The following is a 144179-nucleotide window of genomic DNA, read 5'->3' as shown; positions in this document are numbered from 1 at the left end:
CGCACATATATGCAGATGATATTGCATCGCTGGTTGGGGTTATACTGTAAGGAATTTGAAAATAGCAGTTATAAATGAAACATAAGGAGCAGGACTAATGATTACTCTGTGAAGGCGGTTTCAGATGTTTCGGGAAGCTGCTCGTTTCGTATAAAGCTAAAAATTTAAAGTACGCGTATATTGGAAGCTATGATAAAGAGGGCGAAGGATATACATGTATATATTTTATTTGTTATTTCTGAATAAATGGTACAACTCCATAGGCATTTAGGGGGTTCAATTGAGCCCCCCCCCCCCAATACTGGTGAGGATTGTAATCTTCCAAATTGTTTAATATGCTTTTCACTAGTGCTTGTGTGTTTGCAGTAGATGAAGAAATGTTCATAACCTCTGTTATATACGTCCTTCGGTTTTCGGGCCTACAAGAGTGATAAATCGAAAAGGATAGCAGAGGGACAGACCCGTTTTGGTACTAGATATAGAATTTGGTGTTCTGCCCAGGCTTTTTCTTCTTTTCTTTTGCAGTGCCGGATCTTTGGATGAAAGAGATTCAAGTGGGCTACTGCGAGGCAAGGTAGGCTGGCAGGAAAGTCTGATGACAATTAGACGGTAGACCTACTATAGTATGATCTAGAACGCTCCAAGTCTGGCTGCCAAAGAGTTCCCCTTTGGTTGGATCTATTTCCTGACCAGTTAGCTTAGAGTCCATAGTAAAGGATGTCATTTTGGGGCGTTAATACGCTCTTATAATAAATAGAACTGAACTGGGTATTGTTGCCAGCAATGACTCTAATTGGAGCAGTGGTCAACGTCTTCATCTTCATAGAACTAATTTACCGACAAGGTGGTTTTGATACGTATTCCAAGGAATAGAGGTTTTTCTTCAGTCAAAAAACTGGTGAACAAACATTTTAGCCTTCAAGCAACAGGGAAAGATCATATTTGAAACATCATGATACAGTGGGCTGTCTTGAAGGATAAGTTCATATAATATGAGGATGAATTCGTCATGATTTCAGTTTCAGACTTTTTATGAGGTCCCCCATATTGTTCAACTTGAACATGTTGAACATATGAAGAAAGCCCTTTGTACGTATGCTTTTGCCAACAAGAATGGAACATATTGTTCAGGATAAGCATATATGAATGTATCAATGTATAAGCCACTTCAAATTTTATTCATTATCGTTTGAAGGACTACTTGTTCGGATGTCATTTAATTTTTGAAATAAATAATTATTTCATGGATGTGGTGAGGATGATAAAACAATAAAAAGGCAGTCATGCTTTACGTTGATATGTGAAAACATTATCGAAATGATTCATCCCGGGTAAAGTTCCAGTTTATGTTAACTGGTTCTTAGTTTAACAGCATATTTAATTGAGGAGTGTTGCTCTAACCGAGTAGTCCTGATCGGGAAGGTTTCATATTCAAATTAGTTTTAGTGCCTTCAATTATCATGATTATACTCCATGTTTTATATGGGGTTATTCTGTGGATGTTACGCAAGCTTTCAGTTTTTATTTTATCTCATTTCAACAGAACAATTTACAAAATCCATTATAACTCAGGAATGGTATAATTATGTATTTGTTGGAATTAAGTGTGAGGTGACTAACTAAATGCTGTGGTTGGATTTTAATTGATCGATTGTCTACAATTGAATTATATTTGTGCATAGGGTTAAATCATGCACTGTTATAAATGGCAAATGGGGCAACAAGAAAATGGCAGTACCTCAGTGCGGCATGCATTGCCGGTTTAGCAATGTTGGGATGCTTCTATGTGTTAACTATATGGTCAAACTGATGGCGGTCGGCCATCAAATTAGTTTTAGTGCCTTCAGTTATCATGGTTAAACCCCATTATCCAATGGGGTTATTTTGTGGATGTTACTCAAGTTTTCAGTTTCAGATTTTATTTTATCTCATTTCCAACAGAACAGTATACAAAATCCATAAAAATACAATTATAACTCAGGAATGGTATGATATGTATTTGTTGGAATTAAGTGTGAGGTGACTACGATAGCTAAATGCTACCTAAATGCTAAATGCTAAATGTTGGATTTTATTGATCGATTGTCCACAATTGAATTATTTGTGTGCATAGGGTTAAATCATGCACTGTTATAAATGTATGGCAAATTGGGCAACAAGAAAGAGGCAGTACCTCAGTGCGGCATGCATTGCTAGTTTAGCAATGTTGGGATGCTAGTATTTGTTAATTATATTAAGGTCAAACCGATGGCGTTCAGCCACCATTGATAACTTATCAAAATTAGTGATGCAATGAATTTCAATTTTGAAGCTTGCAATATGTTTGTATCAAAACCATGATACTTAAAATTGCATATTATCTTGTCTTCCTTCATATGTTTTGTTTAGTTTTGTGCATGGTAATCAGATCTTAATTGTGAAGGAAGTTCTGACACGGTTTATGTTTAATGTATTTCTATTGGGAGATTGTTTCCAACAATTGAATACATAGAAGTGTTTTCCATGCTCTCATTAAACTTGAGATGGATATTTGTTCATATACTTGTATTGAATATTTCTATCTGGTTTTTAAATGTCATTTCATGCTGGTTTAAAAGGGGGCTGGTATGTTGGTCAAGGATAGAAAGCAGGTATTCTTTAAAAAAAAAAAAAAAAAAAAAAAAAAAAAAAAAAAAAAAAAAAATAATAATAATAATAATATCTAGAGGCAAAGAATGCAAGCCTTCAGGTAATTGTGTCATGAAAGACAGCGACGTCAAAGGTTGTACAAAGATGTATATTTTTTATTCATTTAAATTTATTGATGGAGGGCTTGGAGGCCTTCTTGATTATGCATGATAACTGATTTAGCTTGGCCAGCTAACACAAAACTGGAGTAAATTATGAACGAAGGCTTAAAAATGAATGAAGTGTTTTGGCGGCCGATCATATATATAAAATATATTCTCGTTTGGCGGTAATTTGTCAAATTATGCCGCCTAAACACTTGTCATAAGATATATTGGCATGGAATATGTTCTTTAATCCACAATGGTCACTTTTGCAAGGTGTGTAAAGCAGTGAATGATATTTTAGCCTCTAGTTATTAGATTTTCCACTTTGATGCCATGTACGTTGATTAATATTTCATATTGAATCGGGTCCTCATTCGGTACCTAGACGAAGGGGATTTATTTATAACTTTACATAGTACTTTAGGAACGCAATTGTAATTTGAATGTAAGGGTGTCACGCTCGAACTTTCAGTTTAGGCCTCACCTGATCTCATAGGCGGGGAGGCTGGTATTCTGTATACATTTATATTTTTCGTGAAATTTTGGCCTCACCCAAGTTCTCATGCGGGAAGGCTGGTATATATATGTATATTATATGATATAAGTATGCCATCTGTAATCCACCGATTTGCCGATAGCTCATACATGTAGTTAATAGCTGTGCTGGTATTCCTGTCCGGCTAGCAGAGAACCAGTGGGAAAGCAGCCGTGAAATTTAACGTTGAATTTTCTGGGAGGGGGGCCTTCTAGCCGGGGGTTTAACCCCCCTTCGGGGAGCTAAACAAAGGCTATCGGTTGGTTCCAGACATACATGAATGTAAGTCTATAATCAGAGGTATTCATATCCATGTTTTATACTTATGTGATTGTGACACCAGATTCGGAAAAGTGTTCATCTCTATTGAATAAAGCCACGACATAATCGCATATTATTTTGTTTTGTCATTTTGTTTGCCGAGTATAATGTCGAATTTACATAAGCTGATTTTGTGGTGAAGATCTGCTCGGGCATACAAATGCAAGAAAACAAATTGCTTTAGTCTTAGGCGAGAATGCATTACGATATTTGGTTGAATAAGAGCCGATGATTTTGTTTAAGTTCCTTTCCTTTATACCATTTTTTTTGTTGTTCTGGTCTGCGACTTAAGAACCAATTACATCAGAGGACCACAAAATAAACTTCGTTTAATTGCAAATTATAGAATCATAGCAAGTCCCGAATGCGAGGTTGTGATTGGTTGAAAAGCAAGTTGCGTGTGATTTTTGGAGTTGCATTTGATCGCAACTCTTTCTGCGACCGGCCTCGGTTTCCGGTCTACTTGGTCAAGTAACACAAATATTGGCGATTGATCGTACACTTGATTTTCAAGATTGAAGCGGGATTGTAGTCAATGCAATCAATCGTAAAACAAATGTTCTAGGATAATTGCTAACTTTGTTTTAGGGGAATCTTATCATCGTGCAATCCTAGCCTGGAGAAAGATTTTGACAACGATTACGAAGCTATTCACTAAATTCTCTGCGGCATTCTTAATAAAGCGGTATGGAGCGAATGGTCTCTGATGATGCCTCCTCGACTTCATTAAAGTAAATACCGCTTTCTCCTCTCGTTCCACCGAACATACCCATAGATGCTTGGATATATCACTGATCTTGAGACGATGTTAGCCCTGAAATCAAGGCCCGTGTCGATCCACACTATAGAAGTTTTTATTATTATTACAATTTTCTTGCTGAAAAGAATAATGTGATACAGCATGCTCACAGTGTGTTCATATTATGTGAAAGATGTGATTCCCATTGTTAAAATGCTCAAATTTAATGGTGTGTGGATAATTTCACAGTGCGGACACCTCTACAGTGTGGCTGTTCACTGTGGACATAATTATAGTTGACTAGGTGTATATGTGATTCACTCTGTTGAAATGCTCAAATTCAACATTGTAAAGATGATTTCACATTGTGTTCCACACTGTGAACACACTGTTGGGGACTGTGATGTTTCTAGTAACGTTTTCCTCTGTCTGATGTGTGCTCTTCAATGGGTAAAATGTTTATGAACACCTATCTTACTACCACTCTAAATTTCATGGATTCAAAATAAATTCAAGTCAGTTGTAGGGTAGTTAGTAGCCAGTCTGGAAACTGGATAGATATAAATTTACAGATTTGACATTGATGAAACAACATATTTTGTGTCTTTAAATTTAAATTTGGATACTTGGTTCCTTTTGTCAATATAGTACAGCATAATCAACAAATCCTTATCACGTGACTAAGAACGTATTAAGAAATGGAGTTTCAAGATAATTAGAACTAGTTTTTATGGGCTGATATTTTATAGGATTTAGAGTGATTTTATACCGATGTGTTCAAGGTACGAACTTAAACTATAAGGTTTAAGAGGATTGAGTGATCTATAGATATTAGATTCTAATAGAGTTGGAAAGTGCCCAGTTTTGTCTAGACTTCGGTTTAAGGAATGGAATTAGGATGACATTTGAATCTTCCGAGTTGAGATTTAGGGATTGAAACAGGTTTATATCCTGATTAAACAGATCTATTAGAAATATGAATTTAAGAGGAGAGTCCATATTGTTGGGTCTAGACGCCATTCTAGGTAAAGGAGGTTGGAGTTTGACCCTTGTTGACAATCAAAGCAATTCAGTTCAGTTCAATTCAATCGAAATTACACAGCCAAAAGGCTTAAATTAGAGTGCTTTAAAACAGGCCATTGATTGGTAAAGTAGCAAATAAAATACAATCGGATACACAGGTTATACCATACACACTTGAATAGAAAGATAAATACGTGTTAAAAAGTAATTGTAAATAGTAATTCATTTAAGTTGAGGTGTGGACCTAATTCATCACGCTCTACCAAAATATGGTGTAATATATGCTGAAAAATAATAAGAAATTGTAAAATTGATGACGTCACACTTTGGTACTCTATAGGCGTAGACAATCAAAGTTAGATATGAACCGACTGATGAAAAAAAAGTGGTCATAGTTGCGCCCGTCCGCTACAAGTCAAGGGTTTATCTTGGTTGTACAAAAAATGGCCCGTATTCTGGACCGTGGTTTGAATTAAACTCTGGTTTGAAGTTATGGTGTAACTATAACAGACAAATGAGGCACAACTCTATACTAGTACATGTTCAATTTATCAACTCATTTGACACTCCAATCATTCATAACTGTCTTGGAATGTTATCTGATATATTCTAATCATCATGAAAGTAAGTGGAGACAAACTAGTAAACATAATAAATATACCATATAAACGAAATTTTTGATTTTTCGGCTTCCCATAATTCTAGAGTTAGACCATGGTCTAAGTCAAACTGGACTTTAGAATACGGACCAATATGTTTCATTAATCTATTATTTAATTGAAAACTCTCACAGATTTTTCTAAACGCTAATCAAAATCTAATAGATATAATGTGATTGATTCTATGCAGATGAATAAAACGTACTGATGCAAAGTAGGGTCTAACTGCATATGAAATGTGCAATACGCCAGTCTAAGAAAATAGGGATTTGAAAATTGAAGTGCAATATGATGAACAAGGCTTCAGAAGAATAATCTCTATGTGTCATGAATTATTGCTAAAAAAAAATCACAATCGAGTCTGAAATAAGATTGATTTCATACAGGGTGCATGTATGAGATTTGTTTCTTTTGCAATTTGTATATATGAAATGACAAGGAAAATTTGGAATTGGTTTGAAGGGATTGAACGACCAGAAGTGTGAAATATTGGTGAAGAGGAGGGTCTCAATGGCTGTTCAATGACCCACAATTTTAGATATCTACTGATATACTATGCTGTATTGATATTCGATAGTCAACATGGTCAATACAGCAGTGTCATCCCTATTAGCAACCCTCTAATAACTTTTTTTGTAGTCATAATCTTAATCGGTATCCTCCTTATTACCACCACCACCACCACCCCCATCATCATCATCATCACTATCATCACCATCATCATCATCATCATCACCCCATCATCATCATCATCACTATCACCATCATCATCATCATCATCACCCCCATCATCATCATCATCACCATCACCATCATCATCACCCCATCATCATCATCATCACCATCACCTTCATCATCACCATCATCATCATCATCGCTACCATTATTTTCACTCAGACGCCCATCTAAGGGGAAGGCACATGTCCTTTTGGTGGCTTGTAAGTTTTAGTGTCATCGTAGTCACAATCATAGCCACTATCGTTACTTACCGTCACTAGTACCACAATCAACTATATCATCGTTATCACCGCCATCAGCACCGCCACGACTTACATTCGCCATCATCATCGACACCGTTATCATCAGCATCAACAACACCAACATCGTGACAGCCGTCATTTTCATCTTGATAAATACTTTTGTCACAAGGTTGCTGTTTTGTCTAGAGAAATACGACTGGAAGGACGCTGTTAAAACTTTGCCATTAATTCTTTTCTAAGACACATACTCCATTAATCAAAATGCATTGAAGATCCCTTTGCTTGTATTATGGCGAGACCAATAGCATGAAGATCGCAATGACGCCATCACCACCATGGCAACAAAGCCTGCTATAATTGATTAATGTATTTCAGTGATACCTGTAAGGTCTTCTGTTAGTCAGTCACTCCCACCCCATAATTTGACGTTTAGTTCATGTATAATTGATTACCCCAAAGCTAAAGTTTTAATTATCAGAGTGAAATAGAAATGGTGCAAATTTGTATTTTTCCTACTCTTGTCTTTTGTGGATTTTTTAAAAGAAAATTTTCTGTGAAATTTGAACTTATTAGGTGGTCTGTCTATGACAGATCACCTATTGATTTCGCCAGAATTTTCTTTCTTTATTATTCTTTATTCTTTATTAGGTGGTCTGTCTATGACAGATCACCTATTGATTTCGCTAGAATTTTCTTTCTTTATTTATTCTTTATTCTTTATTTATTAGGTGGTCTGTCAACGACAGATCACCTATTGATTTCGCCAGAATTTTCTTTCTTTATTCTTTATTAGGTGGTCTGTCAACGACAGATCACCTATTGATTTCGCCAGAATTTTCTTTCTTTATTTATTTATTTATTTATTAGGTGGTCTGTCAACGACAGATCACCTATTGATTTCGCTAGAATTTTCTTTCTTTATTTATTTATTCTTTATTTATTTTTATTTCTTCCGTACACTTTTTTGTACACGCGTTCACTCGAAATCGACATGACGAATTTCCTTCAAATTTCTGTCAGTCATCAAGCCATATGATTACAAGAAAAATCTACTTTTTCAAGGTCATTAGGTCATCGTGACGTCATCCACGCGCCATTTTGTAAAAATCAGGTCATTATCATATCTCGATAACGAGTCATCAAAAATCAACTAAATTTGGTATACATCAACTTCAGGTCAACGGTCAACTAAAAATTTCATCAAATTATGCGCGCGCACCTCGACGCGCACGTACGCACGCATTAAAATTTTAAAATGCTCAAATTCGTTTAAAATTAATTTTCCATACGTTTCAGGCCATTTTAAGCATTTTGCAAAAAAACGCGCGCACGCACATGCGCGCGCGTTTTCGCGCGTAATTGCATCTTTCTACATAGAATCGCCAAATTTTTTTATATCAATGCACTGATAATATAATTCTGAACAATTTGATACCTTGATCAACCTTCTACGACAAGTAATAACGAAATTATCACCCGTTAAACTTTGCAGCACGTGTGCGCGCGAGCTCTCACTACAGGCCATATATGGGCAAAAACATGTCTATTGAAAATTCACTGTAGCTCTTTAAATAGTCCGTTGACCCCAATTTTTTTTTCATATATCGATAGAGTATGAGTTGTAGATTTGATTTCATGTCACCATTGTCCCTCAATTTGATCATGACGTCATCAAAATTGCGCCTAAACTGAAAATTTCATTTTTTCAAAAATGACGTCATCAAATTTATGCAAATTTGATCATAACTCCGTGAATATTGATCATTTTACGCTCAGATTTCGATATGTTGTAGTTAAGAATGTACTCTTCCTCGTCAGTAACCATGAATTTTCATTTTGAAAAACGCATCATGGTGTAAAATTGCGATGAAAAGAGGCATGTCATTTTTCCTCATTTTACGTGTAATCTCTATGGGACATGACTTTTTCTCAAAACTAGATTCTACATTCCTCTATTTCGTGAGCTATATCTCCATTTTCTTTTATCAGTTATCTCTGAGCTTTGAATATGTTGTAGCTGAGATTCTTAGCTTTTGGAATGTGCCCTCTATTTTTTGATCAGATGCCGGGATCATGCCCGTTTTTTGCTTGCAAAATTGGATTTGCAATTCTCAAATTTGCTTACGTGTAATCTCTATGGGAACGTGTAATCTCTATGGGGAATATCGTGGCTCAATGGATAACGCACTTGACTTGCGTTCTCGGGGCGCAGGTTCGAGTCCTGGGGTGAACAACATGATTTTTTTTTTCTTTTTTTTTTCTTTTTACCACCTCGTACATGATCCTTTTTGGTATTTAAAAGGTATGAAAGTTAAAATTTAGCAAGATTAAACAGATTATAATTACTATTTTCATATCACATGTATTTTCATATATCAAAGAGACCCTTTTCACAGTTCTTTATCATCTCCCGACTTTCACAAATATTCCATCCATAATGAACATTCCGTTGTCATCATGAAGATCATATTGATCTGCTTGAACATGGTAATAGTGATCATGATGGCGAGAATAAGGACAGACCACCTAATTCGTCCGCATGACGAATTAAAATCTAGTTTATTTTTATTTCTTCCGTACACTTTTTTGTACACACGTTCACTCGAAATCGACATGGTCAATTTCCTTCAAATTTCTGTCAGTCATCAAGCCGTATGATTTCAAGTAAAATCAACTTTTTCAAGGTCATCAGGTCATGATGACGTCATCCAGGCGCCATTTTGTAAAATCACATTGTTGATCATATCTCCATTATCAATTATCAAAAATCAATCAAATTAACATCACATCAACTTCAGGTCAAGGGTCAACAGGTCATGTCATCAAAGGTCACCTGGAGGTCACAACGCGCGCGTACGCGCTCGTCAAATTTTTAAAATGCTCAAAATCACTTTTTGACCAAAGTAAAGTACGTTTCAGGTCATTTTAAGCATTTCAAAAATTTGCGCACGCACAGGTATGCGCGCGCGTTTCCGTGCGTAACGCTTTCAAAGCAACGCAGAAACGCCGTTTTTTTTATATCATTGCATTGATAATATAATTCTGAGCAATTTGATACCTTGATCAACCTTCTACGACCATTAATAACGAAATTAACACCCGTTAAACTTTGCAGCACGTGTGCGCGCGAGCTCTTACTATAGGCCATATACGGGCAAAAACATGCCTATTAAAAATTCACTGTAGCTCTTTAAAAAGTCCGTTGACCCCCAATTTTTTTTCATATATCGATAGAGTATGAGTTGTAAATTTGATTTCATGTCACCATTGTCCCTCAATTTGATCATGACGTCATCAAAATTGCGCCTAAACTGAAAATTTCATTTTTTCAAAAATGACGTCATCAAATTTAGGCAAATTTGATCATAACTCCGTGAATATTGATCATTTGTCGCCCAGATTTCGATATATTGTAGTTTAGAATGTACTCTTTCTCGTCAGTTATCATGAATTTTCATTTTGAAAAACGCATCATGGTGTAAAATTGCGATGAAAAGAGGCATGTCATTTTTCCTCATTTTACGTGTAATCTCTATGGGACATGACTTTTTCTCAAAACTAGATTCTACATTCCTCTATTTCGTGAGCTATATCTCCATTTTTACTTGTTAGTTATCCCTGAGCTTTTGGTATGATGTAGCTGAGATTCTAAGCTTTCGGAAGTGTGCCCTCCATTTTTCGATCAGATGTCAGGATCATGCCCGTTTTTCGCTTGCAAAATTGGATTTGTAATTCTCAAATTTGCTTACGTGTAATCTCTATGGGAACGTGTAATATCTATGGGGAATATCGTGGCTCAATGGATAACGCACTTGACTTGAGTTCTCGGGGGCGCAGGTTCGAGTCCTGGGGGTGAACAAGACGATTTTTTTTTTCATTTTTTTTTTCTTTTTACCACCTCGTACATGATCCTTTATGATAATTAAAAGGTATGAAAGTTAAAATTTAGCAAGATTAAACAGATTATAATAACTTTTTTCATATCACATGTATTTTCATATATCAAAGAGACCCTTTTCACAGTGCTTTATCATCTCCCGTCTTTCACAAGTATTCCATCCATAATGAACATTCCGTTGTCATCATGAAGATCATATTGATCTGCTTGAACATGGTAATAGTGATCATGATGGCGAGAATAAGGACAGACCACCTAATTCGTCCGCATGACGAATTAAAATCTAGTTTATTTTTATTTCTTCCGTACACTTTTTTGTACACACGTTAATTCGAAATTGACATGATCAATTTCCTTCAAATTTCTGTCAGTTATCAAGCCATATGATTTCTAGTAAAATTATCTTTTTCAAGGTCATTAGGTCATCGTGACGTCATCCAGGCGCCATTTTGTAAAAATCAGGTCATTATCATATCTCGATAACGAGTCATCAAAAATCAACTATATTTAGTATACATCAACTTCAGGTCAACGGTCAACTAAAAATTTCATCAAATTTTGCGCGCGCACCTCGACGCGCACGTACGCGCGCATTAAAATTTTAAAATACTCAAATTCGTTCCAAATTAATTTTCCATACGTTTCAGGCCATTTTAAGCATTTTGCAAAAAAACGCGCGCACGCACATGCGCGCGCGTTTTTGCGCGTAATTGCATCTTTCAACATAGAATCGCCAATTTTTTTTATATCAATGCACCGATAATATAATTCTGAACAATTTGATACCTTGATCAACCTTCTACGACAAGTAATAACGAAATTATCACCCGTTATACTTTGCAGCACGTGTGCGCGCGAGCTCTCACTACAGGCCATATATGGGCAAAAACATGTCTATTGAAAATTCACTGTAGCTCTTTAAATAGTCCGTTGACCCCAATTTTTTTTTCATATATCGATAGAGTATAAGTTGTAGATTTGATTTCATGTCACCATTGTCCCTCAATTTGATCATGACGTCATCAAAATTGCGCCTAAACTGAAAATTTCATTTTTTCAAAAATGACGTCATCAAATTTATGCAAATTTGATCATTACTCCGTGAATATTGATCATTTTTCGCCCAGATTTCGATATGTTGTAGTTTAGAATGTACTCTTTCTCGTCAGTTAACATGAATTTTCATTTTGAAAATCGCATCATGGTGTAAAATTGCGATGAAAAGAGGCATGTCATTTTTCCTCATTTTACGTGTAATCTCTATGGGACATGACTTTTTCTCAAAACTAGATTCTACATTCCTCTACTTCGTGAGCTATATCTCCATTTTTTCTTGTTTGTTATCCTTGAGCTTTTAATAAGATGTAGCTGAGATTCTAAGCTTTCGGAAGTGTGCCCTCCTTTTTTCAAAGTCATTAGGTCATCGTGACTTCATCCAGGCGCCATTTTGTAAAAATCAGGTCATTATCATATCTCGATAACGAGTCATCAAAAATCAACTATATTTGGTATACATCAACTTCAGGTCAACGGTCAACTAAAAAATTCATCAAATTCCGCGCGCGCACCTCGACGCGCACGTACGCGCGCATTAAAATTTTAAAATGCTCAAATTCGTTCTAAATTAATTTTCCATACGTTTTAGGCCATTTCAAGCATTTTGCCAAAAAAAACGCGCACGCACATGCGCGCGCGTTTTTGCGCGTAATTGCATCTTCCCACATAGAATCGCCAATTTTTTTTATATCAATGCACCGATAATATAATTCTGAACAATTTGATACCTTGATCAACCTTCTACGACAAGTAATAACGAAATTATCACCCGTTATACTTTGCAGCACGTGTGCGCGCGAGCTCTCACTACAGGCCATATATGGGCAAAAACATGTCTATTGAAAATTCACTGTAGCTCTTTAAAATGTCCGTTGACCCCAATTTTTTTTTCATATATCGATAGAGTATAAGTTGTAGATTTGATTTCATGTCACCATTGTCCCTCAATTTGATCATGACGTCATCAAAATTGCGCCTAAACTGAAAATTTCATTTTTTCAAAAATGACGTCATCAAATTTATGCAAATTTGATCATAACTCCGTGAATATTGATCATTTTTCGCCCAGATTTCGATATGTTGTAGTTTAGAATGTACTCTTTCTCGTCAGTTAGCATGAATTTTCATTTTGAAAAACGCATCATGGCGTAAAATTGCGATGAAAAGAGGCATGTCATTTTTCCTCATTTTACGTGTAATCTCTAAGGGACATGACTTTTTCTCAAAACTAGATTCTACATTCCTCTATTTCGTGAGCTATATCTCCATTTTTTCTTGTTAGTTATCCCTGAGCTTTTGGTATGATGTAGCTGAGATTCTAAGCTTTCGGAAGTGTGTCCTCCATTTTTCGATCAGATGCCAGGATCATGCCCGTTTTTCGCTTGCAAAATTGGATTTGTAATTCTCAAATTTGCTTACGTGTAATCTCTATGGGAACGTGTAATCTCTATGGGGAATATCGTGGCTCAATGGATAACGCACTTGACTTGAGTTCTCGGGGGCGCAGGTTCGAGTCCTGGGGGTGAACAAGATGATTTTTTTTTCATTTTTTTTTCTTTTTACCACCTCGTACATGATCCATTATGATAATTAAAAGGAATGAAAGTTAAAATTTAGCAAGATTAAACAGATTATAATTACTTTTTTTTATATCACATGTATTTTCATATATCAAAGAGACCCTTTTCACAGTTCTTTATCATCTCCCGACTTTCACAAGTATTCCATCCATAATGAACATTCCGTTGTCATCATGAAGATCATATTGATCTGCTTGAACATGGTAATAGTGATCATGATGGCGAGAATAAGGACAGACCACCTAATTCGTCCGCATGACGAATTAAAATCTAGTTTATTTTTATTTCTTCCGTACACTTTTTTGTACACACGTTCACTCGAAATCGACATGGTCAATTTCCTTCAAATTTCTGTCAATCATCAAGCCCTATGATTTCAAGTTAAATCAACTTTTTCAAGGTCATTAGGTCATCGTGACGTCATCCAGGCGCCATTTTGTAAAAATCAGGTCATTATCATATCTCGATAACGAGTCATCAAAAATCAACTATATTTGGTATACATCAATTTCAGGTCAACAGTCAACTAAAAATTTCATCAAATTCCGCGCGCGCACCTCGACGCGCACGTACGCGCGCATTAAAAATTTAAAATGCTCAAATTCGTTCCAAATTAATTTTCCATACGTTTCAGGCCATTTTAAGCATTTTGCAAAAAAACGCGCGCACGCACATGCGCGCGCGTTTTCGCGCGTAATTGCATCTTCCAACATAGAATCGCCAAATTTTTTCTGTCATCATATTTGGCACATTTTTTCAAGCATTTTGATACCTTGATCAACCTTCTACGACAAGTAATAACGAAATTATCACCCGTTAAACTTTGCAGCACGTGTGCGCGCGAGCTCTCACTACAGGCCATATATGGGCAAAAACATGTCTATTGAAAATTCACTGTAGCTCTTTAAAATGTCCGTTGACCCCAATTTTTTTTTCATATATCGATAAAGTATAAGTTGTAGATTTGATTTCATGTCACCATTGTCCCTCAATTTGATCATGACGTCATCAAAATTGCGCCTAAACTGAAAATTTCATTTTTTCAAAAATGACGTCATCAAATTTATGCAAATTTGATCATAACTCCGTGAATATTGATTATTTTTCGCCCAGATTTCGATATGGTGTAGTTTAGAATGTAATCTTTCTCGTCAGTAAACATGAATTTTCATTTTGAAAAACGCATCATGGTGTAAAATTGCGATGAAAAGAGGCATGTCATTTTTCCTCATTTTACGTGTAATCTCTATGGGACATGACTTTTTCTCAAAACTAGATTCTACATTCCTCTATTTCGTGAGCTATATCTCCATTTTTTCTTGTTAGTTATCCCTGAGCTTTTGGTATGATGTAGCTGAGATTCTAAGCTTTCGGAAGTATGCCCTCCTTTTTTCAAAGTCATTAGGTCATCGTGACTTCATCCAGGCGCCATTTTGTAAAAATCAGGTCATTATCATATCTCGATAACGAGTCATCAAAAATCAACTATATTTGGTATACATCAACTTCAGGTCAACGGTCAACTAAAAAATTAATCAAATTCCGCGCGCGCACCTCGACGCGCACGTACGCGAGCATTGAAATTTTAAAATGCTCAAATTCGTTCCAAATTAATTTTCCATACGTTTTAGGCCATTTTAAGCATTTTGCAAAAAAAACGCGCACGCACATGCGCGCGCGTTTTCGCGCGTAATTGCATCTTCCAACATAGAATCGCCAATTTTTTTTATATCAATGCACCGATAATATAATTCTGAACAATTTGATACATTGATCAACCTTCTACGACAAGTAATAACGAAATTATCACCTGTTAAACTTTGCAGCACGTGTGCGCGCGAGCTCTCACTACAGGCCATATATGGCCAAAAAAAAGGGGCAATCGAAAATTCACTATACCTCTTTAAATAGTCCGTTGACCCCAATTTTTTTTTCATATATCGATAGAGTATGAGTTGTAGATTTGATTTCATGTCACCATTGTCCCTCAATTTGATCATGACGTCATCAAAATTGCGCCTAAACTGAAAATTTCATTTTTTCAAAAATGACGTCATCAAATTTATGCAAATTTGATCATAACTCCGTGAATATTGATCATTTTTCGCCCAGATTTCGATATGGTGTAGTTTAGAATGTACTCTTTCTCGTTAGTGAGCATGAATTTTCATTTTGAAAAACGCATCATGGTGTAAAATTGCGATGAAAAGAGGCATGTCATTTTTCCTCATTTTACGTGTAATCTCTAAGGGACATGACTTTTTCTCAAAACTAGATTCTACATTCCTCTATTTCGTGAGCTATATCTCCATTTTCTTTTATCAGTTATCTCTGAGCTTTGAATATGTTGTAGCTGAGATTCTCAGCTTTCGTTAGTGTGCCCTCCATTTTTTGATCAGATGCCGGGATCATGCCCGTTTTTCGCTTGCAAAATTGGATTTGCAATTCTCAAATTTGCTTACGTGTAATCTCTATGGGAACGTGTAATCTCTATGGGGAATATCGTGGCTCAATGGATAACGCACTTGACTTGAGTTCTCGGGGGCGCAGGTTCGAGTCCTGGGGGTGAACAAGTTTTTTTTTTTTTTTTTCCTTTTTTTTTCTTTTTACCACCTCGTACATGATCCTTTATGATAATTAAAAGGTATGAAAGTTAAAATTTAGCAAGATTAAACAGATTATAATTACTTTTTTCATATCACATGTATTTTAATATATCAAAGAGACCCTTTTCACAGTGCTTTATCATCTCCCGTCTTTCACAAGTATTCCATCCATAATGAACTTCCGTTGTCATCATGAAGATCATATTGATCTGCTTGAACATGGTAATAGTGATCATGTTGGCGAGAATAAGGACAGACCACCTAATTCGTCCGCATGACGAATTAAAATCTAGTTTATTTTTATTTCTTCCGTACACTTTTTTGTACACACGTTCACTCGAAATCGACATAGTCAATTTCTTTCAAATTTCTGTCAGTCATCAAGCTTTATGATTTCTAGTAAAATTAAGTTTTTCAAGGTCATCAGGTCATGATGACGTCATCCAGGCGCCATTTTGTAAAATCACATTGTCGATCATATCCCCATTATCAATTATCAAAAATCAATCAAATAAACATCACATCAACTTCAGGTCAAGGGTCAACAGGTCATGTCATCAAAGGTCACCTGGAGGTCACGACGCGCGCGTACGCGCTCGTCAAATTTTTAAAATGCTCAAAATCACTTTTTGACCAAAGTAAAGTACGTTTCAGGTCATTTTAAGCATTTCAAAAATTTGCGCGCGCACACGTATGCGCGCGCGTTTCCGCGCGTAATGCCTTCAACGCAACGCAGAAACGCCGTTTTTTCTATATCATTGCATTGATAATATAATTCTGAGCAATTTGATACCTTGATCAACCTTCTACGACCATTAATAACGAAATAAACACCCGTTAAAGTTTGCAGCATGTGTGCGCGCGAGCTCTTACTATAGGCCATATATGGGAAAAAACATGCCTATTAAAAATTCACTGTAGCTCTTTAAATAGTCCGTTGACCCCCAATTTTTTTTCATATATCGATAGAGTATGAGTTGTAGATTTGATTTCATGTCACCATTGTCCCTCAATTTGATCATGACGTCATCAAAATTGCGCGTAAACTGAAAATTTCATTTTTTCAAAAATGACGTCATCAAATTTATGCAAATTTGATCATAACTCCGTGAATATTGATCATTTTTCGCCCAGATTTCGATATGTTGTAGTTTAGAATGTATTTTTTCTCGTCAGTTACCATAAATTTTCATTTTGAAAAACGCATCATGGTCTAAAATTGCGATGAAAAGAGGCATGTCATTTTTCCTCATTTTACGTGTAATCTCTATGGGACATGACTTTTTCTCAAAACTAGATTCTACATTCCTCTATTTCGTGAGCTATATCTCCATTTTTTCTTGTTAGTTATCCCTGAGCTTTTGGTATGATGTAGCTGAGATTCTAAGCTTTCGGAAGTGTGCCCTCCTTTTTTCAAGGTCATTAGGTCATCGTGACTTCATCCAGGCGCCATTTTGTAAAAATCAGGTCATTATCATATCTCGATAACGAGTCATCAAAAATCAACTATATTTGGTATACATCAACTTCAGGTCAACGGTCAACTAAAAATTTCATCAAATTCCGCGCGCGCACCTCGACGCGCACGTACGCGCGCATCAAAATTTTAAAATGCTCAAATTCGTTCCAAATTAATTTTCCATACGTTTCAGGCCATTTTAAGCATTTTGCAAAAAAACGCGCGCACGCACATGCGCGCGCGTTTTCGCGCGTAATTGCATCTTCCAACATAGAATCGCCAATTTTTTTATATCAATGCACCGATAATATAATTCTGAACAATTTGATACATTGATCAACCTTCTACGACAAGTAATAACGAAATTATCATCTGTTAAACTTTGCAGCACGTGTGCGCGCGAGCTCTCACTACAGGCCATATATGGCCAAAAAAAAGGGGCAATTGAAAATTCACTGTAGCTCTTTAAATAGTCCGTTGACCCCAATTTTTTTTCATATATCGATAGAGTAGGACTTGTAGATTTGATTTCATGTCACCATTGTCCCTCAATTTGATCATGACGTCATCAAAATTGCGCCTAAATTGAAAATTTCATTTTTTCAAAAATGACGTCATCAAATTTATGCACATTTGATCATAACTCCGTGAATATTGATCATTTTTCGCCCAAATTTCGATATGTTGTGGTTTAGAATGTACTCTTTCTCGTCAGTTAACATGAATTTTCATTTTGAAAAACGCATCATGGTGTAAAATTGCGATGAAAAGAGGCATGTCATTTTTCCTCATTTTACGTGTAATCTCTATGGGACATGACTTTTTCTCAAAACTAGATTCTACATTCCTCTATTTCGTGAGCTATATCTCCATTTTTTCTTGTTAGTTATCCCTGAGCTTTTGGTATGATGTAGCTGAGATTCTAAGCTTTCGAAAGTGTCTACCTGTCTTTTCGATCAGATGCCAGCATCATGCCCGTTTTTCGCTTGCAAAATTGCATTTGTAATTCTCAAATTTGCTTCCGTGTAATCTCTATGGGAACGTGTAATCTCTATGGGGAATATCGTGGCTTAATGGATAACGCACTTGACTTGAGTTCTCGGGGGCGCAGGTTCGAGTCCTGGGGGTGAACAAGATGATTTTTTTTCATTTTTTTTTCTTTTTACCACCTCGTACATGATCCTTTATGATAATTAAAAGGTATGAAAGTTAAAATTTAGCAAGATTAAACAGATTATAATTACTATTTTCATATCACATGTATTTTCATATATCAAAGAGACACTTTTCACTGTGCTTTATCATCTCCCGTCTTTCACAAGTATTCCATCCATAATGAACATTCCGTTGTCATCATGAAGATCATATTGATCTGCTTGAACATGGTAATACTGATCATGATGGCGAGAATAAGGACAGACCACCTAATTCGTCCGCATGACGAATTAAAATCTAGTTTGTTTTAGTTTTGAATTAAAGTTTATATTAGGTTTTGAATATGAATTGTAATCAAATAAATCTTTTGGAATGGAGGAAACAAAAGGTTGTGTCCAACGCATTCCGATAAGTATGTATGGGATTTGAATGAAAATAGTAATCTAAATGAATAAATCTGACTGTATTATGGAATTGCTTTGGGCATTTAGTGTGAACGAGTGACTTGTTATGGGAGATTATTTGGTCACGTCTGTTTTCTGGTCCATAATTGCATTGTTACGTAATACACATAATCACTCATTGGGATATGGGGAAATGAGTCATAATAGAGGCAGATTGAGAGGGAGAGGCAGAAACAGAAAGAAAGAAAGAAAGAGGGGGGGGGGGGTGTTGGGAAAAACTGCAATTCATATTTTGGTACCAATGTACTACATCGCACTCCATTTTAGCCATATGTATAGGTTACAAACTTACACGATCGTATGTAAAATTATTCAAGCCTATAAGGCCGTAGACATCACTGTTACATTGGATGTTAATGCGATGCGGGTAAATCCGTTTAAAATGCCACAGGTGCATCAGCCCTCTTTTCGACAAAGTGCGGACTAGTAGACCATACCCCCCTGCGTTACAGAGCATTATAATCAAGGTTATAAGAAATTGGCTATGCAAGATGCCATAAAAAATGTCTACTAAGTTCACATCTAATGCGGATTCTGATATACACAAGGCTTGAATCCCGAAAGACTGGATTATTTTAAGCAACTTAAAAACTCACCAGGGATCGAATATATCCTAAATGTTATAGAGAGGATATATCTTAGATCTCAAATAGATGTTTTCTGGTCCCCCGTTCACAAAGGTTAGCGATTGATCTTACGCTTGATTTTCACGATTGATTGTACACTGAAGTCAATGAAAGACACTCTTCTACGGTGATTGCTAAGCTTTGTGTTATGGGCGTCTGGTCTGATCGAGGGAGGATTGTGTGTTCAATGTTTCATGTTGGATCCAATCAGAGTAGCTACCTGAAGCAGAGTGTAGACCTATAGGACCAAACTCGCCCATATGACCAAACTCGCCCATATAAGTTCTATCTTTACCAGTAATAGGTATCCATTACCTCTATGATTATATCGTAACCTTTATTCGACATGTTGATGGAACACCATTGTTTCTTGAATTTCTGTCAGTTCTTTCTCCCAAACAACCACGTCCCGAATATCTCATTTTACACGGCCATTGAGGACCAGCCTGGGAAATAGATTCATTTTTTTCCCTCCGCCGAATTCGTGACCTCCCATCTGCCATTCACCGTTTATATCAAATGTGACTACAATCAAGGATGCAAGTTCATAAAGTGCCGTGACAATTACAATTATGCCTCTTCAGTAAAATTGGCGGTCGATGAGTTCATTCTTGCTGTGGCTCAGTGGATAAGTCTCCGGACTTTGAACCACAAGGTCCGGGGTTCATATCCAGGTGTAGTACATGGGTACCCGGTAGAAAGAAATTCCTTGAATGCTCGAGCGACCGATCAGGATAGCCGTGCTAAAGCCGGGGTGATAGTATGCAGCGCTTAGAAACATTTGTATGAAGCGCTATATAAATATTGCATATTATTATCATCATCATTATTCTTTTGCTACGGTCCCACCAGTTACAGACTCCAAACCGACCAAATCAGTAACGTTATCTCCACACTTACATACACACCCTTCAAATCCACCCCGGTTGATTTAGGGTCAGTTTCATTGGTATGACTGAAGCCCTCACATCCACCCCGGTTGATTTAGGGTCAGTTTCATTGGTATGAGTCAAGCACTACTTCATGCAGTGATTCAAATTGGAGATACATTCAATCGGTCATGAAATAATGACGCATGCTGAAAATCTCGGAGGCAGCCATCTGTGAGTTTGGTTAGGTCTGGTCGCCATCGCCCCCACAGGAGAAAAACTAAATAAAACTGAATTGATCTAAGTGCACCAAGCGCCACTAATCTAAACCACTTTCTGAAATTGATCCAAACAAATATTTGTCCTGTATGATCATACTTTTGATAAAAATGCACCGTACACCTCTTTACCCGCCATAGTTTCTTGACGGATTACAGAGCAGTAGCCAAGTCGCCTTTCCCCTTTAGTTATAAAACTCATGGAAAATGGCAAAACAAATGAAAAGAGAAAAAATGTTTTTTAGCGTCATGTATTCTAACATGTTTTAAAAAGGATGGAAAATTTAGTATCGAAATTTCAAAGAAGTTGGATATTACACCTTTGTCACAAGTCGAGTCGTTACGCTGCCATAATGAAGAAGAGATCTTATTTCAGCACTTAATATGGCAATTCTCAAGGTAAATCTTTCTAGCACTCTACTCAAGGCCTTCTTTTCTTAGGTAAAATTAATGCCCACTCACACTGGTTAAATCGACTTTAGGACGACCGAAAATATTACGTTAATTCCAATACATTCCATCGATTGGTTTGGAGAAGGTTTCGTTGGTGTGACTACATGACTGTGTAGTATATTACCCAAGCAGAATGACTCAATTTTGTCTTAATCTGTCTGTAGCCTTGGCCGAGAAAGGTAATGAAAAGCACTTCTGCAGCGATTTAGTTGATAATCAGATGGGACCTATTGAGGTTAGTGTATTTCACTGGCAATCGGAATGAAGGTTCGAAGAATGGTGATTTATTTTGATTTTAAACTTAAAGCTAGTTAAAGTTGAACATTTGCGATGACATGGATTTAGACAACAGTCAACAAAATCACCTGGAAGCATCCAACGTCTCACGCCTCCTCCTCTCTTTATGTTCGATTTATTTTGACTTGGTGGGGTAAACAAACGGGTACTGACTCCCGTCCTTACATCACGAAAGACTTCAAATTCAAAATGTCGTGTCTCATTTCGCATTCAGATTTCGCCCTTTTGAAAGGTTTTCCTCGACCTTCCTCCATATGCGGTATGGATTTTTTTAAATGTCTTCCTTCGAATTGTATTTCCCTCGTCTGCTGACTATATTGAATGTAAATAACTACTTCATGTCGCCCCCACCAAGTCATTTCTGTGCGGTGTTCTGCTACAGTTATACCTATAAAACCGATGCCAGTTTGAGCGAAGATATACCGCTCGAAATAACGAAATTGCTTTGATCGGTTTGGAGTGAGTTTCGATGGTGTGACTGTCATGACTCTTCTTGATGCCTTCAGCAACCTTCATGAGCGATGTTAGGGTGCTATCTTGCATGCAAAGGAATCCTCGACTTGAAAGTGCACCTTACTTTTAGATTCCCCTCGCTTGAGCAATCGACCATGAAATATCGAGATTTCTCAAAAAAAATATTGATGCCTCTTTTACCAGGGAGTTGTGAGGGGGGAAGAGACAAGTCATAGCAGAGAGTAACTCCCTTGTCATGGAGAAGATGGATATGGGTCCGGCCATGCGTAAAAGAACCTTGTTACAAGTTTGGTCATAATCATTAAGGATTTAGAGAAAGGGGATCGATATATTTCCATAGGTCATCTAAGATTGGTAATGTAGTACGTGAGGTAAAATGAAATGTAACAGCGGGTTGAGAGTGGGTTTGAGAGAAAAAGAGAGAGTGAGGACAAAATGAATAAGAGGGAGAATGGGGGGGGGGGGGATGCGACGGAAAGAGAAAGTAAAGGAGGGGGAGAAGGAGCGAGGGAGAGAGAAAGAGAGATAACCATATCGTTTGCTGATGCTGCGACACGACATGTGACTACAAGTACGCCAACAGAACAAGGCGCGCGTTTAAAACAGCTTCTTGTGGCAATTTTTCATTCAATAGCGACTACCATGGTAACAGTCTTATGAACAATCAATATAACGGTTACTGTGGTAGTTTCTATTTAGACATAATTAAGGGAAAGTTGCTCTTTTTTGGTTGATTCAATTAATCTCAGGTCTATGCCACGCCAGCAACACCATTATAGAGTGACCAATCAAATAAAGTATTACGACATCAATGGTTGTCCATTCTTGAGATGATTGCCCCAATAACATCTCATCATTAATCGTGATTATAGATTGAGCTCTAAAGGAGCAAGCACTTACTGACAAACGTCAGTTGGCTGACCGGACCTTAAACAGGCGAAACGGCTGTTTCATACCATCATTGTATTGCAATTAAGTGTATTAATGCAGCAGTCGCATTTCCCTATCGGTGTCCGTACGGTGAGTCGAAACGGATTTCTGTAGGAACCAGACACAGGAAGCTGGTACAAAAATTATGAAAAACGGCTGTTTTCGACTGGCCGTACGGCCATCATAGGGGAAATGTGATTGCGCCATTAAGTATGTTGATCATTGTTTGTTAGACACATCTAAAGCCCATCCCATTAGCAATTACGCTACTCCCCAACCGAAGCTATCAGGTCTTACCCATCAAGTCAACAGCATTAAGAACTTTAAGAGACAGGCGACATCGGAGATCCCAGACAGAGCCCATATAAGTTTTAATTGTACAGAAACAAGTAGGCCTATTAATGTCCTTTATCAATAATTTCAGACTAAGCTATTATGGAAATAGTATTTGCTCATGTCTGCCCTGTCGTCTTGTGTCTCAAAGTATCTTTCCCCTTGGACATGCCGCAGTCACACTGGCAAAAGCGACACCATGCAGGGTCCCGTAACACAAAGGTTAGCGATTAATCGTATGCTTGATTTCTACGACTGATTGAACATTGTATTCAATGTAATTGATCGTAGAAAAATGTGTCTACGATCATTGTTAAACTTTGTGTTACGGGCCCCAGACCGACAATAGCTAAATTACGTGGATCATATCGGTCGGTTTGGATAGTCGGTTTTGTTTGTTTGGCTGTAACAATAGAAATGGTATTTAATCATGTCCGCCTTCATGGTACAGTCATTTCAACGAAACCGATTCCAAAACCGACCGATACCTTGTCGACCTTCAGACGGTTTCATTCGCGTCACCGTAGCATACTTTGAGCTCTCTGATGAACGAGGGATTCCGTTGTCATTGACTCGTAATAAGTTTCATGCAACGATACGAAATGGAGCATCAAAATTGACCCGTTGTTTAGCAACCTGCATGGATAGTATCGTAACTACACGGGGGGGGGGGGGGGGCACTACATAGGGGTGACCCTGTGGTTTTAGAGGGTTGGGTGTTAGGAACCGCCTCTAAGTTCCCATTTTCACAAGAAATGAATGAATATACATGAAATACACGTTATCATATATACAATACACAAGTCTTAAGGAATAATCCCTCGCCGAATGAAGGGGCACCCTTGTTAGCATAGCACACCCCAAACAGCCAAAGGGCCCCTCTTCAGATATAGATACGCCAATAATATACGGTATAACCGATGTATGATTGATGGGAAGAAAGAGACAATGCGATGCTTCAACACAAGAGGAAGCACATATTCTGAATACATTAACACCTTTCCTTGATCCCCTTGGGTATTGAGGTCCCCTTCCCATCTCGAGGTCTTTGGTAGTGTACCATTGATGTGGATCAACGTACTTTCCATCTAATGTCGGCGTATTTGGTGTTATTCTCATATTTCTTCGTCGACTTCAATATGTCTGTCGTAGGGTACAGCCACACCAGTGAAACCGATTCTAAATACATCGATTGTATCGAACAAGTGGTCAGTCTGGGGCCTGTTGCAGAAAGAGTTGTGATCAAACACAACTCCAAAGGTTATACGCAATTCGACTTTCAACCAATAAAATGCGCATTTTAGGGAATTTTGATTGACTTTGTGAGTCGGCATCGACGATGTTCACTATGTAGCAACAGATATTTTTTTTTTTAGGAACCATTTTAAATCTTGTTTTTCAAATTAGGGCCATATTTCATAAAAAAATGATATGATTGAAACTCTTGCTGGAATGTCAACTACCATGCTATCGGGGAAATTATGCTTCCTTGGGCCTTTTTCATGAAACTTTTGCCATAAAAAAATTCTGGCAAGTAAGAAAAAAAAACCTGGCAAACAAAATTATGCCATTAGCAATGACACTTTGACAAACTTTCACCCAAAAAAATTGCCAGAGTTTTTATTTAATGCAACATACCCTTGATTGGTTCTTCCAATGAAAATCTATATTCCAGCAATATTTGCTATCGTACCAACTTTTTTATGAAATGGGACGTAGATTCGGAATGGTTGAGAATAAAGTAAAAGCGAGGTTTCACATCAAGACATGAATTTGCCGCTCGTATTCTAAAGGTTGTCCAAGCACACATTGTGATCCGTTGCTTAAATGAATTCAACTTAGAAATGTTATGGTAATTGTGTCCACGGCTGTCTGTTACCATAGAAACGGGCAATTATGTAGCGCTGTAACACTTTCCCTAATGCATTAATCCTGTCTGGTTTTGTCTGTTGTCGGTCTGTTGTAATGGATGCGAATAAAAGTAAGCTGTACCTGTAGGATAAGGGCCTATAAGCATGGTAAGGGCCTTCAGGTAAAATGTTTGGCTCAAGCATGTCAAGTAGATATCACTAATAGGCCTACCTTAGTCACATTTCCCCATGGCAGCCGTATAGCGAGTCGAACACGGCCGTTTTATTTATTTTTATTCAAACCACCTATAATGTATCTATTACAAAATTTAAAAACGGCCGTTTTCGACTCGTCGTACGGCCGCCGTAGGGGAAATGTGACTGAGGTATGAATGAATCCTTGATGTTCATTTGTCCCATTTGCATAGAGGGAGGGAGGGATTCAAGGTTATTCAATATTCACCAGGTACTCCTAGAAAAGGAATAAATAGATTTTACGCCACTGTGAGCCCGATGAACATTCAGGGATAGATTTGCACTTGCTTGTTGCTCGATTCCCGGCTCGAAGTGAACTCTGAGGAAATGGTATCTGGATGGCTGTAAGGTTAAGGATGACGTTGACAGGATGCACGTGAAAATGATCATCGAATCAATCACTGTAAGGAAACCTTTACGTGACTTGACTGCAGAAACAACTTTTCGATGTTTGAGGAAGGTTGTTTTGACGATAAGCAGATCAACACCCCCACAAAGAAGATGTTATACAATCATCGGTCTGTTTGCATGTTAGAACATGACTTGTGATGATTGTAATAATAATGGAAAAATAATATTAATGAGGATGATCTTTACATTCCATGCATATTCTAAGGTTCATTGCTTTGGATCCATCATGAAAATGAAATAATTTCGTTTCAATTTGATGGAATCGATTTTACTTTCGAGCTGTAAATGATGCAATTATCTTCAGATAAACTTTGTTGTAAAATTGGCTGAAGATTTAAGTCCTGTTCTTTATGGTGTTGATGGGCTACAGAAACTTTATGTAGACTTGATCAATTAATTCACCTATTATGAGGTGAAATTTATCCACATTGTGCTGCACTCGACCCAGGTGAGGTGAATGGGTACCCGGTAGGATTTATTCCTTGAATGCTTTAGCGCCTATATGGCCGTTCAGCTACAGCCGGGGTAATAATATACCAAGTATATTTCAGCGCCTTGAGCACATAATCAATGTGGATTTGGCGCTTTATAAATACTCTATATTATTATTATTATTATTATTATCAACTGTGCCTCCATATCGCTTTTCGGCGGGAGCACATACAGATGGGGAATTGGGATTTGCCCCGAACCAATGGTGTAGGCTCGGGGGGGGGGGGGGTGCACTGGGTGCACGTGCGCTCTCCCACTGAGGCAGAGGAGTTCCGACACTGGCAAGCAAAACGAAAATTGTACCCCTTCTTCTGCTTTCAACAGCCGATTTTCAACACTTTAGTTCCACCTCCCCATGCTCCTACGCTCTTGCGAATAGTTCCACGACCGAGAAGAAAAAATGATAAAGGAGAAGAAAAAAGGAATTGAGAGAGAAATATTGAAATATGGATTTGTTTCCTGGATATTATGTTACAATAAGTCACAAAATGCGATTATAATTTTTTTCTATGCTCACTTTGCTTTCTCGATACTATTTAGATTTTTTTTCTCCAAATAACGCGATGCTCTACCCCTCTCAGAATCACTGTGTCACATGTGAACTTCAACATTGCCTGATTGTGATCGGTTCGTACTGGCATATCACTTTGGGAAAGGAAGAAGTTATCCTGACAAAGATATATAAAAGGAATATACGCCACTCATTTCGAATTAGTTGTATCAAGTTCTAATTGATTATGTCCCATTGTTTATTATTGGAAGTGACACGATCACCATAATCAAATAAATAGTACGTCCCTTATGCACCTGCAAAGGGTTTTTTCGCAGGAAAATTTGAATAATTGATGTGATTCCGCCGTGCATATCGAATAATCGATATAGGCCTATACAGTATACTTTCAACAGAGCGATTGATGAAAATTAATATAGATAATGGTAATGGCATATCGCTAATTTTCTGGCTATACCCATTCGGTTTTAAACGACCTTCTGTAAGTATTTTTATTGATTTTCGCTGAAATTCATATTGAAAATTAGTTTTTATTGATAATTTATTAAACTTCATAACTTCAGTTTGTCAATGAATTTTAATTTGTACCTGTATTGTATTATCCCAAGAATCGTATAGCAAATGACAACAAATAAAATATGAACAGCAATAAATAAAACAAAATAACAATCGGAACAATTAGAGTTATACGTTAAAAAACAGAAAAAAGTCGAAATACTACTGGTACAATAAAAAAAAAAAAGAAGTCTGGTGGATTCATGAAAACACCGAAAAATGAGGAAGAAGCTTTAGCTCACATTATAAGTACTTCTAATAATTCGTGAAATCATCTATACGTCTATAATGTTACTGAGTATAACAACCATAGTGTCTTCGTTAGATTTAACCTTGCCTGCTTGCAGAGGTACGCAAAAGGGTCGACTAATAAGAATGTCGTTAAGTCTTGTCCTCTACCGAATCCATTTGAGGTCTTTATTCCTAAATAAAAAGCTCGAGATTTGTCAAAATTAAAGTTCTTTTTTTTTTCACGCAGACTGATTACGATGGGATCAATCACAGTTGTGGGAATAAAATAGGTTTTGTGACATAATACACAAAATAAAAATGTGATAATTCGAGAATGATTGCCAGGTGAATCGCGTTCCAGTCGTCTGAGGAATATTCATCTAAATGCAAATTTTCTGAAGACACGATACAAATTTACCAGCTAAAAGGTTTTTTTTTTGTAAGACCACGCAAGTGGCAGACCCACGCATGGAAAGATATAGGGTATGTACACAAGGGAAATCTATTCTTTTAGGTCAAAATTATTGAAATAAAACGAAAATGTGTCAAAGAATATTAACCCAATTTTTCTATTTCTCGGCAGGACAGCTTTTTGCTGATGGTAAACGCCAAGCTGGTATAAAAACCAATTGCTAGGAAACATTTTACGTCTAGGTCACAGTGGCTGACGGTATAGACGACAGATATTACTGTCGGATGTGTCTTTTATCAAAGTGGAGATAATGGCAGAGTGCGGATTCGAACTCACAACCTTGCGATTTTGATTCTTATGCTCTAACCACTGGACCACATGACCCATAGTTTGGCAACATAACCTTACCTTATGGTCCATGGAGATGAGGGGTCTAATATTATTTGAATTTTGAAAAATGAAATGAAAAATGCACGTGCCCAAACCGTCAAACAATATCCTCTATTTAGCTTTGTGTATACTATTATGAGAAATCATTGAATTAAATCACAAAGATTTGGTAAGTTTTATTGTTTAATGAGTCAGCAATAAACATGATGAAATTAGGATAAAACTGAATCGATTGAAACACTGAAAATCTTTGGGGAAAATATTTTATTTCACATTCAGCTCAAGATAAATTGAAATTTGTTCTGGACCATTTCAATGGAGAGAAATCGTCAATTGGGATCGGAACACTTGGTCAGTTTGCTTCGAGAAAATAGGGAAATTGGAATCGAGAAGATAGCAGTAATAACTTGATCGGGTGGCGTGCCTTGAATCGCAATGCGGACACGGTCTGACTTCTATTCCTAATTCGGTCGAAATAGCACATTGATTGGGATATATAACAGAAGATGTAGATATGAGCGGTGACAACACAGTCAGCTCTCTTGCGGGTGATTATATTGTGATTTCCTTGATTGGCTCGAGTGGCATGATTTGTCAGTGATTATCAGTGGTTAAAGAGAGCACTTCATTTTCTTCTTTATTTTCTTTATTTTCTTTCTTTATTTCTTTATTTATCTATTTATTTATCTATTCATTTATTTATTTATTTATTCATTTACTTATTTATTTATTTGTTTATTTTTTATTTTTATTGATTGATTGACTGATTTTTTTTGTTTTTTTTGGGGGGTGTTGTAGGGAGGGAATCATAATATTATCAGGAAGATAAATTTTGAGATTGATTGTTTTCCGCACTTTTGGTGGTGTTGAGGTTTTTCAATCGCTTTTGCCGTCTTCGCTCGACTACGTTCAAGTATAAGGGGTTGACCCGCACTACAGAAATGAGCGTTTGTTTCTTTGGATGGGGAGGGATAGAGTGTCCACCGGCTCTAAGGAGAAATAGAAAAAAAACATTATTACTAAAAGAAAGGGAATATTTACACTCCATGAAAACTATTAAGTAATTCCGTGTTTGATGTCTTGCTGAAATAAAGCGAATGCACTATAATCTTAAACTCGATTCATGATCTGTTTACATTAAATGCAACTTCCAATTATGATAAATCAATGACCGCCTCGATAATGATTGGCTGTTGAGACTTGTTGCCATGGTAGTTGCAACCATAAAAGTATTTCTAACCAATTGGAAGCTTCGGGATGAACCTATGTTTCAAACCTGCAGGTTCACAGTATATACGCAATTGTATATTTGACTAATTTTCTTTTTTTTTATTTACGTCATAGCGAGATTTCGAAAGGCCTTTCATGTCTCAATTCACATAAAAAAAATGTTTTGATGAATTTCAACATTTCGATCTTATAATAACAAAACCAGATTACACCCACAAATCCTTCTAAAAAGAGTGATTCTGAATTCACAGACGTTTGTTCATTTTGAGTCGCATCGTAGCCTGTACAAGATCTTGAAGATAATGGGCGTCCCGTGGGCGGTTTTAGTGTAATGAGAGAGTTCTCGAAATAGGATGCAACTTTACACCAGTCAATATCCGACATGGTGTTTTGTTTTGACAGGTAAACGAAGATGCAGTCCATTACTTTTCTGAAATCGACATTTCACTTGTTACGTACCCCTTACCAAGGAAAAACAAGTTCTCCATGATCACAAGATGAAACAACGAAAAGATGAAAATAAAACAAACAAACAAACAACCCCCGATTTTGGTTATCTCACTATGCATTTTACTCTTTCATCGTCTCAATTACCCTAAGTCTTGATCAAAGGAGAAGGAAACCTTTGGAACAAGATAGCTTGTGTGAAAACAGAAAATTCAGAGAAACAGATCAACGAAAGTTTGAGAAAAATCTGACAAATAATGAGAAAGTTATGAGCATTTGAATATTGCAATCATTAATGCTATGGAGATCCTCCCATTGGCAATGCGACAAAGATGTGTGATGTCACATGTGAACAACTTTCCCTTTGATGGACTATAAAATACCCTCAAAATGTATCTTTTTGCTTTTTCTTATGGTGATACAAACTCTTTATTCATGATGTATTCTTAAAAAATCTGTATTACATGCCCTCCTATAGAGAGAACACATGATCTACTGATAGATGTGATAAAAGAGGCAATTTAAGTGAAATATATACTAAAGTAATGTAAGGGAAAGTTGTTCACAAGTGACATCACACATCTTTGTCACATTGCCAATTTGAGAATCTCCATAGCATTAGTGATCGCAATATTCAATTGCTCATAACTTTCTCATTATAAGTCCGATTTTTCTCAAACTTTTGTTGACCTGTTTCTTTGATTTTTCTGTTTTCACACAAGCTATCTTGTTCCAAAGGTTTCCTTCTCCTTTAATCCACTGAATTCAACATCCTCCCTCTCTATTTCCATTTCCTATCCAGTCTTCCACCCCCTCGCCATCTACCTTTCTTTCTATAGCACCGCTTCAAACTTAATCATTCTCATTTTTTTGTTAAATCAACTCGAATTGCAAAGGAAATGCCACCATGTGATGAATAAAATTATTAACAATATTCAGTTGCATTGTGATTTTTCTCAAGGGGATCTTATAAACATCGACCACTAAAACGGCGCGTTGCGATTCAAAATCCTTCTCAGGACCGAGTACCCTGTTATGGCATAAGCCCTAGACAACACAACAGGGCCACGAAAACGGGGGGAGGGGGGGCGGGGTCGGCTTCAGCCCCATCTTTTATCCAAAAAATTTGTACAAAAACGAACAAAATGACCATCTGATTGTGATTTTTTTGCATTGTCAGCCCCTCCTACTTTCAAAACCGTTCCTCGGTCCCTGCTCAGTTCATGTAAGGTTCATTGAAGGTGTAATTTTAATATTGGTATATGGTTTTGGTTCTGATCCAGTCGATGTGGGCATCCTTGCTTGGTTAATCAACTGGAGACAAAGCACTTTTAAAATATTTCTTGCAATTAAAGTAATATCAGTTGACGGATGTGTCGTATCGAATTCAAGGCTATTAACATTAACACAAAGCGACATGATTTAGATGATTCATCAAAGGGGAATGGTTCCAGAGCCTCTTCTTGAATTTGCCCTGATTATCCACATTAGCGACAGTAGCGTAATGATCCAACAATTTTGAGGGGCAAGGCATGGCGTATATATGGGGCAAATTCTACCAAGTTCCAAGCGAGCATTTTTTTCTCCTTTATATAAAAAAATATAATAGATTTAGAAATAACCTCCAGAGAAAGATGATTTCACCCTTTTCCCTTTCCGTTCCTTTCCCTTTTGTCCTCTTTTTTTCTTGATCGAGAAACAAAAAAGTCATAATTAGTGGTTGTGTGACGGATGCTCCAGCTTATTGCTGAGAAAACAAGAGTGTCTGATGAAAGTACCGACAGGTTCCACTCCCTTCCGAGGGACCTGTGAATGAGAATTACTGCTTTATCAAAGGGTACCAACGCGTTTCGTTTCAAGTTTCAATCACGTCAATGCAAATCATTATGTAGGGAAAATATCAACAACAGTCATTACTCTAAAGAATAAGAGAAGAAAGTTGGATAAGCACATCAATCAATAGGCCTTTCGGCCAATTTCATACCTTGGTTAGTTCGGTCTGCAACCTTTCGTTTCATGCACTTGGCGATCTTCAGGCAGACTGATGATTTGACGACTTGGTTGTGTCTGCGATACCGCGATGGGTCGTCACACCAGACACAAATCATCAGTCTGCCTGAAGATCGCAGACAGCGTGAAACCGACGGTTATAGACCAAATTAATAACAGATCTGTTAACGATTTTGCTTTTGATTTCTTACGCAATTAATCCGTGACAAACTTATGTTCTGCGATGCGATTTCTATTGCACATGGCAATAGTTGGGGGATGCTGTAATCATCCTTCCTCAATCAAAATAATGTAATGCACAGTTTCTACGTCACAATGTTTAGTGAGTGGTCTTTCACTTAAGCACACTTCCCATTTATTATAACATGGATCCTATCTTACAAAAATGTGTGATTGATCTGAACAATTTCAAGAAGGGAAATCCCCAAAGGTCTTTTATTTGGAAGTATACAAAATGTCCCTTTCAAAATATAGAGGAGCACACGAAGTACATCAGATGATGGATGGTGTTGATGGCTTTCCATAGTGTTGCTCGATTTAATTAATTTCATATTTGCTTTCCATAGTTGTGATCGATTGATTCAATAAATTAACTTCACACATGGCAAACACTTGATTGGATTTAAATTAGAAGGAAACCTTATGGACTCTATAAAATATAGGTGAGGAGATAGCACGCCAAGCGTTTGAACGTCTTAAAATCTAATCATTATCACTCTAATTTTAAATGTTTGCTGATGAAAAGTTTAATTTTTCTCCCTCTCATTACAGATAGCGGATACATCGATAAAGAAGGCTTGGAAAAGTTTTTTAAAGACTATTTGGAGGCGGTTCTCGACAAATCTGTACAAGTAAGAAAAAACTATTTTCTCTTTAGTAAGAATGTCGTGAAATCGATTTGAGATCTATCTGAAGAGTGGTTGTATAGTCTATAGTAATATGGACGAATCAAAATTGTGAATTGATTTTAATTTGAATATGTTTTGACGGCAGATTTTATTCGGAATCGTCCCTAAGGCATCATACTGTCAGGGTTTTGGATTTAATATCTTCGAAATTTAGTCTGTATGTGATTCTAAAGGGGGGGGGGGTTGCAAGAAAATATTGTGCAATGATTGCAAATTTCAGTTGCATTTGTGATGGATCAATTTTATCAAAAACAAATTAATTGAAGAAGCAGACCATCAATCAGTTATAAAATGCAATTAATTGTAAGACTTACGATCGATTTAGGGACCAACAATTGACTTGCAATCGATTGCCAATTTTTCTCTGTCGAAATGTGGAAGAAGAAAACAAAAAGAAAAAAATGGAGAAAGCGAATACTAACATTCTTGCCTTTTCGAACACGTCTTGCGACAACACCTTCTGTTTTCGCATGATAGTTATTATGCTTATATTTTTCTAAGTTGGTATTGAGAAAAATGAAACTGAAAGTGAATTCCCACCAAAACACCCTTGTTCTGCCACCGGTCCATTAACCAGTAAGGTGGGTTTCCCCCCCTCCCCCCGGGCGGGTTTGGGTATGTGCGGCCCTTAACATCCCATTTTCACGCCTTGCGAGCAGTTTCCGAGCATGATAGTTTTCTGTAATTTTCACCCTTTTTTCATGGAGCAAGTACTAGCTCCATGGTTTTTCAGTACCCAACCCTTTCTCCCCCATTCCTAAGCCCCTCGTTTCGGGCGTCACTTCCCGAAGATCCTAATTTCATGTTTGTCCAGTTCCCAAGTACGCCCGTTTGCAGAGGGCCATCTTGTAGTTCGTAACCGAGCCCCTCATTTCATAGCAACTCAAGTGTATTACGGGTTCCGATTCAGGAGTCGCATGCGACCCCTATACTCTTTCCAAATCCGAGTGCCCCCTCCTCATCCATTTCATGACAATCTAACATTTTTGGATCCACTCTGACATAAAACACACCTTATCCTATATTTTCTCAAAGAGTGTTTTCTGCTTCAGAAGACATAGAGATCCCCGGAATCGCTGAGGGACGACTCGTGCTTCTATTGTACATTCATGCAAATCGCTAAAAGTCGGGCAAAGAGGGTACATGACTATCATATTCCGCCAAGAACCTGCTTATGGTTCTCTTCTTTTCCCTTACCTCTCTTGAATTTGAAAACCGTTGCTCTAAGCCACGGGTCAGTCACATGGGAGGTCTCTTTTAAAACAACATCACTCCACTCTCAGCACGCTTAACCCTTTTCCTCCCAGCATTCCTAGTACCCCGTGTGAATCACATTGCCGCTGCCTTGTTCGTGATGAGCTATGCTGTTTGCGTCTGCAGAGGGTTAAGTTGGCATTTCAGCGCGCTTTCTTATGATATATATTTTCTTGTATCCCTCTTGCTTTAGAAATTAGCAGTTTGATTGTAAGTCTAACCCTCCTTGGGGGAGATTAAGTTTCTTTTCACGTGCGTGTCTCTAAAAAGTCAAGATGATGAAATAAGAACAGGTACGTCCAAAAGGAGACTCGTGATAATATCATATTCTCACTGAGATCACGTGATTGGCATATTTGCCACGTGTAGAATGCAAATGGGACCAAGCGATAATCATGGATGTATAGCAGCTAAGACACCTATGTGTGATTTATGGCCTCCTTTTATAGTTTTTAAATTACTTTCCCTTTGTAATTCATGTTGTGTGGCTCAGCAGCGTCAAATTATAACTTCTAATTAAGAGATAAATTTGATTGGTATTAGAAAACCAAAGGGCATCCATCTTTTTTCCATTTCATTTTAAAGGTAAAAAGAAGAACATAATTATAACAAAGATAAAGAACGTTCAATGCCCCCTAATTTTAGATAAAAGAGGGAGACTTTATCATAGATAATATCGACATTTGGTTTTGTAATATTCTCTCATTATTTTTTCAAAGCATGTATTACATCGTATGGGTATCTCACAGTAGGCCTATTATGTTAGGCATAGTCACACTATGGATAAATCAATTGTTTTCTGTAAATACCATCTCCCCGTGAAAATACAGAACGATTAAAATTTTTAAATGCCAGTTATTCTGCAGAACAACAGCCACAAAGAAAACCCATAAAATTTTGGTCGTCGATTCCAAAATTAACGACGAGTAACAAATAAAAAACGACTGTTCGTAAACGCTAGTTTTTTTTAAGTGAAGGATCGACCATGCAAAACGAGTAAAGAAATAAGGAGTCGCTATACAAAATTAATGTTCGTAATTCTCCTTTATTTTGGTTAACTATACAATTCAAACGGTCTTACTCAAAGACATTGTTGTCATCCACCGCATGCAATTATTATAAATGATCCGCCCTATACAGTGCGTATCAAAAAAAAGTTTACACTTTGAAAAAGTCCTGTAAAATTATACATTTGTAATATCCTGAAGATTTTTCCACATTTTAACATTGGTACAGATCCATTCAAGCTTGAGTGAGCACCACTTACTTTTGAAAAGTTATTGAAAAATGATTTGCGCAGAACTTTGAAATAGTTATGCGAATAAAAGTATACCTTTATCATGAAGAACACATGTTATTTAGCTAGTAAAATTGATTTGAAGATATCTTTTACCTTTTTAAACTTGTTTCCTTGCCCAAAACATTTCGAAGAATGCATTGCGCCCCACCCCACTCCCCCACACACCAAGGCCATTGTGACGATATTTGCTTTACACTGAGCTGTGATTTACATGAAATGGCTTAGGCTTGATTTTCATTTTGTTAATCATTTTCAACCTTGAGAAAAGTGTGGAGAAACAAGTATTAAATGAAAAATGAAATGTAAACCCACTTTAAATGATAAAAACTTAGAAAAAAATGCTGGAGAGGTCTGATATAAACTTTTGTTCAGATTCAATTATGTTCTCAGATCCAGCTGGCACAAAAATGGTAAAGGTTGTGCTTACTAAGTGTTGAAATTTCAATTTGGGTGGCAAAATTGTTACAAAATGTTTGAATGTATCCGTTTTATTCAATTGACTAACAGTGCAAGGGAAATGTATGAGAAATGTATCGCAGGGTAAGTTTGATTTCGCCCTTTCCCCTTGACACAGCGTGAAAACGAGCATTTCTGCGCAAACAGATTTCTGCGAGCTTTACAAAATGGACAGTGCTCACTCACGTGTAACATTCTGTCAATTTTTTTTCTTTTATTGGTTAGATGAGACCCAAACCCAAGATTATATGTGAAAAAATTACCCACATGTTGTATATTATTTAATTCCCAGGGCTTTTTTAAAACTGTGTAAACTTTTTTTTGATACGCACTGTATAACATGCTTTTATATCATTACTTCCAAGAGCATCCATATCGTCTGAAAATATGTGCCTTCTCAAAAAACGGGTGAAACGTCAATCTTACATCTTTCAATCGGTGATACCCATGTCCCGTGTCCCATTTTATTGCTCGTCATATATATTTTTAAACCATGCACCACAAAATTGGTTCATTCTCTGTGCCCCATCCATATTTCGAAATCGTGAAGCCGCCCCTGTGTTAACGAGAAAACTGTGCCTGTTTTCGTACACCTCTCTGGCAAGAAAATGAAGTCAGTCATACAGAATTTTCGTAATTCTTTATCTAATAACCTCCTCGATTTGCATCCCGTTATGATTACAAATGTCATGACACTGCGGTAAATGACAAGACAAGATATGTACCGAAACCAATCTGATCATACTTAAGAATCTCAAGGAGAGACCATCGTATCGATTGGGCTTGTGGCCCTGTGGCGATGTGAATAAATAAGTGAAAGCGAATGCATATTTTTGGCCGAGGCATTATGGGAAAATGCTGTGTTGAAAGAAACTAATGTTAGTGAGCTTGTGGTCTTACCATTCGAGTTTTCACTCACCGTCACAGAATGAATCCTACACTCTAAATTACAAGAATTTAAAATAAATCCATTACGGCTATGAATAGTGACTATATAATGTTGGGATTTAAGATTAACCCATTGGATTTAAAAATCAATCTTTAAGATTTACATGTAAATCTGTAAGGATTAATATTTAAATCATAATATCGACTGGTCACTATTCACAGCCGCAATGGATTTATTTTAAATCCCTGTATTTTTAGAGTGTACAACCCAACGCATTGAAAATGCAAGTCAAAATCACAGTGAACTCTTTGTCGAGGGTTGGTGAGTCGAAACAACAGTTTTGTCCGACGTTTCCGAGCTGACAAATAATCACAAATATGTTGTTTGTTCAGAGTCACAGACAAACCTGCTGTTTGGATTCACCGACCCTCGTCAAGTGCCCTTCATTGTCATGAATGACATTTGGCAATAGATTCTATACGTTCCAGAGAGCGTCCGCGTGACTATTACGAAAACTCCATATTGTCATAATCCTGATCGCTGGTGGATCCAGGGGGGGGGGGGGGGGCAAAGCCGGCCCGTGCCCCCCCCCCTTTGAGAGGCTATTTTTTGGGGTCAAATTTTTCCTCGGGAAAATGTGCCTCCCCCATTTGGAAAATCCTGGATCCGCCCCTGATCCTGATCTTATCCACTAATCTCACAATTTTTTCATTATTTTCCCTCATTCAATCAGCAATCACTGCATGAATAGGGTGGGGGCACATTATATGTCCCAATTTGTGTTGCTACTCCCTCGCTCTCCTGGGTAATGAATCTCTGAGGATTTATTGGTAACATGATGATCGGATTGTCATGACCTGATTTATTTTGAATTCGGAGAAGATGGAATCGTATAAATAAGTGTCCCTGTCTCCCGCACGTCACAACTGGGCGTTGTGGCGTGCGCCTGTAATCCAAGCTGTGGGGAAGTTACAAATTGATGCAGAGGTTCGAGCCCTGGTCACGTCTTTCGGATGGTGACGTTAAAGATCGGTCCCAGACGTAAATAATCATATCTGATTGATACACGTCTGACAAAACTCAAATACACACACACACACACCGGAGCGTTTACGCTATACAGTAAAACACATTAATGTTGGGCAACATACTGTCCACTGCGTTGGGTAATGTATGTTGGTAAAACATATATATATTCTGGGAAATTATTATCCAATTGAGCAAATTTGTTTCCCAATTATTAGTTTTTATTACCAAATTTGGACAGATTTTAACCAATAGTTAGACAGTGCGTTGCCCATGCAGAAATGGTTAAAAAATTTGCATTTTTTGCCTAACTACATTAAAAGTGTAACATTAGGCTTACCATGTGAAATTATATGGTATTGAACAGCAACGTTCAATTTTATTTATTTTAGTTTATTTACTCAATACGGGACACAGCTTATTTTTGTAAACTGTTTGAAAACAACACCCAAATTCATGCAGTAAACCATGTAGGATGTATTGCATAATTTTGTTTTCAGTATGTATGTCTTGCCACCAGACTGATCCACATAGTTTTAATCACGGTGTGGGCCATGATGGGGGGGGGGGGGGGGCAAATTCGTTACTTTCGTGAGGTAGACGACTTCTGTTCATGATTATGATATTGTATTCATCGCATTAAAAAACAATCTCATATCAAACAAAGATGCAAAAGAGATAACGTCCCCAAATCACACTTCTCTTGGAATGAGATGAATCTTTTGAGAGTGGATTTTTACCTCTTTCTGGAGTGAAAATATCTGAAAAAGTCATAGTTCACTCCAGAAATAGCTATAATTCACTCGTATAGTTCATTCAAAATGGATTGGTCCTTAAAATTCCTCCGAGTGGAATGTGATTAAGTACTAGATTTTTTAAATTAGCTTTATCGCATTTAGAGAATATTCACAATCATAATTATATCGTTTGTATTGATTTTTTTTGTAGATCACTCCTGAAATGGTCAAGGACCTCAAGTCTTGCTACATGGGAGCTTATGACGAGACACAAGATGGACGCTTCCATGTTTCTGAGGTGAGTCTACTATAAAAAAAATACACCCTAAAAGATTCATAATAGTGATTAACTTTGAAAAGCCAACGTGACACAGCTCTTTTAGTTTTAGGTTATTAGCTCATTACTCACTCGAATGATTTATAATTGTGTTAGAATAACCACATAATTTAATTTACCATTGAAGCATGGGGAAACATAAAAAATATAAGATGTTAACACACTTGGCTTCCCATTACCAACGTGGACCAAGCAGGCCTATCGTGCCTATAGGATTGAACAGGACTTTAAAATACGGGTATACACTTTCAATTGTGCATCGTTAGGAGACCTTTATCTGTACTATTTTTTTACTCACTAAATACTTTAAAATATATTCTTAGATTACCCCTTATATTCTTCAAATAATGAATGTAATAATTTAATAATTATAAGCACTTATAATACTCATGTTTTATATAGCACGAATTCCAATTCTGTCTCTTAGCGCTCTGAATTGTAAATTGGTTGAATGAGAAACAAAGAAAGAAAAAAAAAGAAGAGGAAACAATCATAATATTATATTGGAACCTTTTGATACCATTATACAAATCTGAGACGGGAAACAACTTACAATGTGATATTTATCAGGAAAATGTGGGGTTATCTTTGGAAAGAGAGTTTATGGAAATATATATGTTAGTGGCTAAAATACGTTCATATCTTATTTTGATAGCGCGTAATGAACACGTAAAACGAAGCAGTTAAATTGTCATGTATATTTCACAAGATTGTGTGCATTTTATCATTTACGAAAATATAAAAGAAAACTGTATAAAATACATTGCTTACATCGCTGTTACCGGGATAAAATGTGTTCATATCTTATCTGGATAATGAAAATGTATTTATACGCGTAAAACATAGAACTTGGAAGGAAGAATGTAAGATAATTATATGTTTACATTAATGTTGTGTCATTTTGTTTTCCATTATTATTTTTAATATAAGAACAATGATTGTTAGTTTCCCCACAATTCTTTTTAACTGGCTTAGATTTAGCATAAGCAATATGTACATCAAAATGTTGCCCCAAAACTTGATAGACTTTCAGCTAACGAAAAATGCAATATTTCAAATGTTCAATCCTTGAAAGGAGTACTTTAAAGGAAAGTAATACCGAAGATAAGGGATCTGTCGTCTTTAAATTGTGAAAATTCAAACGATCAGCATATTTCAGATAAAATGTCTCGGTCATACATCAACTTAATTAGTGTACCTCAAATAAAGAAGATATTGTTCACCTTTTTTTAAAGACATAATTATCAAGATATAGTTCTAGACAGAAGTATTTCCATAATTCTCAAAATGTAAATGCCCTATAAATGATATCATCATACTCATTTTTTACCGGTATTATTTCTTCACCCTTTACCATATTTTTTGCCGTTTATTTCTTTCTTTGTCCCTCAAATTCAATTCTAAATGATTGTATCACATTCCTTTCTTCCCCCATTTGATCTCTTTGCCCCATCCAATGGTTTTTGACTTATCCCCGTCCCCTCCCTAATTCATGTTTATCTAGAGTGTTGTGCCAAAAAGGCTTGAAGGGGACAGCGCTTGGGGACCGGCCCCACTGATCATGCTGATTTTCAAGTAATGAAAAAAAAAAAAGAGAATAAATGAACATCATAAACTATAAAAAGAAAGGTATATATATATATATATATATATATTCTATATATATATATATTCTATATATATATATATATATATATATATATATATATATATATATATATATATATATAGTGGTGTAGCGATTCTGACTCTCGCCTTGTAATCAGAGGGGCGTGTGTTTGAATCCCACCATGGCCTAGCGTCCTTTGGCAAAGCGTCAATCCACAATTTGCCACTCTCCACCCAGGTGTTAAATGGGTACCCGGTAGAATGCGAAAGCCTATGTAGTATGCCTAGCAATTGAGTCTTGGAACTCTTGTTGGAATGCTCCCCAGGGAGTGGAGAATGTGCATATATTGTATGCGGGCATGCAAGGATCCGATGATCGGGGTAATAATATATCTGTAAAACGCTTAGAGACGTTCCGATGTGTTAAGCGCTATATAAATGCGGAATATTATTATTATATATATATATATATATAGATATACAGTTCGTCTCACAAAAAACGAAACCGAGATTTATCGATGATTTATCATAACTTAATCACAAATACAATAGACAAATTACCTACCATTGTAAAGCTTAGAATCTCCTCTTTCATGTGAAATTACTTAGATTATTTCTCATCACGCATGAGTGAGCAAACAAAAATTGAAGAGGAGATACCAAAACGCCATTTGGCGGGCTGTATCTGGGTTTCAAAAAGAAAACCACATTCTTAAAAAGTTAAATATCTGTTCTTTAATTAAGAGGTTCTACAGGCTAGCGTTCAAACTCACTTGACACTCCGTTTTGTTGACGATCAGCCATGCATTAAGTCTTTTGTTAACCATGCGATAGCTTCTGTGGGAAACCGGTGAAAACACGTTTATTTAATAAAATGATGGAAATACAAGCATTGTTTCGAGGGAACACCCTTAACTTTTTTACTTCATGACCATTTTTTGTGATTAAGGTATCAAATAAAAGAGCAGATGTTGAACTTTTTAGGCATGTGATTTTCTTTTTTAAATTCAGATACCCCCACCAAATGAGTTTTTGGTATCCTTTCTTCAAATTGTTTATGCTCACCCATGCGTGAATGGGGCTTAATCTAAGTAATATCAGATGAAAGAGGAGATTCTAAGCTTTACATTGGTAGGTCATTTGTCTATTGTATTTGTAATTAAGTTATGATAAATCATCGCTTAATCTCGGTTTCTTTTTTTAGGATGCACTGTATATATACATGTATATATATATATATATATAGAGGCGAAAAAATGACAAGACGATTTGACGTTGCTGTAGACCACAATTTAATCCGAGCTTTCGGCCTTAGGCCTTCTTCATGGGTTCTATTTTAACAAAAAACGAACGAAACATATCAAAAGTATAGAGGGAGGAACAGGTGGAAATATGGGCATATACATGTACATATATAATAACTGATAATAACATATGTAACAATGACGTCGTACGTATACAATATATGCACATACATATACATACATATACAAATACATACATGCACATACGCATATATATCTATATACATAAATACACTTATACATATATATACATACATATACTCAAACATACACATATGATGTACAAACATGACAAATATATACAAATAAATATATATGTATCTAATGTGGGGTAATTTTACCTGGGTCTTTGGGGTCTTTCGGGCTGACTCGGAGGTGTGCAGTGTCGTGTGTTCGGTTTCTGGTGTGATGTAGAATTCGCGTGACTTAAGTTCATTCAAGTGAAACGGAAAAGGTATATGGTCGAGGTGGAATATAGGTCATTAAACAATACATTGTTATCACGCCGGTAAATTCGAGAGGTTACATTAGAAAAACTAATTATAATTTATACAAGTAAATGACCAGATACGCCTATAAATTGTAATGCAGTACATTAATTGAAATATATAACACTCAGAAATGAAGTAACTTGTGCTATACGTAAATGTAAGAAGGAATATTACTATAATAAATTTGATCATGTTCGTTCCAACAAAAAAGCAACTTGGAAAATCATTAATGAATTATTGTCCTCTGCCCGGGGTAATGTGCAATGTGATTATATTGAGAAAAATGGTGTGCGTATTGATAAAGCTGAGGATATAGTTAATACATTTAATGAATATTTTTGTACAGTTGCTTCAGATATTGTAAGCACTTTACCTAATACACATACTGACTTTTCACATTTTTTATCAAGTAAACGTAATATCCAATCTTTGTACATAAATCCTATACAGCCTCATGAGATTATGGAAGTTGTGAAAAACCTTGATAATAACAAGAGTCCTGGTTATGATAATATTAATATTTGTGTAATAAAAGTAGCAATTGTTTTATTAGCCCAACCATTAAGTGAAATATTTAATTTCTCCATTCAATCAGGTATATTCCCCTCTAGTATGAAAATAGCTAGAGTTGTCCCCGTGTTCAAAAAAGGAAATAAGGACTTGTTGACTAATTACAGACCGATTTCAGTTTTATCAGTATTATCTGAAATCTTTGAAAAACTCATGTATAATCGTTTAGTTACTTTTTTACTTAAACATAATATTCTTTATTAAAAAAAATTCGGATTCAGAGAAGGTTATTCTTCGTATATGGCTTTGCTTGATGGAACATTATGGTATTCGAGGTACAGTTTTAGATTGGTTTTCAAGTTATTTGTTTAATCGCTTACAGTATGTTTATATGAACAATACATCTTCAACTATGCGAAATATTAATATAGATGCCCCCCAGGGGTCTGTCCTGGGGCCTTTACTTTTTCTTTTGTATATCAACGACATCCAAGTTGTAAGCAAAATGTTTCATGCTATTATTTATGCCGATGATACCAATCTTTTTTTGTCTGGGGAAAAAGGTGATTTTTTGTGTAACACAGCAAATTCCGAATTAGTAAAGTTTTCTGAGTGGTTTGCATCGAACAAGTTAAAAATCAACGTCACTAAGACATGTTGTATGCTCTTTAAACCAAAGAATAAACAAATCAATTTTTCTGATATCGAATTATTTATTGACAATTGTCGTATTCCATTAGTACATTCCACCCATTTCTTGGGAGTCGTTATTGATGATAAATTAACTTGGAAAAATCATATTAGTTACATATCTAACAAAATATCAAGGGTTATTGGTGCAATAAGTAGATTGAAGAAGGTCTTACCTCGTAACATTCTATTGTCCATTTATCAATCTTTAATAGGATCTCATTTGATATATTGTAATATTGTGTGGGGAGGATGTTCCTCAACACAACTTAATAGACTCTTTTTGTTGCAGAAACGGGTAATACGCGTCATCACAGACTCAGCTCCCTTTTCACATACCGATCCTTTATTTATTCATTTCAGGATATTCATAAATTACAAGTTGCAGTCTTTATGTTTTCTTATTTACACAATATACTACCTAAATTTTTAAATGATTGTTTTCATGAGAATAATTTAACTGTTCCTTACACAACCAGGCAGTCAAATCATATCCGTGTCTCTAAATTAAAATATGAGTTTTCTCGGTCCACAATCATTTTCATTGGTCTAAAGCTATGGAACTGTTTAGATCCTGATATGAAGAGTTGCCCTATTTTATTGTCTAGGTTTAAGAAGATGTATATAAATAATTTAATTAATTCTTATACTCCCTGATTTTACTTCTATTTTTAATTATTGAATGACTTTATTGCTTCATGTTTGTCTATTTGCTTGTTTGTTTATGATCAGTCATATCTTATCTTTATATGTTGGGGACAAGCCCTTGATAGGCCCCGGGCCTTTGTTTGTCCCTCCACTTTTTAATATTCTGTTAATGTTCCGTACTTTGTTTATCCATTTGGTTTTTTTTACCAAGTAAGTATATGTATTGTATTATTCATTGTTCTTTGAATCACTTTGTGCAATTTTGATGTATTTTTTATTGAATTGTGGAAATAAAATGAATTGAATTGAATTGAAATATATATGTTCACAAAAAAAATATATATGTTCACAAAAATATATATCGATGATAACAATGTCTTGTCATTATCGTATACCAAATAGGTTTGATGCTAATCAAAGTATAACTTAGTATCGTAAAGAGTATAAGTCGTAAATTGGGACAGGGCTTCTCTATTCCTCAACATTTATACCGTGCGGGTGAAGCGTTTTAAGTTTGTGTATCCAGAATGATTCTCTATGGAGGATAGTGTAGTGTGACTCGTTGTTGATGATTTCGATACCGGTTATTGCATTTTCTACTGAGTGGTTTGGGAGATTGAAGTGTGTTGTGTACGGCAATGTTTTGTGTTGTGGGGTGTGGAAGTTTCTTATTTCTGATCGAGTGTTATTGAAGCGTGTGTATATTGTTATTTCTGTTTTCCCTTCATATTGTTTACCACACTGTGAACATGTGATGAGGTATATTGCCCAGCGGGATTTGCAGTTTATGTTGGATGTTATGGTATATTCTTGTCCTGTGACTGTGCTCCTGAATTGTTTTGCCTCTATGATATGTTTGTGGAGAACACATCTGTTGTTGCAGTACATTAATGTACTGCATTACAACTTATAGGCGTATCTGGTCATTTACTTGTATAAATTATAATTAGTTTTTCTAAGTAACCTCTCGAATTTACCGGCGTGATAACAAATTATTGTTTAATGACCTACATTCCACCTCGACCATATACCTTTTCCGTTTCACTTGAATGTACTTAAGTCACGCGAATTCTACATCACACCAGAAACCGAACACACGACACTGCACACCTCCGAGTCAGTCCGAAAGACCCCAAAGACCCAGGTAAAATTACCCCACATTAGATACATATATATTTATTTGTATATATTTGTCATGTTTGTACATCATATGTGTATGTTTGTGTATATGTACATATGTATGTATATATATATGTATAAGTGTATTTATGTATATAGATATATATGCGTATGTGCATGTATGTATTTGTATATGTTTGTATATGTATGTGCATATATTGTATACGTACGACGTCATTGTTACATATGTTATTATCAGTTATTATATATGTACATGTATATGCCCATATTTCCACCTGTTCCTCCCTCTATACTATTGATATGTTTCGTTCGTTTTTGTTAAAATAGAACCCATGAAGAAGGCCTAAGGCCGAAAGCTCGGATTAAATTGTGGTCTACATTCAGCAACGTCAAATCGTCTTGTCATTTTTTCGCCTAAGTATTTGGTACAAGACACAGTAGTCATGTTAAAGATTGGATGCCTGTTTACATTTATATATATATATATATATATATATATTTATATATATATATATATATATATATATTTATATATATATATATATACTTATATTATTTACTTATATTATTATAAGTGTCATCAATCTTGATCATGTTGATGGTGTAAGTATACAGGTCTCCTTCAAAATTATATTTAAGATCAAAGAGTATGGAGTAGGTTTGGGTAACTTATATACGTATCGTATACATGACGGTGTGTTACCCCTTTAAATCAAATGAGAAAAAAAGCTGATCGTCTTTCCCCCTGTTAAAACACCCTAGTACTGCCCCCGTGTTTATCTTATATTAGTATCGTTTCATTTTCCCTATGATTTGTCAATCAATTCATTTCGGGCAGTCATTTTTATTCAGAATGACACAGAGCCCGCCTCTATCCCTACTAATGTGCCTCTAACGTCCCGAGGTGTTTTTAAGTTGTCAAGAGTATTTTTCGAGACTTCACGTTGACATGGAATGTTGAATGCTAAAAGCTTTCCAGACTCTTCAAATAGGATGGTGTTTGGATAGTAAGAGGGTTGAATTCCTCAAAAATAAAAGCACAAACATCAAGTGAGGGTTGGGGGCTTCAGAATCATCATCCTTATTTATTCTAGAAACTTTTGTTTGAAGAAGATGTATCTTGCGAGACTTACATAAATTATTGAACACTTTATAAAATATCTTGCGGCACAAATTAGATAAACAATGAACATGACTGTAATTCAAAAACGAAAATTATGATAATGGTTCCAGACAAAATGCAGGCCTCTCGGAAATCGTAAAGCTTCAACGACATTAATGTACTATTTGAATTATAAACCAATTAAACAAACCCTTTGGAACAAACACATGGCCATAAAGTGTGGTTTATGAGGAAATGTCAAAATTTGACATAGTAGATGGGACCTTTCACAAGTTAATCTCCACAACGTGACACGGCATGACTGTGTGAAAGGGAAGAAGAGGAACATGTATTTTCTCTCAATTTCCATTTCCTCCTGATTATGGATGCAATTGCTCTTAACTGAGTGTAAACATGATGCTGACACCTGATAAAAATTGTCTTTTCATCAAGAATATGTCGCTATGAGATATGGGAATATAAAATGATATCTATTTACTATTGTCATAAACTCGAATTGGCATAATAGAAGCTGTCATTGAGGCAATTAGTTTAATGGTCATGTTGATTGATTTTGAAATGATGGAAAATGTATATGGACTGGCTTTGTTAAGTTTTAAATTCGTTAAGTGGTTTTATAGATTTCCCTATTCGTTCGGAGTGATGGGGATGTAATAGCCCATTTGTGAGGTGGAACTGTCATTCTCATAATTAAATCGCGCAATATATTTCCTTAATTATAAATACTGTGTGTATATTCTGTCATCGGGGCTACCGAAATATTGTTCATCCCGAAACCGGTTCCATGCATGAGATTTGTTCCGGCGACAATTATTGCTCCGCTCTAAATTCCACACACTAATAGAATGACCAACTTCAACCACACATGGGTTAAAAACTATATACCTACCCTAAATCAAACATAAAACCATATTGCGACCCTAACCCTAACCCTATATCTTAGACGAAATTAAGCCCGGAGCAATTGTCGCAGGCGAAAATGTCGTGTCAACCCCGAAACAACCCGACATCAAGCATCTCGAACCTCATAAATTAACCTAGTCTGTTGCAGAGACCCTGATTGAAGACTAAATCAACAAATGATTCTTGCATGGGACAAGTCTAGCACAAATACAATTTGTTTCATTTCCGGCACGCGTGGGGACCGAAATTTGACTGTTCGGAATGAAACTGACCTTTTAGTTCTAACCGTGTCACTTATACAGACAAACAAATAAAACGCGAGTTGTCCTCTAAATAAAAACAGACAGAAGTATACACAAAGCAAAGACATATGCTTGATTACTTGCATTCCTATAGTTTTTTTTTTAAGTTACATTTTTTAGGATGTTACCTCATAATTGCATACATGAATGAAAATTTAAAACCTCTGAATTTATTATCATTCTGTACCAGTCTTCAAAGTAACAAAAACTGGGAAATATAATCATTTCAATTTCACTCCCATAATGCACCAGGCCCAAATTAAGGTACACCATGCATGTACACTGGTAATAGAGTGAGTATATTAATGAGTCTGACATGGAAATATGAAACTCCCTACAATGATTGGATGGGCTTGGTTAAAAGCATTCAACTGACAACAACGAAGGCGACAGTGGAAATGATGACCGATCAGACCAAACATTAAAGATAAGAGAGGATTGGGATGAAACGGAAGGGAAAGGGCATGGCCCCTTAATAAAAAAATAACTGAAGGACTTCGAGTTAGAGAAATATGAAAACATAGAAATGAATGAATATTATTTAGTTTTATGCTGCATACATGGGCATCACGGGGGGGGGGGGGATAATGATACAGGCAGGATGCGTGATATTGAATGTATGTCTTTTAAAAAGAACAATTATTGTCAAAGTGATGTTGTTATCCAATCCAAGCTGGATTTGGCATGTTCTGACTGTTTCCACATCTACTTGAGATCATGTTTGTGGACAGAATGGATGACGGAGATATGTATTTTTATATTAATGTGATATCATAATATCACAAATATGAATTGTACTATGAAATACCAGGATATTGAGGATGGGAGAGTTAATGTAGAGAGAGAGAGGGAGAGAGAGGGGGGGGGGGAGGGGTTGTATGTCGAAAGGAAGGAAAGGAGAGAGAGAAGAGGGTGGGGGTAAGGGGGTGGGGCATGTGAGAGGTATAGACACATGGTTAATTAGTTGAGAGAAAGGCGGAGATATCTGCACAAGAACCGCAGAGAATCAGACAGTGAGATGGTTAATTAACGGAGGGAGACAACTCGCATTCAATGACTGTATTAGTAGAGATTGACGTAATTAAAAATTAAGGTCTGGAAGGAATATAAAAAGGAGTTGATGTAAAGATTCAAAACTGCATGAGAGGGTGTGTTTAATGCCACTATGAATTAGAAGCATGACAAGAGATGGATCTAGAACATAAATAGCAAATATCTCACAGCCGACAATGTTTGAAGATTCTAACTGGTCTTGCATTTTCTTGCAACAGGAGGGTATATATTTCATATATATAAACACATCGATCAATAACACAGGGTTTTTTCTTATTTGCTTGGTTTGGTTTGTGACTTTCGTGTTGCTATGAATGAAATCGCAGAAAGTGCTTTCGTGTTGACTCATTAAACACAGTTTTGCTTTGACGAAAATAGTTCTCCGTCAGCCGGGCCCCTTATCCTGATTGAGCCGCGGGATTGAGTGCCACGCACGCCGAAAGATTTTCCCTCCATAAACTCGAGATTTGATATCAAGCTTTCATACATTGGACAGTGTCCAAACATGAATGATTGCATATCATTGATTTTTTTGTATCCTGTTGAAAACGTGGTATCCACTTTCTCTTACTAGTATTTGCTGGAGTGTTGAGATACAACGCCTTCACTTTCAATAGCTCTGTGTGGTATATGGTGTAAAATTAAAAATATGAAAGAGAGAAAGTGATAGGGGGGTAGAAGGGTAGAAAGGGAAGTAAAGGGAGTGAGTACGGGGGAAATAGAGACGAAGAGTAGTAAGAGGGTGATGAGAATCTAGACAAGTAATATATAAGTCTAATTACAGTCATATACAGTCCCACCAAATCCGCATGTGGTAAATTACTTTATTCCAAGACGGTATCACCGTTTCAAGACAGTATACCTACAGCATGTACAGTATAGAGGCTAGTATAAAGGACGATACCAATGATACCCAAACGAAAGCAGAACATTATTAGCCCAAGGATCATTGGGATGATTATGTGCTTGGTGCGCGATGGTCCGGGCATTATGGAAACTGATGAAACGCAACGGATGCCCAACAGATCAGAACATAAGAAGTTGTTGAAATTTACACCGAGAAAATGAAGTTGGATCGAGGTAATTTGCCCAATGGGTTGTGACCGAGTATGACTGGTATATAGCAGAAAAAGGGTAGCATAGGAGTGGGGTGAGAAGTTAAAGCTGCGAACTGTCGTGATATCTAGTGATCATTGGACCTCTGATTTAGAATAAAAAGTGGAAGAGATACCAGTGACAGGTGATTATGAGGAAAGTGATGAGGAAAGCGAAAAGGGGGTTTAGGATTAGATTAAAAAAAACATGAGTCATGGGGTAATTATAGTCGTATACGTGGTTGGGCGAAAAGTTTGTATATTTTTAAGGCACAGTGACACGACTTATTCATGTTGTTGATCACAAAGAATTGAACTTCTTTAATAAGTCACAGAATTCAGCCATTTATTAGTGAATGAAGTGAGTAAGGTTGACCATCTTTAATGAAAGTAATGATTAAAAACCAAACTTATCAGATTTTTATTATTCCATCCCCGGTGTGCACATTAATACAATCTGGTGTGTGGCGTTGAATTAAGTCAATGCTTTAGATTGTTTGTATGTTTATTTTGAATAACTTATCATAATTTGTTGTTTGAAGTATTAGCTCGGGGGTAGTGCTATGGGAGAAGGGGGGGGGGGCGACATTTCTTTGTCAACAAGAAATGATGTCTAATAATACCCATTAACATTCTCTTTTCAATAAATACTTCCCTCTTATTAAAAAAAATTGTGTTGGTTTTATTTTTCATTACTTGAAAAATCAGAGGGGGTGGTTGGTAAATTTACCCATGCCCAGGCTAACAAGTCGTTGTCCATCGAAATTGTCGAGAAGTCCTTGACGAGACTATTGATATTCGTATTGGATGCGTTCGGTTGGAAGACATATTTTGCTGGTTTATTGTCTTGAGTATTGAGAAGCATAATGACAAGTCAAGCCACATACGTTGTCATTTTCCAATAAAAAGAAAACATGCCAAGAGAAGATAATAAAGAAAACGTCTACTCGGAAGCGCTTCCCCATGTATCAATGTTTTCAAAACCATTGTAGTACTCAGGATTTGTCCCTATAAGAGGGGGCAATGATGATAAATATAAAAAAAATCCATGAATACATTCCAGTGAGAGAGAAAGTCATCAAAGTGTAACTAATGGGGTGATTTGAATTTGGCTGATATTTTGAATGATTTTTTTTTATATACAATGAACGCAAAATAAAAAATAAGAATAATAATGATAATTATGGTGGGAGGGCGATGGGAGGGGGTAGATGATCTTCATCAGCCTGTCCCTTCCCAACTTCTATCTCAACTCAACTGACATTGTATGACACATTTCTTTTTATCAGCATGATAACAGAAAGAGATATTGCGAGTGCAAATGCATATAATTTGGGTTTGGTGTGAAGTACAGTAATAATGATAATAACATTAACAACAACAACAACAACAGTAATACTACTACTACTACTACTACTACTAATAATAATAATAATAATAATACTAATAATAATAATACTAATAATATTAATAATAATGATAATAATATGTAACTAGAACAATTTGATTGTAATTTTCACTTTTTTTAACATGTGTACTGAAAAAAAGTGGAGGAAGCTGAAGCCTTCCCTGATATGTACTGTTGGTTCCCTTTCATTTATTATGAGATGAGGTTTCTGTTTATGTATTCAATTCAATTCAAATAAACATTTATTTTCTTCCATTTTAAAACAATTTTCAAAAACATTAATTCATACAAAATTCAAATTGTTATGAAGAATATAAATATGTACATGTTTGGTTTAAAGAAGAAGCCGTATACCCTAAAAGCCGAGGCCTGTGGCGGGATACGCCTATAGACAAAAATACAATACAAAAAACAATAAAAAGGAAAGGGCAGAGAAAAAAATAAATAACGTGAAAAATCCTAACGCGCCAAATCGGGTGCTCCTGGGTTCGAATTCTTATCTTCCTTGGATGAAAAGTTGAACAAGCAAAAAGAAAAAGGTTATCAGTCAAAACTTTGGTCCGTTTTGTTAAAGAAAAATATGAGAAGCCCACCCCCCCAAAAAAAAAGGTCATTTGTAAAAATTGTTTGGCAATTCGTCCATCCCCCCAAAAATTCCCTCCGCTATTTTTCTTGCTATTGGAAATATTTAGGGGTTTCGATGGTACCCCCATCCCCTGGCTAAGGGTTTATGATGAAAGGTGTAGAACATTGTCAAACTGGGTGAAATATTGCACTTTCTTTGCAAAGTAGAGCACCTTTAACATGTTTGAAGTTGTAACTTCGCATCTTTCAGAAAGGGGACGCGGGAGCGCCAAGAATATATATGATTGATATTCGACTTTCCGTCTAGGTCTCATATTTATACCTAATTTCCAGTGTTCTAATTTTCACTCACAATGTATGGAAAAGTGATCATGATAATCGCATTTTGAGATAGATCCTTCAGGAAAAAATTGCCGACGGAATATAATTTATAGGATTTCTTTGCGTGCTGAATTTCTAAAGGCATATCGGGGTCATCCAATTTTGTGATTATGGAAATACTCCCCTTTAGGATAAAATTTGAATAATTGATAGTTGAATACATCGTATATATATATATATATATATATACATATAATTAACAAAAGAGTTGCCACAAACTCTTTGCATTCATACAATTTCTCTCTCTCGTTTCTCGCTCTCTCTGTATATAACTTGTACCCCTTTCATAACGAAATATATTTTTGTGAATAAGTAATATTCTATTAATTTCCAATCAGTTGATTTATGTTATTCATGTTTATTTCCCCAACCATTGTGAATCTCACAACAAACTGTTTTTATTCTCAATTTTGGAGTATTTCATTGTTACGATTGTAAATTTAGCACGTTCTATGAGTCTGCTGGAACGATAAGCTTGTAAAATCTAGGAACGATGACCAGATTTGGACATTCAAAAATACGGGGCACTTTGAGATTAGATCAGTTGCGTAATGAGCGAAACCTTTTTAAAGGGGTCTAACATGGCGTAGAAAGTACATGTTTTTAAATATCGAGCGAGCGAAGCGAGCGAGCAAAAATTTTGTGATAATTTTTTAACATATGCAAAAGCGATATCACATTTCCCCCTTTTTCGGGGGAGAGAGCAGATCCCAAGCCCCTATCCGTAAGTCGGTGTTAAGTGCATGTGCTAGAATGTTATCATAGAAACACACTTTTTTTATTAAGAAATAAGTTAATCTTCTCCCTTCGTGTCAGACATACGCGAGAATAATGTTAAAGGTTTTTTTAAGTGCAATAGCCTACTCGTCACACAGGCATGATTGTGCAATTATTAATCTCATTTGTTTTCTTTTTATAGTCTTATACGGAGGCGGTATACGATGCACTAGGGAGTTCGTGGTTATGAATGTTATACGACATGATGGTGTTATGATCAGGGAATCTGTAGTGTTATGATCATCAGTGTACTAAAATGCATCATATGTACGTGACAGTGAAACGTTCTAGCCTAACGTATACTAATTGCTATCTTACATTGGCGTAATGAGCCAGACATTTTGAGGGCGCTGAGATATGGCGTATTGGGCAAAATTTATAAAGTGTTGCGAACGAAGCAAGCGAGAAAATTTTTCGAAATTTTAATTACAAAAATCAAATTTTGTGATAGATTTTGAAATAATATTGAGAAAATAATATCATATTTCACCCTTCTCTCTTTCCTTCCCTCATTTTTCTTTTTAGGGTTAGGGTTAGGGTTTTTTTCTCGGTCGTGATTTTTTTTCGGGGGGGGGGAGATCCCCAACCCCCCTCTGTACGCCACTTCTATCTTACGATGTCGCTTCTTGTTTAAAAATAAATGTATCTATACTTTTGAAGCCCGTGTGAGATGAATGATTTATTCATATTTTAAATAAGAAGCAGCTTATTGTTATGGAATATATAAATTCTAAAGAAAATGTGTTGTAAAGTGAGTAGGAAGCAAATATAATCACCATCGTTAGCAGCAACTATTTGTAATAAGTTGAATTTGAGAAAATGACAATGAATATGATATAGCCTTTAGGGTATACGCCTTTTTCTTTAAACCCAACATGTACATATTTATACTCTTCATGATATTGATTTTTGTATGAATTAATGTCGAAAAAAATGTAATGAAATGGAAGAAAATAAATGTGTATTTGAATTGAATTGAATTGAAGAAGGTATATCAGCAAAAGCAGAATCATTACCGTCAGTATGGAACAATTTCCTCAACTCTATAAATAACGCAATTTCACACAATGTATTCAAGAAAAATCTAAAAGAACACATATTTTCTGTTAATAATGCCCGCTTGCCAGCATTGGTCATTCAATGTTCTTTAATTTTCATTCGCATTTACATATAATGTTGTATGTTTCGTTTCATTGTAAATACTTAACATTTAATGCACTTTGTACCTTTCGGAAAAAGGCGCTATAGAAATGTGATGATAATGATGAAAATAATAATTATCATTATTATCATTCTTTGTTATCATTAATATCATTATTGTTATTATCATTATTATTATCATTATTACTATTATTCCAATCATTATCATTAAGCAACATCGTCATACCACCGACAATACCAACACAATAATATTTAGCATTGTCATTATCATCGTCATCGTCATCATCATCATCATCATCATCATCATCATCATCATCATCATCATCATCATCATCATCATTATCATCATCATCACCATTACAACCATCTTCTTTATCATAATCATCATCGTCATCATCAATAATCCGCATCATCATCATCATCATCATTTCCTCCTCTTTGTGTTACGGGTCAGATTGACACATAAAAAGAGTCCATTTTGGACATACTCCATTAAAGGACAAGTCCACCCCAACAAAAACTTGATTTGAATAGAAAGACAAAATCCGATAAGCATAACGCTGAAAATTTCATCAAAATTGGATGTAAAATAAGAAAGTTATGACATTTTAAAGTTTCGCTTCATTTCACAAAACAGTTATATGCACATATCGGTTGGTATGCAAATGAGAGAACTGATGACATCACTCACTTACTATTTCTTTTATATTCTATTATATGAAATACGAAATATTCTAATTTTCTCCCCATTGTCCTGTGAAACAAAGTTTTATTTCTACCATTGTTTAACATTTTATGGTTCAGTCAAGTTTGTCCTTATTGTCAAATCTGTAAAAATTGAAATATTGTATAATTAAAACAATAAAAAACAAAAGAAATAGTGAGTGAGCGACATCATGGACACTCTCATTTGCATGTAACTGACTCGTTCATATAACAGTATTTTGTGAAAAATAAGCGAAACTTTAAAATGTCATAACTTTCTTATTTTACATCCGATTTTGATGAAATTTTCAGCTTGTCTGATTTTTCTCTATTTATTCAAATCAACATTTTCTGAGGTGGACTTGACCTTTAAAAAACCCCACTAGAATAAAGAATGGCCCCAATTTACTGCTCAATCTGACTCGAGATTTAATACCACCAAGCAGCAGTGGTGTAACTGGAAAATCTCATCAGGAGGGGCAAAAAAAAAGGTCATCAAAATCCTGTCGAGGAAGCATTCTGCCCCTACTCCCTCTGCAGGTACGCTCGTACCTACAGTGCGTCCCAAAAAAAACTATACACTTTTGAAATGGCTGCCAAATAAAAAATGTAGCACTTTGGGGAAAAAGACTTACATATATGGAAAGCCAATAAAATCAACTTTCAAATGACACCAAAAAGTTGGAAAACTATTCATGCTTGAGCGAGCACTGCCCACTGAAACAAAGGGTATGAAAATTAGGGTGGGCCGGAATTAGCCTTCCAATTTCTTTCAGGTTTTTTGTTTGGTACATGCAAAGTTGAGGGTTATTTGGTGAATTAAAGATCAGTTGTGATCAGTTTGTTGATTGTGAAAATTTAATGCGTTGTTAAATTGAAATTTAACGCATCAGTGATCATGAATTGCAATATTTAGTGCAGCATTTTGTCTTTATCATGTGGATCTCAACAATGTGTTCATGACAGTCAGGAGAAGAGGGGGTAATATGACTTAGGTAGGTGAAGTACGTTGATGGGATAAAGGTCAACAGAACATTTAGCTATCCCTCTCTCCATCTCAACCCCCCCCCCGCTTCTCTCCTGAGAGACTAAGCTCGGCTAGGCTGGGCAGGAATTAGCCTTACAGTATTTTTTTAGTGGTTAGTCCTTTGGAACTTGCTAAGCTAAATTAGTAATGAGTGAGATAAGTTTTGGTTTCTTAGGCAAATTTCATGAGTTACTAAATTGAAATTTAATGCATGAGTGAACAGGAATTGTAATTTTAGTGTAGCATATTCATCTTGTGGACCTCAGAAGTGTGTTCGTGAGAGTCAGAGTAATGTGATGGTACCTGTTACAAGCGAGAGGGCGAGATCTGCTAAGACTTGGTTAAAAGGGCATTCCTCTTCTTTTTGTCCTTTTACAAATTAAAAGTTATATGAACCTCCCCTCTCCACCTCCATTTCCCAGCCCCCCCCCCCTCTCTCTCTCTCTCTCTCTGTCTCACTTCCTGGATTATAGCCTATTCAAAACTTATAACTGCCAAGTGACCGGTGGCTGATGGTCAGTTTTTTAACTGAATGATTACCAAGAAATTTAATGATTATGATGATTAATGAAATAATTTATTTATTGAAAAAAAAACTGAATGTTTGATTGATCACATTGCACATTGAATGAGTTGATTTACTGATAAATTGCTGATTAAATGATTGATAGGAAAAAGTTGATGCCCCAATTCAGAATTATTCATTAAATCAATATTCTGCTCTTGACTTCACGCGTACACAATAGCCATCAGTCTCTCAACAGGAAGGGAGGGCGGGAAAGAGGGAGGGGGCGGGGGCTGAATGTTCTGTTGACCCTTATTCCACCAACCTACTTCTCCCACTTAAGTCCTATCTCACCCCCTATTCTCCCGACTTCCATGAACACATTGCTGAAATCCACATGATAAAGTTGAAATGCTGCCCAAAAAGAGATCCAAATAATAAAGTTGAAATGCTGCCCAAAAAGTGTAATTTGTGTTCACTCATGCATTAAAGTTCAATTTAACAATTTATAAAATTTGCTTATGCAACAAAAACTGGTCACGGTTGAGCATTAATTTATCACAACGCCCTTAACTTTGCAAGTTCGAAAGGATTTGCCTCTCAAAAACTGACATAAATTGGAAGGCTAATTCCAGCCCACCCTAATTTTCATACCCTTTGTTTCAGTGGGCAGTGCTCGCTCAAGCATGGATAGTTTTCCAACTTTTTGGTGTCATTTGAAAGTTGACTTTATTGGCTTTCCATATATGTAAGTCTTTTTCCCCAAAGTGCTACATTTTTTATTTGGCAGCCATTTCAAAAGCGTATAGTTTTTTTTGGGACGCACTGTATAGTAGGGTAAAGTTATACAGATATATTACTCTTATCCCAGTTAGAAGCTTTTAACAACCTTTTTGTTTTTGCTTTGTGTGTTTTCAGTTAGCAGATATCTTACCAACCGACGAAAACTTTTTGTTGATCTTCAGAAAAAACGAGAACATCACAGACAGCAGAGCCTTATTAAAGGTATGAACATGATGAGGTCTTAAATATTTTAGATTAAATCAAGTAAATCAAACTAAGCATGAAAGTATATTGAGTACATTGTTTATGAAGAGGTGATGTTAATACCGTTAAATTGTAAAATTTTATGATCTCCAAAGTCAAAACAATGTCATAATGAACCAAACAGTTTGAGGGGGCCAGACATTGCGTATGGGCTAAAAAAAAATGCTGCAAACGAATGAAGCGAGCAAAAGTTTTGGCTATTTTAATACAAAAACTCTAATTTTGTGGTAGATTTTGGCATACTTTAGAAAAATGTCATATTTCACATTTTCCCTTTCCTTTCCCCCTTTCTTTCTGCCTTGGTCGTGAAACCTTTTTTGGGGGCCATATATGGCTGCCAGCCCCCATCTTTCATGCATTTATGCACATTTCTCCAATACTGTACAAAGTAGGGTCGGAGCCAGGACATTTGGTGGGGGGGGGGGCGAGACAACCAAAATATGACGTCATATTTTCTATTCTAATTAGTAGAGGAGGTACAATTACACGACCCTCCCCTCTTATTTCTTCCCATTACACTCTCTCTTTTGTTTCCCCTTCTTCATTTTCTCACTGCCTGAAAAATGTATATAGCTACATGGCTTGTATAAGTATAAAATATCATTTCATTGGCCCTTTTTCAAATTAAGTTTATGAAGGAGATAATGAGTGCTTTCATAGTAAAGTTTGACGCCTCTGTATTACTCTCAGGTAAATTTGTTTTAATTCTCTTGTACCATTACAGCTATGGAAGAAGTACGACACAAACTCCAGTGGATTCATAGAGCGTTCTCAGTTGAAAGTGAGTACAGGTCCCTAGCTATATTCCAAAAGGGATGCAATTGTTCCAAATCATTTTCAACTATAGAAAGTCAATGCGCTTTCATATAACGTCTCCTGAAAAAAAAATTGGGAAATGTCAATATTTTGGTCCATGAACATTTTCGAATGTTTTTACCCTCTAACTCAAGAAAAAATAGTTTGTAATAACACCATAGAGATAACCAAATGTTAGAAGAATCGTATTTTTATGTATTTATGTAAACAGGTATCCCGCCAAAAACTTTTGCTTTTAGGATCGTACACCTTCTATAAAAATAAGATGTACATATATATATTCTTCTCGACAAACTGATTTTTGCATGAATTTATGTTATTTATGTGAAACCTAATAACCAGTCCATGATAACATACATACTGTGCAAAGCTAAGGAGGCAAGGTCGAATCTAATGTAATGTTTCGATCATTTTGTATAGTCTCGGGAGGGGGGGGGGGCAAGTGGTCTGACCATGAAAAAGAAAATTACAATTAGATGGTTATTTGTACCCGGTGGGGGGCGCTGAAGCCCCCAGTTCACGGTTTCGCTGCCCTGCGTGATTCTTAACCCCCCCCTTTTATACAAAAATTCTGGCCTACCAGCATGGGTAGCTGAAAATATGAAAAAACATAATGGATATCTTAAAGTGTTTTAATATTATCTTTGTCTAATTTTGTATTTTTATACCAGTCATTCATTCGTGATCTGTGCCGTGGTAAGGAGGTTGATGACGATAAACTAGAAGAATACGCTGCAGCTACGGTACGGTTCTGACGTAACTTTACTCTGCACAAAACTATTAAAAATAAATTTCATTTTTAGTGCATTAGGGACTGTTCTTAATTGTCGGCCATTTTTACCCACAGACTTACTTTAAGCCAACCAAATACGAGGATTCTAGTATCATAACATTGTAATGCAAAATCACTAAGGATCTCCACACTATAGGCACTACAGCAATTGTGGCAATAATCGTCTACACAAATAGATTCACTTGAAATGAAAACATTTGACAGATATTTTAATTGAGTTTTTTTTTTTCATTTTAGCAAAATCAGTCGGTCAGAATCTTCATTCTTTTGCTTATTTACTAACTTCTTAATGATCAATTTAAGTCATGTGTGAGCACTTATTAGTGGCAAAATTGTCTTTTTTCAAATGTCACAAGAGTAATCTTCCAGCAAAAATGAATTTTGATTTTAGAGGGATAGGGATAATGTGTTGTAGTTTCGACATGAAGAGAGAGAGAGGGGGGGGGGGGTAGTCGAAAAGGAGCCCTAAATTTTACAGTATAGGTAGCTTGAGTAAGGAAATTGTAATCAGATAAAAGTGAGATGTTATGTGTTTATGTCTTGTATTTTACAGATCAGGATCTGTGACAGGAATAACGATGGCCGACTTGGTCTAAGAGAGATGACAAGGTAATTCTATGACCCATTTCTATTTATGAATACCAATTAAACCTTAGAAAATGGCATATTGAAAGTTTCATAAGGTGTGCTTTTTCATTTTGTTTTGATTTAAGTCCAAGTCCACTTCAATAAGTTGATTTGAACTAAAAGGATAAAAATCAGACAAATATAGCCCTGGCAATTTTATCAATATCTATCATGTCTATGGACATACGATTGGAAAATTGTGGCAGTTTAAACTTCTGTTTGAGCTAAAAATAACAAGAATCGATGATGCCGCACACTCAATAAGTTTTTTCTTTGTATTTTAGTATGTGAAATACTACAAATTTATTTGTAAAATACAGATTTGATGACAAATGTGACCTCCGCCAGTACATCAGAATAGGTGCAACTAAAATGTTATAACTTTATTACATCTAATTTCGATTACATTTTCTTTATTTGCCTTTTCTCTATTCATTCAAAGTATGAGACTTGGTAGTTATTAAAAATACTGATACCAATGTATTATCACTTAGAGAACCCTTCCAAACTATTCTAAAGAGTAAAATAACAAATATACACTGTTTTCATTTACTTTTCATTTACATGTTTACACTTACATTATTTTCCTCTTTCTTGGTTTTATTTTACAGATTGCTGAATATCAAACAGGAATCGAATTTTTTGAACCAATTTGATGAAAGGGTAAAGGTAGGTAAACACAAATGATTATTTGTTCTTTTCATCTACTTTTTACAAAGAAGTTTGTGTATTTATTGATAAATCAATATACAATAATAAAGCATGCTTTTTTCTCTTGAACTGATCAAAATTTTATCTGATTTAGAAAAATAATTCTACATCAAGTTAGCTGATATCGAACTAGAATAATGAATCATTTTACAACAATGATGATAAGAAAAAACACCCAACCCAAACATGCCGGGGGGCAGAACCCGATTTTAAAAACATCCTGTAAACAATGACAATTTCTTGTTATGAAAATTAAGGCTAGGATTCACTGAATTAAATCGTTTCTTATTTCTTTTTCTTCAGAACATGACGGAAAAGGAGAAGATACGTCACATCAACAGGGTTTTTCATCATTATGCACAGGTAAATGGTTTATCATTAATACTGATATCACAGGTTAACAGTCTATAATAAGCACTCAAATAAATGACCTGTTATTAAGGTCTTATATGAACTTCGAAAAAAAAAAAACTTTTACTTTAATATACATGTATATTCACCTATGTGTGAATTAAAAGATCAATTTCATTTTGCGCAAAAGCTACTCAATAATAATACCCAGACCAGAAGATTTTTCTCCCAAATTAAAAATTATGTTTTTGCGATTGAGGTGGAAACTTGCTTTTCGTTTTAACACGTTGTTTCAAAACAATTGGTAGAAAAGAGAGGTGCGTTTCACTTTGACCTTGAAAATAAATGCAGATGTGTAAACATTCATAGCAATCTTATTGGGGTGCTCTTTTGACGGTGGACATGATATATGCACCGGCGACAATGATTGCTCCTGGCTTTATTTCATCTAAGATGTATAGGTTAGGGTTGCAGTAGGGTTTTATGTTAGGATTAGGGTATAGGGACAGGGTATGGTGTTAAAGTTAAAGTGGGTCATTCGATGAGTATAGGTCCATGATTAGTGTCAGTGTGTGGACTTTACAGCGGAGCAATTGTTACCGGAGCAAATGCCATGAAAACAATTTTGCCTGTAGAGTCAGAGCACTTAATCCATTATATAATGCACTCAATTTCTTAATCCTAAAAAAAATACTCGGGACGAAAATGTAAAAGTGAATGTGAATTCAAACTCTTCGACACAGACAAGCTCAAACATATCAGCAAGAACCTGTCTTGCCAAATTATATAGAAATACATTTTTGTCTCGCCTGCATAGCAGAGCGAGACTATAGGCGCCGCTTTTCCGACGGCGGCGGCGACAACATTGAAATGTTAACCAAGGTTAAGTTTTTGAAATGTCATCATAACTTAGAAAGTATATGGACCTAGTTCATGAAACTTGGACATAAGGGTAATCAAATATTATTCAAGATCCAGCCTGAGTTTCGGGTCACATGACCAACGTCAAAGGTCATTGAGGGTCAATAAACTTAGACCATGTTGGGGGAATCAATATCGAAATCTTAACCAAGGTTAAGTATTTGAAATGTTGTCATAACTTTGAAATTTTATGGATCTAGTTCATGAAACTTGGACGTAAGAGCAACCATGTATCCCTGAATATCATGTGCGAGTTTCAGGTCACATGACCAAGGTCAAAGGTCACTTAGGGTCAACAAAATTTGGTAATGCTGGGGCTATTTCTGGAATTGTCATCATCACTTTAAAAGTCTATGGATCTAGTTCATGAAACTTGGACATAAGAGCAGCAGTGTATCCCTGAATACCCTGTATGCATTTCAGGAAAATGGCCAAGATCAAAGGTCATTTAAAGGTCAATGAACTCTGACCGTGTTGGGAGTATGTGTTGAATTGGCATCATAACTAAGGAAGTTTATGGATCTAGCTCATGAAACATCGACATAAGGATAATCAAGATGAATGATTGTTTTGCACATGTCTTAGGTCACATGATCATGATCAAAGGTCATTTTGGGTCAATGGGCATAATATTTTATTATCATATTAGTGTTTTCTTCTGTGAATAATATTCATTAGCTTTTTTCAAAGGAAGCACTGCTGCTATATCGCATTGCGTAATGCAGGCGAGACTGCCAGAGGCGTTCCACTTGATAAACATTTTATTTTGTTTCTTTTATACAATATCTACAGAATTATTTTGGTATGTATTATGTACATTAATTTTACTTTTATATGATGGTTTGTGATAATTCTTTTGGTAGGATGGGTGTAACGAGATCGAAGGAGAGCAGCTCGATGCATTCATCTCAGATCTGATGGATGTAAGTTTTTCTTGACTAAAATCTTAATCACTGTAACACATTTAAATTGCATGTTAACGTTTCCTGAAATTACTGTTGACTTGAAGTGTTTATGTGTTTACAAATAGGTCTTCATTAATTTTGTTTACAAGGTAGTAAATTTCCAATTTAATCAGTTTATGATATATGTATTAAAATCATTAAGCGATTTTTGTATAATACTTCCTTTACATGGTCACAATGATTCCATAAGTAGTGTTGTAGACATCATATGCTTTGATGCTATAAATGCTGCATGTACAGTTATGCTGTTCAGAGATTTTCTGTCAAAATTAATTTTTTTTTATTTATTTGAAATTAAAAAAAAAAGAATAATGAGATGTAATTTCACTTCTTTACAGACGGACTCTAAGATGGACATGTCGCAACTTGAAATAAGCAAGAGAGCTATTTTACATAACTTTGACTGCAATCGAGACGGCAAAATCAATTTGGATGAGCTTGCTATGTGTCTCAACTGTTATAAGTTCAGCTAAATAATAAATCATTGACATACAAGCGAAAAAGGGGTTGATTTCATGATACATTTACAAGCATCTATTCTGCCACACAATGAAATGTATGTTGTATTGATCACTGTGCCTGAATTCTCATGTGATTAAAAAGTTACGAGTTACTTTGGTGTCACTTGTATCGTCCTGTGAAAAAAAATATGTTGTAAACTTGAGTTTTAACATTTTGCCTCCAGCAACATCATTAAATGTAGGCCTATTTCAACAAAAGCTTAGTTGACAAAGAAAATAATTTATAGCCAAATTGCGAATCGTATAAAATAGTATTCAAGATAAAGTGTAAAAATATAGAAATTTGTAAAATATTCATTTTTCATAGTTGAAATGAATATAATATCATCTCGGAAAGAATATCAAGTAATATTACCAGAAATGTAGGGTGAATTTGTCTTGTAATTGTGCAGTTTCTGATGATAAATAATGTTCTCTGACTAAAATGCGGCCTTTGGATTTATAAATTGTTATTGCGTTTGTGGAGGCTTTAATGTTAGTGGATATTATAGAAGAGTTACAATGTAGAATGTAGCATATGACAAAATACATGACAGTGTATTGTAAAGCATGCTAGTGCAAATATTGTCATTCAGTATAATTTCATTTAGAGCACACATAGTATACTATTTCGGATAGATGTATAGATGAGTTTATTAACATTCCATCACTTTTATTCTGATGTACATGGTAATTTGTCTTATCTATTAATAGGTTTGACGTAAAATATCTATTTGCACCTAAAATATAATGTATATTATGAAACATTCATGTTATAAATGTCAGTTATGATATGCCAATACTTGTATGATATATAATGATTTTAACAGTGTATATTACTTGTCACCAAGAGTTAATTGATTAATTAATTATATTATGTATATATACCCATGAAAAGCATAGGAGCTAGGATATTATTTTGAAGGATCTGTGTCGACCATCATCATGGTTTCATAAAGAACTGGGGTAGGGGAAGATGGACATTGGCTCTCCCTCTCTGAGATTTTGAGCCATGCATTGAACATTAGAGTATTAAATTTGAATTTTGAAAAAAGAAGATTAGAATACATTTTGAACCGCTCGTTCGCTTTGTTGTTCCTTCCTGGCATGTCTTCTTGTAAGTAATTTGTTAGGTCTATTGTTGCAGACTGCCCCCACCACCACCATAACCACCAACATACCACAACCACAACCCCTACCACCACCACCACCACCACCACCACTAGCATCACCGCGGGGGAATGCTGGGGTACATTGCTTGATTTTGAGGTGTACAGCCTTCGTTCTTATTTTTGGTAAAAATACGAGTAAAAATTGATGGATTCATGGTGGTATAAAACAAGGTATATTTCCTCAGAAATATTTATGTAAAACTGGCGTCTTACACTCTTACGAAACATGTATGGTAAATGTAAAAAAGCCCTGTGTTGTAAACTTAACAGAAGTAAATTTGTTCAACACCTTAACTCAATTTTAAGCATGCCCTCCTTCACCCCCCTCGTATTAAAGGTATATCGCCAAATAGTTGAGATGTCAAATATGGTATTCTCCTTTCTTCTTATATTGAAAATTACATGGGTTTTTTTCTTAAAAAGGAGGAATGTATTTACAGTATGCACAATAAACATTACTAGAGGAGCTTGTGAACATTCTCAGCACTGACTAAATTAATGCATCTATTTAAGTAAAATTGTTGGTTTTGATCCTCTGATGGAACCAGGGGTTCTGATCGCCCCCACCTCAACTTTCAAAACCATTCCACGTCCCCTGGTAAATACCATCATCTCAAAATTATTTTTACCAGGCGAAGTCTGCAAGATCTTTGGGAAAAGTATTACTATCAGCTGCAGTAGAAAAACCAATCTACCAAGGGCCTTCATCTAACAGTGAATTGGAAATTAAAGCAACATGAATTTCAGTCAGGGCAGACATCAATGGAACAAACTGTGTCTTGTTTAGTTGTTTGCAATGTGTAAAGCTGTTTAACTTTTGTAGTCACATTGTTATTATTATTTTTTAGTCATATTGTGCTATCGAATAAAAAATGAAGACAGTGCTGAAAGTGTACCATTCTCATTTGTGTGTGTGTTTGGACCAGGTTGTCAGATCAAAACCCCCTTTATTGTATTGGCCAATTCATAAAGACTTGAATTTGATTGGCTGTTGAGCCCATGGCCTTGGGAAGCGGGAGTGCTTTCCTTGTGGCTGCTGCATGTACTAGTATTATTCTCCAAAGGCAGCACCCCCAGGTATTCTGAAAGATGTGTAAAAATGGAAAAACATAACCAAAATAATTTTATTTTATAGTAAAGCCATTTTCTTTTTCTTCAAATTTCTCGGAACCAATTTTCCCCCTTCATTTCTTTTGCTTTCAAATCAGACTTTGTCAGGACAGTCTGGGGCGGATCCAGGATTTTCCAAATGGGGGGGGGGGGTAAAATTTTCTTCAGAAAAAAAAGGTTTTCAACCATAAATTAAGGATATTTCGTACCCGAAAAAATTTGACAAGCAAAAAAAAAGGTCTTCAATTTCAAAAGAGGGGGCACGCCTCTGTTTTAATGGCATTTTTACATTACAAATTTTAATTTTGCTTCTCAAAAGGGGGGGGGGGGGACGTGCCGGCTGTGCCCCCCCCCACCCTGCAGTCCGACCAGCCCTTTCACGAAACATTTCCCTGTTATGTATAGGTAATAATGAATGCTGACACAAATCATAAGCACACTTATTTGTTGGAGTGAGGTGGCTTCTTTAAGCTCTGAGCCTGGGTTAACATCTTAATCCTTTATCAGATAGTAGCATTAGATAGCAGTATGTGACAGGGGCATTCAATGAACACGTGACCACACATACAATAATAAAACTTTCTTCCACAAATTCAGTTATGACAAGTTTCTGTACAAGAAAGTGTTTATTCAATATCAGGAAAAGTACATACAATGTTTGATCTTGTTTATTCTTCATTTTTTTTTCATGTCTATGTTATTTTATACATAAAATAAAGATTGAATAGAAATTAATGACAAAAACACAAACTTATCCATATGTACTCTGGTAAAAAATATGGATCCAAGAATGTGACAAATATCTATTCTGGTTTGAAATACAGTTTTGCGACCTGTGTGAGAAAAGAAAAATAATGGTTCATGATCCTCCTTGGCCACTCACATTGGCCCGTATGCTGAAGTCAGGTTTAATTTAAACTCTGGTCTAAGGTTGTGGTTTGACTATGGAGAGCCATTTGTGGCATAATTCTTTTTTAACAGCTAGAGGCTCAATTTATCAGCATACTTTACTCCCAAATCAGTCTTAACCCTCAATCTCCCGGGGTATTTTGATTCTTGTCAATCCCGGGGGGGGGGGGGGGCCATTATGGCCCCCCCTTAAGATCTCGGCCGCCGATTGCGCGAGCGACGCAAAAAGTAATCTACAAGGCTGTATGGTAAAATTTTCCAAAATAATGAGATTTTATTTTATATCAATTAATTATGCTAATTTATGCATAAATCATACTTTTTGCTATAATTCACTAAATAAAGCTCCTAGAATGCTAATTTTTGGTAAAAAAATTCTTTGTAGCAATCTTAACAATCGCAATTAAAAAAACTTCGGTTCGGAAATCAATTTCTTATGTATTTTATTGTTTTATGTATTTCTTTGTTTTTTTACTTTTTGTTTTTTATTGTTTTTTCAATGGAAATCATTCCAGACTTAGTTCTGATCATAAACAAGGCAAAGTTAATTCAGTTTAATCAGTAAAAGTAGAAATAATGATACATTTATGAATTTTGGCTAAATACACAATTTGCATTGGATTTGTACATGAAATCACGTTTATGAGCAATTTTGGGTCTGACATGCACTTACATAATGTTGCGTAATGTCGTAACCGTGTACTCGGGCGTCACAAATTTGGTCTCAAAATTTGCGCGAGACTTGAAAGTAAAAAGTCAGTGAGCGGCGAGGTCAAAAAAATTTGCGCAGCAGATATATCGCGAAAATTGTCAAGGGGGGGCCATTATGGCCCCCCCCCCGGGAGAATTAGGGTTAACTGTCTGGGAAGAATAATTAAGATAATCATATTCACTGTCAAAAAATTGGGAAAGAGCACAATAATGACAAGAAACATAATGTTAACAAAATGTTGATATTGTTGGCTTTCCATAATTTCAGTACAGAGTTAAACCATGGTATAAGCTGAACCCGACATCAGAATATGAACAACTGAGTTTATATTTACTTGGTCTACTCGTAGATAGTCTAATGCCACATGTGCTAGACCCATTCGGTCTACTCTCAACTAAGTCTAATTTCCATTTGGTCTACACTAGTCTTGGACTAATATCCATTTAGTATAATTATCATTTACTCTATTACCCAGATAGTATTAGGGCATTTTAGCAAATATTTCGCAGACGCTTTTTATAACACAGAATCTTTTGTAAAAAGCCCTTTATAACAAAGCGGCCTTTGTCGAAAATCAGTGAATCAAAACAGCAGTGTCGTCCAGGACTCTGGACAAACGAAATATTTGCATTTTTGTCTGGTCCAAATCTTAAGACGATGTGCTGACCTGGTCCACCATCTTTCGACAATGACCTCTAATCTGTCCATTGTGATTGACAGGCATTTTCAATAGATTCTGAACATTGCAGAAAGCGTCTGCTAAGTGGATGCTAAAATGCGCTATTATATCCTCTTTATCTAAAAAGTATTTTCACTTTGTCAAATGAAAACTTGGTTCAAACAGTTAGACTAAGTAGTGTCATACCAATTTGATTTTAGACAAAATGGGTGTAACCTAACTGGAAATAAAACAAAATGGTAAATGGGCTAAATGGCAGTTAGACCAAATGGTTAATAGACATACATGTTTCAGACAAAGTAGGATTAGACCATGAAGGATGAGACCAAATGGAAAGTAGACCAAGTGGTTGTAGACCAAGTGGCAATCTATCATCAAACTGTTCACTCCATACACCCAACCTATTTCTGAAGAAGATATTCAAGAAAGTACAAGCAAATTTTCGCTTGCAGCCATTTTCTCAGTTTCAATATGATATATAGACTTAATTTCTTTTCACATTTGGAGAATTATGTCCCACTGAATAAATATGACTAATTGTAAATAATTCACATTAAGCACTAATGAATTAGGCAAACATTCCCTAGCATAAAGAAATATAATTGTATAAAATTTTCAAGACATTCATCAGCTACAGTAGGCAATATCCTCAGCTATAAGACAAAAGCAAACCATTACAATTGGCATTTATCTTTAAGATGGTATTAATTAGTACAGAATTAAGGAAAGCTTTGGGTTCACTAGGCCAAGTGTATATGCCAACACGATTATTTAAAGGACAAGTCCACCCCAACAAAAAGTTGATTTGAATAAGAAGAGAAAAATCCAACAAGCATAACACTGAAAATTTCATCAAAATCGGATGTAAAATAAGAAAGTTATGACATTTTAAAGTTTCGCTTAATTTCACATAACAGTTATATGCACATCCTGGCTAGTATGCAAATGAGGAAACTGATGACATCACTCACTCACTATTTCTTTTGTATTTTATTATATGAAATATTCTAATTTTCTCCTCATTGTCAAGTGATACATGAACATGTGGAATAAGCATTGTTTAATACTATATGGTTCAGTCAAGTTGGTCCTTATTGTCAAATCTATAAAAAATGAAATATTGTATAATTCAAACAATAAAAAAACAAAAGAAATAGTGAGTGATGGACATCATCGACTGACTCACCTAGTTTTGCATATCACTGTTTTGTGAAAAATAAGCGAAACTTTAAAATGTCATAACTTTCTTATTTTACATCCGATTTTGATGAAATTTTCAGCACTATGCTAGTTTGATTTTTCCCTATTTATCAAAGTCAGCATTTTCCTGGGGTGGACTTGACCTTTAACACTGTAATTAATGCTGGGTATTTGGGTAATTTGCATTTCCCATTTTCAAGCTCCATGACCAACTCTTATACAGCAGATTTTGATAGGGTAATGTAGGATCCATGTAATACGATCATTAAATAAAGGATGCTAAAATGAAGTCAATTTAACCCCTCATTTAAGGACAGTGATTTTTCTGTTTAAAAACAAGTAATTCCATTTCAAACTTTATCTAAAATGCAAATTCTGTTTTGCCATAAAAAAATGTATGCAGCAAAAACATGAATTTTGTGAATTATCAAGCAGTTGTAAAGAACCAAAGCAAATTTTCTGTTTTGGTTAATCAGTTAACAGAAAATCACTGTTCTTACATATTGGATTAAATATACATCATGAACTCTCAAACAATATGTCAAAGCAGTTTAACACATTTAAAGACACACTTGCCCATGAAGATATGTGACTACATCCCTTTTCTGAATTCTCAAATGGATTAGGGCCGTCTGCACCATCCCAAGTTTTCAAATTAGCACGCTATTTCTGATCCGGCAAATTATCCCGATCTGAAAAATCTCGAGATAGTTTGCGGTGGAGACGCAATTATCGCGCTAGTTCGTAGGATTAATCTCGAGATTGCAATCCCAAGTCAACTCAGGTTTATTTGCAAAATAGCGTGCTATTTTACGAATTATCCCGCTAATTCGTCGGTGCAGACACACTCGAGATTGGACTCGGGGTAATTTATTCATGAGGTCAGTCCATAATGCAATTCGCGTTCCACTTCCGCCTTGGTCAAAACATAAACACGTGCGAAAGTCAATTTTATAGTATGCGAATAGATATTATCGCGAATAGCGTTCATCAATTGCCTAATCAGCAACGATGGTGTCCCACCAGTGAATGGATTTTGGGAGAGACCAGACCGAAGGGGGAGGCGCTCATCGACGATGGTCATATTCAATAACAACACTGACAGCAGTGTTGTCTTATTCCTTCGCAAAATGTGAGCAAATAGCATTTCTTTCCTCCTTCTCTCCCTCTCTCGCTCTCTCTGTCGTTGCCTCCTTCTCCGCCATCATATTTAACGAAGAATACATCACTTCTTCACTCGCTGAGCTGAGAGGATTGTTGCATAACACCGGTCGAATTCGGCGAATGTGCTAGTGAAAGGAGTACATTGCTTGCATATCGCGGGAAGTTATTCAAAAGCGCGGGCCGTTGAAACTCCAAGATCCGAAAGTGCGCATGCTCGTAATATCGGTCTTGTTGCCTCGCTCGAGCAGGAATCGCTCTTCTTGCGATGGTGGAGACGGGGTTTCTTGAATCTCGAGATTAATCGCGAAGTGGGCCGATCGGGCTAAAATCTCGAGATTGAGCAAACTCGGGATGGTGCAGCACCGCCTAAATGGCTAAGAAAACAATTGCTCAAGGGGGAGAGGAGGGATGGGCGTCACAACAAAACTTGTTCTCATTCTAAATTTTTAGAGGAATATTATACAATCTATCACATGATTATGAATTCTCCTCATCGAATATAGCAATAACAGGCAATATCGACAATATACGTCAACATTCAGGGTAATTTTGCTTGGACATGCACTTCTGATAGCAGTTAGTGCAGCAGCTCCGCTCAGCGTTAAAATATACAGCTACCTAGCTCAAGTTGATTGTAAAAAAACAAATTTAATTATTGCTCTAGTTCTACTGAATTTTCATATTATTTTAGCAGTTGACAATTCAACAACTAAGAGGATTTTTAAACAATAAAGATATTCCCAATGCTGGGAAAAGACAAAAATAACTCGAACCAGAAGTACCTATAAGAGCACATCCAGATACTTGGAAAGAATGTTTGCTACTGATAGTTTATATCGCTGAATATCTGCTATATGCAATAAAAAGGATTGCAAATTTCTCTTATGTATTCTTGATTGCCTAAATACAAAATAATAGTAATAAAAATAATCTTGACATTGTAGTAATATAGGGTAATAATAATAATAGCTGGATTTACATAGCGCTTTTTGCCTGAGGATACAAAGCGCTATTACTACTCCAGCTGTAGCTCCAGCTACCATAACTGGCGCTCGGTGTATTCAAGGCTAGGTACAATGTAGGACATGAAGCAAAGGGCATTTTGCCCTCAAAATGAAAAAAAAAAAGAGGAGTTTCTTCACCCTTCACAGGCTGTAAGAGCGATTAACAAGGAATACCACATGGTCAGTATGGAAATTTACATCCTTAGTGGAAATTTTCACAAAAAATAAAAATTTTACTCAGTAAAAAAGGAGTAGTTTTTTTTAGAATTCAAGGTATATCACACCATCCATTATAACTTCATCATTACCTGATTTCATGTTTCCCAACCTGCGGTAATAATACATCCAGTACAGATGTTTGTTATCCAGGCAAAGTTTCAAGGTCATACCCAAGGATTAATTTGTTTCACGTTGGATAACAATATTCTTTATGTCCTCTTCCAATGAGTCCATGCTTCAATGTAATCATCATGGGTTGATACTACAGGACCAGCAATGAGATGGGATGTTGTCATTGAAGCAAATTTATGTCAAACTGTGGATAAAAAAAACATAAGATGAGGCCATAAACTAGTGTCATTACATGAAATCATTCCTAATTTTCTGACCAAGGTATTTATATAATATCACTGAGCTGCTCGCATGTGACATCACAACCTCAAAACTTAATCTCCTTCTATTTTCCATCCATGCAAAATATAGCATGATTCAAAGCTCATCACTGGAAGATTAGAACGAACATGGAATGGAGCCAAGGTAGGTATTAAGGGAGGGAGGGGGGGGGGGCAAAAAATAATCAAAAGGTGACACATCACTTCTTTTCCCTTTATTGAATATGGGGTAATACAGAGTTACTTAACCCAGATACAGTATCTCTTTCTCCCCTTATACTTCCTGTTTTTCCCCTTTTTTTGTTTAAAAATCACAGAGACGGTAAATGCCTCCCTGTCCTCTTCAGCGCGACCCCTGAATAAGAAAAAAAATGGTAAAAAACTCCCTGTATACTTACCTATCTACAAGTGAATCTCTCATATCAGATGCTATGGTAGCCGTTTGTTCTCCACCAATCTTGAAGACCTTTTCAATGACGGAGAGCTCAGCAGTGGTTGTGTCTAATCCGCAGAACGCACACCAATCGTTGACTACCATACCTCCTCCAAGCACTTCACTACCACGGTTCACTGTACCGGCCTGATCAATACCATCAAAGAAAATTGAAAAATAAAATTTCTCTCCTTCATTTATTTTCTTCGTCTCTTTGGTTATTCCTACCCCACAATAGCAAGCCCCTCAAAACCTTTTGAGTTGTACTGAAGCAATATTAATACACTGTCCCACATATGCCTTTCTGTGTAAGTGATCATCAGAATTATCGGTTTTGAGCTAAGAATCTAAGATTTCATAATTTCACAAAGATAAGTTTAAATATTAGTTTATATTAATGTTCCATATCTAGATCCATGACAATAAGATGACAATTAACCTTCATTTAAAAGACTTTCTCATGAAACAATTGTTTGCTGCAACCACTCTCTTTTACCTTTGTAACAACAACAACAACAACAGCATCTCTTTTACCTTTAACATACAAATGATCTGTTGCTGGAGACCATATTCTCCCCACCCTCCCCTCTCGATGAATAAAGAGAAATATATGAATAACTAAAAAAAGGATACATTTTTTAAAGGTTTGCATGATTTGGGGGATAACATAGGAGAGGTATATGATTCATCAAGAAGGCAATTTCTAACATGGACTGCTTTATATAGATGATAAGAAGAATGATTGAGATGTAGTAGAGATAGAAATAAAAAGAGAGATTGAGATTGGAGTATTGTTCTAAAATCACACGAATTGTGGAAGAAGAGTACAGACTGGATACAAGAAAAAAAGCACAGAGAAGAAAAAATAAAAAGTGCAATGTTCAGTTCATCATCATGAATTAGAAAGCTTCCTAATGATCAATTCATTCCACAACAGCCTCCCTGAGCTGACAATCTAGAAATAAATAAAATCTTACCACTAGGGGAACTTGTAATAATGATGACAGCTCATTTTGGTCTTGAATTGTGGTCTTTGGATGTACCTATGGAGACAGAGAATATAATTGAAAATAGATTAATTTATAATTGATGGGTCATTGGTAAAGCAATTACTTACACACATCAATTGTTTGCTAACACTGTTCTAAACTCTTCTTTTTCTTCCATTATCGTACGTCCCTCTTGTAGAGTATTGTTGTACTAGAAGGAGAGGAAACGACACTACTTCTGTAGGCTTACGCAAGCGCTCGAAATCATAAAAGCAGTTATAACCCATCAGGGGTCTTAACCCCCACCAAAGCATTTTAAACAACACTCACACTGAATATGACAGCTGTAATAGGCTTGAGCAATGTGCACTTATATGTGTGTGTGTGCTTTGAAACTAGGAAAAGGGATTTGCATTCCTTCCTAGTTTTTAAACCTTTTGGGTATGAATTTTCAGGCCGATGGATTTACCTATTTCAAGAAGATTTAAATAAAATACCAGGATGAGATCAGCATCATGTAGTTGTAAAATAAGCATTAAATAAAAGAAAAGAAAAGAAATACCACAATATGTGGTTGGAGCAGTTTCTATTGCCATCTACATGGGGCATAATACTTTTCATATTTTACAGAAAAGCAGGCTTCAGAATATGATTCCATGACTTTTGCTCCGGTGACAATTGCTCCGCTCTAAATTCCACGCACTAATGAAATGACCAACTTCAACCTTTGGTTTAACACGATACCCTACCCTAAACCTACATAAAATTAAATCATATCCCCAATCCTAAGCCTACATCTTAGACAAAATTAAGTCCGGAGCAACTGTCACAGGGGCAATGTTGTGTCATCCAAAATACACACTTACCAATCCTCCCTGATTACTGATGACACTATAGGTACCGACCAATGGATTATCAGCTACCGTTTGCTTAAACACCTCCACTTTAAGAACATCTGCTACGATTTCTTCTGTTTCCTGTGATGGGGGGAAAAAAATGATGATCACAACAAAATAACAATAATTTCATAAAGAAATATTCTTGTGGTAAGCCCTAAGAAAAGCACAATACATGGACAGAAATAATGACAACCAATGATAATGATGATGAAATTAAGACACAAAATAATGATAATGGAAGAATTACCTTAGAAACAATAGTTTGGGGTCGTTTTGTGAAGCTTAACTTGTAATAAAATTTACACATGACTTGACATGTTCAGCCCATTCATAACGCAGATCAGCATATTTCATTGAAGGTGTTAGTTTTTTTAATAAAATGATTACTAATATCCCTAATTGGCAATGATACTGAAGCTTCAAATTGCAAAATTACATGTATTTTCAACTAATTAAGATACCCTTAATTAGTTACAAGATATTGACATCTACAATATGTTTATTCATTTGTAGTAAATAAAATTAAGAAGGAAGAATATAGTGAAAATTAAAGAAAAATATCAATGTTGCCTATTTGAAGAATAAAAGATGATCAGACAAGATTACAAATATCTAATTGTTCTGAAAGGGATAATGGTATTGCTCCGTGACTCACCTTATCAACATCTGGGTGTACCAAGGCTACATAATCATTGCAAGCGATGACATTACCAAGGGCAGATAGCTTTTCCTCTATTCTTTGGATGGCTACACTGTCGGGAAGGGCATTACGAATGTGCTGCAATTCCTGATCTGTTGTGGAGTTCGGTACAAGCAGACCGTGTCTGTTGCCTGTAAAATAAAAAAGCAAGCACAAAAATTAATATTCAAACAGGATACATCAGTGAAGACATTAGCAAATACTTCATGGAGGTGGCATCTATGGAACTTTTAATATGCCCTGGCATAGCTGAGGAAATGTACTGTTTCACAGGCAGCAAGTGTGTGTAAGTATACTAATGCCTAAGCAAAACAATTCACATTTTCTGTGTTAGAAGGGAGCAATGTCGACTTCTGTAAACCATCATTGGTCATTATACTGAACAAATGGTGACTCATCACAAATAATAAATGATTTCATGCATATGATATTCTAATTGCAGTGTCAATGATCCAGATCCAGGGCCCCGTTTCATAAAGGACTTGCAACTGTTGTAACTTTGCCATTATGGCAACTACCATGGTAACAGGGCTCAGCAGCCAATCATAATCAAGGTTACCATGGTAGCTGCCATAATGGCAAAGTTACAACAGTTGCAAGACCTTTATGAAACAGGCCCCAGATATGGCAACAGATCTAACAGACTCAACTTTGGTAAAATGAATTGTATAGGGAGAATATGGAACAGATCATACATTTTTTTTTATTACCCCGGTAGATGGTTTGGACTTGGAGAAACTAATTTTATCTCTTTTTAAAAAAAGAGAAGAAGAAACCAACAATCAGGGTCCCATAATACGAAGGTTAGCGATTAATCGTATGCTTGATTTTTGACATTGTTGTCAATGGAATCAATCGAAGAAAGATGTTTTACGATCATTGCCAAGCTGTTTGTTACGGGGCCCCATGAGTCAGAGCATACATAAAGCAAAATGCAAGCTCATTTGATCCTTGAATTGATAATCCTACCTGCAGTAAGCCTTCCAATTATCCTACATCCATCTATTGAAGAATGAACTACAGGAACAGCATCTCCAAGCTCTGCTTCAAATAAACTGCAGAAGGAAAGTGAAACATTATTGGAATGTTAGAACTTATAATTACGAGACAAATTATTAAATTTTTTTTTTTTTTTTTTTGGGGGGGCTACTTTAACAACTTAACTGTCTAAATCTGCAACATTGAATAAGTCTTAACATTGCAATGAAAGGGGATTTCCAGAGCTCCTTTTCTTAGTTTCCATGGATCTTTGGAGAATTTCGGGGCTAAATTGCCCCCCAGGCCCAGCCCCTGAGTAATTTTTTTTCCATGTAAGGCAATTCAATGTTGAAAATACAATGAAATATAGAACAAAAATTTCAAATACATGTTGATTGGATTATTATTTCACAAATAATAGAATTCATTACATGATTATAAATAATTAGCAGTATTATACTAATTATTTATAATCACGTAATGAATTTTATTATTTGTGAAATAATAATTTTTATCTATAAATTGTTCTTCAAAACGGCATCGCTGACCGGATCTACGTCATACGTAGCGGTTCAAGGGACGACCCTATTGTATTTGTGTTGTGTATATTTGGATCGAGGGATCTACACGACATCGGTCTGGTAAGAAACCTTATTTTTTCACATTTTAATTGACTATTTTTTTAAACATTCCTACGCATTAGGCGTAGGAAGGTGTAGAGATTAATAAAATCACGATCATTTATGTGATTTTTATTAAAAAGATGGATTTCCTAGGGAAATCCATCTGTGTTTACATGTCTCTCTTATGCATATATGGGCGGCGGTTCAAAACTCCAATGATGAAGAAGTATATGTCGAAGTTTTGTAAAAAGACATCATCATGGAGTCCTCAAGACTATGTTGCTGCCCTCTACGTTCGAGTTGTGCTTTTATCAAGGCTTTCCGATTAGAATTTTCGATATCCTGGCCAATCAATGCGAGTTTATACGTGGAGTTCCTCACACATGTAAACAATTCGCTGCCGATTTCAAAACATCGCATGCGCGAGGGGCTGAGCTCGGACCTTTGCGCATGCGATGTTTTGAAATCGGCAGCTCATTATTTATACGTGTGAGGAACTCCATGCATGTTGGCTCTAAATCACCAATTTTGAGGCTAACCGGTGGATGGATATGGAGTGAAATTAGGGTGTAAAGTAAGAAATTAAGCTTCTTCTTTTTTGTCATTTTGAGGCGCTAATGCAGTTTCGCACCGGCCGATTACCAGCATACCTCATCACCAATACCAAATGTCATGACAAGTCTCTCAGTCACATTTCGAGGTCAAAATACCCACTTCTTTTCCAAATATCGCGACCGGGAACGGCTGTATTTCAGCTTTGATCTCGATGTCGTTGTTCGAATCCTCAGACATCACTTCGCGGATCGCTTGGATTTGCCGTGCGCGTATGTTGATGTGGACTGAAGTTACGCGACCAAAAGATTCGCCTGCAGCATGCTGGCAGTGTTTTCGCCACACGTTCGCATGATTTGGTTGCTAATTTCAGTCCATATCAACATTACGGCGCACGGCGAATCCAAGCGATCCGCGAAGTGATGTCTGAGGATTCGATATTTGGAAGAGGTGGGTATATTGACCTCGAAATGTGACTGAGAGACTGGTCATGACCCGGGGGGGGGGGGGGGGGGGGGGGGCACTCGACCAAAAAAGTAGTGGGTATGTGCCGCGGGCGAGACAAAAAACGGGGGCCTTGGAGCGGGCTTATTGTAAGAAGGAGGGTCCTCGGAATGGGCTTCGGAACTACAAATGTTTGTGAAAACGGGGGTCCTTGGAACGGGTCCCTGCGTGTGAGTGCGTATGCATCCCTATGGAAAGTGCATGCAGCTAGCACGGCCGATTTCAAAACATCGCATGCGATCGCGATCGATCAGCGACCGATCGCATGCGATGTTTTGAAATCGGCCGTGAATAATACGTGTGAGGAAAAAGATACTGGCCCAAAATCACCAATTTTGAGGATAACCGGAGGATGGACACAGAGTGAAATACGGGTGTAAAGTAAGATATTAAGTCATTCATCATATCCCTCTTTATATTTTTTTTCTTTAATTTTTACGATAACCAGGCCATGATTTGGGGAGGCAGTGTAGCTCAGTCGGTTAGAGCGCCTGTTCCAGATAAGATCGTAGATCTCAACGTGCGTGGGTTCGAGTCCCGCAGCATGCCGGAAGACGTCTAACAAAAAAACTGATGCTAGCGTTGTGTGTTAACGTGCCTCACCGCTGTGTTCAGTGCGGGTGTGAATGCAGTTGGAAAACACTCCGTCCATCGGAAAGGACGCAAATGTTGGTCCCGTGTATAGGAGAGTCACAACCTACGCACGTTAAAACCAATACACTATTCGTCAAAGAGTAGGGTGTTCACCCGGTGTATTGCACCTGCCGGTCCCCGGTACTACCAGTAGAGGCGCACGGCCAATATGGGAGACAATCTCCCACATTGGAGACTTGCTTTGCAAAAGGACAAAAGAAACAACACCAACAAAAGCACGATTTTTTCCACCCAAAATTTTGTCTCACTGAGATCAGAAGCCCATTTGTTTTGTGTGTGATTGACAACAAAAATCCTTATCAAAACAAAAGTAGACGGTGAATTTTTAAAGTAGACGTTGAAAAGGGGTGATTTTTCATGAGGAATCTGCTTATCACATTTTTATTTGGCGCCAAGGTAATCCTTTTGCAGCACATGTAAACAAAGGAAATTGGTCTCCAAAACTGGAGACTGTCTCTGAAATTGGATACCCAAATTCTTTACAAAAGTCTCTGATATTGGAGATAATCTCCCACATTGGAGACAGTCTCCAATATTGGCCGTGCGCCTCTACTGACTACAATACTGCAAGAATCTTCAGGATTGAAGGAGGCAGTGTAGCTTGAACTTGAAGAAGAAGAAGAAGATTGCCATCCCACCTTTTAATGACTCGGAATATCCGATCTAGTTCACTGTCCCGATGTTCGGGTAGGTGGAGCGTAGTGTAGCGGTAGTGAAGTGGAGTGGAGCCTGCACGAACATCGCCTGAGGTAGTGCATATGGAACTCTTGCCGCCGAGTAACAACGTCAACGCACAACGCGACGTATCGCTCATCTCGTCACGAAACACGCCCCATTATTACAACACATTTAAAAGCTTATGGGACTACACATATTTCCTGGTCATACTTGCCTGTAAAAATTTTCTGAACCACCAACTGCTACGAGACAGTATGCATTTGTAAGTTTGCTATATACACCAATTTCATTATTACTTTCAAACTGCGTTCGAAGAGCCATATTTGACGATTAATAACGGCTTTTCTTCCCAAGATCAATCTGAATTGTGTCCTGTTCAGTTCTCCTCAATCAATCAATCAAGCCAACGCATGCGCATACACATGTGCAATTAGGTACCATACTATTCTTCACAATTCAGTCGGTTTTCGTATCAGTTGCGCAATGGAGTACTGAAGTGATGACGTCACAAAAAACTTATCTTTTTTTAGCATTTCAGCGTTTCTTATACCATATTTTGGTAAAGCATTATGATGAAAAAAATGCTAGGAACCAGGCCAATAAGGCAATAATACATTGACTTCAATGGGGCTCATTATATGTATTCATGACGAGGTCATTTATTGGGGCCCAATAGGCCTATGGACCGATTCCCACCAAATTTGGGTGGGGGGGGGGGGGGGTTCATCACGCTCTATACCAACATATGGTATAAAAAACGATGATATGCACTAAGTGAAAATTTATTACGTCACACTTCGGTACTCTATACAGCTTGGCTTAGCCTTAGGTCTCATATGGCACCGGGAGGCGCCACCGGTAGAGGGGGGGGGGGGGGATATATAATATTAATAATCGGTCCTAATTTCCCTCTGCTATAATGACCGACTGCAGCTAGTCCTAGAGCTACAACACAGTCAGACCGCGGGTCCCTATGCTAATGAGCAAAAAGGCCAGATTCATCCAAATCATCTCGTGACGACGAGATTTCTGAAATTTTGTACTTGCATGATATCCAGAGTTCTGATTGGCTGGATAAGATTCACAGAACTACAGGCGCGGGGTATTTGAGGAGATTACCACATGGGAAGTGTGACCTTCTCACGAACCCAGGCACTGGGACCGTTGGAATTTGCCATTGTGCGGTCTCTTTGACCAATCAGAGTGCAGTATTCTTGTTTTCAAACTGCTTTATGTACTTGGCAAATGAAAAGTGTGATCTTGACCCGATTAAACCAATTCTTATTTTGAAACCTATATCATTTCAAAGCATACATATTCAGCTTTATCATGATATAAAATTCATTTGGGCTCAAACAAAAAGTGTGAAAATAGCAGCTTTTGTCAGGTGAAAATATTTCTTTTGTAGCATATTTTAGATCAAAATTTTAACCTATATTACAAAATCTTTGAATAAATCCAAACACATGACCTGAAAGAATGATTCTTCTTCTTTACAATGGTACCAAATTCATGAAATTCGATGCACAATTAGAGCAGCAATGACCGAATGAAAAGAGGTGTTTTGGTCCGCATCAAGCTCATTAAATATGCAAAACATCTCAAGTCATGAATATCACTTGGATGAAAGAAGCCACTTTCTTGGGACCTGCAGACTGACTGAACATTTTGCTGATGATCTTCGTCATTCTTTGATCATGCACAGCGGGTATGCATGGGCGCTGGAGTTGAGATGGAGCAGGGCGGAGGAGAGTTAAGCCTAATAATACGTTGCATCTTCATTTTGAAAAAAAAAATCATTTTGCTTAGATCGAGGCAAGTCACCCCAGAAAATTGTTGGTTTGAATCAATAGATAAAAATCAAACAAGCATAATTATAATGCAGAAAATTTTATTTAAATCTCAAAAAATGATGAAAGTTATAATGTTTAAAGTTTCGATTTTCGCTTACTTTTAACAAAACAGTTATATGCATAACTCATTGATAAGCAAATGAGAGAGTCCATGATCTTCACTCACTATTTTTTCTTTATTTTTTAATGATAAAATATTTCATTTTTTTTTACAGATTTGACAATAAACCAACTTGACTAAAACATGTTCAGGGAGGAATAAAACTTTGAATCACATGACAATGAGGAGAAAATGAAAATATTTCAAATTTCATATAGGCCCTAATGAACTACAATGGGTGGTGTCATCAGTTCCCTCATTTGCATACCAATCAGGATGTGCATGTAGCTATTTTGTGAAATTAAGCGAAATTTTAAAATGTCATTTTTATTTTAATTACTTCTGATTTTAATGAAATTTTCAGTGTTTTGTTAGTGTTGGACTCCCTCCCCCTTTTATTCAAATCAACTTTTTCGGGCTGGAGTGAACTTTTAAATACAAAATAAATAGTACCCGGGAAATAGAGAGTGGGTGGTGCCCATCAGAATGTCGAAAGGCTTTCTAATTATGGGCTACATCCAATTTTGATGAAATTTTCAATGTTTTGTTTGTTGGATTTTCCCCCTTTTATTCAAATCAACTTTGTTTTATTATTTTCCTTTTGCTTTATATATAGGGGACTTTAAAATATGATGCATTATGGTGAACTTTCAGTTTGACATAATTTTTTTTCCTATCGCCTATGATTTAATTAGTTTCCTCCTTCTTCTTTTAATTCTCATATTATCCAGTGGTGTAATGAGCCAAAAGTTTTGAGGGGGCCAGATATGGCGTATCGGGCATTTCCCCCGGGGGGCTAGTCAAATATATTGTTGTACACATGCGTGACCCCCCCCCCAAAAAAAGGGGTGTTTTTCAGTTTTGGACGCGGGCGTGCACTCGTTAAGGGTATCAAAAGCACCGATTTTCAAAAAAGGGTTCATTTTTGAAAGACTGTTCAATGGTTAATCGCGGGGTCAAATGTATTTAGGGTACATAATTATGTTTTTTTTTCCCAAAGCTTGTTTCATTTTAAAACTATGAGCCAATTTTCCCCCGCCCAAAAAGTTAAGCTTTTTCCCCGGGACTTTTTCCTCCTCGTTTCTGAAAAGTGTTTGTGCCCGAGACAAAACTTGTTTAGGGATCATATTCTGGCGACAGTAAACTTAATTGTCTGAGGGCCAAAATAATTACATGAAGCCCGCGAAAAACTTGTTAAGGGGCACACAGATAAAAACTCGTTTAGGGGGTGTTTGGAAATAATTTGGTCACGCATGTGTACAGCAATACATTTTACTGCCCTCCCCGCGGGGCATTTTCATCACAAAAATCAAATTTTGTTATAGATTTTTACATTATATTCAGAAAATTATATCATATTTCACCGTTCCCTTTTTATTTTTTTTAAATTTCATTTACTCTTTCTTTTTTCCTCCCGCCCCCCTCTTCACTTTCCTCTTTTTTTTCATAGGAGTGGTGGTTCTCACTCACCCCTGTAGCACCCCACCCCCACTGATTAATGCCTTTAGATGTGCTACGTAAACTGTCTATCAGTGATCATGATCTGTCAATTCCATAGAGATATATACTAATAGCGTAATTAGTATACATCTCTATGGTCAATTCAGACTTAAATTACAGTGTCAGTGCAGATAATTAAATGCGAATCCGTAGCGCACAGCGCAATAACGACTGTATTCTTAGACTAGACTAAGTTTGGTACGCACGCAGCAATTTTCTCTCCGGAAGAAGGCTTCTAACTTACTCGTATTCTGAAGACAGATTCTCACCGAATTCAATGACAAAACACGGTAAGATGAATATCAAATACACGTGAATATATTCATTGAATTACAAACTATAATTTGCGATTATGTTTTAAAGCTCACACTTTTTGATATTTTGATAAATAGAGTGTACATTTACCGCTAGTGCCAAATTTTGGTTTTGAGGATGTTCACAACCTCGCATACAGTTAGTACGTTGTATGATTGTAACCTGCTCGTACGTGCACTACATAGTGTCTATGGACCGTGTAATTTTTGTTGCATACCAATTGGAAGTGAGATTGAGGTGCACCGTCTGCTAGTAGATCCACTGCAACCATAACGTTATGACTGCAACCTAATTAAAAGAACACAATATATGTTGATGTAGTACGTTTTCCTTGATCTCTCACTGCGCAGGCCGAATGAACCATATCGATCATCATATCTGCATATTTAATTTCAACTTGGTATGATCAGAGAGAGATATGGTTAGACCATAGAGTTATATAAACCTAACGTATTTAACTCTATGGGTTAGACCCAGTGGCAAAACAAAAAGAGAAACGTAGTTGCATGGGGGGGGGGGGGGGGGGGGGGGAGGAACTTTATATTTTGACATTCAGACCTAAACAAGGGACATTAATATATAAGCAAATATTTGTAATCATGACATACTAACTTGTCTCACAAAGCAAACAATGCGAGCGCAAAGCGCGAGCTGATTTTTTTTTATACATTGTCCCCAAACAATGACATTTCAAGGACTATTATTTTGAGGGATTAATGAAGAGCTTAGGCCTGCATATTTCCATAATTATAGTAATCTAATATGCGAGCGCCAAGCGCTTGCTGATTTTGTTAGAATTACACCTAAACACTAAAGTCATTTTATAATCATGAACATATGATATACACTCTAAATTATAGGGATTTAAAATAAGTCCAGATGGACTGTAGCTAGGGACCAATCGATTTCTGAATTTAGTTTTAATCCTAACGACTTAAATTTAAATCTCAAATGATTTAAATTTAAATCTTTCGAGATTTAAAAATGAATCTTAAGGATTCAAACTAAATCCGGAATTCGATTGGTCCCTAACTACAGTCCATGTGGACTTGTTTTAAATCCCTGTAATTTAGAGTGTAGGCCTAATCAAATAAGCCTATTGTGAGCGCAAAGCGCGAGCTGAAAATTTTTGAAATTCAATCCTGAAGAGGAGTATTCTCAGGCTTGATTGTAGGAATTTACTAAGACGTATTTCAATAACCAAATGATGCGAGGGCGAAGCGCGATCGAGCTCGAAATTTTTGATATTCAGACCAGAAAAAGAGGGACATTTTGACTGTTATAGGAAATCGTGAAGAGCGGACATATCTCATCAGACCACTTTTAATTGGCACGGACTGGAAATAATATTTTATATTCAGACCTTAATTAAGAATAAAAGGGGGGCAATCACTTTAAGTATTGTTCATGCATCCTTAGACATTTTAGACTCTATAAGCTCAGGAAGACTATTCCATAAGTTACAGATACTTAATGTAAAACATTTCTTACGTATATTCTTATCAATATTAGCTCTTATTTTGAAAAGCTTGTTGCAGACATCAAAGTGGAGATTTGATTTGAGTACCTAATTCTATTAATGTTTCCCTCCCGGTTGCTTTGTGTACAATGCGTCCACACAAAAAGGAAACCCGTATTCAGAGATAAATTTCACAATAATCAAAAATATGTTTTTAATATATATTTGATACTTATGGTAATAGTGGAATCTAATCTTTAATTTGAGACCAACGGCTTGCAAATCATTCAAGCATGGCAGGTTACAAACAATGAATACTAAGACCTATCAGAAACGATTTGCGCAGAAACTCGCGTAAGAATGTGAATAAACTCTCATTTCAGGGATCAGTGAGAGAAACTTCACAAAGAATACAAAAGAAATGATAATTAGTCAATCGTCGAATTAACACTGTTGTCGTACCACGAACCAATCTTGTCCAATGTAATTCTTCTGCGCAACCTGATTTTGACATTAATATTCCAAACTCGTCTTGCTCATTAATGCGTAAAGCCGTAAAGTGTTTGTTACATATTAGGTATCAAAATATTGAGGAATAATTGAATTATATGATGGTATAAATGAAATATCATAATTAATTTGCCTTTGAAGAAAAAAGATGTGGGAATTCCGTTTTTCTTTTTTCTGGGACGCACTGTATAATTGTCTTTTTTCCCCATGATTTGTAATTTTGTATCTGTAATTATTTTGTAACTGTTGATGTTGATTTATACATGTATATTCAATAAGATAAAAGAAAAAAAAGAAGTTGTACACTTGGACAGGGTCATCGCTAAAGAGGGGGGGGGGTGGGGGTTCGACACCCCCATTATATTACTCTGAATATCGTCAGTAAATCTGCGCTGCCGTCTGGAAAAAATGAAGAAAAGAAGCACACAAAAAAGAAAGAAGGGAGAAAAAGGAAAGAAAAGGGAAAGAAGAGAAAAATAAATAAAGAAAAAAATAAAGAAAAAATGAAGAAAGAATGAAGGGGAGGGGGAGAAACAAAGAAGAAAACACTAATGAAAATAAAAGGAAAACAAAAGGAGAATATCAGAGAGAGATGGGGACGGGGTTGACGGGTTTGGAATAGGTAAACTTGTGTGTCGGTGTAAGTTGCGGAGTCTGAGATGTTGGAAAAAATGATAAATATCTGTGACGCAAGCGCAGGGCTGTTGGACTGATGTATGTCGAGAAAATGACAAATTGTCGGTCCAACAGCTCTGCGTGTCGGGTCATGCAGGGCTGTTCCAACTGCTCCATGTACCTTGTTCTTGCTCGGTCTTTGAGTTCCATTATCTTTGTCAATGTCAAATAAATGATAAATTGCATTGTGATTTTTTTCGCAACGCAATGTGGTGCTCGCTGTACCGACAGTGAATAGAATGTCCCGGTTAAGGTTTAAATCTATAAAAAAAAATCCAGCTCGCATCATATATTTAGTGAGATCCATGTCGTCTCCACATTTTCCCTTCATGTTGGACAGTGCTTCAACAGTTCCTTTCGGGTTACTACATACAAAATTTCAACTCGCGCTTCGCGCTCGCATTATAATAATTGAGATACACAGCTTGTTCAATTACATAATTATGTGGAATCTGAGTTTGTTCATTATATAAAAACTTGTGAAAAGTTTTCAAGCTTGAAAGTACCAAGTTTTCTGCTTTTCTGTACCGACAGTGATCAGTATGTCCCTGTTAAAATCTCAATTTTTCAGCTCTACAATTTCCCTTCATGTTGAACAGTGCTTGAATTTATTGATCCCTCTTTCGGGTCAGTAAATCAAAAAAACTTCAGCTCTTGTTATGTTTATTGAGCTACGTCTATAGTTTGTCCAATTGGGCCTACATGATTGGAATCCGAGTTTGTTCTTTATAGAAAAACGTGTAAAAATTTATAGTTTTCAAGTGAAAAAAAAAATAGCTCGTGCTTCGCGTCCACATTATTCGTACCCTTTTCGTGATAACAAAAACTGCATGGAATGTCAAATGTCAAGACTAAATCTTAAAAAAGTAGCACGCGCTTTGCCGTCGCATTACTTGTAGTACAGGAGCGGATCCAGGATTTTCGAAAAGGAAGGGAGCACATTTTCCCGAGGAAAATTTGACAAGCAAACAAACCCCCCAAAAAGGAAGAAAAAAAGGGGTTTTCAATCATAATTTATGAGGTCATTTCGTTTACGGAAAATTTGAAAAGAAAAAAGGTCCCCGCTTTCAAAGGGGGGGGGGGGGGGGCACACTTGTGTTAGAACGGCAAATTTACATTTTTTTTTTATTATGCCTCTCAAGGGGGGGGGGGGGTACGGACCGGATTCCGTCAGTGATTTGAATCCTTGAAAGAATTAGAATCAGAATGTTATAATAACCTGCTTGATGAAATTCCTGATTTCAGCAGTCATTCTCTTTAAGAAATTCAATCAGCTCAGTCCCCGTTGCATAGAAGTTACCATTATGGTAACTTTGCCACGCAATGGTAACTTGTATGGAATCCTTGATTTTGATTGGCTGTTGATCAGCGTTACCATGGTAGTTACCATTGGATGGTAAAGTTACCATTATAGTAACTTTTATGCAACGGGGCCCTGTATTCTATTCACTGTCGGTAAATATGTATTACCATGAACTCTTGTCATAGTGTGCATCGATCCTAATTGAGTGAGTGAAGATTCTGGCCACGAGAATGTAAACTTGATCAGTAATTAATTTAAACTTTTTTGTTTGTTTTTAACAGTGGCTACAGTATACATGGCAAAATGTCGATCGAACAAACCACCAACACGATGTACCGTTGCAAGATGTGTCCTTTCATGAACGAAACCCAAGAGGCGATTGCTGTCCATTTCCTGAAGCAGCATATGTATGTTGACTTCTGCTCTCTTAGTGAATCGGTCTCCGGCGATTATCAAGGTTGCATTGAAAAAATCCCGATGCAGGAGAAAACCGCAAGTAGCCAAGAGCAAGCCAAGGCACAACGAAGACGAAGTCAGAGAAAGGGGAAGGCGACTGCGTGCAAATCAACAACTTTAGAAAGCTCGAACTCGCTTGACGAAACAGATCATGATATATCACCACAGGGTTTGGATAAATGTTGCAAAGGAGCAAGTCGTGTTACGAGGCCCACTAGACAAGTCACCGATAAGAAACAAGACGAGATTAGTGATTTCGAAAGTAATGATGATCGTCTTGGTCGTGGGAAGAGAAAGAAAAGCACTCCGAAGAGATTTAGAACAGACGCTGAACAATCAAATTGGACAGGTACAAAACTTAAGAAAAGTGTACCCTCAGCGTACACGAAAATGCTTCACCAGAGCGAAACCAATGCAGCTATGAGAGATAAGGAGGTAGATGAAGTTGGTCAACAGGTTCAAGAAGATCCATCAAAACGTTCGAGTATTAACGAAAAGACCAAGCCCGAAACCATAATTCGGACTCAAATGCCTATCGGTAAAAGGGTATCTCCACATTTGAAATCTGCTACAGACAAAACTGAACCTCAAAAAAGTGCCAGTCAATCGAGATCAAAACAGAAACGTTCTGAAGCTTTAACTGCAGATATCAAAGCCGAGACAATAAATCAGAAGATCAAGAGATTGCCGATACCTTTCATTCAGTTCAAGAAAAAGCTGGACCACATGATGAACGAATGGGAAATAACACATGAGAGACAGAGAGGAGGGTTACTTCAAACTTGTTCGTTTGAAGGCTGTATAATAAAGTTAAATAAAGAAGAGATGAACATGCACGAATCTTGTCACGTCAAATCTATGGACGGTCTACGATGTCCCAAGTGTGACTTCCTGTGTATTTATTGGAGAATCATGAGGAAACACCTTCGAAACCAGCATCAAGTGTCGATAAAGAGGTCTTTTCATTGTGATCAAGAGAACTGTGAACATAAGTTCATTCGATCTAATCAACTTCGCAAACATATTATGGACAGGCATTTCAAAGAAGTTCTTGTTGATAGAATACTGAAGGGAGATCTCGACATGAAGGAGCTTGAGACAGATGAGAGAGAAGAAGAGATTGTTCCTAATTCTGTTCGCCAAAAGCGAAAGGTTCGATCTGATGCATCCGATGAGAGCTTAAAAAAGAAGAGACGATTGCCTCAAGCAAAAGGTGACAATGATGTAGTCGCGAATGATCACAGGGGCAAAGTCACATTCGTATGTGACCTCTGTTTGTCTAAATTCAAGGATGAAAATGCTATGGAAATGCATAAGAAAGGCCACGAAACAGATCAAGAAGGGATGTTAATCTGTTCAGATTGTGAAATTCCCTTCGAAAGTACCGATGCGTTGAAAGACCACTACCGCGAAGAGCACAAGAGAAAACTGATGAGACATCAGTGCCAGCAATGCTCTTTTGCAACCGATAAGGTCTATCAAATGAATGCACATCAGGCAATACACACCGGGGAGAAGGGTGTTATGTGCGATCAGTGTGGAAAGTGGCTGGCCAATCAATACAACCTGAGGGTCCACGAGTATAGGAAGCATTCTACAGAGGAGCAGATGACCGTCACTTGCCATGAATGTCCTTTTAAATGTGCAGATAAATCAATCCTGAGAGTAAGTACTTCTCTTGTAGTGTAGTACCTCATGGTTAAGCACGCAGACAAGACACGATGGACGGCGGGCTAGTTCCGAAACAAATGAACCAATCAGATGATCCTTTGCAATTATCGCTGTAGCAGCTCATTTGTTCGGACCAAGCGCACAATCTTGTCCAAACACCAGTCTTGTCCGAAGGTTTGGTATATTGTGGGTTAATGATACTCTCATTTCTTTTGTCATATTACCAAGGATATTAGAAATCAAATATGGGAATACTTTTAGAAGGCTTTCTGAAATGAACAAAAAGAATCTGAGAACTCCAAGGTATCAGATGATTAATCTCGAACGTTTTTACAAGAAACTTATCTGAGGTGCATAAATATATTTCTGAAGTAATGAATAGTTCAAACTTGGTGTGGGTAAAAACTTTCTCCAAGCTCACAGGGATGTCTTTTGGGGTAAATGGCAATAAAAACAGGAACAATTAATAATAGTGTGCATGACCAGACACTGTAAACATTTGGTTGGGCCACTCCTAACCAACAGTGTCAAGAAGTCACTAGCCAACATTGGGTAAAATTTGACCAACAAATAAAGATGAACGAAATGAAGATTAAGCTAAACGTTAGGCAAATAATGAATAGGTAATTGGTTTGACTAGTCATTTTTTGTTTTGTTTCGCGATTTGATTTGTAGCCCAACTCAACAATATCACTGTTGCTGTTTCATTTTTTTTTCTTTCAATGTTTTACTTGTAGCCCAACTTAAAAATAGTACTTTTGCAGTTTATATTTTGTTTATACTACTGTATATCTGTGTTGGTAGAAATGATGTCCTCTACCCTTTATATTTGCAGGATCACATTAAACAGCATCACAAATGGATGCTTAAGAACCCGATCTACCACAAATGTCCCCACTGTGATTACGTGGGGCACAAGAAGCAGAGCCTGGAGTTCCACATGCGGATTCATACAGAGCAACGTCGGTTTAAGTGCCACCTCTGTCCCTATGCCAGCAAGACGAAGAACCACCTGAAAATACACATGCAGACGCACGATGGCTACCAGTCCGCTTCTTGCCCTGATTGTGATTTTAAAGGTTTGTAAAGCCACCTGTCGTACTTGAGCTTTGATGCTTCTTGGAAGGTCGGGATAAGATGGGATGAAGGGGTGGGTTTTATGACTCCCTTGTATCGGGACGGTCATTTTGAATTCATTCATCATCAATCCACTGTTTAATTTGGATCCCTTTTCAGGGCTGATATAGCCTACACTACATTCTAAGAGTATTGCTACATACCTTATAAAGAAATCATAAAGCACATCTTTTCACTACAATGCTACATGTGAATGATGATTATGTAATTATGGAATCGAAATGGTTGAGGGATTCTTATATTTCTGTACGTTACAATGAATGATATGATAGGATGGAATAATTATTTTTTTCTTCTTGTTTTCTATGTTTTAGCTGCATCAAAAAAGCGTCTTTCTGAGCACATAATGCGTCGCCACCTCGAAGTAGAACCATATGTTTGTAAGATATGCGGCTGGCGGACTGCCTACAGTGGAAACATGTGGAAGCACATCAACCAACACAAAAATAAGCTGGGCAATGATATGCTAGACGAGCCCGTTACTGTGGAACTTGAACTGCTGAAAGGAACTGTTCTACCGGTGATGCCGAAGGCACCGACCGGAAAGACACGTGGTCAGACTCGAGTCGAGAACAGCCTCTTAGTGGATTTGGTGCTCAATAATCCACAGAATGATTCTGTCGACATATGCGAAGAAGAGCTTACGGCGAAACAAGACGTTGCTACTGCACCTGGGAGTGAGCAAATACAGGTGTTGCAATTTTCTGGTGATAACGCTCAGAGTACTTTCCTAGGTGGCTGCGATGAAGGAATTCAGATTGTCCATATTGGTGAGGATGCTCTTGGAGTGACTCCAGAGCTTAGTGAACAGGTGGTTGCCCACATCCGACATGGTGACTCCACACAGATTCCTCACGAATCAAGTCAGATGGAGATCTTTATCACCCATGATGGCAATGGTGATCGACCTGATGACGCCGTAGAGGTGCTACATGTCAAGGAAGACGGGAGCATTGTCTCTTCAACGATGAACAGGGATGTTGAAGTGGCTGTTCTGGCATTGGCGCAACTTGAACCAGGAACACGAGCTATGGAGCTCCCAGCTGCTGGTGGAGATGTGGGCGGTCGGATTACTATCCTTCAAACTGTCCAGAAAAATGTGAGTATAATGATAGGCATTTTATAGCGCCATCTATCTCGAAATATTCGATTTCTATTATGATTTACTCGGGGGAAAATTAATCCCCCTTGAAAATCTTTGAGCTTTCCTTGTAGGATCCAACTTTAATCAGGAGATGAAGTGATTGAATCTCATTATCGATATCGTATTACTACCTTGCTAACACTTTCCTCCACTGCACAAGTGATTCTTTAAAAGGAAAGTATTTTTATTCGAAATCATCGAGAACTTCAAATTCTCTTCATAATATTAAAGAAGAATATAGTTTTTAAGAAAATGTTCATATACCTGACACTTTAAAAAAGTAAAAGTAAAAGTAAAAGTTGGATCTCCTCTTGTATCTTTGTTAGAATTGCTGTTGAGATTTTTTTTACCTTTCTTTTTCTTACTTGTCATAATTTTCGAATATACCGAAGTCCATGTCTTATTCTAATCAGGGTTCTTGCTGCTCGAACAATCTCATTTCATGTGTCTATTATCGTACAAATACATTTCATGTGTGAATCGTACATATAGATTCACCACTGAAAATTGAGTGTCATTTCACTGCGATTCTATGATTAGAGCCTATCTATTATATGCTCATTTATATAATATTGAATTTCTGCTTTGAATTGTTTGCCTTACTATATAGCAAGAAACGGTTGACACGTCCGATCCGACAGAGAGTGGTGATCAAGGAAGTATTCAGCTTTCAACAGACAGCGTTTCTCCCGCGACAACTACTCCTCCGCCAATTTCTCTGAGGATATAAGTTGACTGTGAGGATTGTGACGTGGTTTTTGGTTCAATATAATGTGAGGACTTAACCTTTCTAAAATTTAGTCTAGAATTGATCTGCATTCAGGACTAATTAATGTTGTTTTCCACGATTAATTTTGAAAGACGCCATTGGTTAAAAAAGAAGCTCGATGGGGGGGGGGGGACTGCTATGACAAGATGAATACCATGCTTATACACAAAAGCAGTAAAAATTGCTGTTTTTCACCCTATTCTGAAAATATTATATCTAAGGCGTTATTGTTATGGGCGGAGAAACATGGAGAATATTTCTTTAGGGTACCGTCAAAGAATTATATTATACCCGGGGATGATATATGTATGACTTACGCCCTAATGCAACCCCTGTATTAAAGAGAATATGGCAGGAAGTCCTATAGACTATTGAGGGATACAGGGGGCGGGGCACATCTGAACCGTACTCCCCTTGAGAACTATATAAATATTTTTATTTGGGAATGTCGGGCATACGCAATGAATTACCGGGGGGTGGGACTTGCTTGTCAATAAGTTGGGAAAATGCAGTGTGTCCTATAAAGTATAGATATCTAAATTGGCGTAAAAGAAGCTTGACATCGTTTGGAAGAATGTAAAACGTTTGGAGGTAAAGTCAAGTGCATTTGATTTCGTTTATTTCAGTAAATTGAATAGGATGCTTTTTCTTTTTAATTCCTTTGGAACTCGCGAATGGAAAAAATTTAGATGTGATGTTATCAAGGATTATTGACATGGCGGCTTAAAAATGATGAAGAATGTAAAGAAGGTTGATAATGAGAGAATTTCTATGTGGAAACACGAGATATTATTTATTGATTTGCGCGTTTTGGAACTCATGATTTAATCATGAATATTGACTTTCGGGCTCGCAATGTAACTTCATTGTTTGAAAAGAAAATATGGCCAGTTTATCTTAAAATAATTGGAGCTTGGTCTTTGATTGATAAAGATAATCCGGTTGAAAAGAATGTTAATGGTTTAATTATATTTTAAGAAATAATTTAGAAGGAATTGTTCCCTAGTGAGGGAATAACCTACTTAGACATTCTGAATGCTGATGGAGGTTTTAAAAATGTATTACAAATATCATCTTTGTTAAAATTTAGGAGTAGTAATCTACTATCATTGTTAATCATTCAACAGTTCAAAATTAAGATGAGCCAATCATTTGTCGATCACCCCCCCAAAAAAAAAAAAAAAATCTGCCGAGCTTAACATACCCAAATTATACATAGGTATTCTGTAAAATGTTGAAGTCAAGTAATATCAAGATACTCTTTTAATTATGTCATACATCATGGAGGCCCGAATTCACTTGTTAATTATTTTGGGAAAATATTTTGAAAATGATTACAGACTATTTTGTTTCAAGATAAATTTGTTTAGAGTGGAAGAAAATATACTGAGATCATTTAATATCAAGATATTGTTTAATTCATTACTTGTGAAACGAATCTTATGTAAATGGAGGATAAGTGAAGACGCAAACTGCAATGTATAAGAAGACAAAATACATGTTATGATTAATCGCGGAAATGATTTACGGTAAATTCTTAAATTATTGGAAAGGACTAAGTGTAAGTGGATAGAGGAAGAAGTGAAATGGATAGACGAGAAAATGGAAGGTTGGAAAGTAGAGTATCTCTTTCGGACTTGCGTGTAGTCCTTAAAAGGACTGCAAACCAGAAAAGTAAAACTATAGTAGGCAAGATGCGAGGCTTGAGTTGAAGGCTGATTTAAGTTGGAGAGGTGAGAGAGGTTTGGGTAGATGATAAAGGCTGGCATGATTCGGCTAGTGGAATTATAAAGCGGGAGCTGATGAGAAAGCTCATCGTGTATACCGTAAAACATTTCTGCGAATGTTAACACCACCATGCAAACATTCAAACATCATAATTATGCTTTGATTACATGTGAACTGAATCAAAGATTTTGGACATTTGATAATTTGGTTTATTGAAAGCCTAGTCTTTCAAAAACATATTATTAATGTCGATCTTTTATTTAAAAAAATATGAGAATAAAGAATGAGATGACATTTGGACAGTGGCGTATCTAGGTCAAACGGCGCCCGGGCAAGTGCTAAAATCGCGCCCTTTTCAAAGTGTATAATATACATATACATATCGGGATATATATATCAAACATTTTTCAATAGACATTAAAACGGAATATTCTTTGTTGGTTTTATGTAATCATAAATGTGATTCGTATCTAACTTAACAATGAATGCGAGCGCGAAGCGCGAGCTGAAAATTATTGATCTTCTGTCCTGAGAAAGGAACATTTATCATAGATAAATTATGACAGGGAATCAGGGATCTCATTAAATAAATCGACCTAATACGAGGCAAAGCGCGAGCCTGTTTTTTTTTAATTTAACATTAAGAACTTAAGACTGAATATTCTAAACATTTAATGCGAGCGCGAAGCGCGAAATTTTTTGATATTTAGAAAATTATTGATACCGAAAATTATTGATATTTATACCTGAAATCTGGACATTTTAGGGAGAAGTAATCCCAAGATGCGGATCTATTACTAAGCAATTATTGCAGGCACGAGCAATGAGCTGATTTTGTTTTATATACTTACCTGAAAGGGGACAATTTTAAGGAGTATTCTATTCATGAACTTCCTATACGTATCTCATCAGCGTAATGCGTGCGCGAAGCGCGAGCTGATTGTGTTGATATATCCTCTCCTAAAAAGAGACGATTGTTTGTAAAAATATAATGAAGAGGGTTTGTACCTACCCTATCAAATCAGGGCGTGATTATAGGTCTTTGTAAATTAAACAAGAAAGATATGTATTTCAGAACTGTTTGTAAGAATTAATGGAGAGTAACATATCAAAATGCTTACCCGCGGCTAGAGATGAAAAACTCTACGATATGCGTTTGAAAAAGAAATATTTTAAGGACTGTTTGTTGGAATTCTTGGAAAGAATAACTATATATATGACTAATAAAAAATGGGCACGGATACGGTGTATTTGTCCTTTGGTAAAAACAACCGTATGCAAGATTCCTTTTTCACATGGGTTCGAAACTGCATTACCATGGTAATAACATATAGGACGGGGGTATTAACCACCTTCAGTGGTCTTTCTTTTCTGCGACTTTATTCCTTAAGTTTGACTTTTCTGTATACACAAAAAAAGTTTACCATTTCTGTTCATTTTTGGTTTTCCTTTTCTTTATATGCGTCCCTTGCTCTTTTTTGCGCCCCCTAAAAGTGGCGCCCGGGGCACGTGCCTCCTTGCCCCTCCCTAGATACGCCACTGCCTTTGGACTGTGTATTTATAAATTTTGTTACGTAATTGCAATGGAGTGGCGGACAATCTGAATTACGTAAGAAGCTTCAACAAAAACGGAATCGTCTTCCATACATATTGTTTGATTACGTTTGATGTAAATGTAAAATGAAGATACAGATGACTAATAAACAATACTATTGAAAGAAACAAAAAATAGTATGAGAATTAATGCCTTCAGCAGATTACAAATTAAATTTCAATGTCAAGCACCGATTCGAAGTAGATGGTAATTTGCTTTTCGTTGGTTTTGACTCACCGATGGTATTTTATTATAATGCGAATTAATAATTATGTGTATATCTGATTTTCTTTCACAATTATGAAAGAAATGAAAAGACTATGAGACTTGTCGAAGCCCTTCAATCTTCATGTTTTCCTAAACCGATTAGCTTTCTTTATTTATAAATATCGATCATTATGGTAATCGTTGCATTTTAGAGTGCATGGTTCATCCAACTTATTTTAAAATGAAATTGAAATTTTGGATTATCTAAGAGGAATAGATCGAGAAGCCACGACCAGTGAGTCTCATATTTTTTCACCTTTTTTCATCAAAATAGGCCTATACATTATATATATATATATATATATATATATATATATATATATATATATATATACATATATATGTGTGTGTGTGTGTGTGTGTGTGTGTAGGCCTATGCGGTCCCAAACAGAAGGTTGATTTGAATAAAAAGAGAAAAATCCAACAAGCATAACACTAAAAAAATTTCATCAAAATTCGATGTAAAATAAGAAAGTTATAACATTTTAAAGTTTCGCTTAATTTCACAAAACGGTTGACTACGTCTTGGTTTGTATGCAAATGAGGAGGCTGATAATGTCATCCACTCACAATTTCTTTTGTATTTTATCATATGAAATATGAAATATTCTAATTTTCTCTTCATTGTCAAGTGAAACAGATAAATTCCTCCTTGAACTGTGTAATTAGCATTATTTCAATACTGCATGGTTCAGTCAAGATGGCCCTTGTTGTCAAATCTGTAAAACATTAAATATTGTGTTATTCAAACAATTAAAAAAAAGAAAAATAGTGAGTGAGGGACATCATCGACTGTCTCATTTGCTTGTCACTGAGTTGTGCATATAACTGTTTTGTGAAAACTAAGCGAAATTTTAAAATGTCATAATTTTCTATTTTACATCTGATTTTTATGAAATTTTCAGCATTATGCTAGTTTGAATTTCTCTATTTATTGAAAACAATTACATTTTGCTGGGGTGAACCTGCCCCTTTAAGTTAGCTGGCAGATTAAATTTACAATACAAGACAATGGTAAATCACAGTACATTATACATAACAGTCACAATGCATCATTATATTAATGTTCGATACAGTCAGGGGCGGATCCAGCTTTCGCCAATGGGGGGTCGGATTTTTTCAGTCACATTTTCCCCGATCGGCCACTTGAACTTGATATTTGTTTGTTTCTTTGAAGGGGTAGTCCCAATAGTCACTTCTAAGCTTTATTCTTATAAATCAACACAAATATATAATAATCTCATAAGCCTTATTTAAATAGTGCGAGCGCGAAACGCGACCAGAATTTTTAAAATTCATTTTCAATATACGTTTTGATCTGATCAAAAAAGGATCTGTTAACGGCTGCTTGTTAGCCATGAAGACGTTACATATTTCAACTATCAAATAATGCGAGCGCGAAGCGCGAGCTGAACATTTTTACATTTCTACCTGAAGAATGGAAATTCAAAGCACTTTTTGTAATAGTGAAAAGGATAAGTATAAACGATTGATGCGAGCGGGGAAAAAATCGAGATTTACACCTAAAACTGGGACACTGTATATTCATTTTTTGTAAATCATAAAAAGGATGAGTAATTGGAAATCTTCCTATATTAATAATGCGAGTGCAAAGCACGAGCAGATTTAAAAAAAATATATTTTGAATATAAGTTTTGATCAAAAAGGATCTGTTAACGGCTACTTGTTAGCCATGAAGACGTTATATAATTTGAGAAGTTCCTACACAGAACTCTTCAAATTTTCACTTAATTAACTCCAATTTGCTTATTGCACAGAGATCTATGAAACACCACGGTCCCGATTCATGGAACTCTCTACCAGAGTCTATCAAAAAATGTTCATCTCCTTATATACTAATTTAAGGCAAATGTAAAATCCATGTTATTTATGAGGCGCCGAATGTACCAATATTATATAGAACAATTATTTGTTATATAATCATTATTTATTAAATAATAACTATTATTTATATATAATTTACATTTTATTTGTAAATAACTACTATTATATAAAATATCATTTCTAATTATTTATATATAATTCCAAGTAATACTTCATTATTTGTAAATAATAATAGTTCGACATTCCATTATTTATAAATAATGATTATTTGTTTTTCATTATTTATAAATAATGATTATTTGTTTTTCATTATTTATAAATAATGATTATTTGTTTTTCATTATTTATAAATAATGATTATTTGTTTTTCATTATTTATAAATAATGATTATTTGTTTTTCATTATTTATAAATAATGATTATTTGTTTTTCATTATTTACAAATAATGATTATTTGTTTTTCATTATTTATAAATAATGATTATTTGTTTTTCATTATTTATAAATAATGATTATTTGTTTTTCATTATTTATAAATAATGATTATTTGTTTTTCATTATTTACAAATAATGATTATTTGTTTTTCATTATTTATAAATAATGATTATTTGTTTTTCATTATTTATAAATAATTTGTTGAGTTTTCCATTATTTATAAATAATGATTATTTGTTAAATAATGAAAACGTCTACTTCATTATTTATAAATAATTTTTTCGAGTGCACCATTATTCTCATTATTTATAAATAATCATTATTTAATGTTCGAGTTTTCCATTATTTATAAATAAAGATTATTTGTTAAATAATGAAATATCTACTTCATTATTTATAAATAATAATTTTGTTTCAATATCCCATTATTTATAAATAATCATTATTTATAAACAATTTTTACAGTTTGCCATTATATACAAATAATCATTATTTATATACAAATAACCATTATTTATTAAATAATGCCATTATTTATTAAATAATGCCATTATTTATTAAATAATGGAAAACTCGCTATAACATGCAAATGTGGGACCGCCCATGATATGAATATTCATGATGCGATTTCCTTTTTCGTGATTTTTCTTCACAAATATTTGTCCATTTCCTCTTCATAATGACATTTCTTGAAGCAATTTTCTAGGGATATGGTCTGATTGTAATATTCTTCATTTTCTATATAACTTCGTCTTCGTAGAAATATCAAAAAGTGTAATTTTATACGAATTTTCCTACAGTTCACAATCCCCATAGGCGCGCGTGTATCGTAGGGACAACCGGTGAATCGACGGAGTGCTCTTCATCGAAATACTACGTTGGTTGGTCCCCGGAAGTGGCGGGCGGAATTTAGCCCGAATCCTCGATGGAAGTCGATCAAGTGCATATGAGCTGAGAGAGTGAAATATCAGTGTACTTGTACAGGCCCTTCTACTTTTTATAAATATTTCTTGTTGCTTTTTTTGTTAAGTTAATTTTTCCTGGTGTAGAGATAAGTTTCAGTTCTAATAATGCACTTCAAATACATTTTGGAGTGTCTGTTTGAGGCGTTTAAGCGTTTGGGGCGATTTCACCCTGGCCCCAAAATGCTCGCAACGACAATACGGGGGCATGATGACCCCTAAATTTTTAAAAACTTATTTTTCTATTGAAAATTATCACAAAATTCACCAAAAGTGTGCACGAAAGCCTTCGTATTTCACTTTTAAAACTCCAAAAAGTGCCCAAATGACAAGCTTGGTCGCTTCGCTGTGTCGCTTTCAACTTGAGAACGTTTACGCGTCTGCTTCCCCCCCCCCCCCCCCCCCCTCCTCCGAAAGAAATTCTGTATACGGCCATGCTCTAAAGAGCCTGGCACATTGATTTATGTATACTTTCATTTTCATTACTTTTATCTCATTATCAACATGGCCTAGCTTACGCAGAATTTTTTCCAGGGGGGCCGGGGCCGGAGCATGACGCGCGGAAACTTTCTCAAAAAAATCTTGAAAGCGAGATAGCCACGGGACCAAGCCCAAATGACAAGCTTAATTGGTCGCTTCGCTGTCTCGCTTTCAACTTGAGAACGTTTACGCGTCTGCTTCCCCCCCCCTCCTCCGAAAGAAATTCTGTATACGGCCATGCTCTAAAGAGCCTGGCACATTGATTTATGTATACTTTCATTTTCATTACTTTTATCTCATTATCAACATGGCCTAGCTTACGCAGAATTTTTTCCAGGGGGGCCGGGGCCGGAGCATGACGCGCGGAAACTTTCTCAAAAAAATCTTGAAAGCGAGATAGCCACGGGACCAAGCCCAAATGACAAGCTTAATTGGTCGCTTCGCTGTCTCGCTTTCAACTTGAGAACGTTTACGCGTCTGCTTCCCCCCCCCCCCCCCCTCCTCCGAAAGAAATTCTGTATACGGCCATGCTCTAAAGAGCCTGGCACATTGATTTATGTATACTTTCATTTTCATTACTTTTATCTCATTATCAACATGGCCTAGCTTACGCAGAATTTTTTCCAGGGGGGCCGGGGCCGGAGCATGACGCGCGGAAACTTTCTCAAAAAAATCTTGAAAGCGAGATAGCCACGGGACCAAGCCCAAATGACAAGCTTAATTGGTCGCTTCGCTGTCTCGCTTTCAACTTGAGAACGTTTACGCGTCTGCTTCCCCCCCCCCCCCCCCCTCCTCCGAAAGAAATTCTGTATACGGCCATGCTCTAAAGAGCCTGGCACATTGATTTATGTATACTTTCATTTTCATTACTTTTATCTCATTATCAACATGGCCTAGCTTACGCAGAATTTTTTCCAGGGGGGCCGGGGCCGGAGCATGACGCGCGGAAACTTTCTCAAAAAAATCTTGAAAGCGAGATAGCCACGGGACCAAGCCCAAATGACAAGCTTAATTGGTCGCTTCGCTGTCTCGCTTTCAACTTGAGAACGTTTACGCGTCTGCTTCCCCCCCCCCCCCCCCCCCCTCCTCCGAAAGAAATTCTGTATACGGCCATGCTCTAAAGAGCCTGGCACATTGATTTATGTATACTTTCATTTTCATTACTTTTATCTCATTATCAACATGGCCTAGCTTACGCAGAATTTTTTCCAGGGGGGCCGGGGCCGGAGCATGACGCACGGAAACTTTCTCAAAAAAATCTTGAAAGCGAGATAGCCACGGGACCAAGCTCAAATGACAAGCTTGGTCGCTTCGCTTTTTCAAGATTTTTATTAGAAAGTTTACGCGCGTCCTGCTCCCCCCACCCCCCCCCGGAAAAAATTCTGCGTAAGGCCATGATGATAATGAGATAAAAATAATGAAAATGAAGTATACATAAATCAATGTGCCAGGCTCTTTAGAGCATGGCCGTATACAGAATTTCTTTCGGAGGAGGGGGGGGGGGAAGCAGACGCGTAAACGTTCTCAAGTTGAAAGCGACACAGCGAAGCGACCAAGCTTGTCATTTGGGCACTTTTTGGAGTTTTAAAAGTGAAATACGAAGGCTTTCGTGCACACTTTTGGTGAATTTTGTGATAATTTTCAATAGAAAAATAAGTTTTTAAAAATTTAGGGGTCATCATGCCCCCGTATTGTCGTTGCGAGCATTTTGGGGCCAGGGTGAAATCGCCTCAAACAGACACTCCAAAATGTATTTGAAGTGCATTATTAGAACTGTATTTAGAAATATTTATAAAAAGTAGAAGGGCCTGTACAAGTACACTGATATTTCACTCTCTCAGCTCATGTGCACTTGATCGACTTCCATCGAGGATTCGGGCTAAATTCCGCCCGCCACTTCCGGGGACCAACCAACGTAGTATTTCGATGAAGAGCACTCCGTCGATTCACCGGTTGTCCCTACGATACACGCGCGCCTATGGGGATTGTGAACTGTAGGAAAATTCGTATAAAATTACACTTTTTGATATTTCTACGAAGACGAAGTTATATAGAAAATGAAGAATATTACAATCAGACCATATCCCTAGAAAATTGCTTCAAGAAATGTCATTATGAAGAGGAAATGGACAAATATTTGTGAAGAAAAATCACGAAAAAGGAAATCGCATCATGAATATTCATATCATGGGCGGTCCCACATTTGCATGTTATAGCGAGTTTTCCATTATTTAATAAATAATGGCATTATTTAATAAATAATGGCATTATTTAATAAATAATGGCATTATTTAATAAATAATGGTTATTTGTATATAAATAATGATTATTTGTATATAATGGCAAACTGTAAAAATTGTTTATAAATAATGATTATTTATAAATAATGGGATATTGAAACAAAATTATTATTTATAAATAATGAAGTAGATATTTCATTATTTAACAAATAATCTTTATTTATAAATAATGGAAAACTCGAACATTAAATAATGATTATTTATAAATAATGAGAATAATGGTGCACTCGAAAAAATTATTTATAAATAATGAAGTAGACGTTTTCATTATTTAACAAATAATCATTATTTATAAATAATGGAAAACTCAACAAATTATTTATAAATAATGAAAAACAAATAATCATTATTTATAAATAATGAAAAACAAATAATCATTATTTGTAAATAATGAAAAACAAATAATCATTATTTATAAATAATGAAAAACAAATAATCATTATTTATAAATAATGAAAAACAAATAATCATTATTTATAAATAATGAAAAACAAATAATCATTATTTGTAAATAATGAAAAACAAATAATCATTATTTATAAATAATGAAAAACAAATAATCATTATTTATAAATAATGAAAAACAAATAATCATTATTTATAAATAATGAAAAACAAATAATCATTATTTATAAATAATGAAAAACAAATAATCATTATTTATAAATAATGAAAAACAAATAATCATTATTTATAAATAATGGAATGTCGAACTATTATTATTTACAAATAATGAAGTATTACTTGGAATTATATATAAATAATTAGAAATGATATTTTATATAATAGTAGTTATTTACAAATAAAATGTAAATTATATATAAATAATAGTTATTATTTAATAAATAATGATTATATAACAAATAATTGTTCTATATAATATTGGTACATTCGGCGCCTCATAGTATGTTATTAACAGAATATCTAAAGTAAGTTTTCTGTGTCAGTATTCATTAAATCACTTTTCCCTTATATTTAATCACCAAATACTCTCCCATGACCATCATCATCATCACCATCATCATATCCATCATGGCCTTCATTTTCACCATTATCCTCATTCTTATCATCTCCATCTTCATCATTATAAAATTATGAAAAAAATAACATTTCCATTCGGCATTATAAATGTATTTATTAATTTGATGAATTTTATTCCGGGGTTGTCATTTTTCAAGCATTCTGCTTCTAATGACAATCCTTCCTCTGCAAACTGTTAATGTTATAATATTGTTGTTGGTAGTAGATCGCATTTGTTTCGAATGACTTTTTTATTTAGTATTTTTTATTTGTGATTCATACCAAAATCGATTACCGATAATATTACGTTTGTTACGTAATGAAAATTGTATTGTATACAAATGTTATGAATGCAGAAGAAAACAATAAATCAAATCAAATCATGAAAATTTTGACATTTCTACTTGAAGAATGGAAATTTAAAGCACTTTTTGTAATCGTGAAAAGGATAATAAACAACTGATGTTTATACATTATTATTATTATTATTATGATGATGATGATGATTATTATTATTATTGTTATTATTATCATTATCATTATCATTATTATTATTATTATTATTGTGGAGCGTTGTGGTCCAGTGGATAAGTCTTCTGACTTTGAAACAGAGGGTCGTGGGTTCGAATCCCAGCCATGGCGTAATTTCCTTCAGCAAGAAATGTATCCACATTGTGCAGCACTCAACCCAGGTGAGATGAATGGGTACCCGGCAGGATTAATTCCTTGAATGCATGAGCGCTGAAAGGCAGCTCGAGCTAAAGCCGGGGTAATAATAATAATAACGCGCCTCGGAATAGAATATTTCTAGATAGATGGTGCTATATAAATGCCTATTATTATTATTATTGTTATTGTTATTATTATTATTATCATCATCATTATTATTATCTATGTACTGCACTTTTCCCCGAATTGGCCCAAAGCGCTTACAACAACAAAAGAACACATCAAGTATAAAATGAAATTTGTAATCCTAAAACTCTGGACTGGAAAAAAATGTCTTCAGTCCCTTTTTAAATGAAGGAAGAGATGGTGATTATCTGAGTGAAAGAGGTAACTTATTCGTGTATTTTGTATTTCAAGCACTCTGTAAGAAAATTGTTAGGTGGATATGGATCACAGTTTAAAAAAAGAACTGATATGACATAGCACCGGGACATTCTATAAGAACATTATGTCATCATTATGGAAATGATGACTATCTTCCTATTTCTCTTCCTATAGATGAAACTTGTCGATATTCCATTATGAAAAAGGGACAATTTGATTATTAAATTAATATCTTATTTATTAATCTAATAAGCCAAATGAGAGCGCGAAATCTGTTAATATTATGACCTAAAACTGTCAATCATGTAGCGAGCGCAAATTGTGAGCCGAAAATGTTGATAAACTGTCATGAAATGGGAATTTTAAGTAGTTTGTTTTAAAATTAATATTGAGATATACATAACTCACCAATTAAAATGCGAGCATGCAGCGCTAGCTGATACGTTTTGGCACTCTGACCTGAAGAGGGATATTTTGAGAACTTTATGGAATACAGGAAAACAACAGGTATTGACAACTCAAATTTTGCGCCGCGCGCAGCGCGAGCAGAAAATGTTTTCACACGATAAAACACATTATTTTACAGAGCACTTAAAAAAAAATCAATTTGTAAACCAAACAAAATAATGAAAGTTCGATTTCCGAGCTGAAATATGTGTTTTATATTGACTTCAAAATTTGATATTTTAAGCTCCATAGGCCTATTGAGCAAGATTTGCAAATCACCTAAAAAGCAATGCGAGCGCGAAGCGCGAACGAAAATTTTATATAGTGACATGTTGGATTTTTTTGAATTATTTTCCAAGTCTTCCTCCCCTCATCTTATTTTATTCACTCGTCTTCCTCCTCTTATGTTTCCCCTTCTTTTTATCATCTCTTTTTCCTTCTTTTTCTTTTTTTCTTTCTTTTCCCCTTTTTTTTTGGATCCGCCTATATGGATACAGTATATAGTGATAGCATTTAATATCGAAAATACAATACAAATAAGTTCAAACATTAGTATAGGTGCATACCCGTAGTATCTAGTAGTTGGATAGAGAGAATATGGACATCTGTTTTACATTTTAGGATATTTGGTTTGCAAGATGGACATTTGATTTACCTATATTGAAAATGAATTCGATTGTGCGGACATTTGAATTCTCTATGGACATGTGGTTCATCTATGGGGATATAGTCTGACTATATGGACATTTGAGTTCCCTATTGACATTTGAATTACCTAATCGGACACTTGCTCTGACACGGCGGACATATTTTGACCTGCATGGGAATCCTATACTTTGTATGTTTTACTTGTCTAAATAAATACAAATAAAAAGCAAACAAAACATGATCTTGGCCTCTTGGGTGCAATATTCCTAGAATTGCGTGAATGAGAAATTACAGAGCTTTAGATATGTGTTAACATAGTTTCAACTGTTCATTAGCAGATAGTTTACCCATTTATACACATGTGTCAAAATGGGTAAACTATCTGCTAACGAAAAGTGACTTTATTGAACATCCACTGTATTGATATTTGATATAAGAATCAATTTGATCAATGTTGGTTCACACCTTCCATTGAATATGACATAAACAATAAACAGAACGGTCCATAAAGGCTTTATTGTAAAACTATGAACAGCGTCTACTGGACTTAAATTTCGAAGTAAAAGTCGGAAATTCGACGGTCACTTAGTTATTTTGGTTGATCTCAGACCGTCAGGAGCAAGACATTGACACGTATATAGGCCCTACCTTTTATTTAATTTTAGAGGATATCCTCGGGCCCTGGGAACGATTTTTATTATACTATAGGGGTACTGAATTAAATTGACAAGCAAAAACAATCTATTTTGGTAGCATATCTTGTTTTCCAGTGGGTGCTGCCTAAGGTAAATATTACGCAACACACTGTCAGATATAGTTATTTTACGTTTTTGTACACCGTTTTATTGAAAAACGGGGTTGAAGCCCCCATGGCACCCCCCCCCCCCCCCGACCGCGATCCCCTCTGGCCGGTTTCCTGGCTCCTGAAAATATAAGAACAAAATGAAGACGAAGAAAAAGAAGAAAGAAAGAAGATGAGCAAAGACAAAGCTTCCGAGCCAATAAATTGTGTCAGCTGACCGGGCAGCTGACAAATAATATATGCTGACACAATACTTTCGAGAATTTGCGCATGCTCTGTCGAATAGAATGCAAACACTTTGCACACGACTGAGCGAGCGCTGTATATGTATGGAGCATCTAGCTAGCCAGCTACTATACTGTGTACGTATCAAAAACGAGCTAGCGCGAACGACGACTCGCGAAAGTCTAGTCAGAAGAAATCTAGACTGCCGTACCTGGGCAAATTACGAAGAATTTCTCTCCAGTATTTCAACTTTCTATAATAAATCAGTTCTCGGGTACCCTGGTAAGTTTTAAAATAATCTTATTATTGTTTTAGTATATTGAAAACGAGAATTTGCTCTCTGAGTTTGGAGAAAATCTTAACTTTATCGGTGTATTTTGGTTCGCCGTTTAAACTGTTTCAAGATGGCGGCCCGTGCAGAGCCTATTCATTCACACTACGTTTCACGTTCCATTCGCACACTGTGTGTGAGTGTATGGCATAAATAAGGGCATTGTATTGAACGATGCTGCCATGGCATGCGACCACAAATGCGGGTCCCGTAATTTTGTCCATTCAAGATATAGTAGTTTTGAGGCTCTTGCTCTATGAAGAGTAGACTGAGTTTTCCTCATCCAAATCTCCCAGTTTTTCGCTGAAGTGGAGTGAGGGCCGGAGCCTGGACTGCGCCACTGGGAGGGGGGGGGGGGGGGGGGGGGAATCGAACCCATTAGCTGCCCTACATGCACTAGCGTACTCGAGTCACAACTCATGCAGGGGACGTATCCCTGCCCCCCTGACGAGCCCGCTGACGAGTCACAAATGATACAGGGGACGTGCCCCCCTTTTTGAGAAGCCAAATTAATAATTTGTAATGTAAAAATGCAATAAAAACAGACGTGTACCGTACCCCCTCTTTTGAACCTGAAGGCCTTTTTTTTTTTTTTTCGATTGTCTTATTTTTTTCTGGTAAGGAATCCTTTTTTTTTTTTGCTTGTCAATTTTTTTCGCGGACGAAATATCCTCCAAAATATTTGCCCCCCTTCTGGAAATTCCAAGGTACGCCAGTGCCTTGATCAATAGCTTGATCCCGACCCCCCCTCTTTATTTGTTTATAATATGATTTGAACAGATCAGACAAACAAAACACTGAAAAATTCATCAGAATCGGATAAGGAAATATATTTTGAAAGCAAGTTGGCATTGATTTCTTTGAAAAAGTTATGAGCAGGTTGATGATGTCAATACTCCAATATATTATTTAGGAGTGGGCTGTAAATGGGCGATTTTTGCTGTGCCTGTCATGCCTGTGGCGTAACAGCTAGGGGGGCCGGGGGGGGGGGGGCAAGCTGCCCCCTGTCGGATTTCACCGGGAAAATAAAAGAAAAACGGGAAAAAGAAAAAAAGGAGGGAGAAAGAAAGGGAAAGGGGAAAAGGAAAGGAGGAAAAGGAAAGGGAAAAGTGAAAAGAAAACGAAGAAAAAACTTTTTATAATGGAAAAGGAAGGAAAGCGGGAAAATGTACGAAAGAGAAAGAGAAAGAACAAATCATTCCGAAATAGGCATATGTAATGCAATAGCACAGTGGGAAATAAATTAAAGGATGACAAAATGGCAAACAATAGCGGGAAACGAAGGTAGAATGTAATTAATCAAAAGCTAAATTGGAAAACAAAGAAAAGGGACAAGAAAAAAAAATAAAAACACGACCGGGCTGCCGATGATTGAAATTAAAGAGCAGGAAGAAAGATGGACTGCATACAACATTGTGCTATAATTAAGCTTGCTAAATTTTATGCAAATAAGCTACCTGGGCTTTGTCACAGACCCCACGCAGTAGGGGCTCTTCATTTATAACCTTCAAATGGCTCTATAACGCCCCCGTTCAAACACCGGCATACAATAGGCATTTTTTTCCAGCTCGCTTTGCACGCTGGCGACTTTTTACAAATTTTTCCCACATGGCTATGTTTTGCCCCCTCAAAATGTTTGGTTCAATACGCAACTGGGTTGAATAAATGTGTTGTGTAAAATATATATTCTGCATATGCCCGCGATTTGATTAAAATAGCGGCAATCTGCGAGGTTTAAATGACTTTGATATCAAGAAGTTCCGGGGGCTTCGCCCCGGACCCCAACCGCACAGCACTGCGTATGGAAGGGTTGGGCCATGGCCCCAAAAGTTCTACAAACAAGAACAAAAAAAAAGGGAGGAAAGAAAAGCAAAGGAAAAGAGTAGGAATATGATTTTATTTACTGAATATAATGTCAAAAAATTGCTCAAAGTTAGATTCTCATGAAAAGGTGATTTTTTTCTCGCTCGCTCGGGACTTATATAAAGCTGCTTTTTAGCACATGTGCTATACTGCGCCCCTGTTTTTTTTTTTACTCTTCACGCTACTGCCGCAAAGAATCCTGTTCACAGTGGCGTACAGATCACCAAAAAAAAAAAGGGAATCTAAAGAGAGATGAGTGAAATATAATTATTATTCTCTGGATATCATGTCAACATCTATCACAAAATTGTATTTTGTATTAAAAAGGTCAATTTTTTGCTCGCTCACTTCACTTGCTCGCAACTTTTTTTTAAAAAGATAAATTCTGCCCGATACGCAATATCTGGCCTTCTCAAAGTAGTCGCCTCATTACACCATTACGCCTGTTCATACCATGATATGACCGGGACATTTTTGGCTTTTGCCCCCCCTGGCCACCGACCCCTGTTACGCCGCTGCTGTCATGCCTGTGGCAAAAGTTTTTGTGTGTTCCTTAGGACATGGAATGATAATAATTTACCATGGAGTACCTCATAGTTACCAGGGGCCATGTGCATGGCACTGGATTGAGGGGGGGGGGGGGGGCGTGGCATGGGGAGGCTTACGCCCCCACTTAAAAAAACCATACATGTACAAAACCGTAAAAAGTACCATGTAATTGTGATTTATTTTTGCATAATCAGACTCCTCCCCCCCCCCCCACTTTCAAAACCGGCCGTTCCGAGGCGCCTGGTTACTATGGTAATATTGCTTCTCAGCCAATCAAAATCAGGGGAATTCAAAGTTGTTAGATCTGACATGACTTGGTGTAAAATGTTAATGAAATGCTCCCCATGCAGCTCGAGCTGCTCTCACTTCGGCTTTTGTTATTCACTTTTGTTAGTTGCAGGTTTGTATTTAGCTCAGCTTTGTCATATATTTCCATGCAGTTGACAGTTTCAACCTGCTTCTTTTATTGTTCCTATTCATCTGATTCTGTTCATAATTTTCCCAACATTTATCTCGTATTGGTCTCTAGTAGGTCCATCCATGGTACTGGTTATCTTCATGCATTGGATCCAGGGGCGTTGCATGTTTCAGCGAGAGTAGGGGCTAATTTTGTTTTAATGTTAATTTTTTTATACAGAATTTCACAGCTAGCTATTGTTATACCTTTCCACACTGTTCAACTGTATATAATTATGCCAAATATATTCATTGTGTTAAAATGTTATGTATTACTGTAATTACTCCTAATCTCCTCCCATTCTTCCTGACATTACTATTTCTTTTGTATACATTTCTCTCTGTATTCTCCTCATTATACACTGATATACATTTTTATTAACAAAGTCTAGTAGGTGTTATTCAGCCTTTGGCTGCAAATCGAATAAAAATACAATTTATCTGTCTACATCTGGGCCTATTTCTTACGCGCAAAGCGCGTCTATAACTTGACATTTTTAAAAATACAATGTTTAATGTATTACGCTGAGTTAAGTGTTTTTGTGATGCTTGCCTTTTACATAATGGATCACATATGACTTTTTACAGTTGTCAAAACTATTGGGGCAGATATTCCCCCCCCCCCAAAAAAAACAATAAGTTTATGGGGGATCACGTACCCCCCCCCCCCCCGATTGACGCATCTATTAGATCATTAATTGCCCTTTCATTTTGGCCCCTCCTTTCTTTTCTTTCTATTGGATTATCTTCAACTTGATTTGCAAATAATAATAATCTTAATTATCATAAGTGATGTACTGGCAAAGAGGCCAAGATTATTGCCAAACCAGATTATCAAGCGATATTATGATATTTATATATATTTGTATTTTTTTTTCTTATTCACCAACATCATGTGTCTACGCGGACCATGGAGGTAAAAATGTTGGAGTGTTGACGAAATACAAATTAATCATATAGCTTTCGATTTCTAAAGAAGTACAAATGAATACACTGGCGAACTGTAGCCTTTGATGGCGACTTGTGTGATGCCGCCAGTTTCATGGGAATACTGAAAAGTGATATGTGTTAATATTTCAAATTTTATTTGATCACAAAATCTCAAAGCCTTATGTCCTGAAATTGGACGAAATATTGTATAACCGTTTCAAAATATGAAATACCTCAGAATTTGAAAATTTTTAAATCAACATTTTACAAATTTCCACACACTTCCTCATTGGAAAAAAGTAAAGATTAGTTTCAGGGAATACACCCATTCGTGATATTATGTGTCACAGTCGCGGCCACATGCGGCCAGTCGAGTAAATTCAAATCACATTTCACTAAAAATTGCAACATTTATTTTTGCTTCCTCCGTAAAAGTTAGCAGTGTGTCTGCTCCAACTCTGCTCATAATATCCGACCAGAGGCAGCGAAAAGTAACTATAATTTCAAAAGCATTTTTCCTATTGTATCCGGCCAGTAAGTCTGTAGTTAGGTAGGAATCTTTTGTCTACAAATACAATATGCAAGAAAAAGCCAATGAAACACATGCCTGGCATATTTTATCCCTGCGGCATCAAACGTGACATTAAATGAAACATCGAGGTAAAAAGAAGGAGTACCATGATGTCTCGCTCATTTCAAATTTGTTAGTTTCGCCCAATATCATGACATAATAAGGCTTTGAAATATATTTTGTCATGTGTTTAATATGATATCCACATTTTGTGATCAAATAAAAGTTGAAATATTCTTACTGCAAATTTAGTTTTCAAAGTAAAAGAGTGTGTAACAGGCCCAATTAAATATTTTTTGTATAAGTATAAGACACAAAAAGACCTGTATCAAATTTGCAATTCAAAATCTACAGATATATGTCTATCTTTCCAAAATATCTTTAAATTCTAGAGCAAAACGGAAACCCTTGCCATAAAATCCGCCCTCCAATGAATTTGCTTTTATTTTTTAAAGAGATATTTGATGTCTAATAACGTACAGAAGGAATAGGTTTGTCAGTGACGTCAATAGTTCCCTCATTTGCATACCACCCACGATTGCGGAATTTAATGCAGGCCATAGCTTTATATCTTGTACCTTTGATTTTGATTATATTTCAGTTTTATTATGCGTTTCAAGATATTTTTTTTTCTATTCAACCAATTCGTAGCTTCGTTGAAGTTGGCCTTTAACTGCATGTTCTATTATTTACATAACTGAAACCCCCATGAAAAATTGCCATTGCCATTTGAAATAATAGAAAACAATGAAAATATGTTTGTTATTGTCAAATTTGCACCACTTACACAAACCAGACAAAGTTGCAAGGAATTGAACGATTTATCATTTGGGTGCTATTACTTGTCACTTCAATCTACCCCACGCCTTGAAAATAGATACAAAATATGTACATTGTGCGTGTTTTATTACATAATGCAGCAGATCAATTACCTTTCCTTAATTACAGCCCTATTCCCCTATTACTGCTTCACCTCGGACAAACCAAAGAGACAACAAATTATAAGCAGACTTTTACGTTGACATAAATATGTACCGTTGACCGGAACAACTATATTATTTCATCGAGAGTGATGACGTCACCAGTGGCGTAACAGGCGGGGGGGGGGGGGGGGGCAGGGGAGGCAAGTTGCCCCCCCTGGCGGATTTCACCGGGAAAATAAAAGAAAAACGGGAAAAAGAAAAAAAGGAGGGAGAAAGAAAGGGAAAGGGGAAGGAAAGTGGAAAAGGAAAGGAGGAAAGGGAAAAAGAAAAGTGAAAAGAAAACGAAGAAAACTCTTTTTTTAATGGGAAAGGAAGGAAAGCGGGAAAATGTACGAAAGAAGAACATTTGAGAAAGAACAAATCATTGAGAAATAGGCCTATGTAATGCAATAGCACGGTGGGAAATAAATTTAAAGATGGCAAAATGGCAAACAATAGCGGGAAACGAAGGTAGAATGTAATTATTCAAAAGCTAAATTGGAAAACAAAGAAAAGGGACAAGAAAAAAAAAATAATACGACCGGGCTGCCGATGATTGAAATTAAAGAGCGGGAAGAAAGATGGACTGCATACAACATTGTGCTACAAGCTTGCTAAATTTTATGCAAATAAGCTACCGGGGCTTTGCCCCAGACCCCACGCAGTAGGGGGCTCTTCATCTTTAACCTTCAAATGGCTCTATAACGCCCCCGTTCAATCACGTTCAATCACTGGCATACAGGAGGAGGGGGGGGGGGGGGGGTCGTGGTTCCACACCCAAGAGGAAATAAAAAATTATAGGAGACAACGTATAATGAAATGAATGGAAACAATGAAATGTGTTATTTGCTGAATATAATGGAAAAATCTATCACATAATTAGAATTTAATTTCGGTAGGCAATTTTTTTCCAGCTCGCTTTGCACGCTGGCGACTTTTTACAAAATTTTCCCACATTGCTATGTTTTGCCCCCTCAAAATATTTTGTTCATTATGCAACTGGGTTTAATAAATGTGTTGTGTAAAAGCTATATTCTGTATATGCCCGCGATTTGATTAAAATTGCGGTAATCTGCGAGGTTTAAATGGCTTTGATATCAAGAAGTTCCGGGGGCTCCGCCCCGGACCCCAAACGCGTATGGAAGGGTTGGGCCATGGCCCCAAAAAGTTCTACAGACAAGAACAACAAAAAAAGGAGGAAAGAAAAGCAAAGGAAAATTGAAGGATATGATTTTAATTACTGAAAATAATGTCAAAGTTAGATTCTCATGAAAAGTTGATTTTTTTTCTCGCTCGCTTCGCTCGCTCGGGACTTATATATAAAGCAGCTTTTTAGCACATGTGCTATACTGCGCCCCTCGTTGTTTTTTTGTTTTGTTTTGGTTTTTACTCTTCACGCTACTGCCGCAACGAATCCTGTTCACAGTGGCGTACAGACCACCGTGACAAAAAAGGAATCTAAAGAGAGAAGAATGAAATATATTATTCTCTGGATATCATGTCAAAATCTATCACAAAATTTGATTTTTGTATTAAAAAGGTGAAAAATTTTGCTCGCTCGCTTCGCTCGCTCGCAACTTTTTTTAAAGATATATTCTGGCCTTCTCAAAATAGTCGCCTCATTACACCATTACGCCTGTTCATACCATGATATGACCGGGAAATTTTTGGCTCTTGCCCCCCCCCCCCCCCCTGGCCACCGACCCCTGTTACGCCGCTGGACGTCACCGTCTAGCCTCAGATCTATATACATATTGATATACCCCGAGTTCCTCTAAAATAGAGTACCGAAGTGTGACGTCAGTTGCCATGGTGTCATGGCGGCCTGGTTCTACACTGTTAAAAATAATTTACATAACGCTGTTCGCTATCTGAATCGCACAGTAGTTGTTTAAACATTATACAAGACAGTGTTTAAAATCTTAAACAAAGTTTAAATTCAAATATTATCATGCATGGTTGTTTAAGATTTTAAACACTTGTTTAAACTTTTCAAACAATTACTGTGCGATTCACATAATAAACAGCGTTGTTTGAATTATTTATAACAGTGTAAACAGAGTCGCAGCTGACGATCGTCTGTGGGACTGTGCACAATTGTATTTGCAAATGACTTCCGCCCTTTCACACGGTAAAGGAATCGTAATTTGAATGATGCCGGGGAATGATGATTCCAGTGAAAAATAATGTTAATGGCGAATATTTAGCACGTATGAAACCAAACTAGAACACGTTTAGAATGACGAACGCTAATCACAGTCACGATTACAATAGCAATCATTATTGCAATGATGGATAATATTCTCGTGTGAAAAGACCCATAGGCTCGTCTGAAAAATAGGTTGCAAGCGATCAAATTCCGATAGCAGCCATTTTCTCCTATGAGAAACACGCTTTCATTCGGCGGGTTCATAAAACCAGGCCGCTATGACGTCATCGCTTCGGTAATTAAGGCCGTAACTTTTTGACAAGAAGTAAGTTGTTTGAGGATAGTACTTTGGTCGAAATGTAGATGAATGAGCACACATTTCATAGAAGGATCCAAATATAGGGGAGGTGGGGAAGGGGGGGGGGGTGGTGTCCCAAATGATTGAAGTACTTATTAACCCCCCAAAACCCCCTTTCTTCATTCGGCCTAAATAAGAATGCAAGCGATAAGTACGCGCAAATGGACGGTCATGGGGACTGTTTATAGGTATTAATGATACGGAGCTCAGTAAAGAAAAGCTTTTTGTGTGGGGTATTCTAACTTGAAACAGGCCATTCGGTTATGTACTTTTGGAAAGAATTTTAGTTAATGTGTTCAACAAAAATGCGAGGGTTGAGTAGGAGCTTGAAGATTTTGGTATTTATCGACTTGAAAGGGGCCATTGACTTTTATTTTATGCATGAATAGCATACGTACCATACTGGATAATAACAAATCTTGAAGTTAAAGTTCAGTTGATATACAGAAAAAATGTTAAGTTTTAAGCGCTTTTTTTGTAATCATGAACAGAATGCGCATCATACACAACTACAGAAGTATTGAGGGTTTGTGGCTCAGTGGATGATTCTCCGGACTTTGAACCACAAGGTGCGGGGTTCAAATCCCACCGCAGCACTTGCGTCCTTTGGCAAGGCGTTTATCTGCATTTGTCACTCTCCCCCCAGGTGTAGTAAATGCTGGGCAAAAAAAAGTGAGAGTGTCACACCAAAACGTTATAATATATTTACCTCCACTTTCATTATTATTTATGGTTATGTTTCCTTATAACCAAATGAGACCAAATTTGTCGAGGGGGGGGGGGCAAATTTACCCCAAGTTTAATAAGGGTTAAAGGGCATGGGGGCTTAGCTTCCTAAAGCCGTCTATTTTTTCTTCAGTCTTGATCATTTATAATCGAAGTATTCCTTCATGTTTCGTTTTGATTTCTAGATGAAATCAAGATGGATGAGGCCGGAGGAGAAGTTCAATTTCGTTGTAAGCTTTGTCAATTTATTGGAGCTGCCAAATCAGAAATTGCGCAACACTTTCTCAGCGAGCATATCGAGGTAGAATATATCACACCAACAAAGAAGGGGAAGAAAGCTGACGGAAAGAGTGGTGAAGGGCAAAAAGCCGAGGAGGATGAAGATAAGAAGAAAGAAAAGGTTGCTGATAAAGTCACGGAAGAAGAGGAAGTCAACTTTTCTGCTAAGCTGCCATCCAAAAAACGCGGTCGACCCAAAGGCAAGAAGGCAGGTGCTGTAAAGACTAAAAAGAAGGTGTTGTCTCCAGAGCCAGCGAACTTAGAGGACGAACCGAAACACCTTGGTCGGGGAATGAGAAAAAGAAAAAAGAGGATGCCATTAGGGAGAGCGAGCAGCGATGATGTTGACGAAAGTGACGATGGCGAAGATGACGTAGAAGATGACCAAATTACCATCCTCGAAGATGAGAAGGGAGAGCAAAAAGAGACCAAGAAGAGCGTTTTAAAAATTAAATCATGGGATTTCAAATCGCGACGAGGTCGCCCAAGGAAAAACGAGCGACGAGCTCATCGGAAAAAAGATCGAAACTGGACCGCTATTGACGACGTCGAGTCTAAAAAAGAAAGAAGTTTAAAGAAACAGAAATTGGATATCGTGGTTCCCACGAAAGTGTTCAAACGGATCCTCCGGGGTCGTACAGATGAGTGGCAGAAAACATATAATGATAAACATAGTCTAGATCTGTATCGATGTGAGGTCGAGAGGTGTCATGGGATAGGAATGGCAGAGGCCGAGTTTGATGTCCACATGAAATGCCATGTGCCTTATATGGAAGGATTTCGGTGTTTTATTTGTCAGTTCATGTGTCTTCACTGGCGTAACATGCGCCATCACTACCGAAAAGTTCACGACCAAATGCTAACCTGGGTCTCGTGCGACTTTGAGGGGTGTCAGAAAGAGTTCCCAAAGTTTGGTGCTCTGAAAACTCACGTAGCATTGGCACATATAAAACCCCCGCTAGTGCAAAAACTGAAACCACCCGGTACCGATCTGTCTGAGTTCTCGTCCTACCTGGATAAGAAAATTAAAGTAGACTCGTACGATGCTAATGTCAACACAGAACAAAACGATGTTGAAGATGAGGAAGAAGAAGATGATGAGGAACCAAAGAGAAGAGGTAGACCTCGAAAGCGTAAAAGGCCTGTTGGACGCCCATCCAAAGAAACTGGACCCCCTGTAAAGAAGCAGAATCTCCATCACAGGATGCAGGGGGAGGATCGAGAAAAGTTCCAGCGTCGCCTTGTGGCATTTGTTTGTGAGGTATGCACTGCCAAGTTTAACGAAGAAGAGAAGATGACGGAACACAGCCGTGGACATTATCGCACTGGCAGCAATCAGATCCATTGTACGGAGTGCGAAGAGTTTGTTACAAGCGAACAATCGTCACTGCAATTGCACATGGCCCAGGAGCACAAGCGGTTGCTGCAGCTACACCGGTGTGACAAGTGCAACTTCTCCTCGAATCGATTTCATGATCTAAAGAAGCACAATATCGTCCATACAGGAGCAAAGAACTACATGTGCGATAAGTGCGGGAAGTGCACCACAACTCCATACAACCTGAAGGTCCATTACCGACGAATGCATGCTTTAGACGAGGAAAAGAACATCAAGTGCATCACATGTGATTACAGATGTGCTGACAAGGCTGTTTTAAAGGTAATTTTCAAGCCAAGTCCCCATAAGCACAATTCCGCCTCATATATGATCCATTTATGATAACCAACACATATTCTCATTTTGAAAATTTTAGATAAATTGCATTTGGTAAATATTTTTAAAAAATGATTTAGTACAAAATGCAGGAATTATTACTTTGTCAAACTTAAATGCTATCCCACAATCTAGATGCATGAGTCCCGAGGCTTTTACTAAAAACATTATGATGAATCGATGTGTTCTACTTGTTGTTACTCTCATTCCACTCACTTTCTTTCTGCAGAAGTACTGGGGTTGATGCAATTATCTGATATATTATGTCATATCACTGTCCTACGTTGTTTAATGACTATCGATATTATATGCCACCATCTTATAGGATCACATTCGACAGAAGCATGGACTTCTCATCAACGGTGACGAGTACACCAACCCACGATCAATGCTCATGTTCCCCTGCCCTCAGTGTCCTTACGTGGGTCGGAAGCAATCAAGTCTGGACTACCACATGCGCATTCACAACGAGAACCGCCAGTTCAAGTGTAATCTTTGTCCTTATGCTAGCAAGACCAAGAACAACCTGGTGCTGCACCTTCGCACCCACGATGGATATAGACCGATGAAGTGTCCCCATTGTGATTTCAGAGGTAAAGTATCTTGATGCACTTTCTATTTTCGTGGAACGCGATCGCGGAATCGAATTGCAAGTCCACAAGTGGTATCATGAAAGAACTATATCTCTTTAATATTTACTGTTTGCTACCACGTACATTCATATATTTGAAGGTAATGTTAACAAGAAACAGCTCAAAATAACATAATGTAGGAAATAAATATGCAGTGATATCTAAAGCCTTTAGCATGTTGTCAATTAAATGGTTGGACTTTGTGTATTATATACTTCCTGTTTTCTTCTTACAACAGGCGCGACAAACAAGATAATTTCTGAGCATGTCATGTGCAAACACGCCAACATCCGTCCTTACCACTGCAGCATCTGTGGATGGAGCACGGCGTACAGTGGCAATATGTGGAAGCACATGGACACCCACCAGAAAGAGCTCAAAGACAAGATGCCCGAGTGTCCCGTCAACATCGTCAACAGCAACAACCATTCCATCCCAGCGCCACTCCGACCACCTTCGGGCAAAAAGCGAAACATGAACAAGGCTTCAAATTTCAAACTCAAACTGGCGAAGACTGGCAAGACCAGACGGCAGCAACCGCAGAAGACACAACCGATGGAACAGACAACTACTATATCAATCCTACAGGATAGGGATAATATTCAAGCCATCCAAGTTCAAGCGGGAGGGAGCATACCCGAAGGAGTGTTAATGGAGGTAAGACAAAATTATACTGGAGAGAATGAAATTGTTATTTTTAGGGCGGGCGAGCGCGTTGCGGTGTGGTGCTTTGGGAGGGTATTAAACATGTTAAAAGAAAGTAGTTTTATCTTGTCTTGTACTTCCTTTGGCGAGTGATTTTAAGTAATATCTCAATCCATCTTTTAAAGTTTTCCAGCAATGACGAGTTATAATTACCATAAAGAAGTAGCATACGTTCTCATTCAGGTAAAATCCAATGATTTCTCTCTGGTTGTCTGACAACTGGTAAGCTTAATTGGTGTGAACCTTCAGGAAAGAGGGTCATATGCAAATTAAGGTGAACATTCTGTGTTGGAGTAATAAATATGCCTGTATGCAAATGGTGAAGAGTTTTCATCTGCTCTTGGTCTCTGTTTAATGTAATATTATGTATACTATAACATTTGGCAGACTACATCTGACTTCATGTTCCACATGACCAGATAATCTTTACGTTCAACTTGCATATGGTTATAAACGAGCAGCATGCCAAAATGGGATACTATGTAATAATAATAATAACATTTGATATAAGGTGTTGGACACAAAACCACCAAAACAGCCAAGATGTTCCATATTATGAACCTAGCTTAGCTCGGCAAACATTGCTTACAGCATTCAAGAAATACCTACTGATATAAGCCCACTAACAGCTGGGTGTAGACTAGAGTGGCATATGAAATCCAATGCCTTCTCAAATGGCAATCATTTATAATGTCTCACTTTCATCCTGAAGGTTCCCGTGCATACAGTCCTTGGTCCTGGTGGCCAGATGATGGTCACCAAAGGGCTGTCTGAAGAAGAATCAGTAGGATCGTCAGCGCTCAGTAGGTTGGCGGCAGCAGTGGCTTCACAGGAGGTCCACATCATCCAGAACAACGACAGCATACAGGACGGTTCCCAACATCAGGAACATAGAATCATTGCCACACGGGTAGGTTGGTTGGTTGGTCTTTGGTTTCGGGGAAGTGGGAGGTTCAGGTATTGATCTGGGCTAGACTGTTGCCATCACCTCTTTAACCCTTTGATCGCTTATGTTGCCATTTCCCACATTCGTACAATTAAATTCAATAATCATTTTAACTTGTTTTCTCCCCATTTATATTAGAGAAGCTAAATGGCCATACTTAACATCTATACAATAATTGTGCAATATGGAAGTCTATATTGAAAGAAAATATTTTCTTAAAACACAGACAAAGAACAAAAAAATATCAAGAACGAATTAATATTGGCGCCGCAAATTGCAATCGACCCAACTGTAGTAAGGTAATTTTCTTTGGGGGAAATTTTGACTGAAAATCTTTGTATCATATTGGGAGATTCATTATTTATGCTCAGGGAAGCAGATGTGAATACATCTCTATGTTAAAAAACTATATCGTATAAATTAAATCAAGACGAGGAAGTTTGCAAGACGGTTAAACAGAAGTATTTTGTTTCTTATTATTTTTTTGTTAATTTTTTTATTTTAATGCACAGATCGATAATCCCATACCAACCTCTATCCATGTCGATGCAAACAACGCAATGGACCAAGTCCAAGAGATAATCGAATACACAGTTCCGAGTGTCGCTCAACAGATCATCTCAAGCAGTGGCGATATTACGGAGGTCATCACTGCCGATCATCACTACCATGCCGGTCACCACATCGGTAACCACCAACAGTTGCAGCAACAACAACAACGGCACCATCAACATCAGCAACAACAGCAACACGGTGGTAACAGCAGCATTCAGCAAGCAGCCGTGCACGCGGGTATACCGACAACCAGCGCCAATGAGCCGGTTCCGATTTCGATTGTTGAGCAGGTTGTTCCGCACTCGGATGACCAGAGTGCGGTCCGTAATTTGGTTGCTTCCATGATCCCTCACGACGCCGAGCTGGTAATGAGCATGATGCAGATTCAGCAAGTCCCTCAGCATGTACAGCAGGTTCAAGTCTCAGGGCTGCCAACCCTTCATGAGAGTTTGGAGCACTGATCTGTATACGGATCAGTGGTTTGGAGTGAGACATGGGTCAGATGCATAAAAAAGGACATGTAGTAATTTCAGGAAAGCAATTTCTTCAAGCACCGTAAGCAGTTGCTAGCCAAGCAAAGGATCATGCCTTAACAATTGCTTTATTTCCTAAGCACAACCCTTTTGATATTGCCTTCAGAAAGCAAGTGCTAGCGGTTTTAACAATAGTGACGTTACGCTGTTGCGAGCACGACTCACAGAACAAAGGAAGGACTCGCGTTGCAGATGTGTGGCAGTGCAAAATACCGCTTATCTCATGCAACATCTTTTCCTTAGACGTGGTGTCAAACTATTCCTTTAACTTGTTTCTAATTAATGAAATGATATAGTTGGCATTTGGTTTGCTCTGACTAGGAAGAAAACATGTACATGTAGGCTACGGTACACCTTGGGGTTCTCTCTCAGGTGCATAAACATGATTATTAAACGCAAACACCCTGATCAAGCATACGCTCAAGTAGACCAAAAGCTTTGGTCTCTGTTATGTTGTTCCGCTGAACTCCGTTGGCTCCACTCACCAATTACAGAGAAATTAAAAAAAAATAAAAATAAAAATGTTAAAAAACTCCTCGAAAGAGACGGCCAGCTGTCTAACGCTTAGGCTGCTCTGACCGCGCTTGAAAAAAACAACCCCAAGCAAATGCTTGATTTTTTTGGCAATAGCGTGATCATCAAGCAAATGCTAGCAATTGCTTTAGCTTACTAGCAAAGGCATTTGCTCGCTCATTTTTATGCCAACGGAATCGAACAAAAGCCTAACAAACGCAATTGCTACTTTTTATGCATCTGACCTATCGCGAGGGAACCAAATACGTCTCTCAATAGCGCCCCACTCGTTAATTTGTTGTACACATGGGATTTTGTCTCATCAATTGGACAGGGTATATTTAATATATTACCTATCTATTTGCAGTTATGTGCCAGTTTATACAAAACGGCAATCTTATCGTCTCCTTGCCTTATAGAGTAATTTTTATTCGTTGATTGAAGTTAGTGACTTGGACACAATTTGAAAATTTTGTTTATCGACCCAGTACGATACAAATGACCCTTAAAATAAGGGGCCATCATAAACATAATTTGTAATATAATGTCATTTCCAGCTGGAAATTAACAACCTTTACCCATGCAAGAACGAATATTATACTCTTAGTATTCAACTTACACACATATTTCCATGGAAAAGTGATATAACATGTGGGTTTTTTGTTTTGCTTTATAAATTGAGTTACTACATTTGTTTAAACTTTTAAGAGTGCAAGCTAGATTAGATCCAATATCTTATTTCCAAAAAAGTGGATATAAGGCCTCATGGAATTTTCATGGAAGTTTCTCTCATGCAACATCTTGAATAATCTGTACATAAACTCTTTTGTGTACATAGAGTGAAGTCAAATCCGCAATCAGTTTCCCTGGTCCTGCCAAATATGTAATATTTATGTCATTATTTAAACTTACAGCATTGTTCTTATCATTGATATATTCATTATTATCATTAGTATAGTTATTATTATTATCATTATTATGGCGTTTTTTCCTTTAGCAAAAAATCCAGTGCTGCACTTGACCCAGGTGAGGTGAATGGGTACCCCTGCAGGAGTAATTCCTTGCATGCACTGAGCGCCGGTGATGGTAGCTCGAGCTAAAGCCGGGGTAATAATAGCAGCGCTTTGTATCCTCAGGTAAAAGCGCTTTATAAATCCAGCTATAATTATCATAATTATTGTTATTATTATTATTATCATTATTATATTGTTGCTATCGTTATAATTTCATTATCCTAATTATTGGTATGGTATAGTAATATATATATTAATTTTGTTATTTATCATTCAATCGTTTGAATATTTTTAAATATACAACTATTCATTTATCCTTATGTTTAGCTCAATGGATAAACAGATCTTGTCAACAAATAACACTAAATATTGGTAACTGAAATCAGATACTCGTACACATCTCAACAATCATTTTCACCTCTAACCTATTTCGATTAATTGAAAATATTCAATGATATTTTATTTGTTTCTTCAGTTTGTAATAGTATCTAAGAAGATTGTCCGCCGGTATATAAATCACATATTTTAGAGTATTTCTCACACACATACTCTCATTGTGTCAGTGTTGGTGTGTGAATCGAATTACTTGTATTTTATGTACAAAATGTACTACTTGCATGAATAAAGCAAGCACTGTTTGTTTGTTTGATATCATAATTATATTAAGTTTTGTCATATAAATCCTGTAAATCTTCCAGAGCTTTGCATTCCACGTTTCGCTTTCGTTCCATCGTGCCTATAAAATTTATGCTGAGATATATATATTTTTTGTCTTTTAATTTCTATGCTTTCTGTTGTATACGCTCGTTATTCTGAAGGGTTGTTATTCTGGACGTTCATTATTAGGAAGGTTCGTTATTCCGAAGCATGCAACTGCAAGATGAAAAGATCAAAACAATTCGTTAAGCCGAACCTTTTGGGCATTATTCGGAGGGTTCTTTAGTCGGAAAATAGGGTTTGCTATTCCGAAGGTTTGTTATTTTTCAGATTTAATATAGATTTAATAGTCCGAAAATTGAATATTGTTAAATGACTAGAAAAGTCGAGGAACTTTAATTCATATTGGGCTAACGAGCCTCGGAATGATAAACCTTATTTTGTTTTCGGATTAAAGAGCCTTTGGAATAGCGTACCCTTTTTCGTTTTTGGATTAACCGACCTTCTGAATATCGAACGTAATGTCATTTCCGGAATAACGTACGGATCAACCATCGGATCAATGAATGAACCTTCGAAATAACCTTCATAACACTGGCGTAAATCCTTGCGTCATACCTGTCGTTCAGGGGGGATGACCTATTGTTCCACCCCCCCCCCTGAACAACAGGTGTGACGCAAGGATTTACGCCAGTGCTTCGTAATGATGAGCTGTACCAATTCACACTTATTACTATATTTCGTCGTTTTTCATGAAAAATAAAGTGTATAAAGATTTCGTTGATTTGTTTTCTGCATCGTTGTGACTGAGATTCTCATGATGGAAAGGAAATATACTGGTAATCAGTTTCTTACGATATCCGAATAGACGATTACGATATGATACAAGTGAATATCACCCTAGCGTCAAACTGATTTGGTAAAAGTCAGAAAATTAAATGTTAATGAAGGGTTGAATAAATTAAAGAAAAACAAAATAGTAAAAGAATCTTCATATACTTATATTAATCTATTTACCTACTTGTTCATTTATCAGTCTACATCCAACTACCTACCATTCAGGGGCCACGAAATGGTTTTCAAAGTGTGGGGGGCTGACCATGCAAAAAATCACAATTTATGGTCATTTTTACGGTTTTGGAAAAAAGTGGGGGTTGAAGCCCCCCACTTGACTGTCATCAAAAGTTTCCTGAAACTTTTTTAAAGTCAAGGAATATCTCATATTGGTAATTTTCCTATTTTTTTTTACTGGTAGGCCCTACATGTTATTGTTGATGATAGTTAATCATAATATATTATAATAAAAGCTTGTTTGAAATAGCATTTCAGGGCTTGTGTGAAGTGTTTTTATTGCATTCATTCCAAGTGTGGATTGAAGGGGGGGGGGGTCGCAACCCAGGTTTGTTTGGCACTTATGACAAGTACCTCCCGGTTTTGTATCTTTGTGAGGTTTTTTTTTTTGGGGGGGGCGACAATCTTTTGTGTGTGTCAATTTTTCTCGGACTGAAACCTTTCTCTTAAATTCAGTTTTACAATATTCATATGAAAATATAATAAAGTTACCATTTTATTTTAAGTCAAGATCCTTAGATCTATTTTCTTGTTTTATATTTTGTTATTCCGAATGGACCCTAAAGTATTATATACTTTACCCCTTAATAGTGATACAATGTATTCAACAATAAATATTAATGGTTTTTATCTCCGAAATATAATTTTCATATAGAATGAAAGGACGTGTCATCTGGAACGATTTGGACTAAAGAATTTAAAATGTGGCATCTCTATCTTGATAGTTATAATTGGGACTATAAAGCACCGGTTTATTATCATGTTATTTAAAACATAAATATATGATTTCTTAAATCATATCTTGTCAACACTCCATCAACTGATAATGCGAAGAACTTGGGGGGTTAAAGTCAAGGTCTCTGGTCTCACTGCTTATTGGTTTTCCCTTTTTCCTGAAGTCATTACAATATTGTATGAATTCTTGTTCATTTTTTAATGGATGCGAATAAAATGAATTATGAACTTGATCGAATTTGAAAATTTCCCCAAAGAAGCAAGGCCACGGGTGGTTGGGCGGAGTTGGGGGCTCCCTTCCGTAAAACTTATAGCATTTCATTAATTAGTCTTGTTGTAGAGGCGTGCAGATGTGGGGCATAGTTTCCATAGAAGAAAAGGGTGATTTATATTATTATGTCAAAATCTGTTACAAAATCAGATTTTTGCATTAAAATGTCAAAAATTTGCTCGCATTAATTTTTTTTTGCCGCTTAGCTACGTCAGGTCTGGCCCTCTAAGAATGTTAGACTATATTACGCAACTACCCCCCTTCAAACTAAAAAAAAAATGGTCAGTCATCCCATGGCCATATACGAAGCGGGGGGGGGGGGGGGTCAGAAGGGCAGTTCCCCTCAGAAAAAAAAAAATCGTCACAAAATTAACCATAAATGTGCACGAGACCCTTCTGCAAAAGCACCCCAATGGAAAGTTCGGTCGCTTCGCTGCCTCCGTTTCAAGTTTCATTGAAAATGTTTACGCGCCTTCCTCCCCCCCCCCGGAAAAAATCTGCTTACGACCATGGTTCCCCCCATCCATGAACACAAATCGACACCCATGGAGCGAGCTTCCCGCCGTTTTGGCTGGCGAATAGCCTAGCCTCTTGTCGAGGCCCTGGCGGCTGCTTCCCGAGCGAAGCGAGGGATTTCCTAATTCGCGAAGCGAATTAGGCCTGGCGCGAGCGCGGCGCTCCGCTTCGCTCCTCCCTTGCTTAGCCATGTTCGCTCGGAAAGCAGCCGACAGGGCCTCGACAAGAGGCTAGCGAATAGCAAGCGCAAGCCCGGGTTGATCGAATGACAATCAATGTACATACCATATATGGTACACACAATGGTACACACATGCACCGCACAGACGACATTGTGTATAATTATTACGCAGGGTGTGCACACGGCACCGCACCACGCCAACTGTATATACGTGCATCCATTGCGTCTGTGATTGAGGCTAAATGCTAATGCACGTAGTCTATATTGTATCTGAAGCTACGGGATCTCGACTTGAAACTGCAACGTATTTTGCAGATTTGCAGCACGTTTTAACCTGGTAAGTGACATCAATAAAATATTAGATAGTTCATCATATTCACAGTACCGTTTAAATGTTATAATTGTTAGAATTTCTGGGCAAATTCTCATGTCGAAATATTGTCTCTTTCTCGAGCTTCCAAAATGGCGGCTTGATTAACGTCTATAGCGACAATACGTGTTCATTGTACAATGCGCAAACATTTTAGTGACTATTTTTTGCACATGTTTTGGTATCCGCGAAATTACTATGTACAACTTCAAGTGAGGCTAGCACAATTAAAAGCTAGTAAATATAGTGTTTAGTAATATCATATACGATATATATGTTTACTAAAAATAAAATCTAGGCGTCGATCATTGTGCCATGCAGTCGAATGAAGCGATTAATGCTATAATAATCAAACATCTTGTCAACTAAGTTATGTGTGTATGTCATGATGGTACTTGGACTTGGTGGACGTTGGATATTTCTCTCAGATCGACATGGCATATCATCAAAGAGTCAGATTACAAGGGATACACATGTCATAATATACTTCTAAGTTCTAACTTATATGCATTCGCAACAGCGCCCAGAGCCAAACTAGGCTGTAGTGTAGAATTGTGCATGCCGCTGTAGCTATACTATAGCTAGGCATAAAATGATTCTGATCTGGGGTATGGTACCGCCTACCGGTACTGATCAGGGGCGCGGATCCAGGATTTTCCAAAAAGGGGGATCATTCTGTTCATGACAAAATTGACAAGCAAAAAAATATCCTCATTTGCGTATGCAACTATGCATAATTTAAATATTCCCAGAAAAAAAAATTGTGCCTCTCTCTCGATCTTACTCCAAAAAAAAGGGAGGGGGGAGCTTATGTGCCGCGATATCCAGAGTTGGACTTTTACGGGGGCTGATCACTGAACTGGAGCTGATTCATGTGCCAGGCCCAGGCCGGCCAACACTTACACTACAGAGCGCGCTCCGTAGGCCTGGGGGGGGGGGGGCGGCCGCAGGGAGGGGCCGCCCCCGGCCTCCCTCGCGAGCGCGAAGTCTTTGATATCTCCTCAAATTCAAATCAAAAGAAGACGTCTCTTGCGTCTCTAGAAGAACACTGAAACTAGGCTAATTTTTAAAGGGCAAGTCCACCCCAACAAAAAGTTGATTTGAATAAAAAGAGAAAAATCCAACAAGCATAATAACACTGAAAATTTCATCAAAATCGGATGTAAAATAAGAAAGTTATGACTTTTTAAAGTTTCGCTTAATTTCACAAAACAGTTATATGCACATCCTGGCTGGTATGCAAATGAAGAAACTATGACGTCATCCACTCACTATTTCTTTTGTATTTTATTATGTGAAATATTCTAATTTTCTCCTCATTGTCAAGTGATACAACGATTAATTCGTCCCTGAACATGTGGAATTAGCATTGTTTAATACTATATGGTTCAGTCAAATTGGTCCTTATTGTCAAATCTATAAGAAATGAAATATTGTATAATTCAAACAATAAAAAACAAAAGAAATAGTGAGTGATGGACATCATCTACTGACTCACCTAGTTGTACATATCACTGTTTTGTGACAAATAAGCGAAACTTCAAACTGTCATAACTTTCTTATTTTACATCCGATTTTGATGAAATTTTCAGCACTATGCAAGTTTGATTTTTCTCTATTTATTCAAGTCAGCATTTTCCTGGGGTGGACTTGACCTTTTAATAAAGAGTGATGAGCAAGAACAGGAGGAATTATAGATCTGAGGATATAAAGAGAGAGAGAGAGATACATGTAGAGGCAATGCAAAATAAATGCAAGTAATTTTCGCAATAAATTCACTCGATATATATGATTATCTAATGTTCTGTGTCCCTTTTATGTATTCCCTTAAATATTTCTTGATTGATATTGTCTAAAAAAATGACCATCTGAAATTCATGGAACCATCAAAGGACAATTCCTTGCATTATTTTGTTTTCAACACAAATAACCTTTGCTTATGTAGAAAACAAATAAGTTTGCATGTATCACCTATTGCTTTCAAGAACTGCACTTGCCATGACACTTCACATCCTTAATCATTAAAATAGTTGACCTATTGACACATATTTTACTGTATCAAATTGCTTAAATACTCCATTGTTCTGATGGAATTAAATGTATCAGCTTTTGCAAGTTAATCATTTTGAAATTGATATATAATAGTCTATAAATGTATTTGTTTTTTTTAATGAAAGCTTCGATTGGCAAGGTTCCAGCATTTGGCAGTTACATTAAAACTGAACTAAAAATTTACCTTCACCTGTTTAATATAGATAAACAGGAGAGGATCCAGCTTTCACCAATGGGGGGGGGGGGGGGCAAAAAAGGTATTTTCCCCGCTCAACGGTTGATTTTTGTTAGTTTCTTTGAAGGGGTGATCCTATAACAGTCACTTTTTAGCTATATTCTTATAAAACAACATAATGTTTCCTAATCTCATAAGCCCTATTTCAAAAAGTTTGAGCGCGAAGCGCGAGCTGAAATTTTGGAAATTTTATGTACTAGTATTATGTCCTTAAAGGTAAATGAAACATCTGGAACGAGTGGGCTTGTGTGAAAACAGCAAAATCAAAGAAGGTTTGAGAATAATTGGACAAATATTGAGAAAGTTATGAGCATTTGAATATTGCGATCACTAATGCTATGGATAACGGAGATCCTCCTATTGGCAATGTGACAAAGATGTGTTATGTCACATGTGAACAACTTTCCCTTTGATGACTATAAAATACCCTTTAAAAGGTATCTTTTTACTCTTTCTTCTGGTGATACCAACTCTTTATCCATAATGTATTCTTTGAAAATCTGTATTACATGCCCTCCTAAAGAAAGAATATATGATCTACTTATATATATGTGATAAAAGAGGCAGTTGAAGTGAAATATATACAACAGTAATGGGAAAGTTGTTCACATGTGACATCACACATCCTTGTCCCATTGCCAACGGGGAATCTACATTGCAATAATAACCTAAATTTCAAATGCTCATAATATCTTATTCAATTTTTATCAACTTTTCTTTGATATGTTTCTTTGATTTGTTGTTTTCGCACAAGCAATCTTGTTCCAAAGGTTTAATTTTGCTTTAATCTTAAACATCCTGAGCAATGTTTTTGATCTTGAACAAGATGCGTATGTAACTATAGGCCTATATATGGCCTATAATTACTGCGAGCAGAAAATTTTAATATAGGTTCTGGTCTGATCGAAAAGACGTATTTCACCAATCAATGCGAGTCATCGCGAGCTGAAAAATTTTGACATTTCGACCTAAAAAAAATGGACGTTCGAAACACTTTTTGTAATCATGAACAGGATAGGTATATAACTAATACATGCGAGCGCGAAGCGCGATCCGAAATATTGAGATTTAACGGGACACTCTATTCATGTTTTGTAAGGCATGAAAAGGAAGGGCAATTGGGCAGCGCGAGCAGAAAATATTTGATATTCTGATCTGAAACTGGATAATTTAAGCATGTCTTAACATAAAGAACCAGTTTCAAATCTCGATAAACATGCGTGCGCGTGCATTCTAAATACATTTTTATCATGTAAATATTTGATATTCAGGTCTGAAAAGGATTAATTTCAGCACTATTTCAAGCACTGTGTAGGAAAAATCTGAAGTGGATATGGACCGCACTTAATAAATAATTACAATTTTGACCTAGAAACGGGGCAATCTTAGGTTACTTTGTCATCATACGAAAATGGTGACTATATATCTTGCTATTCCTCTTCCCATAAAAGCGCGAGATAAAACTTATCGAAAAAGGGGAAAATTTGATTATTAAGAATCATGATAATGTATTATCTTATTCATTAATTTGATTACCCTACATGAGAGCGCGAAATTTGTTAATATGAAGGCCTGAAAACTGGACATTTTAAGCGCTTTTGTAATTTTGAATAGGATGCATGGGTTGATATATTTTTGACAATTAATGCGAGCGCAAATCGGGAGCCGAATTTTTTTATCAAACGTGAGGAAAATGGGATTTTAAGTAGTTAGTTCTAGAATACAATATAAGTATACATTACTCACCAGCGCTAGCTGATTGGTGTTGACAATCAAACCTGAAAAGGGATATTTTAAGAACTTTATGGAACACACGAAGAGAAAAGGTACTTGACAAATCAAATAATGCGAGCGCGCAGCGCGGGCTGAAAACGTTGATACTCAGACAATAAAACGGACATTTTACCGATCACTTTTTGAAAATAAACTTGCAAATCAAACAAAATACTGATAGCTCGATGTCCGAACTGAAATGTGTGACTTCAATACTTTATATTTTAAGCTCCATATCAGCCTATTGAGCAAGATGTATCTCATCGAACTTTTTTTGTCGTGAAGTGGAATATTTTTTTTCCAAGTCTTCCCCTCACCTTATTTTATTCACTCGTCCTCCTCCTTTTTTGAAATCATATGGGGGCGCGCGCCCTTAGCCCCCCCCCCCTGGATCCGCCACTGGTACTGACTGGTATTGAACACCATCATTAACTAATAAACACAAACAAAAACAACAACAATGTATTGATGAATTTGCTGGAATCCTTCAGATATCGTTATAGTCTGCCCTTTTTACCAGCAAAAAGCTGGCCTGCCGAATATTATAAAACAAAAAGTCAATGTTTATAAATGCAATCACAACTCAATCATTCTGCAATAGAGTCCAGTAATAGTGCTTGTGGGCCTAATTTTTGTGAACATTCATTTCCTAGTTGAAACGGCGTGATGCATGATGTCACCTTTAAAAAGAAATCGTTTTTTAATTCCTTATCCTGATCAATTTTTGTTATTGTCGCTTTTTTTATTTCGTGAGGGCTGGGGTGTGTATCAATATCCGATAAAATTCAAAATAAAAAAGCATATTTTTGTCTTATTTATACCACTTTTCATGAAAAGAAGAATGGAATTAGCTCATCATATTTCAGGATATAATCTGGTAAAACAGTTATTTTTAATAATAATAGAAAAAAAACATTACAGAAAGAGAGCGGTAGATACCAAATATTAAGTTTAACGATTTACTCGCGGTCGAGTTTTCAGACATGGACCTCGATACATGAATCTTACCATTGCTTCAAGCTTTAGGCGGGCTAAACCGTTGTTATAATATGTAAAGTGACATCGATTGGAAAGGAAGACATTTTAGTCTTTTACTTCATCCCTTTTACCACCCGTTTTTAATATGTCTTTATCCTATTTCTAGTATTTTGTTTTTAATAACGATGATAATGACAATGATGATGATATTAATGAAAACAATATAATTTAATATAAAGTACAAATCACCATATTTTCTTGCAAAACTTTCAAAATTTAGTTTAAATTAAGCATTTTGATAGTTTTAATTGAACATGGCGTATGAAAGAGGTGTGTCTTTTCCCCCTCCCTTTCATTTCCTTTTTTTTTCTTGGTTACCTTTAGTCGTTAGTGGAACTTTTTCTTAATCTCTTTGGAGGAAGGGAATGGGACAAGTCCCCAAACTGTTCGCAAGAGCTTTACGTGGAAGAGGCGGGGGCTTTCTTGTCTCTATCAGATATCCTTAAAATTCATTGAATGTGTAATGTATATAATTATAATGTGTTTTATTTTAATAAATAAACTTGGACTTGACTTGAAAAAAATCTTTGCCAAAGAAAAGGAGCAATTACAGAGCATACGTTAGATTAAATGACGGAGTTCAAAATTCTACAAAGTATTGTGATTTTATGAGTTAAAATTTAAGGATGCATGTAAACGACCCACCTCTTTCTTGCAGGTGAACTGCAAGCTTTTTTTTTTTTTGCTTAACATTTGCAAAGAAAATTTTGTTTGGTCCGCATTCTATAGTCATGAAAACATGAGGGCCTACTGTATGGTGCTTACCTTGGTCTCAATATTTATTTATAGACTTACTCTGTATTGAGGGGGTACTACGAGGTAAGATGGAGCCACGATCAAAGTATTCTGATTGGCGAAGATCAAAACTAGTGCTATGAAGCTGGTATTGAGGACGTGGCCAAACGTGGCAGTAGGAAATCATGCGTACACAATTTCCTATTTTTCTAATGACCGGACCTTTATTGGAGGGGCGGCTGTAGACTATTTTGTGCAGGATCTTTTTCTTCACAAGACAGAAAGTTGTCGCAAATGGAGCACTTTTGTTTTTTAGACTGCACATGAAAATGAGGTTAAATACAGACCCTTTTCATATCATATGTTTAATAGTCTACACGTAGTTCTAGACGACTTAAATTCGGGTGTACAAGTTCACAGGTTCGCGCGCTCACTCGGTTCGCTCACTGTTGTTGGAATACCAGACACGTAACCCCCCCCCCCCCGCTTCCCGACCCAACACTGACGAGCCAGGCCTTTTACTAACATTTTCTGTCATTCTCATGTAATCATGATGTCAGGTATTGAATGCCGAATATAATTCATCTTCTCCGTCCATTTTTTTCTGCATTCCTATTCCGTATATCATTTCCTTTTCTTTTTCTTTTTTCTCTTCAATTATCCTCTTCGTATTGTAATTGTTGTTGCTGTTTTGCTGTTGTTCTTCCCCTTATTCTTTTTCTTCCTCAACCTTTTTCTTCCGTAATTCTTCCCTATACCTCTATAGTTTACTTAGATCCCCGCACCGGCCACATTACAGACTTCGTTCTGGTGAAGACACTACAATTTTACACATTCCTAGAGTTGTTTAAAAAGGGGGAGGGGGAAGCTAGTTTTGATTTTTGCGGTCCCAAATTATTGAATAGTTTACCAATTCACCTTCAATCGTGTACTTCTGTCGAATCGTTTAAAAGACACTTGAAAACATACTTCTTTTTTTTTTCTTTCTTTCATAGAAAGATTTTATTCAAAATCAAACACGAAATCAATTCAATTTACAGAAAAATCATGAAGCGAACATGTTTACAACAACTGTACATGCGTACTATTATCTATTGATAAAACAAAATTATGATGTTTTTACTAAGAACCCTTTCAATTTCACAATAGCGTTTCAATACGTTCTTAAAAGAACTAAAACACAACCGATCTCCCTTACAACGTGTCGAAAAAATAAAATATTTAGCGTAAAGAATATAACGGTTTACAGTAGAGTATTGAGCGTCAGGGCAACCAAACAAAAATAAATTCTTATTCAAATACACGTCATTGTTAAAAAAAGAGGTTTGGAAGTTTTGAATGAATTGTTGAGTTACAGGGCAGTCCCAAAACAGATGTGAAATGCTTTCAACAGAGGAAGAACAAAATGTACATAAATTAGATTCAGACAAGCCAATATCGTAAAGATATTTGTTCACCCCCATTATCCGATTGAAAAGTTTATATTGAAAGTATATTGAAAACATACTTATTTTTTCTTGTAGTTTAATTGTAATATTGGAGAGCAATTTGTATTAAGCGCATATTGCAATTTATAAGTACCAATTTATTATTATTATTCTCCTTTTTCTTCTCCTTCTCCTCTTTCTTCTAATCTTCTATTCCTTCTTCTCCTTCTTTTCTTCTTCATCTTTTTCTTCTTTATATTCTTCTTGTATGTATCATATCCATATCTTATTTATTGCGTATAGTTAATTATGATTTTTTCTTCGTTTTCATTATGTAAATAGTATAATTTTACCATTTTATTATCATGTCGATGACCCCACTGGAAATAACTTTTCGAGCTTTCGTGGGTCATCCTGTGCAAGCCTGTTGTCTTAATGCTACTGTATCAATCAAAGAATCAAATGCTGCATTACTGCAAGCATGGAGCACGAACTGAATTTTGACTCGAAAGGTAATATAATGACCAGTGCTCAACATGTACGATTGTAAAGAAGAGGTTATGCGTTTTTTAATGATGCCAGCGCGAAGCGCGAGCGGAATTGATATGCGATTTAGACCACAAAGCGGAATATTCCAGGTTCCTTGTTTAATCATGAACATGATTATCAAACTAATTACTGCGAATGCAAATTGATGAAAATATTTAATATAGGCCTATTGACCTGAAAAAGCGGACATAATCAAGAATTGTTGGTGGGAATTCATGCAGAGGATACCTATCTCTCTGATCAAATAACATTCATTCCCCCCTCTTTTTTTGGGGGGCCGCCATTAGGGGGGCCGCGGCTGTTTTGGCCCCCTTGGATCCAGCTATATGATAAATATAAAACGAAAAAATTAAGAAAATTAACGGTGATGAACAACAACTAAAACAATACCCCGAAACTCGAATATGGAAGGTCATTCCCTGTTGTGAATGTAAAATGTTAGAGGGACAGTATTTCTAGCTTTTCGCCGATGTTATGTTGGAAAGAGAACTTTTTTTTAGTTTGCCACGGCAGTGCGCTGTAAAATCTAACAGTAACATACAATCCTCCCGCCAATAAATGACAACGCAAGACCTTTGAACTGAAATGTCTTATCGAAGAACAGTCTTTAAAAATGTTGTCCGTACTACCCCTTTCATGAATTATAATTATCTATTTATTAACAATTTAACTTTTTGTTGTCGTTTTCATTAGGTTGATTCCAGATGCTTTGAGAACAAAATGAGTGCCCAAGAGAAAGAAGATAGCTCGCAATTTCGCTGCACGCTGTGTAACTTCACGGCAACCTCTAAAGGCGAGATTGGCAATCACTTTCTGACAGATCACATGGAAGCTTACGTGTCTCCAGTCAAAGAGGAAGACAAATCTGGGAGCACCACGGACTCCAAGGGACCAGGCAGTGATAAAGTCATAGATAAAGAAGCAGATGAGGAGAGGGACGAACACGATGAGAGTGATGACGACTATGTAGATCTGTTTGAAGAAATAGAAGAGAAGAAACCAGCGCCAAGGCCAAGGGGGCGTCCGCCTGGTCGCTCGACCGGGCGCCCAGTGGGGCGTCCACCGAAAAAGAATACCCAGAAACCTATAAAAAAACAACCATACTTTTATATAGAGGAGATAGATGACATAAAAGAGGAAGAGCCGGAAGAACCACAGGAATTCGGGCGAGGAATGAGGAGAAGGAAAAAGGCAATTCCAAGGCATATTTTGCGATACGAATTGGATGAAGATGAGTCTATGGACGATGAAGACGACGATCAGACCGAAAAGAAGAAGGTTCTACCTAAAAAAAGAACTTCATCCTTCCCTTCTGTAGAACTGAAGCCAAGGGGGAAAAGAGGAAGACCCAGGGGGAGTACGTCGCAGGAGAGGAGCAAGCAAGATTTCGAGGGTCCAAAAATCTCAAAGAAGGTTCCGACTTTGTCTAAATTACCTTTGTCGAATAAGGTGATTGAGCGGATTCTCGATGACAGAGTAAATGAATGGTACTCGACGTTCCAGGAGAGACACGTGTTGCCGATTCCTTGCCCATTCGAAGGGTGCGCACTTGACGTCACCCAGGCTGAACTCGACGTCCACCTTCAATGCCACGCAGCAAATTTAGAAGGTTTTCGTTGTCCAATTGAGGAGTGTAACTTCCTTTGCCCTCATTGGTCTAATATGAGAGTTCATTACCGTAAAGTGCACGATCCAGCATTTTACAGGTTACTCTGTGGTCTTCCTGGATGTTCCATGATCTTCCCGCGCATTGACAAGAAATCCATCTTTGTTCATGTCACAAGAAAACATCTTCGTCCTGTATTGTATGACGAGATGTCGAGCAAGAATTTTAACAAAGAGAAGTACGAAAAATACGTTTTCGCTGTTAAGGCCGAAGAGGTGGAATTGAACCAGGCTTTAGAAGATACTGAATGTGATGAAGGGGAAGCAGAGACATCACTCGAAGAACCATCTGACGCTATGCATGTAGAGGAGATGAGCGAGGTAGGGAATACGGAAACGATGTCTGAATTCGACACCGAATATCCAAAGGTAAAGAGGCGAGGACGTCCTCCTGGATCTACCAAAGCTGCTAAATTGGCGAGAATCGCTGCAGGGGAAATAATCGAGAAGAAAGATAAGAAAGACAAGAAAGGGAAAGGCAAGCGCTCGTTTAATAGAGTCATGAACAATGTTTCCTTTTTCTGCGACCTGTGTGGGGGGAAATACAAATCTGAACAGGCCGTCTTCGACCACAAAACCCTCCATTACCGCGACGATAACTGCAACGTCCTATGCTGCACAGAATGTACAGAATTCACTGCCGAGGATTCTTCTGAGCTTCGAGATCACGTTGTTTCATGTCACAAGAGACTCTTGCATCTTCATCGCTGTGACCTCTGCCAGTTTTCAACGAATCGATTCCATGATCTCAAGAAGCACATTCTAGTTCATTCGGGCAGTAAGGACTACATGTGCGATAAATGTGGCACATGTACTACCACAGCCTACAATCTTCGAGTGCATTGGCGTCGCTACCATGCCCCTGATTCAGAAAAGAATGTCAAGTGCTTCGCGTGTGACTATGTCTGTGCAGACAACGGAATTCTAAAGGTGATTTTTCGTTTTAGTTTATATTCAATATTGAATCCGAAGAATCATAACATGTTTCTCTGATTCGCTTTGAAATGTAAAGGTATCCACCATAAAAAAAAATCAAAATCTGAACGAAGGATCATTTGAATGTAGAACCATCTTGAGAACCATAATCTGAGCTTATTTTAGGAGTAGTATACATGTATAACATCTGTAATTGCCTCCTTCTTATCCATGCAAGTAGTATAATCCTCTCTCTATCTCTCTGCCTTTCTCTACATATATACCCATTCAGGAACATATTAGGTCCAAACACGGTATGATGGTGTATGGCAAGGACTTCGATAATGCCCGTCCACTGCCGACGTATTCTTGCACAGAATGTGACTACGTAGGTCGCAAGAAATCAAGTCTGGACTACCACATGCGTATCCACACTGAGAACCGACAGTTCAAGTGCCACATCTGCCCTTACGCCAGTAAGACCAAGAACAACCTCTTGCTTCATATACGGACACACGAAGGGATGCAGCCGTTGAAGTGCCCCGAATGTGACTTCAGAGGTGAGAATGACGAACTGCTTGATCCATTGGCGGATGAAGGATTTTTTAGTGAATGGGCCCACTATTTCTTAAAAAACAATTGGACAAGCAAAAAAAAAAAAAAGGGGGGGGGGTCACCTTTCCGATTTTTTTCTCTTCTTTTAGGGGGGGGGGGTGATACATAAAAGCTTTTGCAGTTTGTTATGATTTTGCTTTCCGAAAATTCATTTTTTAAAGATCTGTCTACTTTGTCGGACTTATTAACCAAATAGTTATGAAATGCAATGAATTATCTTCCAAGTTTGATTTTATAAAAGCACAAATATGTATTAAAAATGATATTCCTGTATGAACCTACATGTATATCTCATTTCCGACATCTCTTTCAGGTGCAACCAACAAGATCATATCGGAGCATGTGATGTGCAAACATGCACGTGTTCGTCCTTACACTTGCAAAATATGTGGCTGGACGTCGTCTTACCACGGCAATATGTGGAAGCACGTAGAGACGCATCGTCGTGAGCTGGGTGACGCAATGCCTGAAGAACCGGTCAGTGTCATCTCTACGGAAGGACATATGGTTGCCGCTCCACTCAAGGCACCGACGTTGAAGAAGCGAGGGGGAGGTGGATCTACGTCGCCATCTGGCAGTGCGGCGAAGACGCCAAAGATGAGAGGGAAGCGAAACAATCGTCCCCGCTTCGAGGAGATGGAAGTTACGGTCGAGACCCAAGTGCACGACGGGCATGATGACAGCATGAAGGAAGGTGTAGTTATTCAGGTAAGGAAACTTCACAATTAGTTGTAGCAATTCTTTTGAAATTTCATCGCACTACACAAAGTTTTCATATTTCTTTTAAGTTCACCAAAATAAAATAGTTGCTCGAGATCCAATCTTTGCAATGTTTGCATGATTTTAGCCCCAAGATCAATTTCAAGTTGGCATGTTTGGAGGCTTTTCCAAAAGTAATTGTCATGTTTTGAAAGGTATACTGATAAAAAAAACCTGATTTTACAGAAAAAAAGAGAAGATTTTGCAGAAAGCAATAACAGAATCATTCTGTAAATTCATAAACCAGGAATTTTTCTGCAATTTAACAGAACAGGTCTGTTTAAAAAGGGGGAAAGGATGTTTTATGAAAGGAAATTTGTAAGGTTCCATACACCAAATACCAATTTCCTGTAAGATTACGCAATCTGGTAAGATTACAGGTGTTCTCGAGACTCTGCTGCAGGAACTTCTTTTATTTTAAGGATAAATTTTCTAACAGTGTACCTGTACACTGGGCCGTATACTAGTACATATTAGCGGTCCTCAGCTTTTCATTTAGGTTTTACCACATGTGGAGTTAAACAATGAATTGTCTAAACCCTGTACTATTATCACATCTCCAGCTCCCAGTGTCCACTGTTCTGGACGGCCAGACGATTACCCTTGCAGAAGGCATCAGTGAAGAAGCAGCGATGGGAGCATCGGCTCTGAGTCGCCTATCACAAGGGGGTGAGATCACCGTCCGCGAGGTTCATTTCTTGCAAGGTGGGGACAACCAGCAACAGCATCACGAAATGATCACCTACAATGTACCCCCTGTCGCAGTCACCCAGCAAATCATCGCAGGTGGGGACATGAGTCATGTGATCAGTGAAGCGCAGTATCATCAACAACATCAGCAGCATCAGCAGTCGCAGGAGCACGAAGTGGAACATCATTACGTGGAGGCGGGTCTGCAGACCGTTCAGGTGGTCACCACGCATCAAGATAGTGGGGTTCCTCGAGCCGTAACGGAGCAGGTAGTGCACGCGATACCGCATCAGCAAGACCACCACCAGGAACATCACCAGGATCCCCGGGTTGTCGAGCAACACCGCGAAGAACCTATCGTACATCAGCTCATTCCCATGACCCTTCCTCATGAAGCCGAGCTAGTGATGAGTATGATGCAGGCACACCAGGCCAATATCTCTCAAGCGCAGTAACTACCTAGTTGGAACAACAATTGGGATGATGTTCATGACCCCTTGCACACTTATAATACCTCTTTAAGATTCCAACACAGACTCGTGTCAAGAAACTGGTTTAGTAACTATTTTGACTGAAAATTACATAATAATTTACCACCGAGATTGAATTATTGTAATCAGTGTCCTTCCCCGCGCTCCTACTCTAACCATCCTCAAATAAAAATGTTTTTATCAGGGGGTGTTTCATAAAGATGTTCGTAAGTTAAGAGCGACTTTAAAAACGACTGGTGAGCCTTTCTTTTGCGCTAACCATCGCCAATGAACATTTGGTGTACACCATTTACCACAAGAATGGATCATCAGTAATTCTTAAAGTCGCTCTTAACTTACAAGTAGCTTTATGAAATACCCACCGGGTGTATGATGGTAAATTATTTTATTTACTATTGATCGGTCAATCAAAGTTATTTATTAATGTATTTTTTTATAGTTTAGTTATGTATCTAAAAAATAATTTTGGGGTGCCTTTTTCAATTCAATTCAATTCAAGGTTTATTAAAAACGTGAGTCGCAACCAAATGGCTGAATTGGTCATGTAAACAAAGTACAAAGAATTAAAATACTCATTACATATCTAAACATTAAAAAGCAGTAAACTCTGTAAAAACTGACATGAGAAATAGGTGTCTCATAGGCAAGAATACTTAGGCTATGAAAATTTATATACCTGCACATAAGATAATGAGGAAATGATAAAATAAGAATAAAAAAATCCCCAAACAAGTTGTAGAAGATTCTTAAAAATATATGGACACTAAATAAAAGTGTTGATTACTTCATTCATTAAAAAAACTTGATATTGCTAGTAGGCTGGTATTGCTTTCAAATGAGTAATGGGTTTATTGATTGGGCATATCTTTATTCAGGAGATTTTTGAAATATGGTATGGGGCTATTGCGAAATCGATTTGTCGTACATTTGTATTGTTGGTATCTAGGAGTATGTCGGAGATTGATGGTTAAGTTTTTTGGAGGAGGTAACAGGTAATGAAAGTTTTTTCTTTCTTTATCAAGAGTATGAATTGATGTTTGATTTTTTTAGATTTATTTATTCATTTATTTAATGGCCAAATGGGCTGTACTTTTATGGCAGGAACTATTTTTTTTTCATTTTGAAATAATGAATTCCTCTCTTCCATGAAAGTATCACAAGATATTCATGTTGTTCATAGTTTCACTTCATAAATATTGATAATATTTTGCGTCCGGGGCTGTCATTTACATTTATACATGTGTGTGTATTTTATTCAAAATAAATTGTTTTCCATTCTCTTCCTCACAAATTGGGTAAGTTAAGTAGGGGCCGCGGGGAGGGGGGGGGGGGGGTCTCATCCGTTGCCCACTTTTTAGTAGACCTATGGCAAGGAGAGCCCTACCCGTATACCACTTTCAAAATCGTTCCACGGTCCCTGAAAAGTTACCTACCGATTTGTTTGATGTGTCGTACAAGTGATTCTATTCGTATATGTATTTCATTTTGCACGAAGTATGCACCTTCATCCTGTTACATGATGAAAAATAACATTATATAGGTGATGTTTCGTTCCATTTTGAAAAGAATTGAAAAGAAAACAAATGTTTCCGTAGCCTCAAATTGTTTTCATGTTAAGCTTTTCTTTGGCCGATGTTTGAATAACTTCATAATAGAGCAATGCTGGGGGAAGATATTTTACTTTTTTGCCTTTGAGTTGGTTTCATGTACCATTATGTTCGTTCAGAAAACAATATGTTACAATGCATTCATTGTTGTGCATGTATATAGTGGCCGTACGTCTACTTGAAAATTGAAATACTATCTGCGTAGTATGAAGACAGGCTTAAAGAAAGAATAAATGTGAAAAAGAAGAAAATGATAAGGAAAAGAGGAGAATTAAAGTACTGTATGTATTTGGCGTGCGCCGAAAAGTAATAAAAAGTATCACAAAGTAAATGTATTATGTAATATATTATAAACGCGAATCTTCCAATTTCAAGAAACAGTTTTCAAGTTCTTATTTGTACAGTAAATTTGTTCATAATTTTCGGCATTGACTTGTTTCTTCGATCTGACTTTGTAATTTTCATATAACAATGAATTTTTCCATATCAACAATTTGTTCACATGACGTTTTCTAATATTTTGTATTATTATTAAGTTTTGTATTTATTTATTTGTTTTTTAAAAACTTAAGTTAATAATGTATTGTCGTTACTTTAAGGTTATAGACCCACTGAATTTCATGTTTTGTTTTCCAAAGCTATATTGATGAAACAATAAAAAGTGTTCATACTTGCTTTTCCGCCGGATGCACACTGTCCGTATTTTGTGTGTGTTTTGTGCGCGGAAGGGGGTGGGGGTGGGGCTGAAGCCCACCCCCTCCCACTCAGTCCGTGACTCCTGCGTATACTAGTATGTCAACAGGAGGGGGTTCACTTTAAACAAAAAAAAATGGTTCAACTTTGTAACTTTTGTACTTAATTTTAGACCTTTTATAACCGATGTCTAAAGGGTGTGGTCATTATGACCGCCCCCGTTAGACTCAACACTTACTGTAGTCTGGGGGAAAAACCTGATTAAAAGTAGATTTTAGAAGGAAAGAAAAGTGCAACACAATGCCAAAGTGATACCAACGAGAAAACTTCTTAAAATGGGAACCCAACCCACTGAAGTGGGAGGCTGGCTGCTAAAAAAAATTCAAACTAGCAGATTGAGGATGATTATAAATGTTAGGGATACTCCAGGCTGAAACTATACGATTTGAACAGATATAGTGAAATCAGACAAACAAAACACGGAAAATCTCATAAAAATCGCACAAGGAATAACAAAGTTGTATAAAAAATATAATATTTTAAAATTTTACTTTTCCAGTGAAACATTTCTTTGCATGTCCATATAAATATGCAAAAAATAAAAATTAGGGTCCCCGGGACGGCAGGGCCCCGGTCTATATTTACCCATTTGAATTTAATACAGGGTATATAGAGTTACACGACAAATAACTTTCAATCTTCACTTATTCGATAACATTGCATATTAATTGATCTTTCCTTCTTATTATTCTTTATTCCTCTTTTTTCGCCCCCCCCCCACCCCTTTCTATCATTCTCCCATTTTCATTTTTCACCACTGCTCGAAAGGCCACTGAATAGCCGCGCATTGTGGGATTTAGCCTAGATTTATTACCTTTAAGCTTTGTTAGTAAAAAAAATACATTAAAAGGTATTTCATTCAATAAAACGCTATACAGTGCGTCTCAAAAAAACTATACACTTTTGAAATGGCTACCAAACAAAAAATATGTCACTATAGGGAAAAATACCTATATATATGGAAAGCCAATAAAGTCAATTTTCAGATGACACCAGAAAGTTGGAAAACTATTCATGCTTGAGTGAGCACTGCCCACTTAAACAAAGGGCATAGAAATTAGGGAAGGGCAGGAATTTGCCTTCCAATTTCTTTCAGTTTTTGAGATGCGAGTCCCTTGGAACTTGCAAAGTTGAGGGTGTTCTGATAAATCAATGATCAAGTATTATCAATTTAGGTTTTTAGAGCAAATTTCAAGAATTATTAAATTGAAATTTAATGCATGAGAGAACATGAAATACAATTTTTAACTTTTTCACGTGGGTCTCAGCAATGTGTTCATGGAAGGGATAGGACTTACATGTAAGTGGGGGAGTACAGTTGATGGGATAAGGGTTAACATATCACTTAACCCCCCCCCCCCTCCCTCTCTCTCTACCCCTTTCACCCCTCCTGAGAGACTAGCCTTTGCTAGGGGGGGAGCAGGAATTAGCCTTCCAAGTTTTTTTTTTTAGAGGTGAGTCCTTTGGAACTTGCAAAGTTAAGGGTAGGGTGTTATGCTAAATTACTGATGAATTGAGATAAGTTTTGGTTTCTTACGCAAATTTCATGAGTTACTAAAGTGAAATGTAATGCATGAGTAAACAGGAATTGTAATTTTAGTGTAGCATTTTAGTGTAGCATTTTTAGTTTATGATGTGGATCTTAGCAAGTGTGCTTGTGAGAGTCAGAGTAATGTGATGGTACCTGTTACATGCAAGGGGATGAGATATGGTAAGACTGGGTTAAAGGGGCATTCTTCTTTGTGTTCTCTTACAAAATCATGTACTCACTCCCGCCCTCCACCGCCTTCTTTTTCCTGGATGGTATTAAAAACTTAAATGCCAAGTGACTGATCGTTGATGGGTCCTTCTTTTCCGTTGAATGATTATTAAGAACTTGACTAATTATGGTGATTTATGAAATAATTTATTGAAAAAGCTGAATGTTTGATTGATAATTTATTTGAAAAGGTGAATATTTGATTGATCACATTGATTGAGTGGATTTACTAACAAATTGTTGATTGAATGATTGATAAGTGAAAGTTGATGGCCTACAGTAATTTTCAGAATTTATTATCAAATTGACAGTCCACTCTGGACTTAATGTATACATGTAATAGCAATCAGTCTCAATCTCAACAGGAGGGGGAAGGGACGGACCTGAAGGAGGGAGGCTAAACGTTCTGTTGACCCCTTTCCTATCAGCTTACTTCACCCACTGAAGTCCTATCTTACCCCTATTCTCCTGACTCCATTGAACACACTGCTGAGATCCACATTGTAAAGTTAAAATGCTGCACTAAAGATTGCAATTCACGCTCACTCATGCATGAAATTTCAATTTGATAATTCATGAAATTTGCTTTAACAATTTAAATTGATCATGAATGACCATTAATTTAATTTAGATTAATTTAAGTTTGCATGTTCCAAGGGACTCGCCTCTCAAAAACTGACAGAAATCGAAAGGCTAATTTCTGCCCACCCTAATTTTCATACCCTATGTTTAAGTGGGTAGTGCTCACTCAAGCATGAATAGTTTTCCAACTTTTTGATGTCATCTGAAAGTTGTCTTCATTGGCTTTCCATATATATAGGCGTTTTTCCCCAAAGTGATATATTTTTTGTTTGGTAGCCCTTTCAAAAGTGTATAGTTTTTTTTAGACGCATGCACTGTATAAGCCTATATACTGCGAAGCGTGGGCTAATTTTATTGATATACAGTGCGTCTCAAAAAAAAGTTTACACTTAAAAAAAATCCTGTAAAATTATACATTTGTAATATTCTGAAGATTTTTTTCACATTTTAACATTGGTACAGATCCAATTAAGCAAATGACGATATAACTGTCGAAAAATATTTCCACTTGAGTGAGCACCACTTACTTTTGAAAAGTTCATGAAAAATGATTTGCGCAGAACTTTGAAATAGTTATGCGAATAAAAGTAGACCTTAATCATGAAGAACACGTGGAATTTAGCTAATAAAATAGATTTGAAGATATCTTTTACCTTTTTAACTTGTTTCCTTGCTCAAAACACTTCGAAGAGTGCATTGCGCCCCACCCCGCTCCCCCAAACACCGAGGCCATCGTGACGATACTTGCTTTACACTGAGCTGTAATTTACATGAAATGGCTTAGGCTTGATTTTGATTTTGTTAATCATTGTCAAGCTTGGAAAAAGTGTGGAGAAACAAGTATTAAAGGAAAAATGAAATGTAAACCCACTTTAAATGATAAAAACGTGCTGGACATGTCTGATATAAACTTTTATTCAGATTTAGTTATATCCTCAGATCCAGCTGGCACAAAAAGGGTAAAGGTTGTGCTTACTAAGTGTTGAAATTTCAATTTGGGTGGCAAAATTGTTACAAAATGCTTGAATGTATCCATTTTATTTTTATTGACTAAAAGTGCAAGGGAAATGTATGAGAACTGTTTCGCAGGGTAAGTTTGATTTCGCCCTTTCCCCTTGACACAGCGTGAAAACGAACATTTCTGCGAGTTTTAAAAAAATGGACAGTGCTCACTCAAGTGTAACATTCTGTCAAGACTGTTACTTTTATTGGATAGATGAGACCCAAACCCAACATAATATGTGAAAAAATTACCCACATCTTGTATTTTTTTTAATTCCCAGGGCTTTTTCAAAGTGTAAACTTTTTTTTGATACGCACTG

At 36.7% G+C, this 144179-nt stretch overlaps 5 protein-coding genes across 5 annotated transcripts; 4 read left to right on the top strand and 1 right to left on the bottom strand.

The window, feature by feature from the left end:
- The first annotated feature begins 57540 nt into the window (after window positions 1-57540).
- Window positions 57541-65421, top strand: LOC129268519 (secretagogin-like). Its single transcript, XM_064095448.1, has 8 exons — window positions 57541-57630; window positions 58397-58453; window positions 59160-59231; window positions 59835-59890; window positions 60520-60577; window positions 60923-60982; window positions 62755-62814; window positions 63195-65421. Exons 4-8 carry the CDS (start codon window positions 59883-59885, stop codon window positions 63327-63329), a joined length of 321 nt encoding a protein of 106 aa, XP_063951518.1. The 5' UTR covers window positions 57541-57630; window positions 58397-58453; window positions 59160-59231; window positions 59835-59882; the 3' UTR covers window positions 63330-65421.
- Window positions 65422-66230: 809 nt separating this feature from the next.
- On the bottom strand, window positions 66231-79380 carry LOC129253772 (eukaryotic translation initiation factor 6-like). The gene is made up of 7 exons (XM_054892199.2): window positions 79142-79380; window positions 75908-75993; window positions 74894-75069; window positions 74206-74316; window positions 73328-73393; window positions 72316-72497; window positions 66231-71841 (listed from the first exon to the last, which is right to left on the bottom strand). The coding sequence occupies exons 1-7, from the start codon at window positions 79246-79248 to the stop codon at window positions 71832-71834; spliced, it is 738 nt and encodes a 245-aa protein (XP_054748174.2). The 5' UTR covers window positions 79249-79380; the 3' UTR covers window positions 66231-71831.
- Window positions 79381-82553: 3173 nt separating this feature from the next.
- LOC129253773 (zinc finger protein 37-like) lies at window positions 82554-95331 on the top strand. The gene is made up of 5 exons (XM_054892201.2): window positions 82554-82670; window positions 86924-88763; window positions 89605-89848; window positions 90221-91005; window positions 91661-95331. The coding sequence occupies exons 2-5, from the start codon at window positions 86946-86948 to the stop codon at window positions 91778-91780; spliced, it is 2967 nt and encodes a 988-aa protein (XP_054748176.2). The 5' UTR covers window positions 82554-82670; window positions 86924-86945; the 3' UTR covers window positions 91781-95331.
- A 10370-nt stretch (window positions 95332-105701) lies between these two features.
- LOC129253774 (uncharacterized) lies at window positions 105702-120493 on the top strand. The gene is made up of 6 exons (XM_064095447.1): window positions 105702-105908; window positions 114707-116460; window positions 116840-117107; window positions 117385-117803; window positions 118564-118761; window positions 119310-120493. The coding sequence occupies exons 1-6, from the start codon at window positions 105731-105733 to the stop codon at window positions 119811-119813; spliced, it is 3321 nt and encodes a 1106-aa protein (XP_063951517.1). The 5' UTR covers window positions 105702-105730; the 3' UTR covers window positions 119814-120493.
- A 4216-nt stretch (window positions 120494-124709) lies between these two features.
- Window positions 124710-140454, top strand: LOC129253775 (uncharacterized). The gene is made up of 5 exons (XM_054892203.2): window positions 124710-125179; window positions 133715-135616; window positions 135894-136161; window positions 136530-136924; window positions 137539-140454. The coding sequence occupies exons 2-5, from the start codon at window positions 133742-133744 to the stop codon at window positions 138118-138120; spliced, it is 3120 nt and encodes a 1039-aa protein (XP_054748178.2). The 5' UTR covers window positions 124710-125179; window positions 133715-133741; the 3' UTR covers window positions 138121-140454.
- The last annotated feature ends 3725 nt before the right edge of the window (window positions 140455-144179 follow it).

Source organism: Lytechinus pictus, chromosome 2 (assembly GCF_037042905.1).
Source record: "Lytechinus pictus isolate F3 Inbred chromosome 2, Lp3.0, whole genome shotgun sequence".
Classification (NCBI taxonomy): domain Eukaryota; kingdom Metazoa; phylum Echinodermata; class Echinoidea; order Temnopleuroida; family Toxopneustidae; genus Lytechinus; species Lytechinus pictus.
This window is presented reverse-complemented; position numbering and strand designations above follow the sequence as displayed.

Bases quoted from the DNA above. Each gene is read 5' to 3' on its own strand.
- LOC129268519 (XM_064095448.1), top strand. The intron at 60,983-62,754 runs GTAAATGGTTTA...TTCTTTTGGTAG, and splicing joins TTTTTCATCATTATGCACAG to GATGGGTGTAACGAGATCGA. The intron at 62,815-63,194 runs GTAAGTTTTTCT...ACTTCTTTACAG, and splicing joins TCATCTCAGATCTGATGGAT to ACGGACTCTAAGATGGACAT.
- LOC129253774 (XM_064095447.1), top strand. From the start codon at position 105,731: ATGGAGCATCTAGCTAGCCAGCTACTATACTGTGTACGTATCAAAAAC. The intron at 116,461-116,839 runs GTAATTTTCAAG...ACCATCTTATAG, and splicing joins CTGACAAGGCTGTTTTAAAG to GATCACATTCGACAGAAGCA. The intron at 117,804-118,563 runs GTAAGACAAAAT...TTCATCCTGAAG, and splicing joins CCGAAGGAGTGTTAATGGAG to GTTCCCGTGCATACAGTCCT.
- LOC129253775 (XM_054892203.2), top strand. From the start codon at position 133,742: ATGAGTGCCCAAGAGAAAGAAGATAGCTCGCAATTTCGCTGCACGCTG. The intron at 135,617-135,893 runs GTGATTTTTCGT...ATACCCATTCAG, and splicing joins CAGACAACGGAATTCTAAAG to GAACATATTAGGTCCAAACA. The intron at 136,162-136,529 runs GTGAGAATGACG...CATCTCTTTCAG, and splicing joins CCCCGAATGTGACTTCAGAG to GTGCAACCAACAAGATCATA.
- LOC129253772 (XM_054892199.2), bottom strand. From the start codon at position 79,248: ATGGCTCTTCGAACGCAGTTTGAAAGTAATAATGAAATTGGTGTATAT. The intron at 75,994-79,141 runs GCAAGTATGACC...TTCCTTCTGCAG, and splicing joins GGTTCAGAAAATTTTTACAG to TTTATTTGAAGCAGAGCTTG. The intron at 73,394-74,205 runs GTAAGTGTGTAT...CTGTCTCCATAG, and splicing joins TCAGTAATCAGGGAGGATTG to GTACATCCAAAGACCACAAT.
- LOC129253773 (XM_054892201.2), top strand. From the start codon at position 86,946: ATGTCGATCGAACAAACCACCAACACGATGTACCGTTGCAAGATGTGT. The intron at 88,764-89,604 runs GTAAGTACTTCT...TTATATTTGCAG, and splicing joins CAGATAAATCAATCCTGAGA to GATCACATTAAACAGCATCA. The intron at 89,849-90,220 runs GTTTGTAAAGCC...TCTATGTTTTAG, and splicing joins CCCTGATTGTGATTTTAAAG to CTGCATCAAAAAAGCGTCTT.